The following is a 144179-nucleotide window of genomic DNA, read 5'->3' on the forward strand; positions in this document are numbered from 1 at the left end:
CTCCGCGTGGTGCAAGGTGTTAGTGAACGAAAATTGAATTTTTCACAGTGAAATCCATCAGAAGAAATGGTAAAGTACGACTTAACCACAACGCGCAGACAAGGTGGGGGCGGACTGTAATTTGAATGTACGATAAAACATAATTCGGTTACGACGAAACTCAAACACAAACCCCGTTTTCCAACATTTCTACCATACTAACAGCGTGAGGCTTTTAGTGCGTGAAAAGACAAGGACGAAGGAAGGCGTGACACACACGTTCGTCCTTGTCTTTTCACGCGCTATAAGCCTCACGATGTCATACCAACCCGCCCAAATCACTGCATTACAATACTAACAGCGGCGCGCTCGGGTAGGCTACTTGCGAAAATCTTATCCAGATGGCGCTCGCATTATTGGTAGTGGAAGGGGGTTTAATAACGTCGGACGGCAGGCGAAAGTATCGCACGACGGGCACAAAGACAGTCTCAGCCGGCGTCAGCAGCTCGCTATCTACGCTCGCGAACCTTCAGCCAAGACAGAGTCCAACTGCTGCGTCCGTTGCTTCATCCCCACTACAGTACCCAGGCGCCGAAGGGAAGCCATCCTGGCGACTCAAGGACGTGAGAACAAGGGGGTCCTGATATGGCTTTAGGCGGCTCACGTGAACCACCTGGCGACCAAGACGACGCTTGTCGGAGGTTGGGTTGAGCGACTCAATAACAGAGGTGACGGAATATAGGCACTCGATGACGCGAAAAGGGCCTTGGTACTTGGGGGCAAAGTTGGGAGTCAGGCCAGGGGAATGAAACGGTATGCGGAGCCATAGGAGGGAGCCGACGGCGAAAGCGTGTTCAGTCAGATTGCGGTCATGGCGATCTTTCTGGAGGGCTTGGTTGTCTGAAGTAAATGAACGGGCCAGCTGACGAAGCCCTTCAGCATATTGAGCCATTTCAGAAACTGGGCTGAATTCGGAGATGTCCGGACGATACGCAAAATGGTGTTGAGAGGGGTGCATGGTTTGCGGTCATATAAAAGAACGAATGGGGAAAAGCCGGTGATCGACTGTGTCGCGGTATTATACGCGTAAGTGACGAACGGAAGAATGACATACCAGTTAGAGTGATCTGAAGCAATGTACATGAACAGCATGTCTCCCAGCGTTCGGTTGAAGCGCTCTGTGAGTCCGTTGGACTGTGGGTGGTAGGCTGTAGACGTGCGGTGAACGATACAGCATGAACGAAGGAGCTCCTGAAAGACATCCGATAAAAACACACGCCCTCTGTCGCTCTGTAGCACGCGTGGTGCGCCATGGCGGAGGACGAAATGAGGTAAGATGAAGTTCGCAACATCACGAGCACCAGCCGAAGGAAGCGCGGCTGTTTCCGCATACCTCGTTAGGTGGTCCACTGTAACGATGACCCATCTGTTACCAGCCGCAGAGCACGGAAGTGGGCCATAAAGATCGATTCCGACACGGTCGAAGGGTCGTGCAGGATACGGTAAAGGCTGCAGGAGTCTGGGCGAATGGGGAAATGGTTTCCGTTGTGGACACAATTGGCAAGACCGAATGTATTTTCGGACATAGGTATATAGTCCACGCCAGTAATAACGTTGGCGGAGCCACTCATACGTTTTCAGGGCACCGGCATGAGCATGTTGGGGGTCAGCATGGAAGTATGCGCAGACATCGGACCGCATGTGGCTAGGGATGACAAGCAGCCATTTACGGCCATCCAGTAGATAGTTGCGCCGATATAATAGTTCGTCCCGTATCGCGAAATGCGTGGCTTGGCGGCGAAGTGCACGTTCGTGTGCAGAAGTTGGCGGTGCGGAAAGAACATTCAGGAGAGACGCAATCCAGGGGTCTTTTCGCTGTTCAGATGGCATGTCTGTGGCAGTCAGAGCAGCCAAGGGAAAGTCACCCGTTGAATGCGGCTCTTCAGCCGATTTCACAGGAGAGCGCATCAGCGTCAGAGTGCTTCTTCTTTCTGGGGTTTTTACGTGCCAAAACCAGTTCTGATTATGAAGCCCACCGTAGTGGAGGGCTCCGGAATAATTTTGACCACCTGGGGTTCTTTAACGTGCGCTACAACGCAAGCACTGGGGCGTTTTTGTATTTCGCCTCCATCGAAATGCGGCCACCGCGGCCGGGATTCGATCCCGCTACCTCGTGCTCAGCAGCGCAACGCCTTAGCTGACTGAGCCACCCCGGTGGGTAGCGTCAGAGCGCTTTCGCCCCAATGCGTACACCACGCGAATGTCAAATTCTTGCAGGCGAAGAGCCCAACGTCCAAGGTGACCAGAATGATCCTTCAGGGAAGCCAACCAACACAGAGCGTGATGGTCAGTCACCACGTCGAAAGTGTGGCCGTATAAGTATGGACGAAACTTGCTTATTGCCCACACAATCGCCAAAGACTCTTTTTCGGTTACTGAGTAGTTGGATTCCGCCTTGGTGAGCGCACGGCTAGCATGACCTACAACATACTCGGAAAATCCTGGTTTGCGTTGCGCGAGTACTGCACCAAGACCGACACCGCTGGCGTCCGTGTGTACTTCGGTTGGCGCAGTCGGGTCGTAGTGGCGTAGAATGGGTGGATAGGTAAGCAGATGCCGTAATGTAGTGAAGGCGTCGTCGCAGGCTAGAGTCCAATTTGATAGGTCACCAGGGCGAACAAGTTGCTTCGTAAGCGGTGCCATGATGGAGGCAAAGGTCCCGAGAAAGCGACGAAAATATGAGCATAAGCCCACAAAGCTGCGCAGTTCCTTTAGTGTAGTCGGCTCAGGAAACTCTGCAACGGCACGAAGTTTGTCAGGATCAGGAAGAATACCGTATTTTGACTCTACATGACCAACTATGGTGAGCTGGCGAGCCCCGAAGCGACACTTCTTCATGTTGAGTTGAAGGCTTGCGTTGGTAAGGCATTAGAGAATCGTGCGCAGACGGGCGGTATGTGTAGCGAAATCGGGGGCGAACGCCATGACGTCATCTAGATAGCAGAGACAGATATGCCATTTTTGACCGCGTAAAATGCTGTCCATCATTCGCTCGAATGTTGCAGGTGCATTGCAAAGTCCAAATGGAATGACTGTGAATTCGTACAGGCCATCTGGTGTGACGAACTTGGTCTTTGGACGGTCACACTCGGCCATCGGGACTTGCCAATAACCCGAACGCAAGTCGAGCGATGCGAAGAATTCGGCGCCTTGAAGACAATCGAGGGTGTCGTCTATGCGAGGAAGAGGGTAAACATCTTTTCTAGTACTTTTGTTGAGACACCGGCAGTCCACACAAAACTAATGGAACCGTCTTTCTTCTTGACCAGCACAACGGGGGATGACCAAGGACTACAGGAAGGCTTGATGACTCCTCGCTGAAGAATGTCGGTAACTTGTTCCGTAATTATACGACGCTCCGCTGGTGAAACGCGGTAAGGGCGCTGGCGCAAAGGGGTCTTGGTTCCGGTGTAAATTCTGTGAACAACGGTGTTCGTTCGACCTAATGATGCTTGAGGGAAATCAAAAGAGCTTCTAAACTCATTGAGAAGGGAAATAAGCTGCGCATGCTGATCCGGAGCGATATTATGGAAGGGGGTTTCTTAACGTCGGACGGCAGGCGGAAGTATCGCACGACGGGCACTAAGACAGTCTCAGCCGGCGTCATCAGCTCGCGATCTACGCTCGCACCTCCAGCCAAGACAGATTCCCACAGCTGCGTCCGTTGCTTCATCCGCACTACAGTAGGTCAAATTGCAACTTGTCCTGCTTAATGCGTTTTGGACACGTGCGCGTCGGGGCAATAGCAAACAATTAATGAAATAATAAAAAAAATCACCAGCCCTTTCCCTGTCGAGAAAATGGGGTAAGCGAAGCTTGTCGTGTGTTTAGCTGACCTTCGTCAGGGTAACGTAAAATTCGGGACATAAACGTAATAAACCATAAACGTTTTGTAGCGTTAGCTACACTGGCCTAGCCAAGCCCGTTTCGCGCGGCACATCAAGAGCCGTGCTGCGCATGCGCAAGGATCAGTGATGTCACACGGCTTGCGCACCGGAGCCGGCACCTCTCGCGCACTCCGCCGCCGCCGCGCGTGACTCACCGCCGCCGGTCTGCGCATTCCAGAGGAGTGACGTCGTAGCCGTGGTAGACGCACTGGCGCCGGCGCGCGCTCGCTGTACAGTCGCCGTCTGACACTGCACTGGAGCCGCTGCGCTTCTGACTGGCGTTTGTGTGTGCCATTGGAGCAGCAGTAAGCATGACAATCAAGCTAATCCTTGACAATCTAGACAACCAGGAAAGCTAAGAATAATCAGCTGAACCTTTGCTAACGCTACGTATATCCTGGCATAGCCGAGCTAAGCCACTGCAACATTTTTCTTTAAATGGATACATCGAGGGAAAGAAACGTACAAAGCAACGGAACGAAAAATTGCACGAAAGGGAAACAAAAATAGAAGGACAGTGAAGGAAAAGTAGTAGGAAAGGGAAGGGAAAGTAGTCGGTCAAGTACACACACCACAACCTTTGCCTACCCCCATTTTCTTGACAGGGGAAGGGCTGGTGATTTTCTTTTTTTTTTGCTCTCTCTCTTTCGCTCTGTTTCTTTCTCTCGCTCTTTCTATGTTTCTTTCTCCCTTTCTTTATTTCTCTCTTTCTCTCTCTCTCGCCTTCTCTCTCTCTTTCTTTCTCTCTTTTTCTCTTTCTTTTTTGTCCCTGGTATGTGCCATTGAGCTTGAACCTTTTCGGTACTATCGCCAGGATCGACCCACTTTTCAGCATGACACCGCCACCACTTGTGCGCCTATAAAGCTTCGCTATAAAGGTTAAGGGCCTTCACATTTTAATATAGGACGACTTATATTGCCCCCGAAAAAACGTCTTTCCAGCAATGCATTTCTGTTTAAAAGTGAAGCCGACTTTAAGGGTATCGGTGTAAGCTTGGTCTTTGTAAGCAGGCTTTCTCACGTTCTCTGTAGCAGAACATGGGAACGTGTAGCAGTTAAATTATGGGGTTTTACGTGCCAAAACCACGATATGATTTTGCGGCACGCCGTAGTGGGGGACTCCGCAAATTTGGACCGCCTGGGGTTCTTTAACGTGCACCTAAATCTAAGTACACGGGTGTTTTCGCATTTCGCCCTCATCGAAATCCAGCGACCCCGTGCCCAGCAGCCCAACACCCTATCCACTGACCAACCACGGCGGGTAATGTGTAGCAGTGAAGCCTACTGAAAGTGTGATTCGAACGGGTCTCGATAACGCTATCGCGTTCCGCTCTTAAAGGCGAAGCTTAAGCCTCCTCCCATTTTGTGCTTTATTTCTGCCGGTTTTTTTGGTGCTTAGGACCCACGGCTTGCGTTCACAAGCCACGCAACCTCCCAGTAATATAATATGTGTCACATACAGGTATTGTGCATAACTGGCTTATGATCTGAATGGCGACAAAAAAACAATTGGCGGACGCTTAACCTTCGTCTTTAAGGGGGGGTGGGGGGGAATGCAGGACTGAATTGACTAAAAATGCTGGCTTTTTTATTTTACCACGACGGCCATTTTCCAGAATGCTTGGAAAATGTTTCCACCAACTTCCACCCTCACATGCGCAACGAGAAGTACTTAAAAATGACGCCACACGCGCCTACCCTTGCTAGTGGGCCTATTCGCCACGCAAGTTCGTGTTTTGTGCCGTGGCGTTTGCTTTATTATTAAAGGACGCCGAATTATATTGACATGTATAATCATTTTGAAATTTAAAAAGACACCGCCCAAGCACTACGTACAGATGATTAACCAGCGAAGTTGAAACGTGCGGCCCCGGTGTTTAGCAGTGGGTTAATCCCGACGCCGTATTGAAGCGTTTCTCAATTATTAGTTTCAGGTTTGTTTCAGGTGGAACGCAAGCGCCAATGGCGGGCGGATGCTCCTAACCACGACGCCGAGCTAACTCGAGATATCAAACGCATTCGACAACGGCGAGCCGAGGAGGCGGCGTTGCGGGCAGAGCAGCGACGTTGTCGCTGCTCGGGACAGAGCAGAGCAGCGGGACAGAGCAGCGGGACAGAGCAGCGACGTTGCCGCTCTGTCCGGCGAACGCCGGAAGGCGTTCGCCGGGGTAGGGTAGCCGGGGCACACGCCTGCTTTCGGCGGGAGTTTGGCTGCGACCAAACGTGCACGTTAAAATCGAGAAGTGGAATGCAAGCGCTAATGGCGGACGGACGCTGCTAACCGCGACGCCGAGCTACATATTCTAGTACGCTGTAGCCGAGCTTTACTCGAGATGTCGAACGCCTGCGACAACGGCGAGCAGAGGAAACGGCGTTGCGGGCAGAGCAGCGTCAACCCCGTCTCCTCGGCTCGCCGTTGTCGCATGCGTTCGAGATCTCGAGTTAGCTCGGCGTCATAGTTAGCACCATCCGCCGGCCATTATCGCTTGCGTTCCACCTCGCGACCCCGCAGGGGTGGCTCAGTCAGCTAAGGCGTTGCGCTGCTGAGCACGAGATCGCGGGATCGAATCCCGGCTGCAACACTACATTTGCTAGTAGGTACAGCGTTTGACCGCTGGCTGTTCGCTGCGGTCGCCTGGTCGCTGCGCCGCTCGCACGTACCGCGTTTCTAGGTGGTTCCGTTCACCGAGGGCTCTCGAACGCAATGATATGGTTTGCACGAATGCAACCCTAGGGAGTGGTTATGGCGCTCGCTTGGGGAGCTTGTGTACGCGGGTTCGAAACCCGCTCTGGCTACATTTTTTTTAATATCACGCTTTTCCCTTTTTTTTCTCTCACTGTTTGCCAGCGCGGTCGCTTGAACTCCGGCGCCACGGCGGCAGCCGTGGTGCCGGGCGCCGACGCGAAGCGGCGGTCGTTGGGGTGTTGCGGAGCGCAGCGTAGCAACACCCCAAATAAAAAAAAATACTGCTCCAGTCAGGTAGACTGCTCCCTCCCTGATAGTGAGATTATATTTGGATCATCAAAACAGTGATGCGTTTATAATACCACCGATCCCAACAGCAGGCTAAGTCACCACCAGCCCAGCGTTTTCTCCGTCAAGGCCTCCTCCGTTCCAACGGCGGCGGCTCGAAACATGGTACGCGCGAGCGGCGCAGCGTGGCGCCAGCGGTCAAACGCTGTACCTACTAGCAAATGGAAATACGCATCCCGGCTGCGGCAGCCGTATTTCGATGGAGGTGAAATGCAAAAACACCTGTGTGCTTGCGTTGTAGTGCACGTTAAAGAACCCCAGGTAGTCAAAATTATTCCGAAGCCCTCCACTACGGCGTGCCTCATAATCAGAACTGGTTTTGGCACGTAAAACCCCAGAAAGAAGAAGAGCAGCGTTAACGTGGCAATGGCGGGAACGCGTTCGCTAACGACGTCACTAACGGCGCTGCCAATGGCACGTGCGCTTGGGTGCAACGTAGAGAACGACGTAACTGACGGCACAGCCAATAGAGACATATAGCGAAACATAGGACGAACGGCTTTTCTTTTCGCCTAGCCATACACAGGTTTCGCTGTAATAGTGCGTCTAGTTAAATTATTGCTTTCACAGTTCAGTACGGGGACAAAGAGGTTCATGATAGTCGCGGGAGTTCGAACGCGAAGATTTGTTTACGTGCACCTTCCCGCCGTTGCCACACTCACGTTCTTACACCGCGTTGTGTTCATAAAAGCAACCTTTTCTCGGCAACCACGGCAGTTTCCAAATTTTAACTTATTCGAGTTGTTCCTTAATACCTTGGGCCCCTGCTGAACCAATTAAACTGTGTTGCCGCCGAAATTTCATTTTTTATTAAATCTTTCGCTTATGGAAAAGTCCCCAGAAAACAATGTTTTTTTTTTTTTTTTTTACTAAACAATTGACAAGCCTGCAGTTATTCATTTGGTTCAGAACACTCACTGCACGTCCAACAACCACACAATTTTTCACCTTTTTACCTATCAAGAATTTATCAAGATGGTTCCTTCAAGAAATAAAACAAAGAAAAATATACATTTGTATACTTTAACAACTGTTCGGTGTGTTCCCACCAAATGTAAAACACATTCATTAAATGCCAGTTTCAAACAACATGGACAGTTTCATTGACTTTGTATCAAACATAACAGAGTTAGCGGCACTAGCTCCTGAACACCTAAGTTTGTTATCCACCCCTCCCCCCCCCCCCCCGCCCTTATGACTGCAAGGCGATAGCATTCAAAGATCACTGGCTGCTTTTTTGTCACTGCAGCTTTTTGTCCAACTTCGCCTCCGCGCGCGGCTGCTCAGGAGGCGAGCGCAATCTGAATGGTGGTTCTGCAAGCAAGAAACCGCGGCGCGCCGCTGCATGAAGCATTGGCGTTCCAGTTACTTTTGTGCTTACCCGCCGTGGTTGCTTATGGGCTATGGCGTTGGACTGCTAAGCATGAGGTCGCGGGACGAAATCACGGCCACGGCGGCTGATTCGATGCAGGCGAAATGCTAGAAGAACCGTATGCTTAGATTTAGGTGCACGTTAAATAACCCCAGGTGGACAAAATTATTCCAGAATCCTCCACTACGGCGTGCCTCATAATCAGATCGTGGGTCTGGCACACAAAACCCCATAATTTATATTATATATCTATTCATACATTTGCGCTTCAATGCATCAAACGACCTTTCGTTAAGAAAGTGACTGGCACGCCAATACATTTCTCCGCAATGCTAGAGAATTAATATCTCGACACTGGTGTCAGTCTGAGAATTAGTTACAAGTGGATCCGAACTCCACGGGCAGAGTTTGTAAATTGCGAAATGGGCCATAATTAGCTAAAACCTAATTTGTTAATTATGTTAATTAGTCGATTATACATATAAATTTTTTGCTCAAGTACTGTCCGCCTCTTCGAGTAGACGATCTCATTAACTAGAATTGTGGTATCTGCCACAGGCAATCTTAAAATTTTTTGAAAGTGTTCACTGAAACACCTTTATATAGAATTCACTCAGTAACCGAAATGATGCCAAGCGGGAGTCATTCTAAATCAGAAGAAATAAAAGTGTAGAAGTAATGCGCAGCAGCGCTTACACTCGGAGTCAAAGTAGAAAAAAAATAGTGCAGTTTGGGCGGGAAGGCGAAGCAGTATTAGTGACAGCGAAGTAGAAGACAATTACACAGTAGGTAGATTCTTACTGTGTAAATCCATGTAAGGATCGCATCCGTGTAAGGACCGCACCCTCAACTTGACAGCCAATTAGAAAAGAAGACATCCAACCGAGAAGCAATCGCGTTCCGTGCGCTGATTCTGACCGGGCTCAACAGTGAATTGTCCCGCGCAGCGTCCTTTCGCGCGTCGCTACTGGATGTCGAGAGGAGGTGATCGCGTATGTTTAGGGTGGATTTCATACCCGTAGTTGGAAAAAAAAATGTCGCAGTTTCGCCCGAAAGGCGAAGCGTCAATTGCGATAGCAAATTGGTAGAGAGCTACTCGGAGTAGGGATAGTAGTTTTATCGGCTGAATAAACTTGGACCCTTTCACTTACGAACTGAATTAACAAGCGTGGTGTCAGCGCGCACAAGCACACAGGAATAGATCACACTAGATGACCGCAGACGACTGTCAAAACGCTGGCAGCAAGCGCAGCCGCCGCAGCGGGCGAAGGTTCGTGCAGTCTATCACGTCAACGGAAACTCAGCGGCGAATGCGCAGCGCATACAAAGGTCAGAGCCGTGTGGAGATGAGATGGTGCGGGCGACCACCACAGTCGGGCAAAGTACGAGCGCAGTTGTTGGCAGAGTAGAAGCTGCGCCCCCCCCCCCCCCTCCCTCCCGCGCTGACTTCTCGCTTTCTTGCTTTCGCGTGGGAGATTGAGTGGCCAGTTCCCCTTGCGCCTGGTTGCAAGATCCGCCTTTGGTGCCGCAGCACAGCGTCGCCTCTCTTCCCTCCCTCCCTCCCTCCCTCTCATATCCCCACGGCCTTTCCCGCGGCGGTCGCGTTTGCTTTCCGCCGTGCGTTCACTCTTCGTGATAGCGGGCGTCCCCTGCGCGCTTTCACTGGCGCATACAGCGCACGGTGACGCTTTTATCGCCCTTGGACTTTATACGGAACCTCACGACGATGGCGACGGCAGAAATTCGGTTGAAGTATCCATATAATTGCTATCGCAATAAAGACTGCAAATGTCTGCTAGCGCCGGATTACAACGGCAGAATCATGAATCGATTCGTTCTCATGCTGACAGTGGTTGAAAAACTGGAAACTTTCAGCCATTTCGTTGCGCTTTGGGTCATAGTCGTCATTTAACACCTTGACTACTTCGTCATAACTAAAGGCATTTGGCTTTGCAGGTGCTATTCTTCCCACTGGGATTTGGACCGTCGATGTACTAAGAGCAGCCACTAATGTACCCTTATTTTAGCAGAATCCGAAATAGCATTCGATTCAAAATACGTCTACTCTTTGATGAGGTATGGCTTCTACTTATCTGTGACGTCGTCGAAGTTCGGAAGAATGTAGAAGGCCATCGTGGTCAGCAGTACGGCTGTAGCTGAATGCTTCGCATTGGGTTCTTCCTTGACTGCGTGGTCGCTTCCCTGGATCGTCGGCACTGTAGCATAGCAGCGGCAGCCTAGCTGCCGTCATGCAAGAAGGGAGACATTGACGATCCTGTGTTAGCCAAGAACAACGCACAGTCGTTTATTGCACGCATATATATAAGTACAGCGGAACGGGGGGAACTAGAGATTGAACATAGAAAAAGGACTTGGCGCTTGCGCATTTACAGCGCGCAGATGACGCGGCGGTGTGGTACAGCATTTTACTACAGCTTAAAATACCATAATTACACTAAATAACTTTTTAAATTCCTTACTTAACGGCTTATATTTAAATCTATGAATTATAGCCGGTGATTTCGCAATGCAGACATTGCCTTCGATCACTTCGATCAGATTCTCATTTCACTTGGATCAGACTTCACTTGGATCGGTATTCACTTGGATCAGATTCTCAGGACTACACCAGTTTCGAGTTATAATTTTCAAAGTGTCCGACAATATGCTATGGCGTTCCAGTTACCTATTTAAAGAGAATACGTTTTTCTGCAACGAAACATAAAAGTAAAGCGAACACCAAAGTATTTCTTTGGAAACGTTGAAAATTATCTCGAAACTGGTGCAGTCCCAAGAATTCGTTCCAAGTGGGTAGGCCTTGCGAACTCACTAGCCACAATTCGTAGTTTGCAATATGTGCCGTCATATAATTATTAAAAAGTTATATAGCGCAAATATGTTAAATACTTATTTGAGCATTTTGATCTGTCGCAGAAGCAATGGCCGCCTTATCAAGTAATTCAGATGAAGGTTTACAATTATGCTGTATGCATGTGGCAATACACCTAAAAAAACTGTGTATGACATAATATCAGGTATTTGAGGAGGAGTTAAGGTTTTCACCTAAATATGAAAACTTATTTAGAAATGTTTAAAATATGATGTGCATAATAGACTAGACATTTTTCAAAGGACTGTTGAAAGGTTAGTTTCAGGGGTGCGCGGAAAAACATCATACGAGGCAAGTCAGAGACGCATGGGCTAGGCGTCCGTTGCAGAACGGAAGTCCGAAATAAAATCTGCTTCGAGAAACAACACAGAAATATCACGAAACAGATGGGCGGAAACGTTCTTATAAACCAATATTGGAAAATGCGCACTCATGGTGGAGGAAAATAGCCAAGACACTGACAAATAAATACTACGTTAGTGGTGGGGACCAGAAATAAATGCATCTAACTTAAATTTAGAGAGACAGAAACAACATATATATTGGAGAGCGCGATAGAGAAGGGGCCAGTGACGGAAATATATGAAACAGCGTGCAATCATTTCTTAATAGACAAATTTTACGATATTGGAAAAAGCAGCCTAGAACTTTTCGAAGCCACATCAGGATGTCTGAGAAATAGTAGTTATTATAGAACGTTTGCCAATCACGACGCTACTTCCGCAGTTTGTTGAGATAGCTAGGAATTCATTGCGCAAACTTTTTCATCGCGTCACAGTATCTGTGCAGAGGCCAATGCAGACATTGTGACTCCTCCCGAGGTAATGGCATTTAGGAATATTCAAGGAAGGTTTAATGAGTCTGCGGAGGAGAATAGTAGAAAACGACTGCAGTTTTGTGAGTGCAACAGCAGGGAACATCAAGAAATAATTTACCGGCAATTGATTTCTCTGAGAATCAATAGTTAATACAAGTGGTGGGTCGTAAAAATCCAAACTAGACGCATAACAAAGGTAAAAGTGATGCACGTATTCGAGTACTGTCGTGGACGCCAATATCTGAATATCAATATATTTAAGGTTTTGAACGGGTCCCTGAAGCCGAAGTTCACAGTGCCAAATCAAGTTGAAAACTTTTCACCCCATGAAAACTCACAATGCATTTAATGCACACAGGATTGAAGAACAGTTAACACCTAATGAAATCTAAGCAAGAGACAATAAAACACATTTTCCTAAAACAAGCAAACAATGTGGTGACAGAGCACATCGCGAGAAGGAACATGCGGTATAGTCTGTCCTGTACCAGTTCAGCGTTGGCTGACGATGGGCCAGGCGATAAAGTAAGCGGTGAAGTTCTCACCAACGCAACGGAGGAGCTGAGTGATGGGTCTCGGATAGCTGTCTCGCTGTGTCATCCAGCCGGTTCAGGAGACGCCAGTACCGCATCGAAGTCGGGAAGGGGATTCTGCAGGGGGTTCTGCCCGGCTAGCTTGAGCCTGTAGTCTAACCACTTGCCTTCTGCCCCCGAGCGCTAGAGTCCACAGGCCTTGTGTTTCATGGTGTAGACGCCTCGGTCATTTGAAACCATGGTGGTTCTGACCTGCAACCCGACAGCACGTATTAAATTCTCCGTCCAGAGTCCGACGTTATCTCGTGGTTTTCCTGTGAGTCCTCTTTCAACCCTGCGTATCGTTTTTCCTTCTCTGCTTTTTGTTTCTTTCCAGGATTGGCTTTTTTGGGAACTCCTGGTTTTGCAATGGTCGGTCCTTTGGACATCCGTGGATTTTTGAGATTGGTTTATTATTGGATATTTTTGTTTACTTGCTCAACATGCACTGATGTTTGCCGCGCTTCGACGTCGTCTTCTTTTGTTAAATACTGGACTCACGCCCGCCTGCGCACTCCTTTAATACCATCTTTTTCTCTCACCATCCACGGCACTTTGTGTCTCCAAGTGGACTACGCTCATCACAACGGCATATCAGCCACCACCCCGTTTCCACCAGTATCCCATCCATATCTATGCAATACCAAAAACCTGCTTTTCAGTTCATTCATCCTGTAGATATGCGTTTATTAATATTCTTGTAATACCGTTTGTTGCCTCGCTCGAGCAAGGGTGTCCATATCTGCCTCCTGACAAAACTTAGCATACTGACAAAACGTTAGTGTGCGTGCGGCGTGCTAAGCGCCTACAGGAAGCCAAGGAAAAGTACATGATTTAAACTGGTTCAGGGCAGCAAACCGTTCGTCAAACTTTTCAATTTAGAAACAAGGTTGAACACCGGAGTGACCGCGCGACGTAATTGAAGCATGCTGAAAGGGAAGTGAAGCGGCCTTCCTTTAGTTTGACACGGAAAAATTATCCTTCCTACCCCTATAATTCAGCTGATTGAAACATTTCAGTGTTTCACTGTTCACAATGAAACAATAAAAATATCAGTCGCATTATGAAACTTGTATTATGCGTTTTATGTTTTGTCTTGTGCCACAATGTATTGGCAAAATTGCGGTGTATTTGTGCCCTTTGTCTGGATGTCTCTGCATGTTGATGTCCAAAATAAAATTTAAAAGCGATGAAATTACGATGTTGAACGCACATCACACGCGTTTCACGAAACTCAACTATTACGGCGCCTAGAATCAATAGCAAGTCGTATGTCTGCATTTATGTGTTCCGCATAGAATTTTTGAAACGCAATTTCCATTTTATTTTAAGTCATTTTTAGGATCCACACATTTATGGTGCCTCAGGATATATAGTGTTTCTTTCACTCTAATTCACCTGCTTAATATAAACAGATTGTGGAGGTGAACAAATTTGTTGTAAAAACTTTTTTTTAATAATTATGTTGCAATACCTACTGCAGTATTGGGCGGGCTAAAAATGTTCGCGTTGGAGTTTATGGCCTTCGTCTCGGAGCGTAGGCAGGAACCGTAATTCTAACGAACGTGAAGGAAGTGAAGGCTTTGTTGCGGAGGGTATACGTCAAAGCCGTAGCACAGAATTTCTTGACAGCTCTGCCAAACAAAGAATTCATAACTCCGGTCTGAATCACAGGTTGCTGCAGTTCCTTCATACTATTTTCAGTGACTACGTAGAAGAAGTCGGACGTGTTTCGCTAGCATTTCTCTGGCTTCGCAGTTGCTGTAAAGGCTAACGGTATGTACGCAACGATCATCGTCACTGTTTTTATACATAGAACATTAACAGTATGAATGAAAAATAATGTATCTGCTTTATCTGCTGCGACGCCGCTAGACGAATGCATTATTTTGTACTAGCTGTCCCAGATTTGGTAATGTGGAGTATCTTTCGTGTTAAAGGTAAGCTCCAAAGCCAAAGAGTTCGCAGAAGAATCAGCGGCGCACAGTGCACAAGCTTTTGTCGCTCTGATTTTCAGGCAAGATCCCCTAGACTTCACTGCTATACAGGCTGTTGGTGACACGGATCATATACTTCCTACAGTCCTGCAATTTCTGCAGAAATACGCAATTCAGCCTTTCCAGCCTTTGTACTCTTATGTCAAATGGTAAATAACTGATCACCGCGAAGTTCATCTCACAAATTCGTAATTGCGTGTGCTTGCTTATACACGCCGTAACATATTTTACTTTGTCTTCTATGAATCAAGCGTGCTGCGTGTGGGTCAGTATAGAGAAGAAACGCAGTATGTGATATGTCCTGGGATCGACGAGCCGGCAAGGCTCTCCAAAGGGTGCCGCTCACTATAGCGGCGCCATTAGCAGAATGAATTGCTTTTATGAGTATAGCCGCTGCAAAATATGTAACGTTGCCTTCCTTCTACGCACTTAACTAAATGGGTTGCTGCCTGAAATATAACGGAATCGATGCAGGTGGCGTTCTCACAAACCTTGCGCACATAGACGCAATGATAGATCGGCTGCGCACATCTTTCTGTATCTTTCAGGCATGGTATAAGTATATTGTGCTAAACCGCTTCTATCCTGAGATCCGGTTCGCGAGCCGTTGTATTTTTCATTGCGGGAAATATATAGCTTCATAATCGGAGCATGCGCAATGCTCAATGAACGCGAAGTGAAAATCTGAAAACTTCTTTCGCTTTCCGGCCACTCGTGTTCCCTTGCCTTTTTCCAAGAGGCCCGTAATCATTCGGGGAGTGTTTGAGGGTTTTGCTTTGGTGACTCCACATAATCATGTCGAATACAAAATTGAGTAACATTTGAATTAAGAGGGTAAATGAGCATAACAAGCATCGCAGTAAAGCAATATTAGTGCAACGCCCACAGTGATACGATCTCTTTTATAAACTCATTTATCTGTGGGGCATGAAATGTTTCAAACGAGATGAGTGTTTATTTCATCTGTGTGGTTTTCCCGGATTCTCAAAACAATGGTGTCTTGGGTCACACAGTTTTGCATATCCAGTGTATTGTGAACGAGACGAAATTTATCGTCGCATATTAGGGGCGGTATAATTTGACTCTAAATATAAACGCATTATGTACATAATAATATCAGATACATAACACAGTACTAGGTGGGCAAACAATAAAAACGCAGCGATTTATTGCGCTCGTCTAGGAGTGTAGGCAGTACTCATTATTCTAAAGGGGGCCTAACAGCTGCAGGCGTTGTTTAGGAGGCTTTATGTCAGACCCGCAGCATTGAATCTTTTCAGGGCTCTGCCAAGCAGTTCATAACTTCGCTCCGTATTACCTGCGTCTGTAGCCGTTTCAGTCCATTTTAAGTGACAACGCCGAAGAAGCCGGAAGTATTTTGCTGAGACTTCTCCGCCTTTAGAGCTGCTTTAGTGGCTAAAGGTATGTACCTTACCATGATCTTCATCGATTGTAATATATACTATATAAAACAAGAGTTTAGTGCCATGTTTCAAATACATTCTTTCTGCTTTAGTAAAGCGAAGATACTATAAGAGTGAAGTATGTTGCACTGTCTGTCTCGCATTTCGGAATGTGGGTAAGAATTAGGGCTAAACGAACACTACAAAGATAAACAGCACCAAACATACTAGGGGTGTTCTCCACAGTCAGAATGTCCTCGTCCCGAAGGGGACATACTGACGAGGTCCGTAGTAAAACCACGCTTCAGTGCAGAAGATGCAGTTTGTTGGATGCCCTCTGGAAGTCTCTTAGACGATATGTAATTAGTTAGGCCCTATTTTCTACCAGGCGCTCAATAACATTGCAGAAAAAGGTAGAATGCATGTTGCCTTATAATTAGTAATCATGGTACGGTCACCCTTTTTGAATACTGGAGTAATTCTACCTTATTTTAATTCTTGTGGGAGAGAGAGAGAAAGACAAAACTTTATTTTGATGACGCACGGAGAAGCGTCGATCTCCGTGGTGGGTGGAGCCTTCAGTCCAGGGCCCCAGCGGCGGTGGCAGCACTTTCGGCTCTGGCGATAAGCTTTCGCTGATCCTCCAGTGCCGAGCTGGTCAGCACCATCTCCCACTGCTCGTGCGTTGCGTTTCGATTTGGGGAGTTATTGGGGATATTTTGGCATGCCCATGTGGTGTGGTAGAGGGTAGCTCGCTCTGTACAGAAAGGACAAAGGGGCTGATAAAGGGTGGGGTACATCGCGTGAAGGAGCGTGAGGTGAGGATAGGTGTTGGTCTGGAGTTGCCTCCAGGTCGTGGCTTCAGCTCTGGTGAGGGATGGGTGGGGTGGCGGCATCGTTCTTCTCGAAAGGCGGTAGTGCTGCAGTATATCGTAGTAAGTTTGTAGTGTGTCTGGACTTGGGGGAAACTTTCAGTTTTACACATGAGGTTATTAATAATTGCGAGAACCTCTGAGATTAGGTGGGCAATTAGCTTGATGTGATTTGCATGCATATTATCAAGACCTGCGCTGGTTGATTTAAAATTTTGTATAATGTTTTCTATTTCCTGTGGTGTAGTTGTAAACAAAATGAATGAGGTAGGTGTTGCATTCAATGGTTATTATGCGTGGGTATATTCGAATCGCTGCTAAAGAAAAGATCTGCAAAATCATCAACAATTTCTTGTGAGGTGGTGCACTTTCTGTTGTTATGAATGGTTTCCTTTAATATATCGCGATTGTTTCGCTTATTTAATGTATTACTTACCATCTTCCATTTCTTACTAATGTGATTTCCGCACTCTAATGATTTTTTCACGTAATAAAGAACTTTAGCTTTGTTTAGTTCGACAGAAAGAAAGTTGGATTTCTTTTGACCTGCTAGCCAAATTGCCGTTAAATGGTCGTAGTTTAGTTTTTTTTTATGGAGATTGTCTTTTTTTGCGCATAAAGCTAGAAGCTTCTCTGACAACCAAGAATTTTGTGGGAACGCGAACTCTTTTGTGCATTTAACTTCGCGGGTGTGGAGGTCAAAATACGGTTTTAGTGTAGATATAAAGAACGAGAAGACCGTTCGTGGATCATTTACATCTGCTTGTGCACACCAATCAGCTTGGCTCAGTGAATGAATGAAAGTGTTAGATTTGCGTAAGTGGTTTTGACAGGGTTGCCAGTATTATGAAAACGTAAAAATATTCGATAGGGATCAGTCAGATTTTGTAATAGGCCGCCTGCGCCTGGTGGTGACAGCAAATTTGAAAGTGCATGATCGATAAATGTACCACCTTCATAGTTAGTGCACCGCGTAGGCACTTTTATTAAGGATTCGTAGCCGAAGCTATTGAAAGAATTTGAATATTGTAAGACTAAGTAGACGAGCTGTCTGCGAGGTTAATGTTAATATCACCTATAATAATAAAGTTTTTATTCTCGTTCGAGAGGCTACTCAGCACGTCATGAAGCGCGGCGCAGAAATTATTCACAGACGATGAAGGGGAGCGATATACATAACCAATTATTATGTTTTTGCTGTCCACTTTAAGAAAGTCACTTTTAAGTTCAACCCATACCGTTTCACAGTTACCTACGCTGAGACTAAGGTTGTGCCTTCTTTTGTACGCAAGAGTACTTCATATATAGACTGCGGCACCACCGTGATGCCTGTAATGACTATTTGAGTATTGTGCTTCATAGTCAGTAAAGTAAAACAGGTTCTTGTCGTGGTCACTTAACCATGCTTCCGAGTTCCAAATATTTGAGCATGTGAAGTCAAGTGCCGCAATCAGATTTGAAGAGTAATCATAGTGTCTGCGTAGACTTCGTGTGTTAAAATGAATGATAGATTTGTGATTATTGGACATATAATTATTTAGGTTGGTAGTTGTAAAATATGATGACACTGCGAATTTGTCTGGTGATGCGATTTTTCAAAGCTAAGGCAGCTAAGTGGACACATAAAGGTCAGCCTCGGTGACGATCCGAAAAACGCGGCTGCCAGTTGTTTTCCAAGCTTTGATTTGGCAGTTGTCGGTCCATAATATTTGCCATTTATTCGATTTTTTTAAAGTTAGGGCCTTAGTAATCAGGGTCTTATTTTCAGGTGTCAGGTGGGCATTTACGTACAGCAGCGTTTATTTAGTCGCTGATATGCCGATGTCACCTAGAGTTAGCCGTGCTTTCATTGCTTTTCTCACGAGGTCAGACTTTTTCGTTCGCGAGTTGAAACGGGCAATGTTTTTGATGTTGTCAGTTTTGTTTGGCACACGGTCAACAACGTCCAGATCCTCTGGCCTTACTGGGCAACCGATTTTGTTGCCAGTGGTTTGCGTCACCACCAAGCAGTCTTCTCCTTGTGTATATGGAAGACGTTTCACCTCGACGTTGTTCAGCCTGGAGTACTGTTCCAGGTCCTTCACTTTTTTTTGTGAGCGTGCTGTTGTTAGCTTTCAGAGCGTTATTTTCAGCTACTAGCGTAGCGTTTTCATCCTTCATTTTCTCTGCCAGATTGCTGAGGAATTCAACACTGGTCACCTAATTATCCATTTGATTTTTTCTTTCAACTACGCCTAATCCTGAAGTGTTCATTTTTAGTAGGAATTGTCTATAGATGTTATGAAGAAACTCGTCACTCATATTTTCAAGCTTGGACTCAAGTTGCTCCACCTGTTTCGCGTGTTCTGCGTTTGAGAGCATTACGCTCTGGACAACAAACCAAGGTTCAGGTGGCACAAAAGAAGAAACAGTAAAACTAAATTCCGGGGGCTGTTGCCCAGATCAATACACTGCGTGGAATTCTGGCAGCACCTGCGGCAATATAGGAAATATTACCGAGAGATAATAACAAGCTTATGACAAACCTGCAGATGCAAAGTAGCTGGATTATTGCGCGTGCTTCCTGTCGCAACCGCTGCCAGAATGAGCACCCGGTGTGGTCGTGGCTGCTTTTAGAGTCCTCGTATATGCTATACGCAAGCACAGCAATGTCTCCGGTGGGCCAAATAAGATGATTTAGCCCAAGTACTGGCCCAGGTGTGCTGACTTGTACCTTGGAAATGATCAAGGCAATGATCAAGGAAATGATCAAGGCACGTGTTACTTGAATGCGCGAAACCGGTACCACAGGACAACACAGAGGTAACCGATGCTGCTAGCCTGCAGACGCAAAGTAGCTGGATTATTGCATGTGCTTGCAGTCGTAACCGCTGCCAGAATCTCAACCCACCACCATGGGGGATTTCAGCACCCCCCAAGGGGCCGTTCTGGCACCCCTCCTCTTCAATATCGCTTTAATGCGCCTCCCGAGGCCCTCAATCAAATTTCGGAAGTAGACCGCGCCATCTATGAAGATGACATCACGATCGGGACCCACTCCAGCAACCCGGGCCAGATAGAAGATGCCCTCCAACGGGTCGCCACTATCATTGAACATATCCGACGCAAGAATGGCCTGGAGCGCTCCCCCACCAAATCCATACTCCTCCTATACAGAAACAAAGCGTCCGATAATGCACCCCTCATCGTGCAACGGGACCCCAATTCCTTAGGTAGAGACCTTCCGAATTATTGGGGGCCACTTCTACAATAGGGGCAACAACTTATTCGCCATCCAGAACCTTAGAGCGCCCTGTCTTCAGATTCTCGCATGATACTCGCAGATCTTCAGATCTCTCGCAGATGTCCCCGATCTCTCGTATGCAACACGCCGTGCCTACTCGCCACCTTCTTGAGGTTATGCGAGACTTTGTGCAAATAAGTCAGGACTTTCAGGCGACGCTTCTTTCTCGTGGAAATGTCAGTCATCCTGTATCCTTGCTTGAAATTCCACAGGAGGGTTTCAGCAAATGCCGCAATCACTATGGGTTAATAAGATTTTAGGCATTTTCAGCCTGCACTGCCTGCATAGTCCGGACTCCCGAGGAGCAACGCACCTACGAGGAGCGACGGCAGTAACAGAGATGAGGATGTAGTCGTTGCCGGTAGTGCGCACTGCACGCGGCCGCCATATTGCGACGAGAAAAGTGAAGTTCAAAATAGAGAACGGCACCTTGTCGGCAGGAAACTAGGCATGCAAGCGGTTGGAACGCCGACAAAGAGAGGGCGATGCGAACGTACATATGGCTGACGCGGGTAGGCCTTTTGGGCTAAAATCCGGCAACCCGGGCCAGATAGAAGATGCCCTCCAACGGGCCGCCACTGTCATAGAACAGATCGGATGCAAGAATGGTCTGGAGTGCTCCCCCACCAAATCCGAACTCCTATACAGAAATAAAGTGTTCGATAATGCTCCCCTCAACGTGCAACTAAACGGAACCTCAATTCCTGAGGTAGAAACTATCCGATTATTGGGGCCCACTTCCACAATCGGGGCGACAACTTATTCGCTATCCAGAAACTTAGCGTGCTGTCTTCAGATTCTCGCACGATTCTCGCAGACCGCCAGCTCCCATTTCCTGCAGTCCGGGTTTGCGGACTGGCGGTTCAACAACAAGGTCGGGCTCAACCTACTACCTTTGAACGTAGCCTTCTTGTGGATGACCGGCCGTGACCAGCGATGCAGAGTTTGTGGGTATGCAAGGGAGACTCTACCCCATGTCCTCTGTCATTGCATGACAAAGAGCGCTATGTACACGGCCCGCCACAACAACATCCTGGCTCGACTACGCACTGCATGCGGGAACCGGTTCACCATCACGCACGAGAACCGACCGGTCGGCAGCACGAATCTGAGGGGGTCGTCCTGGATGTCTGTTGTCTTTTTGATAACAGAGCCGACGCCTCCTCAGCAGCCCGCAGGCCAAAATCACAAAGTACGAGCTCGTGGGCCTCCACCTTGCACAACGGTACCAACATGTGACCGTCGACGCCGTCGTCGTTGGTGCTGTGGGCTCGTGGTACCCAAAAATGATACCATCATGCAAAGGATCTGCACCTGCTCCTACCTCAAATTATTCAAGAAACTCGTTGTGAGTGAGGTGATAACTGCTTCCCGCGAGATATACCACAACCATATGGCTCATAGGTAAATGACACCCCGGTTGTTGCCTTGGCTACCATCAGACCGGTGATGACGACCATTTTGGGACCGGCTCGGCCCTTCTTGTGCCCTTGCCTATGAACTTTTTACCCATACACTCTATGTACTCTCAATCACTATTCACTGCCTTCATGCCCTTCCTTAGTATTTCTTACACTTCCTGCTTTTTTATGAGCATCTGAATAAAACCCTCTGTTGATACCCTTGTTCCTGGGACATCTTTGGGTCCCAGGTGTGACAAGGGTAGTTCAAGGGTACGACAGGTACCGGAGCCCACCACCCGGAATCCACAGGGTCCACAGTTCTATTGCACGTGGGCCCTTTCTGCACTATCAACAAGATCGGCCCTCATTTTTGCACACGCATAGGAAAAATGCACAGCAGCCTAGCTATAAACAGCTTTGGTGTAAAAAAATAATTTAAAAAAAGCTATAGAAGTTCAACGCACATGTTGGAATCTATGTGACGTGAACCATTTTATTCCTGCGTCGTATTCGTAAAAGGAACTGACGCGCGCATGAGCTCTGGCGTGCCCGCTATGCGCAATGTGACTAATCTTGTACACGCTTGTGTTTCGTCATTCCTTCTTGCTGATTTTAAATAGGCCGACCGCTTCTTCTACACTCATCTGTGGTTGGCATGCGCAATAGTATGGAAATCGTAATAAGCGTGAACACGTGGCGATCATCTTAAAGCTGGTTGGCACTGACACCATATGTACCTCTCGCTTTTCCCCGACACCCCGCTTTGTGTAATTGTACAGAAACAATCATCATCATAAACAACACGCGGAATCACTTCTTTGTTAATCCCCAATGCGCATAGGTGTGATATTATGGAAATTACAGACATCCACGCGCAGACATTAACTCAAAGGTCTAGTTGGCATTGACATGATATGTAACTCCCTTATCTTGGCCAATTGCCCGCAGTGGCAATGTGCCATTGTAATTGAAATCATCATAGCCATGATCAACACAGCACGCGCTCTTTTGCCGATACCCTTTGGGTGCCATGGTATGCCAATCATAATTATCATAACACGCGGCGATCATCTCAAAGCGCTTGTTAGCCTTGGCGCAATGTATAACTCCTGCTTTTTTGGCCAACCCCTGTTGTGGGTACACGTCATTGTATGAAAGTAATCATCATCATAACCAACACGCAGCCATGGTTCTTGGCCTATCCCCGATTGTGGGTATGTGGCATAGTACGCCACATACCACTAACACGCAGCGACCATCTCAAACTGCTATTTCGCATTCGTACCATATGCACCACTCGCCTCTTTGTCATTCTTCCCTAGCTGTGGGTATGTACAACCTTAGTCCGTAAAGTTCCGAGGCTGAGCCCATTAAAAAACTGCGTTTAACATTGAAATCATTTGTGCAGCACCCAGTCGCAATAGTGTCACTTGCAGTCTAAACACAGCTTCCAACGCTTCTTGCGGTCTTGGAAACAGTTTGAAAACGTTTCTATTGGCAGTGCTGTCAGTTCCTTATTCGTGGCGTCTTGAATGGCCTCCACGCTCTACATCCAGTGACATTTTAGCGCTCTCTTCACACGAGGAAACAGGAAAAAATCGCATGGGGAGAGGTCAGGCGAGTATGGCGGATGGGGAAGTACAGTAATGCTGTGCTTGGCGAGAAATTTTGTCACGCTGAAAGCAGTGCGCGGCCTTGCGTTATCGTGAAGTAGGCTCCATTGTCCAGATGCCCATAAGTCAGGGCGACGGCATCGCAGTGCATCGCGCACGTGTTGGAGCACGCGGATATAAAACTCCTGATTCACCGTCTGCCCTTGTGGGACGGACTCCTGGTGTATGACACCTCTGGCATCGAAAAAAAAACTATCAGCATCGTCTTTTTTGGTCTTCTGTCGCCGCACCTTTCTCCACGCCAGCGAGCTTGTGGACCGCCATTCGGCGCTCGGCCTCGTTGTTTGAGGATCGTATTGAAAACACCATGTTCGGTCTTCAGCAATGATGCTGTCGATGAATGCAGCATCCTTCTCTGCCTCGGAGAGCAAATCAGCGCTCACTGATGCCCGCGTGTCCTTCTGGTCCTGTGTGAGGGAGTGCGGCACAAGTCCGGCATTCAGCTTTCGTTTCCCCCAAGTTCTCACGCAAAATGTGGCGGCATGTTGTCTTGGTAATGCCGAGGAAATCCGATAGCATGCGGACTGTAATGGTGTGGTCTTGCTGTACGTTCTCCGTAATCCGAGCCACGTTGTTTTCATTCCGTGAGGTTGCAGGGCGCCCCTGCTTTGTCCACTGACGTTCTCCCCAAAACGAACCTCTTGTGCCATTCGAAAACTCGCACCCGCGATAATGTCTCGTTGCCGTAAGCGTCACAAAGGATCTGTGTGGTTGCCTTGCCAAGCTTGACACAGAATTTTATGTTTACACGTTGTTCGAGGTGGAGAGGGAGAGAAACAACTTTATTTAAATTAAGTTCGTGCTTGGTCACTGTGGTGACCAAGGTGGACGTCCATCTCTCCACGTTCACTCACAGTTGAATGCGCAGACGACTAGTGACAACGTATGATGATGATGATGATTTATTGGCATCCCCTTTGAAACGGCGCAGTGACCAATAGTCACCTAGTCTGCTTGATTTATTCAGGTATGCTATGAATGTTTTTTATCTAGCATTTTTCTATACATCTCCTTAATCTTTTTATTCATTTTTTCTTCCTTCAAGATCTACCTCGTACCGCTACCTATGACCAACAGATCCAGGCGTATCAATCCCTTCTCTGCTTTTTCCCCACCAATACTATAAACACCTCTAGCTTATCTCGACTGCTTACCGCTTGATTCGTCCGTCCACTTTAAACCCAGGCGCTGCTGGAAGGTGTAGGTTACCCACGGTTCTCAGTGGGTGAATCCCTTCGCATTCCATTAGGATGTGCTGAGTGCTACTTCCGAATATTTTCTCCTGTATGTTTTCGTCTCTAGGCAACCGGCTCGAGACTCAAATAGCGAGGCACTACGTTTTGTGCTGCCATGCATTTTTTACCTTCTAATTTCTTTCTTGTCACTCTTGCAAATATCCATGGTCCTTTTTGTTTCCATTCTTTACATCCAATTCACTGTCTCAGTTTCTCTCACTTTCTTTCTGATGACTCCTGGCTGTCTATTTACACTTTCAATTACCCTGTACTTGGTTGCCAACTTTCTTGACCTTTTCCTCCATTCTCTGTCCACGCTTTTCAGGTACAAATACTTTTGCACTTAAGCCGCCTATTTATTTTCGTCCATGTTCCTGAGCCTTTCTTCGAATCTAATTTTGCTCTGTACTTCTCTGATTCCAAAAGAGGCCCAGCCAATGTCACCCTGCACTGCCTCATTTGTAGTTTTGTGGTGGGTGCACAAAGCCAACAGGGATATCGATCTTTGTTTATAAATTCCAACCCCGACAAGATATCCGATTTTAAGCACAGAATGGCATTTGCGAACGTTAGCGCTGGCACCATTACTCCTTTCCAGATTCCACGAACCACCTGATGCTTATTGGGGCCCCACAGTACTCTGTATTTCATTACTGCTGCATACCGCTGCCCCTTTATTTTCAGATTCTCTTGGTTGGTGCTTGAGTAAGACTATTTCCTTCGTTTATGTATACGCCGAGGTTTTATACGCCGATGTGTATGCGCTGAGGTACTGCTTGACTATGGGTATGACTTGCTGTTGAATTGGCACCACGTAATTACTGATGATGATGATGATTTATTGGCATCACCTTTAAAACGGGGAGGCGACAAATAGTCACCTAGCCTGCTTGATTTAATAAGGTATACTATACATGTTGTTTATATAGCATTTTTTGTATACCTCTCAGTAACCTTTTTTTTAAATTTACCTTGTACGGCTACCTATGATTTTAAGCGATCAGGTCGCATGAATCTTTTCCCTGCTTTTTTTCCACCAGTACTCTAATCGTCTCTTGCTTATCTCTATGGCTGATCTGTGGATGTTTCCTTCCACTTTAAATCCAAGCGCCTCTGGGAGAAGTATTTTTCTACATGTAGCGCCATCTAGCGGCTGCCACAGCAATTAACATAAATAGCTCAGATTAGCCCGAAAAGATGGCGCTACGCATACGCACCAACGTTTGTTTTTGGGAAATCATTTCTAGAGAAGAAAATAAATCGGTCCCGAAACTTCACGGACAAAGGTTGTTTTATTGCATGAAAAGCATCATCATTATTAACACGCGGACACGCTTCTTCCCCGATGCGCCATTCTTAGTATAGGCCACAGTAGGACAATAATTATAATCAACACACGGCGGTCGTCGCAAAGAGTTTGTGGGTAATGGCACGTGAAATTACATAATATGTTTTCAGTTTTATCTCCCGTGTAATAAAGAATAGAAAGTTTATTCGTGCCATTATGGTTATGGCATTGTGTTGCTGCGCTGTGCTTCCGAGGTTCAAATCCTGCCGCCTGAGGCTCCTGAATTTTTTAAAGGACTGCTTTACTTGCCTATCGGTCCAAAGCGCGTCTGGCGGAGGGATTTGAACCTCAGACCACAATGGCAGCGACGCCATGCTCTAAACCAAGGGGCCACAACCGCTTTTTTTTTGCACGGTATTTATTGCTTCAGGTGTAATACTGTATGTGAGAAACGTGCAAGCACTCGCCGTCACATCACAAATTGATGGTCCAGAAAGTACCACGCGTATACCGTGCCTCACAGAAGAAGGCGCAGAAAGAACTACCAAACAGTTTTCAGCTTAAAAGAGTGGCCACGACAGGCAAATTAGCAGGAGATGGTGCCAGTCCTGTTGAAACTCTGGTAGGTCATACATGCCCTTCATATGACCTATCATTCGAGCATACGGAAATTTCGATAGAACAATGGCTCAGCCTTGTGGTCCAACTTGCGCGTCTTTCATTAGAGTTTGTAGTTCCTATCAATAAAATCTCTCTATCTATCTAGGAAAAACACATAAATGACACGTCTTATTTATCGGGTGTAACAAAGGATCCGATGATATCCTTGTTAAAAATAAAATATTTGGTACGGGTAATTTGAAGCACATCCCGAAACAGCATTAGATCGTTAGGACTTATGAAGCAATGCTTTACAATTTTAGGTCAACCAGAAAGACGACAATTCAGAGTAAATCAAAAATGGCTTTTTATGTAGCCAAGTTATCACAGGTAGCGTTTTAGTGTGCGATTTACCACTTTATCAGGTGCGAGAAATCTACTCATGGATCCAGCTATACCTTTTCTCAAGCGAACTGTACCACATGGAAACCCGGAAAAAAATTATAATTTCTTGCACAAGAATATTATTTCAAGAATGTGCGGGGCAACACCTATCCACAGATAACTTGAGGCCATGAGCGAAGGTGGGACATACGTTGTCCCTCTGTACACCTTGGGCTTCATGCCTTCAGCCCCTGGGGTGATTACATTTTCTTATAGAAGGCTTCAAAGCACGCAAGGCCAAGAGGCACTTGGCAGGCTTTACACACAAGCTTTGTTCGTGTTTCCTGTGAAGTTTTTGAGCACCATTGCCACTTTTTGCACGTAGGGGTGGTGCACGGGTACGGCCCTTGCCCATTGAACCGAACGTCTTTTCGCACCGCTGTCATAATTGAGCAGTTCTTGCTTCCTCTCTTGTCCTGTACTAGACTGCGCCTAGACTGCGCCTATGACTGAATTATTTCTTGCACTCCACTAATGCAGTTAAATCAAGTGTAGATAGGTTTGACATGAGAGTGAGCCATTATTTGCAGCTACCTGCAAGTACGCTGAACGTAGTGGTTGAAGACGTCCAGCACTACTACATGACATACCTCTTCTTTCGGGTAATACTGTGCAGATTGCACTTACCAGTCAATTCATTCGTGGCGCAAGAGCAACGAAATTCACGCGCTTGAAGAGCGACGACAGCAAAAAAACATAGGAAGAAGCAAAACAACTCGAAATATTAGCGTCATCTCCAAATTGAAATAAAAAGATAAAATTAGAGTTGCTTTACTTTCTAAGAGATGGCGCTGCCTGTTTCTGGGGGGCTACGTAGGTCCCTCTGCGCACTTGAGGCAGCTTTCGCTTAGCCGTTGCAAGTGGAACATATATGTCCCAGTGACCAACAAAGGGTTAAGAAAAAGTGTTTTTCTACGTGAGCATAAAGTCATCTTGCAGACTCGCTGAACTACGTCCTGCTTTAGCAGGTAAGAGAATTCAGAACTGTAAAATGTAAGTGAGAAATCATTGTTATTAAATCTTTTAGGCAGTCGTTTTCTCGACACTGTCTATGAAAATTCAGTAGTAAACCAAACCAAGAGGAAGTGCACAGCTAAATATACTTCATACATAAAACCTCACAAACATGGACGCTCAGAATATTGGAATTAGGTTACCAGGTTGGGCAAAGTATTCAATAAATAATCTGAATAAATTATCGTATAATTGAGTATGAAATATCACGAAAAAAGAAGAAATTTCAAATAATCTGTCGCACAAAGAGGTGCACCCGACCAAGTCGGCCAGCACATAGAGGTCTAAAGATAATCTCTCGCCTTTTAGGCTCATAGGTAGAAGACCACAGAAAATTAGCGAAAATTATGAGGAAGCCTTGAATGTAACTCCTGGCACAACAAAGTATCTGCCATACGTAAAACATTTCCGTGGCAAGGAACAAGTTATAAGCCGCCACTTTGCCGAATATAGAAAGCACGTGCATAGTAAAAATATCCGCATGACGTTGGAATGCCAATAAATGTACTCACCAACAATGTACATTCAGCTTTTATACATCAAAACAAACACCAAGGTATTTAGGTGGTACACTTGTCTATTCTAGTGGGTCGGTGCACAAACCCATAGAACAAACCAATGACATCAGCTTTTGTTAAACTTATCTGGGCGCCGAGGAGTACAGGAGGCTTACGTGAATATCTTGGGAAATATCTACCAAGATTCCACAGCTACCTTGGTTCTCCACAAGAAAAGTAGAAAGTTACCTATCAGGAAAGGGGTAAGGCAGAGAGACACAGTCTCTCCAATGCTATTCACTGCATGCTTAGAAGAAGATTCATGCTCTTAGACTCGGAAGGCTTAAGAGTGAGGATCAACGGCAAATATCTGAGCAACCTTCGGTTTGCAGATGACATTGTCCTATTCAGCAACAATGGGGATGAAAAACAACAAATGATTGACGACCTTAACTGAGAAAGTGTAAGTGTGAGGTTGAAAAAAAAAGTGTGAGGTTGAAAATTAATATGCAGAAGACAAAGGTAATGCTCAATAGCGTGGGAAATGATTAAGAATTTCGGATTGCCCGTCAGCCTCTAGAGTCTGTAAAGGAGTATGTTTATCTAGGTCACTCACAGGAGACCCTGATCAGGAGAAGGAAATATACAGAATAAGAAAATTTGTTTGGAGTGCAAACAGCAGGCATTACCAAATCCTCCAGAACAAGTTAAGGACCGCACAAAGAGCGTTCGACCGAAACATGTTAGGCTAACGTTTAGAGACAGGACGTGAACGGTGTGGATCAGAGAGCAAACTTGGGTAGCCGATATCTGACATTAAGTTGAGCAAGCCATGTAATGAGTAGATTGGATAACCGGTGGACCATTAGAGTTACAGAATGGGTACCAAGAGAAGGGAAGCACAGTCGAGGACGACCGAAAACTAGGTAGGGGGATGAAGTTAGGCAATTTGCAGGCGCAAATTGGAATCAGCGCAAGACAGGGGTAATTGGAGATCGCAGGGAGATGCCTTCGTCCTGCAGTGGACATAAATATAGGCTGATGATGATGATATATAGCGAGTACTGAAGAGGCATATGGGTAAATAACGTTAATAAATGACCAATAAGAACAATTACGATGATATTAGGCAAACGTAACAACGAATATTTGAGGGCTAAGAATAGGGAGGATAATTAAAATTACCTTATGTTAAATCATTAAAAAAATATAGAGTACCGAAGGTTAGATGAACGGAGCCTAATCAATAATAATTCTGAGTACTTGAGATTAGTTCGACCTAATAAATCAATTATTTTTTAATCACGTATACAAACGTCTCCACCATACCTTTAATTAAGGCTAATTTAGTAATTACGCAGACGTCTCCTTTCTACTCATAATTAGGGCTATTTATTCAACCAAATTGTTAGGTTTAATTAACACAGCAAAAGTTTGACTGGAGTACATCGTTAGGCTCTATCCTAAACCACTCCGAATCAAGCGATGTTTATTCACGCTACGCGGTGAATCGGGGAGCCGGAGCTGCGTGCGGCAATAAGTGCGCTTGAAGTTCCTATTACCTACACTCTTAAAAAGTTTGCACCCTTTTGGACTTGTCCGACAACAACAATCGTCATCTGCCTAGCTTGTGTGTCCGTTCTTTGAAACTATGCCATCGCTACTTTCCTGTCGAGAATGCTGTGTCACGCTGATGACGCGCATGTCGTTCATGACCTGCATGGAGGAAGGAAACAAAACAGTAGAGGCCCTGACGTCACTTTTTTGAAGCCGGAAGTGCAGCCATGTTGGTGTGCCACCTCTCTTTGCGCCTCCAATCAGAGGTTCTGCAGCTCGCCGGAGCAGATGGGTGCGAACTTTGAACTTGCATTGTTACGAGCCGCCGGAAGTGTGTGCTCCTGACGCGCGTCAAAACAAAGCCTACAAAACTTCTGTAGCAGGTTTAGTGAAGCAGACGCGCTCCTGTGTTTTTCCGTGGCACATTGAAGAAGACAACGAAGATCCGCGCCGTGATTGCCTTAGTGTATCTGTTGCTGGCCGACACTCACACTCACAGTCCCAAAACACAACTTTCAAGCTTACACACCACACTCCAAAGTCAGCTTTTCTCGCGAACAAAATGTGCTGCGTGAAAGACACCGGCGGAAAAAAACGTATCTCACTTTTCAGAGACCGCGAGCAGCAGCGAAAGCTTCAGGAGCGTGGTTTCCATGGCAACGTTGACATTTGGGGTACCCGTCCCAGTGCTGCTTTGCGAGAAACAGCACGTGACTTCCGCCACACCTTCTCCAATACGTTCGTGCTGGCCAGGGCCTCTCCAGGGGTTTCCTTCCTCCATGATGACCTGCAAGTACCAGGCGCGCAGCGTTGAAGAAAGGAAAGGCGCGCAAGATAGATGACGACTGTCATTGTCAGACAAAATAAGCCCCAAATGGTCCAAACGTTTTAAGAGTGTAGCAGCCATAAGTTAACACTTCCACGTTTCCAGTGTGCTAGCGTACCGAGCGCAGTTTGCTAGCAGCAGACGCTGCGCTGCCGGCCTCGCCCCTTGAGCATCCGTCTGGCGTGGGAGGGAGTCCAGGGCCCCTATTTTGTGGCGATGCCTTTCCAAGGCTAATGACTTTTAGCGCTTTTCGCGCTTGGTCAGTGGTCAGAGCGACCATCCGCTCACGTTATCAACGGGATCCGCCGGCCGTTAGTGGTGGATGATAAGACTAGTAAAAAATAAAGCATAAGGCATCGCTACAAAATACCGGCCCAGCAGGCGCTTGCCTAGCAGCCATGGGTGCTATGCAGGATGCACTGAGTTTCTCGTTCGCACGAGTTTTACCCGAGTTTGCTCGATGGCACTCAGTGAACGGAGATAGCAAGGAACGTGCAAAAACAGCAGGCAAAAAGAAATGTCGAGGTAAAGTCGCGTGTGAATGAGCGTGCGCCCTGCGCGACACAGGACTTCCGCGCTAAGACTGCGCAACCAAACGCGCCAGCGCCACGTATTGTTATCCACGTAATATCGCAATATAGCAATACCGTCACTGCCCCGCTGTCTATCTGCACACTTGCCAGGAGCCACTTGCCACGCCTTTCTCGGGCGCGTCAAGGGCGTGCCTCCTCTTTCGGGTATTATCTTTCTATCCTCCGTCGAATGCGAACAGGGCACACGCGGTGCATTCTTACACCTACACTTTCCTTCAATCCAATACTTTAAAATACAACAAATAAAATAACGAACAATTTACTTCCTAAAGTACCTGTTTTTCTTTTTGAATGCTATAAATTTCTGATGACAAACTTAGATCGAGCGAATTAATAGATTTTGCACTTTTTTGCCGTGAGTGGCGACAGTGAGGCGACAGCTTACAAGGGGATACATTCTAGAGGTTCGCACGCACGAGGGATCAAGTTCATATGGTGAGAAGTCGCCAGGGGCGCTGCAGTGCAATTCTCGAATACGTCAGTGGGCCTCTTCGATTATCACTCCCTGACAGTCCCGGACTGCTTGGGACTGCTGTGCCGCATTCGATTTTGCTCGGACAGCTTCCGAAGCTCCGCCCACTAGTCCGAGTGTTGTCAGAAGCGCATTCGTTTTTTCACGGACCGGAAGTTCCGGACTGTTGGAGCTGTCAGCAGATGTTTGCTCGGACAAGCGCAAGTAGCTAGGAAGACGACGGTTGTCTTAAAAAGATGCGCGCGGTGTTTGACGCCATGTTGTGAAAGATTTCGTGTGCTTCTGCTTACTTTGCGTGCTCCAGACGGCAACTACTGTGCATTGAGTTATCGCTCCTGTTACACCGGTGCTTTGTGTGCCATCATGCAAGTTTTTTACGAGCCGTCTAATTGCTGTAGCTTTAGTCTTCGTGTTTTTTTTTAAAGAAAGAAGCACAGCGATCAGGCGCACATGCTTGCCTTTCTTAATGTGTTTCACGAAAACTGTCATGCTCATTGCTATGTGCGTACCGAGTAAGCAGGTAAATTTTGCTTTTCAGGTAAGTGAAACTAGCGTACGTGCAAGGAATCATGTATTGCTGCGGCTATTTCACGCCGGTAGCTGGGATGGTATACAATAGGAGCTTCGCGGATTGCTGTTGACATATATGTTGATCCCTTCTGCTACCAAGTTCGAGCGTTTGATTTTTGACGTGCAGGTTTAGTAGACGGTGTACACGCGCCCTCTCACGAGTCGGGCCTTTAATTCGCAGACGGTCTCGCGAGCTTTGAGGATGTACGCGGGTGCTTTCTGCATGAACAGCGGCGTGGCACGACCATGATTTCGGAGTCTCTCCATAGCAATTTTAGGGCCAATAAGTATATTTCCCCACCACCGCGATTTTGTTTACGTCCGTGTGGGAATTCCACACGGACGTGAGACCGGAATCAGACCGGAGTCAGACCGGAAGCCGCAGACGGTTTGCGGACAGTCCGGGATTGCATAATCGAAGAGGCCCTGTCATACCAACGAAAAACAACACTCTAGCCATAAAGATGGGAGCAACGGCAGCCGCTGTAAAATGGCTGTACGGTACCAGTTTATTTCTGCGCGCGAAGCCTCCGTGATGCATTGTGAACGAGAGCGTGCTGCTCAGTATCACAATTATTTGCTTTTAATCGCTTACCCAGTGAAGGTGCCTCTGTGCGCATATACGCAGTATCTTGAGGGTGTTGTGCGCTCCAATGTGCTTGCCGATTGTTTCTGCTGGAGCTAACAGCGATCGCAGATGGATGTCGTAACGACACCGCAACAATCGCATTTTGGCAGGGGAGGGCTCTAGTGTGCAGAAATGAAGTCTCATGAAATGAAGTCTCATGAAATGAGACTTCGAACGTAGTTTTCTGACCCTTGTATTAGCGCGAGCAACGAGAGATCTGTTGAAAGCCCGATGTGAAAAACAGGCGCAGACCAATCTGTGCTCAGAAATGGGAGCGCAAGCAGGTAGCGAGCCGCACAAATACAATCCAGAGGAAAGAGAAGAAGCAACGAGCGATCTCTTGAAAGCCTAGTGCGAAAACCAGCTCACACCGATCTGTGCTCGGAAATGCTTGCGCAAACGCGTAGCGAGCCGCGCCAATCCAGTCCAGAGGAAGAAAGAGGAGGGTGAGCGTCCCCTCGGGGTACAACGCCAAGCGTATTAAACGGCAAATTAGTCTAATACACATTCAGTGCACATCTTGTAAACTTTAAAACGCTTATAACCCACATTAATGTGACTAATATTATCGTGCTAAATACATTTATGTTATAACCTGCTTGGGCCCGCAATGCACTCGGTGGAACGACAAACAAGGGAAAGAAGGTACGACCATGCACCGACCCTATGATCACGTGAGCCCCAGCTTGTCTACCGCCCGTATGGCAACGCCCAAGAGATGATAGCCACCCAGAGTGAATCTAGATGAACCAATGAAACTGGAGGCGTGCCGATGGACAAACTTTGTCTTGTTACCATTACGTCTTTCATCTTGGGGCGTCGCCAGAGCTCGTGCAGATCCTGAGTTTTGCCAAACTCGGCGCATAATGCATAGCACGCCATGTCTGCTTATTCTGGCCTGCCGCATACGAGACGGACGCTCGGGTATTACGCCATCGCTGCAGTATGAGGACCATGCCGCTCCCTTGGTGGCATTTATGATGTGGCGCCCAAAAACGCCTATTAGGTGGTACACCATCGGGTTGTGCAGAAGCACACTTTTCAAGAATTGAGGTCCCATAAAGGCAGAGCACCTGGCCGGGAGCACCTGCACCTATTTTAGCTGTAGGTAGGTCGCGCGATCGAATCCCGGCTACGGCGACCGTATTTCGATGGGAAGAAATGCGAAAATACCCGTGTACTTAGATTTAGGAGCACGTTAAGGAACCCTTCGTGCTCCGCATATTTATCGGGGTGAAATGCAAAAACACCCGTTTACTTAGGTTTCAGTGCACGTTAAAGTTGGTCCAAATTATTCTGTACTCCCCCACTACGGCGTGCCTCATGATCAGATCGTGGTTTTGGCACGGAAAACCCCATTACTTACATTTTAAAGCGAAGCTTTATAAGTCTAGGCGATCGCCTGTGTACAGAAAACCATCATCATCCGCAATGGCCAGAGCGTCGTCGTTGTCCACCGCAGCTGGCTCGTTGGCGCCCCTCGTGTTGCGCTCGTGCTCATGCTCGGCACGCGCTCGTGCCACTGCTCCCGCGTTAAGCCTGTTTCACATGCAAGCGTTTGAGCGAGTGGAGCGAACAGCGGCGCGGCGCTGCGAAGCTTTTCACGAGGTTTCGTTTCACAGGCATTGCCGCCGCGCATTTTCCACAGATGCGAATATCGTCCTATGCGCAGACTTTCCCGCAATAGTCCTCCACTGGTCAGGTGGCGAGGCGGGCCGTCATTGGTTCGGAAGCGGTGCTGCCGCTCTGCCGCCCTGCCGCCGCGATGATGATGATAAAAACTTTTATTGAAAATAAGAAAGTAAAGCTTGGGTTACGGCAAGACATGGTCAGGTCCCTAGTCCGGGACACCATTGGCAAAAGCCACTGCCCATGCTCTTTCGATGAGGACTTGTTGCTCCTCGAGGTCCGAGCTGGACGGGGCCGCCTCCCAGTCCTCCCACGCTGGCTGATTTATTATGGCAATACTGCTATTTTTCTGACAAGCCCATACCATATGGTATAAGTCCGCCCTTTGGCCACAAAATTTGCACTGCACCGAAAAAGACTCGCGCTCTATGGCGTGAAGCGTAGATGGATAATTAAATGACACAGTTTGTAGCCGACGGAGGTGCGGCTCTTCTTATTTATTGAGACCCGTAGCGGGCCCTGGCAGTGCCTGCCTCTCAAGGCGCAGATGCTGTAGCATCTCTGAGTATGTTGTTAACGGAGAAGGGGGAGACAAAGTCAGCAAAGGAGGACGTAGAAGGATCCCGGGGAAGAAAAGCTCGGGCTGAAGCATTTGCACGCTCGTTTCCCTCAACCCCCTCGTGACCTGGTACCCATATCAGCTGCTTCAATGCAGCGCGAGTCTCAGCTTGACTAAGAATTTTGTATGCCAGTGGCGTGATTCTACCACGCATATAGTTTCTATAAACCGCCTGCGAATCTGTAATAATGTATTCTGACGCGGAGTGTGTCGCGGCTAGGGCTCTCGCCACTTCCTCCACAGCCAAGGTGTCCCCGTCACGAACTGAAAGCCCGTCTACAACCTGCATTTGGTGCACCACTATTATGGTCGATATCCTCTTTACAGGGCCCGCAGCGTCCACGAAGAAGGCTCCTTCTGTTCTGGAATAGCACTTGTTCGTCATCTTGCTCCTTGCCACTCTGCTGGCTTGATGATGCTCCGGGTGCATGTTTTTAGGAAGCGGAAGCGTGAGGAATTTGTTCCGCCACTCCCGAGGAATATCTTGTCGTCCAGCCACTTGTTGCGGAAAGCAGATGTTCAAATCCTCCAAGACCCTGTCTTTGTTGTGGCCAATCGCATTACCTGGCTTGTAAGATGGGTGCTAATCAATTCATCAGCCATATTGTATACTCCAAGTTGTAGCAGACGCTCCGTAGATGTTTTCATGGGCTGACCGAGCGCCTTTTTATAAGCCGTTCGAATGATAACGTCCATGTGGTTTAAATCGCTCTTCCTTATCCGAAGGTACGGGACCACGTACACTATTCGGCAGAGGATAAACGCCTGCACTAGCCTAAGGGTGTCCTTTTCTTGCATACCCCTCTTCTTAGTTGTGATCCGAGATATCATACGGATGACTTGCTCACACACCGTTCAGAGCTTAGTGATTGCGGCTGCGTTCACGCCCTTGTTGTTAATGAGCAGCCCCAAAATACGTAGTGTCTCCACCTCGGGAATAGGTGTGTCGTGGCCCGAGATTTCTAGCGGTGCAGTATCCCCCTTCCGGGGCAAGTCGAGGAGCTCCGACTTGTCCGGGGAACAGCGCAGTCCGCATTCTGCTGCATAGTTTTCAACTGTGGTGGCAGCCTCCTGGAGAACCCCCTCCATCTGTCCCAAGCTGCCCTCCGTTGTCCATATGATTATATCGTCCGCGTAAAGGGCGTGACGAATTACCTTTACGGCATTCAGTTTTTCCGACAGGTGCATGAGGGCAACGTTGAAGAGCAGTGGAGAATGAACTGCTCCCTGAGGCGTACCCCAGGTGCCCATGAGTATCGGTTCGGACCTCGTGTCGCCAATCTTGATGTGGGCTTGCCTACCTTGCAAGAAGTCCTTGATGTAATAAAAGGTACGCTTTCCGCAATGAGTACCCTGTAGATTTTCCAGAATCTTGCAGTGTTTCACGTTGTCGAAAGCCCCCTTAAGATCCAGCGTCAGTATGGCCCTACTGTTGCGCTTGCGCGGGGGATCGATCACTTCCATCTTCAACTGTAGTAATACGTCATGGGTTGACAAGTGTGCCCGAAACCCGAACATCGTGTGAGGTAGGAGGTCTTGGTCTTCTAGATACGCCGATAGGCGCAGTTGCACCGCCTTCTCCATAAGCTTCCCTGCGCACGATGTAAGCGAGATTGGCCTCAGGTTATTGATGTTCACCTCCTTTCCAGGCTTGGGAATGAAGCTTACATCAGCCGTCTTCCACGCCCTTGGTAGCTTTCCACTTCTCCAGCACTCGTTGATGTATTGCGTGAGATTTTCGAGCGTCTGCCGATTAAGATTGGCAAGCAATCCCACCGTCACATTGTCGTTCCCTGGTGCCGTGCTCCGCCTCATGGCCATAAGCGCCGCCTGTATTTCCTCGACCTCGAACTCCCGATCCAGGTCTGGATTCTTCATACCATCATACTCCCGCACTGGCTCGTTGTCTTTCATCGTACTGATATATTTGCTGGTGAGGGCTGCAACCAGCTGCTTGTCCGTGCCCGTGAAGCCGTGCAGGGCTCTCTTGAGGTTACGTTGCTCCCCGCGCGACTTGGTGGGCTCTATCAAACATCTAAGAAGACGCCATGCCGCCTTGGTGCCGAGGCTGCCTTTCAAGGAGTCAGATTTGGCCAACCAATTGTTCTTGGCCAAGGTCCATGCATACTCTTCCGCTTGCGACGTTAAATCCGCGATCTTGATCTTGAGCTTTCGGTTATACTTTAGCCTCTTCCACCGCTGCGTTAGACCTCTTCTGCCGCTAATCATTCCAGCGAAGAATTTTACTTCTGTTCTGTCGTTGTAATGGGGAGGCCCCGTTTACAGGGGTATGAGCCAGTGCTTAAGGGTGTGCGAGCCATTCATTGTCTTATGCAACTGACCGATTTAATATTTAAACAATTTAATTTCGAAGAATCGTAAGCGGCAATGGCGGGCGCATAGTGCTAACCACGCCGCCGAGCAAACTCGATGACATCGTTCTCTCCGTCGCAGCCTAACGTGTGTGTAACCTCGTAATTGAGAAATACTTTATTGAACCGTCGGGATTAACCCAGTGATAAACACTGGGGCCGCACGTTCCAGCTTCGCTGGTTGACCATCTTCACAGAGTGGAAGGGCCGACGATTTCTTCTTACTATTTTTTCCCTTTAGCTGTAGGTTCCCGGCGACACCTCCAGTCTTCGTTCCGCAGCAGCGGAGGATGCTATTCAGCAAGCCTGTTTGTGGTTGGATGAGGGGCGACCATAGACCGCGGTCTTGTTGTTTACCGAAACTATACCATGCAGCGTACCTTGCTTTATTAAAGCGAAATCTTCATTACGCTACCTCGGGCAGCCGTCGGCAACTCAACAGTTTTCACCTTGAGAGCTAGAGGTCAAACCATAAGAAAGCATTAAGACGCGTTTATAGTCGGACGTTACAACGCCTCCTAGAACTTCCAGGCCTGCGCGTCACGTGCCGTGACGCCGCTACGTCACGACGCGGAGGCCGATGGCTCTCCGGCCGCGCGCGCGGCGGTATTCGGCCGTTACGCCGTTGTATGTTGCACTGAGCTCGTACGCTGCCATGTTCAGTGCGTTTTTGTGGTCAGGCTCGATCACGTGGGCTTTGTCAACGACGAATGAAAGCCCCTTGCATTTGTGGATGTCAGTTGGTTAGTGTTTTCAGCAACGAACATCGCACAACCAGCAAGCGAATCGATTTCGCATCCGGCCTATTTCTGCGGCATGTACACTGAGTATCATTTTCGGGCGCGTTCAAACTCTTGTGTATTGTTTTTCGTTGTCAAATGTGACCCATCAATAGAGCGATTCTTGTGGTCGACGAAGTAGGCGCATGCAGACGTTTTTTTTTTTTTTCATTGCGCTCATGCTGACCTCGGTTTTTTGGCGCTTTTCATGTCAGTGACCCGAAAATGAAAGCGCCGTTTTTGATTCCATGAATTAGTGGTGGCTATGCAACAGGGATAACATAATGATTAATTGTGAACTGCAGCCGCTGACCAGACAATTTTAAATCACTACAGCGCCATTATTACTTTCTTTTCCTTACTATGCGGACAATATGTGCGGCAGGTGTTGAAGGCTGCACCACATTTACAAATATTCGAAACGCCACTCTACCTTCCATAAAACAACCGAACGTAGACAACAAGGTGACCGAACAAACGTTTATTTGCAGTTAGTCTCTCTTACAGTCATTGCAACTTTACATACAGCAGGTTGGTGATGTATGACCTCCAATGTTTAGTTACAGTTCATCTTAGCAATTAAGATATCACTTCGACTGAACATCCAGCAGGAAATTGATGTCTAACCAGATGTTAAAAATCATTTAAGACTGTTTGTTCACAAAGATACGTGCCTTCCTTTTCTTCGCGGATTCCTCTTTTTCAGCACGCTGAAGATCATTTCTAAGCTTGCATAAATTATTTAGTAACACATTCGTGGCACAGTTTGCAATTAGTGTAACTAGGAGCTTATATCTGTGGCCATTTGCACGTTCTGTCACTTCTCGAAACTGGGGCAGGGACTGTAAAATGCGTTGCCTAACAAGTTTATTTTGGTTCTGTGCCTGCGAAAATTCAGAAAAGTGGTTTTCCTGTCTAAGCATTTTGGTGACAACTTCAGTATGCATTACCACGGTAACAACAAACAGGGACGGCAGTTTCAAGCCACCTCGGTCCAATCGAGTAATTAAGGAATGTGGGTCGCTTTCCAGCTCAGCCTCCTCTTTATCGACAACTAGGCTTTCTTGGCAGTTTTCACATTTAAGCACCTTCATTGCTGCATTGACGCAATAACCCCCCACGTATGTTATGACAGGCATATGTACAAGATCGGCATCTCTGACAGTGATGCAAAAGTTGTTAGTGCCACTGACAGGGCTGGTGTCTTCGATGCCTTTCAGGTCCTCCGAACTCATTACTGGCAAAGTGTTCTGTAAACGAATGCTCCCCTCTGTCTCGTCATCATCAGCCTAGATTTTATGTCCACTGCAGGGCGATCTCCAATTACCCCTGTCTTGCGCTAGCTGATTCCAACTTGCGCCTCCAAATTTCCTAATTTCATCACCCCACCTAGTTTCGTGCCGTCTGTCTGTCTGTCTCGTAAATTTGCCTAATTGATATGTGGTAGTTTCCTCCTGCCATCTGACGGCACTGGCCAAAGTGGCTTTCTAGGCCGTCTGTTTGTATCTTTCCAAGCAGTACATACTTGTGGCCTAGTTCTCTGATGCAGTACTTTGAATGCTGCAAAAGAGAGTGTGCAGTCAACCTCAGCGCATTCAGTGTCTCTTTAGTGAGGCCACCAGTATCATGTCTGTAGAACTCCCATACACCAAGCCACGTGATGAAGGAAACTAGGAACGCACACTTAGCGTCATATTTCAAGCACGATATTGGCTCCTCAAAGACATTACGATGATGTACGCCCTTGTCCGGTGTCTTCACATTCACGATGCTCCACCAGCGTATGATGATTTTAAGAAAGCCTGATGTTTAAAAAAATTAAATTATGGGGTTTTACGTGCCAAAACCAGTTCTGATTATGAGGCATGCCGTAGTGGGGGACTCCGGAAATTTGGACCACCTGGGGTTCTTTAACGTGCACCTAAATATAAATACACGGGTGTTTTCGCATTTCCTGATGTTTGTTCCGCATGATAGAGGGAATTTGTCTCACGGTGGGCTACAAGGTCTTCAGCAACATGTGGGCTAAATACCTGCAATGCAAGTTTAACATTCTGACGCTCCAAGTTGCTGGGATTTAGTGCCTTCGACGTTAGCCCATACCCACACTTCAAAAGCTGAGATGATTCTAGTCTGTATACCTCTCGCAAATCCTTGAATGAGGCACTCCTAATGCTATCTGGGTGTACGCTGTTGTTAGAGAGGACAAAGTGTGGGTAGAAGAAGTGGGTGCCTGCATTTTTTGGTTGATGCAGTTATTCCTTACACATTTCAGTAAGTGCACTGCGCCAACAGCATAAAAGAGCGGCCGGGATGGGTCCGAAGGGTGGGGATGCAGAATTCGATGATTGCGTGTTTCACTAAACATCGTCATTGCTTTTCTATTGAACGAATTATTGTCGCAGACAACTGCCACAACCTTAAACCCAATTTCTTCCAGACGGAAAATATCCTTCTTCAGTATGATATGGAGATCATCACCAGTCAATGTTTTCACTCGAAGAATATAGGCCACCTCTCGAAATGCTGTCAGCAGGCTTTAAATCATAAAAACGTGAGCTGATGTTGCTGCGTCACTGGAATTTGCAGCAGCACCACATATGCTCCCGCCTTTATAGTCAAGGAAAGGCTTGATGTGAATCTCATCTAACATCAACGTAACACAAGTCTCACGAGGCTGCAGCTGCTTAAATCTGTGTGCGACATATTGTAGAAAACTGCTCCCTGTAGACTCTGCCTGTGCGGCTAGCCGGTAAGATGAACACGCATTTCGTATTGTGCTAGGGTGAGGCAAGTTCAGTCCGCTTACCTTTCTTGAGAACTTATACGCATGTGCTGATATAGTGTACATAATACATGAGAGTACCATTAGTTGAGAACTGTACTGGACACTCCCTTTAGCAAGTGTTAGCAGCTGTTCTTTCAAAAACTTCACAGTCTCTTTCTTTTCTGCATGAATGTTGCCTTCAAGCTTGTCAAGGAGAACACTGATTGCATCTACCAAGTGGCAGTTTTCTTCCTCACATGACAACATAAACAGACTGTCCAAAACTTTAAACAAGGATCTTGCATCGTTTACTGTGTCTGGAACAACACCTTCTCTCAGCCTTTTGACTGGAACTCCTTGATAGAAGGCACTAAGTTTGAGGCTGTCAAACACTGTTAGGGAGGCCTTCAAACACGGTTCACTTTCGTTTACAATGTACAGGAACATTGTGCACCTATCTGTATGTACGACAGTCCACACATCTGGCACTGATGCTGCTTGAAGGCACACTTTCATTTCTTGGTGTGTTGAAAAGCGTTGCCTTTCTTCCCCCGCTTCATACGATGCAACAGATTTTTGGATAGCACGAGCAAGTTCTGAGGCATCTTGTCGGGATCGCTTGACGTCTGGCGCTTCCCTCGAGCTCTGTTTTTCTTTCGAGAGGTATGAACGACACCCGATGAAAACGCTAGGCACAGACCAAGGGCGCAGACGTGGCACAGGCAATGGTACTTCTACCACTTTTCCCGTCTTCCAGCCGGTATACGATGTCGTTCGCTCCAAGCATGATGGGTCGAAGTGAACGGCACAGACCTGCATAATACAAGATATGCATGTCAATGACTGTGCAGCCAGTAAAAGAAAAAAATACTCATGAGCCGTGGACTGCCGCAGCAATAAAATGCCCCACAAACGTTGTGGGTTTCCTGCATTTCCTTCCTAACTATTCTGTAATAGATACGTAAACACTAACACTTATTAACAAAAATATTCTTTGTGTAACAAAACAAGAAAAAAAACTGATTCGTTTAGGGCAAAGAACGGTAAATCTGCGCACAGATTATCATCATCATCAGCATATATTTATGTCCACTGCAGGACGAAGGCCTCTTCCTGCGGTCTCCGATTACCCCTGTCTTGCGCTAGCTGATTCCAACTTGCGCCTCCAAATTTCCTAACTTCATCATCCCACGCAGTTTTGTGCCGTCCTCGACTGCGCTTCCCTTCCCTTGCACACGTATACGCAGGCACCGAGAATACATCTACAGCATAATGTAAAGCTATTCAACCGCCTTATTAACATGCTGAACTTTTTTCCCTAGGGCTAGCTTCCACAGTCTTCGGCGTTGAGTCTTCCATCAAGACTTTTGCATTTGACAGCTTACACATGAGCATGCACTGATTAATACAGTTATGCGAAGTCATCAGAAGGTTGCGTGTTTGAATCACCTCCGGGGCACCAATATTGTAGATATAGCGTGCAGGCGTTGCACGTGAAGAAGTTGCTTAAGCACGAGTAAGCACACATCTACAAACAGAAACTTGTTTATATAAAAATGTTGCGAGGCGACAAGGTGCCAAAGACTTCCGACGATGCTCGACGAGTGTCCCGTTCTGATCTCGTCAAAAACCTCCGAGCCGCCCCCAGAGGCACCGGCAACAGTCACCTACGCCGCGCGCGTTCGGTGAGAACGCGGGCTAAACGCTACGGCGTCAACAGTTATGCGCGGTGCTGGTGCTCCTACATATTTACGCACACGTACAAAGAACAGAACAGACGCTGTGGCAACCAAGCAGCAAGTAGTCGACGTGATGCACCGGGTGTAAGGGGTAACAAAAAAGTTTTTCTTTGTGCCATTATACCGACGACACCTGTATATCATTCGCACGCGCGACGTTTGACAGTCTGAGAAAACCGAAAATGGCACTTCGAGAAGAATGCAAGCTAAAAATTGCACTTGAAAGGCATTCTTACCTTGGTGTATGAAGTTGGCACGAAATCGTTCCTCGGAATGGCACGCAACCACTTCTTCAACGTGTCGTCGTCCTTTGGAAACGAAAACACCTGAACTTTCTTCTCGGCACTATAGTTGCCAGAGCAGCCCGGTACACAGCACGTATTGCACAGCACGCACACACACACATAGCACATTAGACACACACAGCACATTGCAGCATACCACGAATAAAACGCGCACAAGCCGCGATGGCAAACGATTGGGTTGACCGCGACAGCTACGCTGACATCGCAGCCGCAAACAAAGCACGACCCACGCCGGCATTCACACTACCCGCTCTATTTCCACGGCGGCGCAGGGACGCGGCGGCGATTGCCGGCAGGAAGTGACGTTAAATTTTTTGGCGCAGGCCTGAAAGTTTTAGGTAGTGGTGGTGGTCAAAAACTATTATTTGTACGACAAAACGTACGAGGAGGTATGCTCGGGACGACCCTGAAGAGGCCGCCCCTTACAGACACTAGGTGGAGTCCCTAGTACGGGACCCCAGTGGCAGTAGCCGCCGCCTGGGCGCGCTTAACCAGGGCCTTTTGGGCCCGTCGGTCTGAGCAGCCAAGCAGGGCAGCCTCCCAGTCCTCCCGGGTAGGGTTGGGTAAGGGGTAAAAGGCAGGGTTGGATGGGCAAGCCCATACCATGTGGTAGAGGTCCGAAGACTTCTCCGCACAGTGCGGGCAAGCTCCAGTAAAGGCCGGATCGAAATGTTTAAGAGCCGCCGGGTACGGCATAGTGTTCGTGAAGAGACGGAGCAGGAGACGCTCCTCCTCCTTTTTGAGGCCTCTACAGGGGCGGAGGTAGAGTTCGTGGCCGGATTGATAGTAAGCTGTAATTTCTGTATACGAGTAGATTGGGTTGGGGGTGGAGTCCTGATAGGCGGGGTCAGAGAAAAAAGGAGCCCGGTGAGAAAGCGCGCGGGCGGCAGCGTATCCGCTGCCTCATTTCCTTCTAATCTTATGTGAGCAGGAGCCCAAACGATGTATCGGCGGTCGGGGTCCCCGGTTCCGCAGCTAGATTGAAGGACGCGATAGGCCAGGAATGGTATCTGACCCTGTTCGTAGTTCCTACAGGCCCCTCGCGAGTCGGTAATGATGGTTTGAGAGCAAGAATCGGATGCAGCCAACGCGATGGCGACTTGCTCCGCATACGTTATGTCTCTTGCGCGAAAGCTAAGGCCGTTAACTGTTTTGCCTTTGTGGACCACCGCGGCCGTAAACCATCCCCCATGGTGTTTGCCGGTGGCATCCACGTAGAGAACGCCGGGTTTGGAATCATAATGGCGCGCCAGGGCCTCCGCCCGAGCCAGGCGTCTGCCATCATGGTGTGTGCGCACGTGCAGGGCATAGCGCCATTCTTGTGGCGTACGTACGCGCTCTTCCATCTGTCTGAGAGGTTGGAGGTGTAGTCGGGCAGGAGGCGGCGACCCGACAGTGTCTGAGAAAGACGTGTGATTTGGTTGGTAAGATGAGCTTCCTTGAGCTCCCGATACGTGTTCACCATCCCCAGGCCCAGAAGGCGCTGGTTAGAGGTGCTGACCGGGAGATCAAGGGCCCGCTTAATCATCTTTCAGAGGATGACCTCAAGGGCGTCCTCCTCATGCTTGCGGAGATGGAGGTATGGAGTCGAATAGGAGATTCGACTAGTCACAAATGCATTAGCCAGCCGCAAGGCATCTTTGCATCTGAGGCCCCCGCGCTTGTTGGAAACCCGGCGGACCATGCGGCCCACCTGGTCCCCCACCTTCCGCAGCTTCCCTAGTGTTGTGTCGGACCGGCGGTGTTGGTTGATAAAAAGTCCAAGGATTCTAATTTCATGTTGTTCAGGGATTCGACCATACTCTAGAGAGAGAGTAATTTTGGACGTGCATTTTGGCGAGGGGCGGAGATGCACGAATTCAGACTTTTGGGGGGAACATTGGAGGCCACAAGCGTGAGCATATCGGTCCACTATGGTCGCCGCTTGCTGCAGGTTGGCCTGCATATCTGCCAAAGAGCCTTGCGTGGCCCAGATGGTGATGTCGTCCGCGTAGAGTGCGTGTTGCACCCCCGGGACAGCCTCCAGCTGGGCAGGCAAGTTCTTCATGGCCAGATTAAACAATAGGGGGGAGAGGACAGCGCCCTGTGGTGTACCTCTGGACCCTAGAGTGTATGGGCCATGTTCGGTTTCCTGTATGGGCAAGTATGCGTGTCTCTGTGTTATAAATTGTAAGACGTACTGAAAAGCGTTACGCCCTCAGTTGGTTTGAGAGAGATGAATTAGGATGATTTCATGAGTGACGTTGTCGCATGCTCCCTTAAGGTCCAAGGCCAGAACTACCTTGTCGTTATGGGGGCATTCGATGGGGTCTAGGACTTCCCGATTAAGTTGGAGGAGGACATCCTGTGCGGATCTGTGGGGGCGAAACCCGAACATGGTGTCCGCAAATGTGTTATGGTTTTCCATGAAAGTAGACAACCGGTCCCGCACCATCGTCTCCATTAACTTTCCCACACAAGAGATGAGAGAGATTGGGCGGAGGTTGTCGGGATTTACGGCTTTGCCAGGTTTAGGAATAAAGGTGACAAGTGCCGTCTTCCAATCGATAGGGAGGGGCACTTCTCCCAGGGTGCAGTCTTCGTCATCGTCAATGTCTACAATGCGACGCAAAAATTTGGAGGGGCGGCCGGATACGTCCCTAAGGAGACCCGCTTTGCGCAGCGTGCGGAGTTGCGCAGCGACAGCATGATTAACGTTACTCGTGATCAGCTCATCAATTTTGGCGAGCATCTGGGCCATCGCGGTGCCGATCAGGAGCTCCTTTTTTGCGCTGAGGCGCGCCTCCATAGTCCCAAAAGAATCAGGGCCCGACGGCTTCGGCAGCGTAATCTCACGATCCATGGACTCAGCATTGGAGGCGGAGAGGGAGGTAGGAGCAGACGGTGGGTTGGAGAGTTGAGCCTCAAGGCTCGCAATTTTATCGCGGAGAGGCTTCGTGTGCTTACGGATCTCCTCAGCAATTAGAGTAGGAGAGGGAGGGGGGGATTGGAAAGGGGAGGCTGCCCCACCGGGACCGCTCACCTGTTCACTGCGTTCGCCCAGGCGCCGGCTCCCGCATCCTTTTGCTGCTGTTGCTGCTGGCCGCGGTACCCCTTGCCGTCGTGTGGTGGCTGCTGCTGCACCGCTTGGCCCTTGACGTCACCTCCACGTGGTGGCGCCTGCTGCGTTGTGACGTCGACGTCGCGTGATCCGCCGTGCGAGAACGCCGCACGATGACGAGTCTTCTTCCCCTATTTGGGGAGGCCGCTATGCGGAGGGGTGGTCATCTTGGGTTGTCTGTATTTGACTGTACATTCGCGCGACTTCGTGGCGTGGCTTCCTCCACAGACCGCGCACTTTGGGTTGCACTCGTGAGGGCTCCGCACCCCCTCCACTAGTTCCGCCTGCTGTCCACACAGGCCACACTTTGCATTGGCTGGGTTGGGACAGGAATCAGCCCGGTGTCCAACGGTGCCACAGAGTCCGCAGGCCGGAATGGTCCGGTAATAGGGTAGAACGAAGGTGATTTCCGAGTTGTAATGAATGTAGCGAGGCTTGACTCTGCCAGCAAAGGTGAGTCGTGCCTTGTTCGATGTGCAGAATTTTCGTATATCCAAGTGTTCGCCTGCGCGCCACTTTGCTACGTCGACCACACCGTAGCAGACGTCCTCGCCATGTTGCTTCAGGTGGCCGTGGGCGGCCATCTTGCCTTTGTCAGTTTGTAGCTGGCCGAGCAGCTGGTCCGCCGTTTGGGCCTCCGGCGTGCTAGCGATGATGAGGATCTGCTCCGGCGAGAGAAGCAGGTTGAGCGTCGCCGCCTTTTGTACTCCGACGAGAGTGGCGAAGGCGCGGCGCCGAGCGCGCCACGTTGACAGACGTCTCGTAGCGCCACTTGCTCACGAGGCTTAATGATGACGACAAAGTCTTCTGGGTGTGGTCGAGGCAGAGGCTTAGGCTTCCACGTCGTTGTAGGCTTGCTGCGCTTCGCTCCCGATCCTTGTGCCGCACCCGTGGCGGATCCTGTCTGAGTTGAAGGTGCCTTGCCGGCGGGCGGGGCCGATGGAGCCATTTTCATAGCTTTGCGCTGGGAGCGGCGCTCAACCATGCGAAAGAGTTCTTCGTTGCGGATGGGGTCCGCAGCCGCAGATTGCTGTCCCTCGGGGACCGGGATTGTCGCCCACGCCATGGCGTCGGGATCGTAACCGCGTTGAGCAGAGAGATCCGTCATCTTGCAAGACTGGTCCGTTCTCACCCGCGCGCCGCGAGGCCAACGCGAGGCCGGAACGGAAAATCGCTCTAAGTTGGCCAAAAATGGGCCCACCTGGATGAGATTGGTGTCCTCGGGTGCCAGGCAGCTTTAGGAGTCCGATGGAAGCAAAATTGATGGGGTTGCACGAACCTGACCGTGGCTTTCGTCAGTAATTGATGGAGCCGATACACCACACCACGCAAGAGGAAAACGCCAACCGCGTTTTCCCCAACTTCGAGGAGGCGCATCAGGTTCCGCATCAAGTTTTAGGAGGCGTTGGACGTTAGCGGCACGCGGGCTAGCGTCATCAGACGCCGAACGCGTCGGAGCGCATTGGCCACGCTTCCGGTTACGTTGGCGGCGCTAGTACGTCGAACCATCGGTCGAACTATAGCCGCTGTTGTTCTCGCCAACGTGACATAAGGTTTGCGCGCGTTCACGCTACGTCGGACCTATTTAGGCCTTTGTTAGCTTATCAGATTGAAATAACTTTTTTATGATATTTATTTTTATACTATTATTTTGTTATTTTGTTTTTATATAACACTCTGATTTGTGTAAAGTTGTTATCGCTTGTTGGATGCACCCTGCTGCTGTTTATATGATGATATCGTATGCATTGTAACACAGGAGGTCCCCCGGACAGTTCTACTTTGGCACCTCCTAATGTACTACCTAAGATGTATGTTTTTTTGCTCTTCCGCTACAAATAAACTTCAAACTTTACGGAGCCCTGAAGGCACACATTGCCGCCGTTGCCCGAGTAGAGTTGGGCCCGGCTACAAGTTGCAACCATGTCTCACTACTTTACTGACGACCGCAATGTCTTCATAGACATGAAAAATGTTGAATAAACACTGGATTCACTGCAAGCATGTCTGTATATTATTGCGAAACCACACCTCGGCCACAGCTCGACAATGGGCCTAGCCAGGGCAGTGAAGCTTTCGCTATCAACCAGGATTAACGAAAGCTAAACCACAGCAATTTTTTTCCTTAGGAAGCCCTAAATATGCATGTAATTACCAGTGTGGGCCACCTTGTCCTCGACATCCTTATTTCAAGAGCGAGAACTTTCACCATCAAATGTTCTGGGTGCCAACCAAGCAAACTTCATTTTATTTCTGATTAAAAACCAACTGAGTCGGAAAAGTCATTATTACGAATCAACTATGCCGTATGAGTTCTCTATTTCTGAGGAATTGTTATTTTCTATCTTTTTTTTTTCAGGTACTACTTTTGCACCAAGCACCCGTCAAGGACCATCATGCCCGTAAGCATTATTCTTATGGATGTTGCGCTGTTTTTGTTTCTGCACCTACAGCTGTAACATTAAAGCGAAGCTTTGTTAGCCAAGCCTCCGCTATCAGGCATAGATAAATATAATGAGGAACAAGTTCTCGTTGCGTTGACAATATGGCAGAAGAAACGGCAGAAGGCACGCATGAATATTCCGTACTAAAGTTTCAACCGAAACTGGTAGGGTCTTCAGTACTGAATCCTCCTAAGAGCTACCTTACTTTTTTATATCTTTCTTATATAAAAGAAAAGCATAGGGCAGTTTATTTTGCAGTTTTGTTTCCAATGTAGAACTGAAAATGAAAGTGCTCGCAGAGAACTGGTTCCCGTGGCAGCTGAACCCACGGCATTCGCAGTACAAGTGTCATGCACTGTTGTAGCCAGTAGGGAAGAGCGAGACGGCCAGACAAGGAGTCACATACGCACACGTTTAATGGTCTCCCAGACGTGTTCGATCTTGAAGAAGAAGAGCACGCGCTGCCAGATCACCGACCACGCGCCGTCACGGGGAACTATGTCTCCCCGCTTTCACTAGATGACAGCATGTACAACATCTCCCCAACAGAGCAAACGAAGTTCGCAGCAGCAGGCGGCTTCGCGCACTTCTAGTATGCACGTGGGAAGTATCTTGGCAACACGATGGGCGTCTGCGACACCATCACTGATACAGACACTCTCTGCGTTGGTTTTAGCAGGGGAATAGGGAACTAGCTGGGTCCGGTTCCTGCGTACAGCACCAGTGTCGGTGTTAACTCAGTAGGACCGAGGCTCATCGGCTGGGGCTTGTACTGTCGCTTTGCACTTGAGGTCTGTCAACCAGACGTCTTCGCTGTAGAATAGCTCCGGCAGGTCGCAGACTCCGTGGCATCTGTCGAAATCTTTCCTTTGACGTGTTCGGTACTGTCCTTTGAACTTCCGAAGGCCTTCTTGGTCCGGGAGATGAGGTGTCAGCTTGGTGGAACTATAAAAGAAGCTTGGTTCTTAGCCGACGACCCATCAGTAGTTCCGCAGGGCTATATCCATTCTTCAAAGGAGTCGACCTGTAAGCTAGAAGCGTCAAGTAAGGGTCTTTCGTCCTTGTCATGGAAGTCTTGATGATTTTTACAGCAGCCTCAGCAAGTCCATTGCTCTGACGATAGTGAGGGCTAGAGGTAACGTGCTTGCAGGCATAGTCCTGAGCAAAGAGTGAAAACTCACTCGACGAAAACTGCGGGCCGTTGTCGGAAACTACTTCCTCAGGAATCCCGTGGCATGCAAAAAATGACTTGCAGTGGTTGACTACAGCTGCGGATGTAAGCTTCTCGAGCCGAGCCAGTTCAGGTTACCTTGAATAATAACCTGTTGCTATCAACCACCACTGGCTCTTAATGTGAAACAAGTCAATTTCAATGCGTTGCCAGGGTATTTCTGGAAATTCGGAACTTTTTAGTGGTATTTTCCTGTTACGTGTTGTTTTGACGCTTAGCAGACATTGCTTCACCAGGGACGTGTCATGAGCTCCTATAGTGGGCCTCCTTACACAATCTTTGGCTCGAGCAAGTGTCTTTGGTATGCCGAAGTGTCCTTTATGTAAGAGTCGTAGGACTTCCTTTTGGCAAGAGGCAGGGACGACAAGTCGAACAGCGTAGAGGAGTAAATCTTTCTCCAGAGTGAGCTGGCGTCGATGCTCGTAGAAGGGTTTTAGGTCCACTGGTAAATCTCGCCGAGAGGGCCACCCTTTTTTCTTGCTCCACCGGCGAAGTTGTGCACAAACTGGATCTGTTTGTTGGGATGCCTTTAACCATTGAAGGGAGTACTCCTTTATGGGAAAAGAGGATTTCGACGAGCAAACGAAAGCTTCCACGTTTTCTTCAAGCTGTGTGTCTTCTACTGTTTGGAAAGGCATTCTGGAAAGAGTGTCTGCGGTTAGGTGTTTGCCTGGAACGTATGCCATCTCGTACTCGTATTGCATCATTCTCATCTTTAGCCTCTATAATCTGGGTGTCAGGTCGTCGTGGCTCTTTGAAGAGAAAATGGGAACCAACGGCTTATGGTCCGTCTCCAGCTTGAACAGCTTGCCGACAAGATAATCGCTGACCTTGTCACATGCCCAGACTAAAGCAAGAGCCTCCTTCTCGATTTGAGCGTAACACTTCTCGGTCTCTGTGAGTAATCGTGAAGCATAAGCGATGTAAGAAAACTTGCCATTCGTTTGCTTCTGCCGGATTAATGCACCAAGTCCGAAGGATGATGCATCTGTAGTGACGGTCGTTTGTCTTAATGGGATCGTAAATTCCAAGGACTAGGCGAGGCGAGAGCACCGACTTCCGTCTATTGAACGCCTGCTGTTGTGGAGCATCCCAAGCAAACTCTTGCTTCTTTGACAGCAAAAGAGTAAGTGGTTGCAGGACTTCAGAGAGATTGGTAACGAATCTGGCGAGGTATGTTGCAAATCCGGAATTCTCTGTAGTTCGGTCCTGTTTCTTGGGCTCTCCATTTTCAAATTGGCTTCAACTCTCGTTTTGTCGGTTCGTATTCCGTCTTGGTTTAGCCAGTGTCCAAGGAAGTTGAGGCGCTGGGCGTTAAACATGCATTTGCTTTCGTTCAACCTAACTCCAGCTTTGACGAGTCGCTGAAGCACATTTCCCCCCGCAGGGGAGTCTGCGCAAGCAGGCGATTGGTGAGTTGCGCCCCCACGTACCTGAGCACACGGGGGTTGGACTCTCCCACGCATAACCGTGCGTGGCTTAGCCGTGTCTGGGGAAAGGGGTATCCTGGAGGTTTAGCTAATGCCGGGTTTTTGGATCTTCAAGGCCACAAGGCGGAGGCAACACACCTCTTTAGCCTCTGCTTCACATAGACGGCACCCCCGGACTGACCCACCCTAGGGAAATGGGCGGTCGCCTTTTCCTGTCCCCCTCTCTGATCCTTTTCTTCGCTATCTTTCTGTCCTCACGGTCCTGCCACCTTTTCTCTTCAGTTACTTTCTCACTTTTCACAGGCGGCTTGGGTTAGCCATTTGTAGGTGCCCTCGCTTGGGTTTATATATAAGGTTATAGCGGCAATGTACGGCTGGCGCCTGCAGTCTTACATGTTAAGTGCTGCAGCGTCCACCTGTTGGACTTCGTGTTGGGTGGCTGCCATTGCTGCCGAAGTACACCAAAACGCTATGGGAACACCCGCTTTTCCTCAGCTTCTTGATCGCTTCCATCAGAAGAGGCGACGCACCGATGAGATTATAAACTTCAGCCGACCTAAAGACATTTTCCCACGATTTCAAGTAGTCCACAGTAAAAAACCGAAAAACTAGCAAGACCCATATCCCCATTTGTAGTTGCAAAAAGCGTGACGAACACGCTAGGCCCTGGCTACAAGGTCACCAAAATGCCAAGCGGGGACCTTCTACTTGAGCTACGTGATAAAGAGCAAAAGAATAGACTCAGTAAGCTTGTTACTTTTGGTGAGGTCCCAGTTACCGTTTCACTGCATCGGTCCATGAACACAACACGGGGGGTAGTATCAGAAGCAGACCTCATCGACCTATCTGAAACCGAACTGTTGGAAGGATGGAAGGAGCAAAACGTCACGAATGTGCAGTGCATTGTTATAAGACGGAACAACAAAACAATTCCCACAAAACATCTGGTAATTACCTTTGAATTGAGCGTATTGCCACATACCATTGAAACAGGCTACACAAAGATAGCCATAAGAATATACATCCCTAATCCTAGGCGATGCTACCAATACCAAAAATTCGGCCATGGCTCGCAGAGCTGCCGTGGTCGACTCACCTGTGCTAAGTGTTGATTACAAGGTCATGCCTCAGACAATTGCGAGGCTACACCTCACTGCGTTAATTGCGATGGTGACCATCCAGCGTACTCCCAGTCTTGTCCAAGCTGGAAAAAAGAAAAAGAAATAATAACACTGAAAATACGTAGAAAACATATTGTTCAGGGAAGCACGCAAAAGGTGCTCACCATTCCACACGACCACTGGCGCTGATGCGGCACGTCAAGGGGCAGCGTCGCAGCGGCTAGTGCAACCTGCCCAGCCCGCGCGCAGCGAGCTCTCGTGTATGGCTCCTGCCCCCAGGTTGGAAGGAGCTAAGTCTAGTCCACGCAACCAGCAAACAGGCCCGGTTACCCTAGGGTTGCCGGCACCACAACAGCCCTCGGTGGCAGCCTGCGCTACGCGTAGCGAACCCGCTGGCCCACTAGCAGCTCCCAAGGTGGGTGCAGTCAAGGCTGTCTCACCCTCACCGGCCCCTGCTGGCCCTGGCAAAAGCCGGCGCAGCTCAGACCCAAAGGCAGCCCCATCGACCTCCGGGCTGGTGGGCGCAAATGTCTCGTCCTTCGCGACGAGACTTTCCTGCGAAACTTCTCGCTCGCAAGAGCGCGTGTCTGGCGCCTCACAAGAGGCAATGGTAACTACACCCATCCCGACGGCGCACAGAGCGTCTAAGGAGCGGCGAGGCTCCCTCGACGGCTTTCGAAAGGGCAAAGCCCGGGTTACGGGACCTGGAAAGGGCTCTGTAATCTAAAGCAATACTTCCTTTTGTAGTACACACAGTACCAATTTACTTTAATTATGGATACTCAAATCATACAATGGAACGTCAGAGGCCTTCTTAGGAGCCTCGACGATGTCCAAGAACTTCTTTATCAACACAATCCAAAGGTGCTGTGTGTACCGGAAACGCACTTAAAATCGAAACATACAAGCTTTCTCCGACAGTATTTTACGTTTCGTAAAGATCGCGATGATGCTCTCGCATCATCAGGCGGTGTTGCCATTGTAATCCACAAAAGCATAGCATGTCAACGTTTCCAGCTACAAACGCCCCTTGAAGCAGTGGCAGTTTCACTTGTTCTTCTAAACAAACTCGTCACAATTTGCTAGCTTTACATACCCCCACATTACCACTTACACAAACATAAATTTCAGTTCTTTATAGACGAATGACCTGAACCTTATCTTGTTCTTGGCGATTTCAATGCACACAGCAGTCTGTGGGGCGACTCTCGTATCGATGAGCGAGGTCATCTTGTTGAACAATTTCCTTTCTCCTCTGATGCGTGTCTCCTGAATAACAAGGAACCTACATTTTACTGTCTCGCAAACAGAACCTTTTCTTCTTTTGATCTTAGCATAGCTTCCCCGTCTTTACTATTTGAACTTAAATGGGAAGTTACCAAAAATCCTTACGGGAGCGATCACTTCCCAATACTACTGAGAACAACCAAAGAAAACGAGTCTTCACCACAAGCGCCTGGATGGAAGGTTGATACAGGCGATTGTGATGATGATGAAATAAACTTTAATTTTCGAGAAGGTGTTTCCGAGCGTTTGAGCTGTGGATCACTCTAGGTGGGAGGGTCCCTCATTCCAGGAATCCTCTGGCCGCGATAGCATCTCGGGCTCTGGCGACAAGACGTCGTTGTTCGTCCAGGGCCGGGGTGGAGATCTTGGCCTCCCACGTCTCGGCGAGGAGGTTCACGTCTTCGGACGTTGTATGTTTGGTAACGGCGTCTTCGGGGCGCCACGGGCACTCGAGTAGCAAATGAGCCAGAGTGTCTGGCACAGCGCAGATGGGGCAGTTGTAGGTGTGTAGTGTCGGGTGGATGCGATGCATGAGGATTTCATGGGTGTACGTATTGCTCTGCAGTCTTCGGAATGCGGTGCTTTCCTCTTTCGTCAGTTTTGGATGAGGTGGCGGGTACACCCTGCGTCCCAGTCGGTAGTGTTGGAGGATGGCGTTATACGTGGGGAGTATTGTCTCCGTTTCCTCTGCGTCACCAGGCGGTCGGGAGTCTCGCGAGGCGGCGAGAGAGGCACGGTTGACGTGATCGCGGGCCACGGCGTGTGGCGCTACGTTTCCCTCGAGCCCCTCGTGCGCTGGTACCCACGTGACGCAAGTGTAAGGGAGCGGAGTGCTTCTTTTCTGCAGAATTTTGAATGCTTCCACCGATATTCGGCCTCGTGTAATTGCGTACTGCGGATTGAGAGTCCGTGAAGACTGCGACCGCGTTCGTGCTCGTGGTGGTGGCGAGGGCGATCGCCGCTTCTTCCGCTGTCTCCGAGTTCCGCACCCTGACTGTGGCGGATGCCAGTTCTTTGCCTCTCGAGTCAACCACACTCAGGGCGTAAGCGGTTATTTCCGGGTATTTGGACACATCTACGTAGCGAGCATCTGGATCGTGCTTGTGGCGTCTTCGGATGGCGTCGACTCGAGCGAGCCGGCGTCCCCAATGATGCTCGGGATAGATGTTGCGCGATGCATGTTGCGGATGCAGTTTGTCGATGCTCAGGGATTCTTATAAGCATGGCGGTATCTTGACCTTGCCGTCCGCGTCGGAGATATAGCGTTCTCCGTAGCCGAGGCGCGCAAGGACCGATCTGCCCGTCGGCGTGAGATTCAGCCTCTCGAGTTGGTTGGTTTTCTGGGCTTCCACCAGCTCTTGCCAGGTGTTATGAGCACCCATTTTGAGAAGTCGGGTGGTAGATGCCATAGGTGGTAGACCCATGGCGAGCTTCGTAGCTTTGCGGATGATAACATTGAGCTTGTCGACTTCGCATTTCTTGAGAGCCAGGTACGAGGTTGCGTACGTTATTGTGCTGGTCAGTAGAGCTTGAACGACTCTCAAGGTGTGTTAATCCTTGAGGCCACTGCGTCTATTGGCTACTCTCCTTACGAGGTGTGTGAGTTGGGAGATTGTGCGTTGGAGCTGTGGGAGCGTGGCGACTCCTGATCCATCTCGGTGCAGGTGCAAGCCGAGTACTCGAAGCGAGGCGACCTTCGGCAGTTGGATCCCGTTGAGCGTGACGCATGGGTCTGGAGCTTCGCAGGTGGGAGGTCTACCCCTCGTGCGTGCCTTGAGTACGAGTAGCTCCGATTTCTCAGGTGCGCAGTGGAGGCCGCAGCTATCAAGGTAGTGCTCGATAACATCAACCGCTTTTTGAAAGCAAAGTTCTTGCTCTCCAGTGCTTGTTCCTCGCGTCCAGAGCGTGATGTCGTCCGCGTAGAAGGCGTGACGCAGGCCTGGGATGTTTTCGAGAAGCCGGGGGTGCTTGAGTAGTGCCACGTTGAATAGGAGGGGCGGCATGACGGAGCCTTGCGGCGTTCCCCTGTTCGGCAGCTTGAATTCCTTACTGCGTAAATTGGATATCCCCGCCGTGGCCGTCCGGCCGGTGAGGAAGTTACGGACATAGCCGTAGGTCTTTGAACCGCAGGCGGTCTCCGCGAGGTTTGGTAGTATCGCTTTGTGGCTGACATTGTCAAATGCGCCCTTCACATCAATGTCAAGGATGGGCGACTTGTTATTCTTGCTGAGGTGGTCAATGAGGTCATCCTTTAGGAGAAGAAATACGTCTTGCATAATAAGAAGCTGGCGGAAGCCGAACATGGTGTCTGGATAGTGTCCATTGTCTTCGAGGTGCGATGTGAGCTGGTCGTGGACCATATGCTCAAACAGCTTACCAACGCACGAAGTGAGAGAGATTGGTCTCAGGTTCTCGAGAGCTGTGGGCTTGTTGGGCTTTGGTGTCATGAGCACTTCCGAGTGCTTCCACGCGGCCGGCAGCTCTCCTTTGTCCCAGCACTCGTTGTAATACCGGAGGAGAGCCGTCAAGGCCTGTTGGGGCAGCTGTCGTAGGTGCTTGTTCACTATCCTGTCCTTGCCTGGGCTCGTGTTTCTCGTGAGATTGGAGATAGCTGCTTGGAGCTCTGCTGGTGTGAAGAGCCGGTCCAAGTCAGCGTTGGGTCTGCCTTCATATTCCTTGAGTGGCGGGGTTGTCGCTGGTTGGGAGGGACCGCGGAGCTTGTTGCATAGTTCGCGGAGTAGGTCTTCCTCCGAGCCGTCGTAGTTGTGTGCTAATCGACGGATGTGTTGGCGTTGCTGCGTCTTAGTGGGGCCTTCGTCAAGGAGAGCGCGCAGCAGGTGCCTCGTTTTCTTGGTACTGAGCGTGCCCTGAAGCTTATCGCAGAAGGCGCGCCAGTTGTGTCTCGCTAGCTGTTCAGCATATTCCTGCGACTGTTCTGTCAATAGGGCGATTCTTTTCCTGATTTGCGTGTTGAGTTTCTGCCTCTTCCATCTCTTGAACAGGGCCCTTCTGGCCTCCCAGAGGTGGAGTAGGTGGGTGTCTATTGCGGGGGGATCGTCATCAAGTTGGATGATTTTTGTGAACCGTTCGGCAGTACCCAGATCTGTTTGAGCCAGGCGTCGATGTCCGATATGGTAGTTTGATCGTCGAGCTCGGTTCTGAAGGCATTCCATTCCGTTATTCTTGCCGTGCCAGTCCTGGCCGGTCGACGTGCGTGCTCGATGTCGAGTTGAACGATGTGGTGGTCACTACCAAGAGTGTCTGGGAGACAGGTCCAGATCGCGTTCTTCATATCCCGCGTAAAGGTAAGGTCGGGGTTGGTGTCTCTTGAGACGCTGTTTCCGACTCTCGTAGGCTGGAGCGAATCGTTCCACAACGTGAGGACGTGTTGCTGAGCGGCGTCGTGGACTCCCGCGCCTTTCTTCGTGGTGGTGGCATAGCCCCAGGCCGTTTGCGGGGCGTTAAAGTCCCCTACGACTACGAGCCGGTGTCCTCTTGCGCATTTTCGGAATTCGCGGATGAAGTGATCGTAGTCCGCGAGCTTGTCTCGCGGTGGGCTGTATACGTTAGCCACGTAGAGGCCTTGGTGCGACTTGCGGTCGGGTATGATTTCCACTATAGTGTTCTCAATCGTGGTGTCTTCTATCGTGTGTTCTTCGGCCCAGGCGCGTAGCCAGGGGGGGGGGGGAGGGCTGATGGGGCTTAACCCCCCCCCCCCCCTGAAATTTTTTCGTGCCGGCATGCACCGCCGACCAAAACTACCACCGACGCCGGGAATAATTCTGCATTCTGTCTACAATGTCTGTTTCACGCTCGAAATACATTTCGGCAAGAACATTGCGAACTCGGGCTGGATTTTGTGGCACCTGGGGTGGATTTCGTGGCACCTGGGGTCACGTAACGCAAGGAGCCCCATCCGAGCACAAACTTTCAAAGGTTTTTCGATAGCAAGCGGGCGCGTTGCGGCATCTCGCAGCGGCCGCGAAATCTACGGAGCGCATGAATTTCAATTACGAAACTTTATGGGTATAAAGTGCTGATAAACGTTTTACGCGAAAGGTGCACTGGCATTTTAAAAGACGGGCTTTAGTTTTTCAATTCTCGAACTTTATGGGGTTAATGCTCTTATAAACTTGGGCCAACATGCGTGCACTGGAGCCTTCGTGTCCAAGCCGTTCCAGAAATGAAAGCACGCGCTCGCAATCTTCCACACACACGAAAATACTAAATATCACCGTGACTGTGAGCTAGCAGCTGATAATTTTCTCCAAACATTTTCAGGAAGCGTGCCCAATGTGATCGATCAGCTGGACTAGGGCAGTCAAAGTAAAATATGAGAAAACAGGAGAAAGGAAATGACCTATTTTTGAGGAAATTCTTTTTGCGGGCTACAAGGTCTGGCTCTCCGTGGCCATATGGACAGTGGCCCTATGGATTTAAGCATAGCCCCCGCTGAAAATACAGGTATTTCCAGAGCGCTTTTTCGCATGCGAGCTGATTCTGGAGATACATATCTGAAGAACCATTTGGAAAGTTCCCCCAGTAATGCCTCGTATTTAAGCCCACATGCACAAAACCAAATTATAGAAATTTGTGGCGAAATTATCAAAGAAAGCCTAGTTGCAAAAGTAGGCTGCTTCTCCATACTTCCTGACGAAACGACGGACATCGCTGGAATCGAACAGTCTACTGTTTGTGCAAGGTACCTAAACAAGGATGCCAACGACATCGAGGGAGTGTTTTAGGTTTTATCACCGGAATAGATGCCCTCTCTCTTTGCGACTGCAGGTTCTAAGTAAATGTGTACAAATTGTTCCAGATTCTAGTCACCCTTACAGTTACCGCTGCCAGCGCAGAGAGAATATTTTTTAACAAGAGTTTACTAAAAAAGTACTTGCGCTCTACAATGTCTGTGGAACGCATGGTTAGACTGGTGGTTCTATACACCCACAGAGACGTCGGCATCAACGTGTCCGAAGTCATTGACCGCTTAGCTCAACTTCCCCGCCGAGAGAAGTTTGTCCTTTAGATAGCGAAGCAGCAAAAATCAATGCAAGTAAAAAGCTCTGTTCCTTCAGGTCCATAAGCTTGTAATTATGAAAAGGTATGACTGTTCGTTAGCTTTTAAAACCGCAGAAAATTTATCTGTTTATTCTAGCAGTTAGCATTATGATCAAAATGATGATGCGAATGCGAAAATTACGAGGACATCAATAACCAATTTTGACCGTCCTTGCTCATAGAAAGCCCGGCCCACGCGGCGTTTGCCAAAAACACGCTTGGATATTGGGTAGTTTAACTTGCCGCATCATCTGTGGCTTTCGTTTGTCCTTTCTTTCCTTTTTAGCAACCTGATTTTATTTCTTTTTTGAAACGAAGCAAATCCCTCCCTTAATTTTGGGTGCAGAATAATTGTTGCCGCTGTGCAGGCAGTTAAATTACACATTTTCCTACTGATTTCTGCATTATTCCTCTATTATTCTACCTTTATTGTGCTGTCGCGACCGCTGCATGGCCCGAGTAGATATCACAATTTCTGCGATCATAGTTTTGTTCTTGCCTAGATAATCTGTCTTTCTGTGCGCAAAGTTTACTATCTCTGACTCCGCAACGTGTTTATTTGTCTTGTTTGACGCATAATATAGAGTGACATTTGCTTAAATACGTAGATTTATTGGAGACTTAGACGTACATTTAAATATCTTGTTGCGAGGTGTTGTGTATACAAGCAGTGAACTTTGTTTCCAGCGACTCTTTCTTGCCCTTTAGCGAGTTGTATCTTCGCACTTGTATATTCCATTCTATCTTCGCATTTATAATGCATACTTTGGAGAACTCCTACTTTTATGTGACTGCCACAGATACGAAGATGAGAGGATTGCCCTTCGGACGGCTTTGGGGCAGTTTGACGACAGGCCTGTTACGGAGGAAAAGATCTTGGGCGCGTGGCCTCGTCTACTATGTGCAGGGTTACAAAGGCGCTGCTGCGTTTTTGAAGTGCACAAGCCTGTATGACCGCCTGTGACGAAACTCAGCGATGAACGCTTAACTGTAAATGCGCAACGTGTGAACTGTTTACTTCTCTCTTCCTTCTCTTTCAATCCGTTCTCCCCCTTCCCCAGTGCAGGGTAGCCTACCAGGCTCAGCATGGTTAACCTTCCTGCCTTTCCCTTATGACGTTTCTCTCTCTCTCCTACTTTTTATTTGTACTCACTGTCGCGAGTGTAATCTCGGTGTAATCACAATACACGACCGGTAACAGCTGCTCCTGCGCAATCTATTGCAACGAGGGACAGCCTCATTGAGGTTTTTTTCCTGGCCGTTGCATATGTGCAAAAATGTAAACAAGGTTCTTGAATGACGAAGATTCATCAAAATATTTGTCCTCAACCTATTCATTTCATGGCCTTTACGTTCTTCATAGCAGCTGTATACACTGCGTTGCTGGTTTCGAACTGATATAGTTCTAAAGTCCGTGTGATATTTTCTTTACTTATTAAATAGACAAAAAAAACGCGGCCGCATTGATATCAGTTATTTCTGCCAGAATTTTTGGGACATACGAATATATTCTTTTATGAAAAAATACATATTTTACTTGACAGTGCGTAGCGTTCAATAATTCGTTTGCAGCATCTAATATACAATGGCATTGACAATGCAGTTGTTATTCATGTATTGGATCCCTCGACAAATTCTATAAGTAGGAGGCCGCGCTGCAACCTGAGCCCCCCCCCCCCCCAACAAAATTTCTGGCTACGCCACTGCTTGGGCCGTAATTGTCTTCTTGAGAAGTATGGAGGTTCTTGTGGTTATGGTGAGGGTGTTGTATCCTGGAAGCCTAACTTTTCTGGCGTTGGTCTCTTGAAGGGCGCTGATGTCTGGTTGATTTGTCTTTAGATATTCTTGTAGATTTTCTAAGCGGGGTCTGTAGGATCTACAGTTCCAGTGCCAGATGCGGAAAGTCGATTGCGAAATGGGAGTTTTGCAGTTAGAGTTTGCCATCCACAGGAGCCCCAGGTGCGTTAACGTGCTCCCGTTCAAGAGAGTTCGAACGGGAAGGCGTCTTGCTGTGTGGCCATCGTTTCTTCCTTCCGTGCCCTTCCTCAAGTTCCGCGTGGTTCATGTAGTTGTTCTTGACATGGGCTATGAAGTTAGTTAGCTGGGATTTCATCTCATTATTTTGGGCTGTATGTGTATCCATGGTGTGGCTGAGTGTCGTGAACTTGTTGCCGATTTGGGTATGGATTGGCTGCAATTTCAATTGTAAGATTGCTTCGAGCTTGGACTCAACTATCACTGTGAGCTTCGAGTTTCGTTTCGATGACGTGTACAATATTCTCCTCCACGACAGCTTCAACTGCTTGTTTAGTGAGGTTCCTGGCTTGTTGTTTAGTTAGTTGCTGTTCCTGGCATAATTGAGTGAGCTTCTCGATGTTGTAAATCTGCTTGTGTATAATTTCTTCTCATCCTTGGCATAGTTGTGTGAGCTTGTCGATGACGGCGCCTTGGCTTTGGATCTGTCCGCGAAGGCTTTGCAGCGCCTTCTGCAGATCTTGAACAATGTTCTCCAGAGCCCTGAGCGCCGCGGTGTCTGCAGTCGCGAAATCCGAAGTGCTCGTGTTGTGAGAGTAACCCCGTGCTGCAGCAGCATAGTTGAGTCGTTGAACGGAGCGCGTTCGGGATCTCGTGCCAGACTTGGACCTCGCTGGTACGACAGACCTTGACCTAGACCTAGACTTGCTTCGGCCGGCATGGCGTCGCGGTGCACTGCCCGAGCTTGTGGACGGTTTCTCTAGCTTGGGAAATTCGTCATCGCTGCTTAAATTCCAATGGCTGTCTCGGACTTTTGCCTTGTTAAGTTGTTGTTGTCTCACTTGGTAAGGTGGTGGGTTGGGTCTTAGCTTCTTCTTGCACTCCTTTCCAGCGGTCTCGTGTGCTTCTTCGCATATTTTGCACTTGGGTAGGCATTCGTGACCCTCGAGTACTGCGTCTTGTCCGCACTTGTAGCAGAAATGTTTTCTGGGACTGGGGCAGATGTCTTGTCCATGTCCAATGGCACCACACTTCCGGCAGTACTGCCCGGACTTTCGCTAGGGCTTACAGCGATAGTCCCCACTTGGGTAGGTTATGTAATACGGGACGTGTGGCCCGTCGAATGTGATGACGGCCGTGGAAGATCGACCGAGCATGCGTGCACCGAGAACTGTGAATCTCGAATGGACTCTGATGCCAGCTACGATTTCGGCACTACTGGTACCTGGCAGGAGACCGTAGATGACGCCTCTGCTTACGTCGTCGGGATGTCTCACGTGGGGGTTCACTTTGAAGAAGGTGCCGCCTAACTCGATGGTCGTTATGCTTTTGAGCTTGGTTGCACGTTCAGTGTCGGCGGTACTCGCAATGATGACGTTTTCTACCCTCTGCGTCTGAACTCAAACATTATCGTGGAAATCCTGTTGCGTGAGGCCGCTGGATCTTCCGATGGCGTGGGTGACTGCTAGGTTCCATTTCGATAAGTCGAGTGCCACTTGTGGCCTGTAGACAATCTTGAACTCGTCGGTTGGGAAAGGTGGCATCTTCTGGTTGCGTTGTTTTGACGGTGGCGGTGTGGGCTTAGGGTCTTGTTTCGGCATTTCGTTTTGCGCTTTTATGGGTTCCGATGCTTGTTTTCTCTTGCGTCCGACTTGCAGCCATTCAATATGTCGATTGTTTTCCCGCTGTTAGCATCGTAGGGCCGTGCCGATGTCGTTGCGGAATTCGCGTCCGTCCCATCGGTTTGCATTCTTGTCGGTTCCTCTTGTAGCTGGGTAGCCATCTGTTTTCCTCGAAAGTGTAGGCGGCGGAGACCAGGTGGTGTTTTCCTCGACGCTTTCTTCGTCGATGTAGGCAAGCGACGCTCTCAATCGGGCGCCGTGTGCATGCCACGCGGGCACAAGCCGAGCGTGTCTACGCACTCGGCAGGCTACCGCGGCGTTAGGGTTAGGACGGAGGGTTGCAGCCTCGAGATGTCAACAGTTCGATTGCGGTAGGAGATGTCCACTCACGTCAAAACCGCCGGTAACGTTGATGGCGACGAGGGACGACGACCACCATCGCCACTACAACAAAATGTGCGAGACGAACCGGGGATGCCAACACCACCATCTCTACTACTACTACGACAAAAACGGCAGCAGAAACAGCAGCAACATCAACGACACAGCCGGCCGACGGCGGCGGAGCCCGCCTTCTCCATGGCGGTCGTAGATACGAAGGGAAGGATCCGAGTCACGGCATCAGCTAGGCTGCCGTCGGCCGAAGCAGCGGAGGAGATGGCCATAGCCCTCGCGGTACTCCACGGAGGTACGGAGGATAGCCTGATCGTAAGCGACTCCAAATCAGCGATCCGGAACTACACCAAAGGTAGGGTGTCCGCGGATGTGGCGCGCATGCTCAACGCCAGAGCCGGAGACTTCGTGTCCGGCAGGATTACGATCAAGTCCCTCAAATGGTTCCCCGCGCACGTCGGGGAGCTTGGTACTAAAGAAGACAACAGCCGCAACAACAACAATACTAATGGCCGAAAACACACCGGCATCCCACCCAACCACAACGAGCGTGTCCATCTCGTCACGAGGCAACTTACCCGCCGCGACGCGATCACCCAGAGGGCAGCCGCCGTTGTTGTGCGGGAGGGACCCCAGTGGAGGAATTATCAACACAACCCAAATCGCGGCGGACGGAGCTGGGGGCCACGGGGACGCCGAGGATATCGAGGAGTTTCCGGCCTCGTACCGAGGAAAAAGGGAGGAAATAAGGGAAAGGCAGAAGGCAGGGAGGTTAACCAGGATAACGTCCGGTTGGCTACCCTACACCGGGGGAATGGGAAGAGGGAACACAAAGATGACAGGGAGAGAGAGGAGGGAAGGAAAGAAGAGAAATGAGCGGTTAGTTCGCTGACGCGTGTGTTAAAGCACTAATAGTCACAGACGTTGACACAAGCCCGTCGTCCTCAAGAAGCACAAAAGTGCCTTCACCGCTTTATGGGCCGACGAGCGATGTGGGCGGTGTTCCAGCAGCACCTGCACGGAAAGCGTCCGATCGTCCAGTTTTTTTAGCGCGTTAGCAAGATCTTGTCTTTCTTGAGCATATCGTGGACAGTGGCACAGCAGGTGGTCAATAGTTTCGTCGGTGCCGCAGACCTCGCATGCTGCACTGTCGGTCACTCCAATTAATGTAGAGTATGCTTTTGTGAAGGCAACTCCTAACCAAAGACGACAGAGAAGCGAAGCTTCACGTCGAGGAAGTCCGAATGGAGGTCGGAGTTGCAGTGACGGGTTTAATTGATGCAGTCGTGTCAATCGTAAGTTTGGCGAGTTCCACTCGGTCAGTGAGAGACTGCGTGCCAGGTGTCGAAGCTGCCTTGCGGCGTCTGTCCTCGAAAGTGGAATTGGAACGCGGAGCTCTTCTTGGTGTGATGTGCGAGCAGCGTTGTCTGCGGAATCATTGCCACTGATTCCACAATGACCAGGTACCCATTGAAATACAACCTCGTGGCCTTTTTGTTGGACGTGATGGTGAAGTTTCACTGTTTCGTATGTCAACTGTTCATGACAGCCGCGTCGGAGAACTGACTGCACGCACTGTAATGCCGGTTTGGAGTCTGAAAACACAGCCCATTTTGTAGGTCTTTCAGACTCAATGAATTCTAGTGCACGACGCAGAGCCGTTAGTTCTGCTGCCGTTGAGGTCGTGACATGCGATGTCTTGAACCGCAGTGTTATTCCTCGCGTTGGTATAACCACCGCACCACCAGAACTGGACGACGTAGTCGATCCATCGGTATAGATGTGCACGTGGTTGCTGTACTTTTCTTTCAAGAGGAGTAAGCTCAGTTGTTTTAGAGCAGGGGCCGATACATCTGATTTCTTCTGTAGTCCTGGAATCGTTATATGTACTTGTGGACGGCTCAAACACCACGGAGGAAGCACTGGCTTGGCCGCAGGTGCGTACCCTGAAGTAAACGATGCACGATGTGCACTGACAGTAGCGCTAAATGTCGAGCAGGTCCTTTCAGCAGTGAGGCTCGCCAGGTGGTGGGAAGGGGTCCTAGCATAGTGTCTGAGATGCGTACGCATTGTCTCAACGGCAATGTGCGTCGTGATTGGGTAATCCTGGGCAATGGCAATGGTTTCAGCCGTTGACGCACTGCGTGGTAGGCCAAGACATATCTTAAGGGCTTGGGCTTGAATGCTTTGAATCATGCGGAGGTTAGTCTTGCAGGTGTTGGATATTGCAGGCAGGCTGTACCGAAGGAATCCAACGAACAGCACCATGTACGGCTGTAACATACCGTGTATGGATACTCCCCAACTTTTTCCTGCAAGGAACCTGAACAGGTGACGGATAGCAGACAGCCGCTTTTTCACGTAATTCACGTGCGGAGTCCAAGACAGGTCTCTGTCAATTACGACTCCCAGGCACCTGTGACTTCTGCTGTACGGTATAAGTTGTCTGTTAATTGATATTCCGTAAGCAGACATTGGCTTCCTGGTGAATGCCACCATTGCGCACTTTCCACATGAAATTTCAAGTCCTTGTTGACGAAGGTAGCAAGATGTCATTGTGGCTGCCTTCTGAAGCCGAGCGCGAAGCTGAAGTCGTGTTACACCTGATCCCCAAATGCAGATGTCGTCCGCATAGATGGAAAGTTGTACGGTGCTTGGCAGGTTGTCAACTAATCCAATAAGGGTTAGATTGAAAAGCGTCGGGCTAAGCACTCCGCCTTGAGGCACTCCTCGGCTACCGTAATGCTCGGATGTCGGGCCATTTTCAGTGTGCACGTAGAATGATCTTCTCTGTAAGTAGCTGCGCACCCACATATATATCTTACCACCAAGTCCTACTGCTTCTAACGCGCCGAGGATGGCTTCATGGGTGACATTATCGTAAGCCCCTTTAACGTCTAGAAACAGAGCAGCAGATAGGCCTCGTACCGAGTGTGCAAGAACGCCTCGTACCGAGAGGTTCTTGCACACTATAGGAAAGAACGTATGACATATCCACAACCCCACGGGCGGCTGGACAGGTCCCAGGCAGTCGACCTGAGGCGGTTGCAGACGGGCACTTTCACCAACCCCTATCACCTGCACCGCCTGTGGCCCGCGCTGCACCCGTCGCCCGGCTGCCCGTGGTGCGAGCTCGAACGGGCTGATATGGCCCATATACTTTGGGAATGTCAACGCCCTGAAGAAGGAGGACCAAGAGGAAGGGGGAAGATAACAGCAGGACCCTCTGAAGCGGGGCGCCTCGCTGAGAGGTGGCAAGCCGGCCTCCTCAGCGAGGCAACCGAGGACCAGGAGTGGGCCGTCCAGCGGGCCAGGGCCTTTGCCGAGGATCTCGAAAGTTTTTCTCCGGCGATGGACCCCATGGCAGCCTAGCCCCGGGCACCAACAGCCTTAACCGCTGGACAAATAAAGTTTATTCGTATCCTATGTCAACTCACTGCTTAGTGGCAGCTGTCAGTCCGTTCCTTGTGACTTCCTGAATCGGCGAGCACAAAAACCAAGCACATGGCTAGCCTTGGACCATGGAAAATAGCGTGAAAGCAGAAGCCCATGTGGAGCGCCACCACACTCCATGGCCCCCTGGGAGCTTTTTCCCAGCCGATTGGGAGAAATGTTCGAATTCTCACTAGTAGTAACTCCTGGGCTGATATGTATTCGTTAGGAATTGATGCTGCTGTGGAGTATTTTACTACCGTCATAATTGATGCCGCTTCTAAATGCATATCCGAAATAAGTGGTGCGGCATGCAAACGCCGTGTCCCATGGTGGAACGACGATTGTAGGAACGCTCGTAGGAAACAGAACAAAGCGTGGGGGTTGCTACGCGATTCTCCTACTGCGGAGAATCTTATCAGTTTTAAGAAGATAAAGTCTCAAGGCAGGAGAAAGCGCCGACAAGCCAGAAGAGAGAGTTGGCAGTTTTTTCAGGTATACTCTCGTATACAGAGGAAGCCAAAGTCTGGAACAGGGTTAATAAAGTGAGAGGACGACAAACATATTCACTCCCTTTAGTAAACACACAAGGCGACAGCTTGGAAGGCGAAGCGAACCACCTGGGTGCACATTTTAAATATGTGTTCAGTTCATCGCACTATTCTTCAGCATTTACAAAATAGAAAGCAGCAATAAAAAAACAAAAACTAGACCGAAAGAGCACCGGGAACGAGCCATACAACTTATCTTTCTCTATAGCAGAACTGCATGCATCACTCGCCTGTTGCAACCAATCTGCCCCAGGCTCTGACCGCATACTATATGAAATGTTAAAGAAACTGCCCTCTGAAACGAAGAAAACCCTTGTCTGTCTGTGTAACTCTATATGAACATCCGGCGAGATCCCCTCTGCCTGGAAAGAGGCCATAGTGATCCCTATCCTGAAGCAGAGCAAGGATCCATCGTCTGTATAGAGTTATCTGCCCATAGCACTAACAAGCTGTCTCTACAAAGACTTCGAAAAAATGATAAACCGTCGCCTACTACATTTCCTAGAATCAAACAAACTGCGTGTCCCATACCAGTGCGGTTCTCGCGAGGGTCGATCCGCCACTGACCATTTGATACGTATTGAGGCGCAGATACGCGAAGCTTTAGTTCACAAACAGTTCTTTCTGTCTGTATTCTTAGACATGGAAAAGGCCTATGACACCACATGGGGGTTTGGAATACTGAGAGACCTCTCCCACTTTGGTATACGTGGTAATATGTTAAATGTGATGGGAAGATATCTGAAAGTAATCGCACATTCTGTGTTCGAGTTGGCCATGTTTTATCACGACCTTTTGTGCAGGAAACTGGTGTACCCCAGGGAGGCGTGCTCAGTTGCACACTCTTTATCGTTAAAATGAACATGCTTCGTGCTTCTTTACCGCCAGCTATTTTTTATTCCATCTACGTGTACGTGTATTCCATCTACGTGTACGTGTATTTCGAAATCATTTACAAGTCTGGAAAGAAACAACAAGACGCCGACGCTCTTTCTCGCTGCCCGCTTCCTTCGACCCCCCTCAACGCCTCTGCAATCGCTTCGCACGTCAGCAGTTCGACCGACACTGCTACGGTATCCTCCCTGGCCTCAATGTGCCAAGTGCCTTTCGACGATGATCAGCAACTCGTCTCTCGTCAGCTGGCTGACCCGTACGGTCAACGCTTCATAGATCACCTCTCTCGGGCTTCTCGTCCTCCTACCGCGCGCTTCCGTCGCCAACTCGCGCACTTTGAGCTGGACGATGGCATGCTGCATCACCGTATTTACCATCCTGACGGGCAGCGCTGAGTGCCAGTTCTACCACGCTCTCTTCGAATTCGTGTCCTCAACGCCTTTCACGATGATTTGACAGCTGGCCACCTTGGGTTCCATCAAACTTATGACCGCATTCGAAGTTGTTTCTATTGACCTGGCCTTTCTGCTAGAGTTGCCAGATACGTAGGTTCCTGCTCTTTCTGCCAGCGTCACAAACTCCCAACATCGGCTCCTGTCGGCTAATTACAGCCGATTCCGTGCCCCGCAGCCCCGGTCGAGGTTGTTGGGATCGACCTTTACGGGCCCCTTCCGGTTCCTACGGCTGGCAATCGATGAATAGTGACTGCCGTCGACCATCTGACGCGCTACGCTGAGAGAGCTTCTGTGCTTACTGGCTCTGCTTAGGAAGTTGCTCCCTTCGTTCTTGAAGCCATTATTCTACGCCATGGTGCTCCTCGTGTACTCTTCAGTGACCATGGAAAGGCGTTCCTCTCACAACTGCTAAATGAAGTTCTTCGAGCCTCCGGCACTGCCCACACGATAGCTTCTAGCTATCACCCCCAGACTAACAGCCTGACCGAGCGGTTTCACCGCACACTTGCCGATATGATCGCCGCTTATATTCAACTGACCACAAAAACTAGGATGTCCTCTTAGTATTCGTCACTTTCACCTATAACACGGCCGTGCAGCGCACGACTGGCTACTCGCCATTTTACCTCGTTTATGGATGCTCCCCTACTTTCTTCCTGGACGTTTCATTCAACTCCAAGGCTAATTCATCTCTATCATCGTGCGAAGAGTACGTTTCGCGACTCGACCACTGTCGCCAGCGTGCTCGCCTGAACACAGAGGCCAGACAACAAGACCGGAAAAATATTAACGACGAATGCCATCGCCTTGCATCTTTTCGACCTGGTGACGAGGTCCTGCTCCTGACTCCTGTTCGCACCCCTGGTTTGTGTGAAAAATTCCAGCCAGGGTTCATCGGCCCGTACATAGTCCTTGGACAGACTTCGCCTGTAAACTATCGCCTAACTCCTCTTGACGCCCCCCCCCCCCCCCCACACACACACATACACACTGCCGTTGCTGCAATACCGAGATTGTCCACGTCTCGCGCATGAAGCCATTCAGGCGGCGTGCCTCGACACCTTGACGGCCGGCCAGGACGGCCGCTTTCACGTAGGGGGGGGGGGGGGGGGGGCATTAGTGTGGCCGTTTATTACGCATATCTTCCTCATCTGTATGTTATCATCATCATTCTCACACTTTTACTTATCCGCCTCTTCGCCTGCATATGTGATCACAATCATCGCCTATGTGCTGCGCTAGTTCGCTGACGAGCTCCCGGGCCTCCTAAACGTGATCCCAACCGAGATGTCACAGTATATATATCTGAACGAGATGAAAGGGAACCGAGAGGCCCGATTTTATTAATCATAGCAAAGGAAGCCAACAAACATTGACACCAAGGATATATATATATATATATATATATATATAGTAGTAACTGGATTTTTCAATGGGCCAAGCGTATTTAGAAAAATCAGAAGCACAACTTCGCGGTTATCTAGGGTTTATTATTTTCCCAACAGTTTCGGTCGGTGGACCGACCTTTTTCAAGGGATCACCCTTGAAGAAGGTCGGTCCACCGACCGAAACTGTTGGGAAGATAATAAACCCTAGATAACCGCGAAGTTGTGCTTCTGATTTTCCTATATATATATATATATATATATATATATATATATTGTAAAGAGGCGTTCTAGTTACCCAATGAAGCCCTCAGAGGGTATAGCACCACCGCGGGAGGTTACACAGCATAGGCAAAACAGACAGAATGCGTCGACCAACTCGTCGTCGTCGTCTTTCTCGACGCAGTGCATTCTTCTCCTTCTGCTTCAGTTCAGGGATTTTCCCTGAGAATCGGAGCCTTCCCGGCGACTTACGACAGGATAGCACAGCTGGGCCGAAGTAAGGCTTTAGCCGTGGAACGTGCACAATTTCGCGCCCTCGGCGGCGCTTATCCGAAGGTGGCTCAAGGGTTGTGCTCAGATGAACCATGTGGTTCATCTGTGACGTTTGAATGACCTCGCGGTAGGGACTCTGGTACTTGGAAATGAGTTTGGGTGAAAGTCCAGGGCTGGCGGCGGGAACACAAAATCAGACTAGTCAGTCAGGGGCATAGGGGCCAGGAGAGACGGGAATATCTCGACGGTAGTTCTGTCGCTGCTGGTCTTCCCAAGTAAATTTGTGGGCGAAGTGTCTGCACTCTTCCGCGTGTAGAGCAGCTTCGGACATGGCAGTAGACTCCGTTGTGTCCGGGCGATACGAATGATGGTATCCATTGTGCAGGAATGCTCACGTCCGTAAAGAAGATAGAATGGGGAAAATCCCGTAGTGGTCTGCGTGGCGTTGTTATAAGCATACGTCACGAAGGGTAGAACGCGGTTTGAATTGGTCTTGTGGGGTGCAACGTACATGGCTATCATGTCGTCAAGAGTGCAGTTAAGGCGCTCAGTCATCCCATTAGTCTGCGGGTGGTATGCAATAGTGGTCTTGCAAATTACGTCGCATTTACTTGAGTAAGGCTTCTATAACGCAACAGAGAAAGTCACGGCCTCTGTCGCTCAGCAACTCTCTGGGGGTTCGATGGCGAAGTAAGATGTTACGCAGAAGGAACCAGGCAACATCACGCACAGATGCCTTGGGCAGAGGCGAAGTTTCCGCGTGGCACGTAAGATCACCACAATCACCCAGCGCTTGCAGTCTGAAGTACTCGGAAGGGGCCCGTAAAGATCAACTCCGACGCGGTCAAAGGCACGTCCTGGGCAAGGCAATGGTGGCGATGGAGCACCTGAGGGACGAGGGGTATTCTTGCGGCGTTGGCAAGCGAGGTAGGAGCGCACATATCGGCGGACGAATCGGTAGATCCCACGCCTGTAATGACAGAGTCGCAGGAGCGAGTATGTATTTAGTACTCCTGCATGCGCGCATTGCGGATCATCGTGAAACGCGGCACAGATGTCCGAACGTAGATGCCGAGGGACCACGAGTAACCATTCGCGGCTGTCCGAGAGATAGTTACGGCAGTATAGGAGTCCGTCACAAACAGCGAAGTGGTGTGCTTGGCGACGCAATGCACGAGCAGGAGAAATCGCTGATGGGCGGGACAGGAAAGCCAGCACAGAGACAATCCATCAATCCTTCTGCTTCTCCGAAAGCATGTCCGTGGCGGTAAGGGAGGACTGGCAGATTGGTACCTTCGGATAATTGGGCTGGCCTGACACAGGGGAGCAGGACCGGGCATCCGCGTCCGAATGTTTACGGCCAGAGCGGTACAGCACTCGAATGTCGTACTCTTGGAGGTGGAGCCCCCATCGAGCGAGGTGACCTGAAGGATTGTTTAAGGACGACAGCTAGGAGAGGGCATGGTGGTCAGTTATGAGTTCGAATGGGCGGCCGTAGAGATAAGGGCGGAATTTAGTTATGGCCCAAATGATAGCCATGCATTATTTTTCTGTAACGGAATAGTTGCCTTCCGCTTTCATGAGTGTGCGGTTGGCGTACGCAACTACGTATACCTCGAAGCCAGTCTTTCGCTGCGCACGGATAGCGCCAATACCAACGCCACTGGCATCCCTACATATTTCTATCGGTGCACTTGGGCCGAAGTGTCGGAAGATCGGGGGTGAGGTTAGAAGACGACGCAGCATCGTGAAAGCGGCGTCGCAAAAGGGCGACCAGGCCGAGAGGTCGTGGTTACCCGCGAGAAGCTGCGTCAAAGGCGCTATTATGGTGGTGAAGTTGCGCATTAAACGGCGAAAGTATGACCAGCTTGCACTAGAGGCGCAAGGCTAAAGACAAAACAGAGCTTATCGGTTCCTAGCTGGTCATGACTTTACGAAGTGATGTTAAGTTATACGAAGTAATGCCAAGTGATGCTACGTTATACGAATTGTATAACGAGAAGAAAGGGAACCGAGCGGCCCCATTTTTATTATTCATATCATAAGAAGCGAACAAACAATGACACCAAGGACAGGATAGGGGAAATCACTTGTACTTACTAATTCAATGAAAAAAATGATAAATTAACAGAAATTAAAGTGGATAGAATGTCGCTCGCTCGCACCGTCTCTTATCTCCACACGGCTCTGACCTTCATGCGCTCAGTTTCCGTTGAAGCGATAGACCGCACGTACGTTCGCCGCTGCGGCGTATCCGCTTGCTGCCAGAGTTTTGACGGTCGTTGTCTGCAGTCATTCAGTGTGAGCTATTCATGTTTGTTTGTGCGCGCTCACACCACGCTTGTTCATTCAGTTAGTAATAGTCGGGCCACATTTTCCAACGCACGCTACACATGCAATGCTGCCCGGATCGGCAGTGCAGCGCTAAAGATGTGTCCCTTCGCACGCGCTGCCCACGGGAAGCGCTTCTCATCAACACCACCGTTTCACACGCGCCTTCTCGTGGTCATCGAGTCTCTCTTCATGTCGGTCTACTTACGCCGCAGCACACCTGCTTACTTAATCAGCTCATGTTTACTACAATTCATATTGCTACCAAAGCCGCTCACCTTACTTCGTATGACATTGCTGTGTTGCTATCGCATTCATTGCTTCGCCCTTAGGGCGAAACTGTGACATTTTTTTTTCATCCACTTTAATTTGTGTTAAATTATCATTTCCTTTTATTGAATTAGTAAGTACAAGTGGTTTCCCCTATGTTGTCCTTGGTGTCATTGTTGGCTTCTTACGAATTCTATAATAAGTTTCTTAACCAAACGTCGCTTTATGCATTGACGCACAAAATTGACTGGAACGCCATTGCATTTCTCCGCAAAGTTTGGAAAATAATGTCTCGAAACTGGTGTCATCCTGAGAATTAATTCCAAGTGGATCCGCTTTGTGAACTCCACGACTACAATTTGTAAATTGCAACTGGGCCATCAGGTAATCCGTTAAAAATTTATGAAGTGAGGGAGGAGGAAAAAAAACTTTATTAAATAGGTAAAAGGTTTAACGGCAGGTCTGGGTGGGGCCCTCAGTCCAGGGCTCCACTGGCTCTAGCGGCTCGCTGAGCTTGGTCCAGGAGGGCCAGTTGGCTCTCCCGGTCCTCGCTTGAGAGCAGTGCCTCCCACTGCCGTACGAAGTCTGTCAGCCTTAGAAGGGGTGATTTGACATCTCCCGGCCTAGCCATACAGTCCCACGTTATGTGAGCCAGCGTGGGTTTTGCTCCACACCACGGGCGTCTGTGTCTACACAGGTGTCTGTGTAATGCGCCGGGTGCATCTTGCATAGGAGATTTAGGTGTGGGTATGTGTTCGTTTGGATGCGACGCCAGTCCCGCGCTTGTATTCTGGTTAGTTTGGAGTGCGGAGGGCCGAATGTCCGTCTCTCCCTTCTCTGATTTTCCAATATGTCGCGCACTGCGGACGGAGGTTCCTCTAGGTTTCTGGCCGCCGCTCGGTTGTTACTTCCTCGAGCTATGTGGTCTGCCCTTTCGTTCCCATCCAGTCCGTTGTGCGCTGGGCACCACATTATGCCATGATCCAGGTCGAGGCGTGAGCCCAGTATTCTTGTAGTGCTGCGCGGTAGAATTCCCCGCATGAAGAGTCGACACGCTGCCTGCGAGTCTGTAAGCACGTAAGCCGGTTGACCCTTAAAGTCGGCGTCCCGTATGGCCAGCGCTATGGCTGCAGCCTCAGCTGTGCATACCGAGGTAGTCTTCACTGTGGCATTTATCGTAGTGACTTGGTTGGTTGCGGTGATTGTGTAGAAGTCCTTGCGAGTAGTTGCACTCGCGTCCGTGTAGTAGGCGGCCGGATCATTGTCGAATCGCTTCTGCAGAGCCCTCGTCCTGGCTTGTCTGCGGCCTGCGTGGTATTTAGCATTCATGTTACGTGGAATGGGCGAGACGTAGAGGTGGTCCCTCAAATTTCGAGACAACAAGTCTGTGTCGTCGCCGCAGAACAGGGGTCTAGGTTCGTATCCCAGCCGTCGGAGGATAGACCGGCCATGCGGCGTAGAGCTCAGCCTTTCTCTTTGTGATATCAGAACTGCGGCGGCATGTTCTTCATATTTGTTGTATATACCCAAGCGCTCCAGGCGATCCGTGCTGACTGTGTTCGGGAGACCCAGAGCAGATTTGTATGCTGTTCTGATAAGGGTGTCCACTTGCCTCATTTCCGTTTTGTTGAGGTTTCGGAAAGGGAGGCCGTAGGTGATGCGGTTAATCACAAACGATTGCACCAGCCTGATAGTTTCGTCCTCCGCGAGACCATTGCGGCTGCGTCCCACTCGACAGATCATGCGTGCCACGTTCTGCACGGTTGGTTTTAAACTCCGAATTGTGGCATCGACGTTGCCGTTATCTTGTATAAGTAAGCCCAGCACTCTCATGTGGGTGACTTCGCGAATGGCGCCGCCATCGAGATTTAAGTCAATCCTTGGGATGGCAACTTTCTTACGACGCTTGCTGCGTACTTTTATGAACTCAGATTTTTCAGGTGCGCACGTCATACCCGCGTGTTTGGTGAAGTTTACCACTTTGTCTATGGCCTCCTGTAGTAGGTCTTGTTTCTCTCCATAGGAACCCCGGTGTGCCCAGAGCGTAATGCCATCGGCATAGATTGTACATCCGAGGTCTCGTGCTTGTTCAAGTTCTAGGGCCAGTCGCCTCATCCCAACGTTGAAAAGAAGCGACGACAAGATTGAGCCCTGTGGAGTCCCTCTAAGGGGCATTGCAAAGATGTCAGAGCGAGTGCTGCCCAAACCTATCGTTGCCTTCCTCTCGCGAAGGAAGGTAAGGACATACTGAAACACCCTCCTTCCGCAACCTATGTTTTCGAGGCCTTCGAGGATTGTTTCATGAGATATTGTGTCAAACGCTTTCTTGACATCAAGTGCCACAACTATCCTGGCTTCCTTGTTTTGTAGCGGGTCCAAAACTTCGTCACGGAGCATGAGGAAGGCGTCCTGTGCCGAAACATGTGGCCTGAAGCCAAGCATAGAGTCAGGAAATAGTCCATGCCGCTCGATGTAGTTGCTCAGTCTGGTTAGGATCACCTTCTCAAAAAGCTTCCCTACGCACGACGTGAGCGATATTGGCCTGAGGTTATGTAGATCTCTAGGTTTACCCGGTTTTGGTATGAGTATGATTGTAGCCTCTTTCCAGTCTTCCGGTACCACCCCGCCGTCGGACCATACGTTATTGTTGAAGTAGGTCGTGAGCTGCTTCAGTGACTCCCGGCTCAGGTTGCGCAGCATCGCATTCGTAACCTGGTCCGGACCTGGTGCGGTGTTTTTCCGGAAAGATTGTGCGGCTGCATAGAGGTCTGCCGTTGTTATGGGCTCGTCCAGCTCGGCGTTGTCAGGTCCCTTATAGTTGTATTGCATTGATTTTGTGTCATGCACTCCTATGTATATGCTTTTAATGTCCTCAATGAGGGCATCGGTCGTGCCATCGTATTCATGGTTGATTAACTTCAATGTTCGGCTTGTGGTGGCCCTTGTTCCTGCGGGATCTATCATACTCCGGAGAATAGCCCATGTTCGCTTTGTGCAAAGCGTTCCTTTAAGTGCATCACAAAGCTGAAGCCAATTGGTGTCTTGCAGCTGCCGTGCGTACTCATTGGATTCCTGCGCAAGCTGGGCTATCCTGATCCTGAGCTTTCTGTTATGTCTCTGTCTCTTCCACCGTCTGGTCAGGCTTCTCCGTGCTTCCCTAGGTGTAGTAAGTGCCCGTCGATTGCCGGTGTTTCGACCGTTGTCGCAATTTCCCGTGTAGTACTTCTGTGTATGGCCTTGATAAATTCCGTCCATTCTCTAGTACTATCACATGGTGCGGTTTGCCTCTGTTTCTCTCTGTAAGCTACCCAATCGGTTATGGTGGCTTTCCCTAATCTATGCCGAACACGCGTTGTATTAATTGAAACACTGATTATACAGTGGTCACTGCCAAGGTCTTCCCCTAGGTTGGTCCAGGTGACGCCTCTGCCATTGTTTTCGAAAGTTAGGTCCGGTGACGTGTCCTTTGCTACACTGTTTCCCGTTCTGGTTGGTTCGCCAGGCCTCGTGAGCAAGACCAGCTCATGCTCCTCCGCGAGGTCGACTAGCCTTTGGCCCTTGGGTGTATCTCGATCGTAGCCCCAATCAGAATGCGGAGCGTTAAAATAACCTTGGATGATCGCCCGGTCGTTTCGATTCACTTTGCACAAAGTGGCCATAACTAGCACGTCGAATTTTGCCTTCCTGTCCCTAGGTGGGCTGTAGACGTTGGCAATAACTGTTTTCGGTTTGCCGCGCTTACATGGCCAGACCGTGAGGACTTGGTGTTGGATACTGCAGTTAGGGACGTAGTCCAAGCTCACCGCTATGTCCGCCCGTGCCAGCATTGCTATCTGAGGATTGTCAGGGTGCGTGTGCATCTTGTATCCAATGAGGTTCGGTATCCCCTTTCTGGGTTCTTGTAGGCATATGATATCCGGGGGAACAGGCGTTGCATCTATGAAACGCGAAAGTGCTGCGTGTTTCGTTCTTAGAGTCCTGCAATTCCACTGCCAGACCTCGAGGTTTTCGGCTACTCTCGTGTGGTGATTAGCCATCGATAGTGCTTTCGCTGTCGGTCAGCGCTATCTGTTTGGGCCTGCGTGTCGGAGTTCCTGGGCTGGCATTCCTGCGTTTGTTCGGTCCCTCTTTCGCGGTGTGGGAAGAGGAGTCTTCTACCTGTCGTTTGAGCTTGTACAACTCCGCAAAAAAAAGTTGCATTTGTTGCGCTATATTGTCCAGCTTATCGCCTTTTCCTGTCGCCTGTGGCATCGCGTTCGTGGTTTCTGGCGTGGGTTTGTTTGTATGGAAGCCATTCCTTTGTCTGAGATCAGCTAGCTCCCTTCGAATTTCTCCAAGACTAGCTTTTAACATTCTGTTCTCCTCTAAAATTTTTTGATATGCTGGACTCTGAGTTATTGGATCGGGAGTGGAGACACTACTCGCGCCCAGCTTACCTATTGTATGTCTGTGGCCGCTGTGTGATACTTAGCCTGTGGAGCCCTCTTCTGTTTGGGTGCTGGAGTCTTGATATTGCGCGCCCAGGATGTTGACCTAGATCTGTGATGATTTCGCCGTCTGGTACTCGACGTCGACCGCGATCTCGATCTTGATTCTCTTGCTTGCCAAGGGTCAGAGCGGGTCCTTTCTTGCCGTTGAGGGAGCTCTGGGAAATCGCTGAGTTCCAATTCTTCGACTTCATTTGCAAACCACCGTGAACGGTGTTGTTGAGCAGATCCGTGCTTTCCGCTCGTCGGTCTACCTTTTGGTCGCGTTCGCTTCAGGCGTTTCTGGCAGCTGCGGTCGCCCGTGAGGTGCTGCTCCCCGCAGAAGGCACATCGTGGTGAGCAGTCGTGTGTGTCTTCAGGCTCGCGAACCCCACAGATTGTGCACACTTTCGTGTCCGGTTGTGGACAAACGTCCGTGCGATGGCCGACACTGTGGCAAGTCTTGCAAACTTGCACCGAGTTGCGGTATGAATGGCATGTCATCTCCCCACCGCAATAGTAGACGAACCGCGGTAGGACAGTTCCGAGGAAAGTGATAGCTGCGCTCTTGGAGTCTCCTAGGATTCTTGCCTGGATTATTTCTATCCCTTGTATTCGGACTCTGAGGTTTGCCTTGATTGTCTCTCCGGGCGTATGTGAGGGGAGTCCATGAATGACTCCTTTGACGGCGCCTTCTCCGGTGGCAGCGTAGGCATTGAACGCGTGCTTCTTGCCATTGACTGTGAGGGCTGTGTTCTTGTGCAGGAGATCAGCAGTCTCTTGCTCAGGTGTCGAAACTTTTGTGATGTTTGAGCCTTGTTTTATGCGCAGTATAAATTGCTCACCCCTTACTTTGTTGTGGCAGGCTGCGATCACTGCTTCTGCTAGCATTGGGCTGGTCAGAGTCTTCAACGGAAGTCCTTGGTGTGGACGGAGAATAATCTTGAAGTCGTCCCGCGGCAGTGGTGGGAGCTTGTTCCGTCGCGCCCTGCGTCTGCGGTTGGGGTGGTGATTTGTTCTGCTCCTTCTGCGAAGGTTCGTTCCGTTTCACCTGTAGGCGTTCCTTCGCTTGTTGTCGTTTTTGACGAAGCGTCAGCACCGTCTGCCATCCCTCTTCGTTGGGTTCTCTCGTAGTTGGCCGCAGATGCTCAGCGTCCGGGAGAAGCGTTGGAGAAGTAGGTTTCCGAGAAGTCAAGGACTCAGAGAAATCCATGTCGTCTTCTTCTGTGGGAAGTTTACGTTGAGCCGACCCACCGTTTGAGTCGCCTGCCGCAACAGAGGCGCGGTGTTGAGACGCCATATGCGTCGGTGTCGTGTGACGGACGCTGCACCAACGCGGAGCGGCGGCAACCGCCGCGCCTTAGCCCTGATTCGGGCTACCTCCGACGCTGCGTGGCTGGTATCTTCTGAAGGTGCTGGAGTCGCCGAAAACGTACCTAGGCCCAGAAATATGGTGTCCCTGGGTTCCCTAGAAGTTCACGGTGACGATGAAACACAATTTCAGTCGGTTACTGGAACTATAATCAACGAAAACATGGATATTTGTGTGGGTGCTGCTGCACTCGATGTGGGTGCTGCTGCACTCGTCGACGCCGCCTGGTGGTCCTTTATTAAGTGAATTTTTGTTAATTATGCATTTCGTTTTTTTGTCCAAGTAATGTTCGCCTCTTCGAGTAGACCAGCTCATTAACTAGAATTGGGCTATCTGTCACAGGCAACCTTAAATAAATTGTGAAAGTGTTCGCTGAAACACCCTGTGTACTTTATATATATATATATATATATATATATATATATATTACACTTATACATGTTTATATTTCACCGGTGACCAATTTTCACCTGCACACAAATGTTAAACGTTATCGCTATGCACAGGACACGCCTGCATGTATCGGAAGTTTCTGGAACGTTATCGATGCTTCTACCCGTCTTCTGTTGTCACCGACGCTTATGTAATCTGATTGCATAAGCGACGCGAATTGTCTAGTACTTTCTGGAAGACACGCGGGCAACAAGGATTACTCTGGAACCTTCGATGACTCATATATAAAAGCCGACGCGTTTTGCCGCTTAGCTGATTTCAACAATCACCGACTGTGTTCGCCGCTATCGTTGTGCTTCGAGTGTAGCTTGATTTTGTGGGTAGAGGTTCGCCCAATAAAAAATCAGTTTCGTCATAGACAGTTTTGAGACTGTTTTCTTCACCGTCACTGCTACGTGACACCTGGTGGAGCTGCTTTTGTGTACATGCACCGGACGCTCCCGAAAAGCCGTGATCCAAGCCCGAACCCCGAAGACAGTGCCATCGTTGTCCCGGACAATCAAGCTAGCCTCAGGCTACGAAACCAGCCCCCGAAGTACGGACTTCTTTCCGAGAAGACCAGGAAGTTCACGGCCACGACCGCATCAACAATGACAGCACCAGTGCCGCCTACACCGATTGTGTTACAGCACCCCCGAGAGCCACCGACGTTCCGCGGATCAATATTTGAGGATCCGGAAAGCTGGCTGGAGACGTATGAAAGGGTCGCAGTGTTTAACAAGTGAACAAGTGACGACAAGCTGCGCTGTGTCTTCTTCTCATGGGAAGGTGCCTCCAGGACGTGGTTCGAGAATAGGGAGTCGAGCTTGACAACATGGGACCTCTTCCGCCGCAGCTTCCTCCAGACCTTTACAAGCGTCATGCGTTCACGGAGGACATGACTCGCTTGTTCAAGGACTCCGACCACAATATTCCAGAAGAGAAAAAGGTTTGCTTCTTCATGACGGGTGTCAAGCAAGTGCTATTCGCCGGATTGTTACGCAACCCACCCGAGACTGTTTTTGAAGTTATTTCCGAGACCACAACCATCGAGAAGACGCTCGACATGCGGACAAGACAATATAGCCGCCGAACACTGGCCACGAACAACATCACTTGACAGCGACGACCTTCGCGAGACCATCAGAGCGGTCGTTCGCGAGGAACTGCAGAAGCTATTTCCCAGGTCGCAGCCTCAAGTGACTTCTATCGACGCCATGGTCAAAGAAGTTCAGCGCTCACTTGAACTTCCCCAAGTGCAGCCGCAATCGCCGCTGCAATCACCGCAACCCCAGCGGGAAGCGATGACATATGCCGCCGTCGCCCACCGTCAAGGTCATCCTCCGCGCCCGCACCAGGGCCACGTAACAACGCAGTTCCGTCGTCCACCGCCGCCGCCGCCAGCACGCCCGTCCGTCGCCCAGCGCAGCAACCCCAGAAAGACGGACATTTGGCACGTCCCCACCACTGCCCGCTCTGCTATCACTGCGGGGAAGCAGGCAATGTCTACCGTCGATGCCCATACCGCGATATGGGACTACGAGGATTCGCCGTCAACGCCCCACGTCCACAGCTTGGCGAGCAACCACGTGACATCGCCGACTACCTGGTCGGATCCCAGTGGCAAACACAATGACCCTCACGCTCGCCGTCACCAGGACGCTACCTGTCGCCGCAGCGCCGACCATACCCTGGCCCAGCCCGGGGCCGGTCCGTGAGCCTCTATCCGGGAAACTAAAAGCAGCAACCGATGGAGGTGCGGTTGCTGTAGGACGTAATACCGAAGTTCCTCCACCGCCGACGACGACGATTCGCGCATCATCACAACGAGGTATCAGTACACCGCCGGGCAAGAGCCTTGAAGAGAACACTTCACCGCCGAAAGGAGACCTGCCGACGCGACGTAGCAGCAGCGGAGCAAGACGACGCAGCCGTGATCCGACGCCACGACTTAACCGCAATGCCAGACGACGGTCTACCGACCTAGACGTGCTAATCAATGGTGACGATGTCACCGCTCTCGTCGACACTGGAGCCGACTATTCCGTCTTCAGTGGCCTGTTCGCCGCCAAGTTGAAGAAGGTGAAAACGTCCTGGCAAGGACCCGATATCCGGAAAGCGGGAGCTCACCTAATAACGCCGGAACCTGCACAGCACGAGTAACGGTGAACAACCGCACTTACCGAGCGAGCTTCGTAATCCTGCAGCAGTGCTCCAGGGATGTCATCCTAGGCATGGACTTTCTAAACCAAGATGGTGCAGTAATCGACTTAAGGTCCAAGTCGATAATGCTTTCAACGCACAAAGCGATACCACCGGATACAAACATCAGTTACCATGCCTTAAATGTGCTTGAAGAACAAGTCACTGTTCCGCCTCGCTCCAACATAATGATTTCCGTCGGTACCGAAGTGCCTGCAGACATGGAGGGCATCGTTGAGGGCGATCATCACATGCTGCTCGACCGTGAAATTTGCGTCGCTAGAGGCATATCTCAGCTTCGTGAAGGGAAAGCAAGAGTGATGCTCACGAACTTCAGCCCCGAATACAAGCACATTAACAAAGGCACCACGGTCGCCTACATCGACGAAATAGTACAAGTCAGCAGTGCTTTCGCCTTCACGGATTCCAGCGCGCCTGCAACGACGACTGTAGTTAGTACATGAACCACTTTTCGACGTAAATGAGAACATTCCCAGGCATAACAAATAACAGCTAAAAGCTCTTCTCCTGCAATACAAGGACTATTTATCGTCGTCATCAAAAATTTGACAAACCCCTGTCACCAAGCACCCCATTATAACCGATGAATATGTCCGCCCACTCCGTCAGAGCCCGTAGCGAGCCTCAGCGCGCTAACGCGAAGCAATAAGGCAACAAGTTGACGAAATGCTGCGCTACTTCATCGAGCTGTCCAAGTGTCCGTGGGCATCCCCCGTGGTGTTAGTAAAGAAGAAGGATGGCACCCTACGTATATTCGTCGATTATCGTCGCCTCCACAAAATCACGAAGAAGGACGTATATCCTCTTCCGCGGATAGACGATGCCTTGGATCGACAACACAAAGTATTTTTCGTCGATGGACGTAAAACCTAGCTACTGGCAAATTGAAGTCGACGAGAGGGACCGGGAGAAGACTGCCATTATAACACCATACGGTCTATTCGAGTTCAACATCATGCCGTTTGGGCTTAGCTTGGCACCTGAGACTTTCCAACGGGTCATGGATGTAGTACTAGCAGGCTTGAAGTGGCCGACTTGCCTCGTTACTTGCGCGACGTCGTTGTGTTTGCCTCAAGCTTCGAAGAACACCTCCGGCGCCTTGAAACAGTGCTTCAAGCAATAAACCACTCCGGATTCACGATGAAGCCAGAAAAGTGCGGCTTCGCATATGAGGAGCTTTGGTTTTAGGGCCACGTGATCAACAAGTCTGGAGTGTGCCCTGACCCACAGAAAACTGCGCCCATCACTGACGTTTCTCCTGCCCGCCAACAAGAAATCAGTGCGTACATTTCTTGGACTGTGCGTCTATTACAGGCGCTTCGTCAAGGACTTTTCATGGATCGCCGATGCACTGACGTACATCACGAAGGCCGACGTCGAGTTCAAGTGGGAGACACCGCAAGTGGAAGCATTTGAAGATCTGAAGCGACGCCTGCAGTCGCCTTCAATACTTGCGCATTTCGACGAAAATGCCGATACTGAAGTCCACACCGACGCAAGCAGCGTAGGACTCGGCGCCGTGCTTTTGCAGAGGTCGGACGGACAAGAACGGGTTGTAAGTTACACTAGCCAGTCGCTGTCGAAGGTGGAAGCAAATTATTCCACAACAGAAAAGGAGCGTCTCGCCATTATCTGGGCTACATGAAAGTTTCGCCGCTACCTCTATGACAGGCCCTTCAAAGTTGTGAGCGACCACCACGCCTTGTGTTGACTAGCTAACTTAAAGGACCCATGAGGTCGCCTCGCACGATGGAGTCTGAAATTTGAAACATTCGACATCATGGTCGTTTACAAGTCCGGGCGAAAGCACTCTGACGCCGAGTGCTTGTCTCGCGCCTCCGTCGAACCCCCTCCACAGGACGACCAGAATGACGATAGTTCCTTAGGACCCATCAGTGCCGACATATTCGCCGAACAACAGCGAGCCGACCCGGAACTAAGGAGCCTTGTGACTACCAGGAAGGCAAGACTGTCGTTGTGCCGAAGGTGTTCAGGCGAGGATTGGCGTCGTTTTTCTTGCAAAATGACATTCTCCTAAAGAATTTCTCGCCACTCCGAGCCAACTAACTCCTCGTAGTACCCTCAGCATTGCGTCCAGAGGTTCTGCAAGCTCTCCGTGACGACCCAACGGCTGGACACCTCGGTTTTTCCCGCATGGTCGCGAGGATACAAGAAAAATACTACTGGCCTCGCCTCTCTGCCGACGTCGCCCATTACGTAAGGACATGCCGAGACTGTCAGCGACGCAAAACACCACCGACAAGGCCAGTCGGACTTCTAGAGCCGATCGAACCACCTCGCCGACCGTTCCAGCAGATCGCGATGGACTGTCGACGTCCGGGATTAAATGGATCGTCGTAGCTACGGACTACCGCACCCGCTACGCCGAAACAAAAAGCCTTGCCGAAAGGCAGTGCCGCCGAGGTAGGCAGATTGTTCGTTGAGAACATCCTTCTGCGTCACGGTGTCTCAGAATTCCTCATCACCAACAGAGGTACGACCTTTACGGCAGAACTAACTCAAGCCATCCTGCGATACAACCAGACAAGCCATCGCCGGACCACCGCCTACCACCCGCCGACAAATGGCCTCATCGAGCGCCTAAACAAGAACATCGCTGACATGCTGGCAATGTACATCGACGCCGAACACAAGACGTGGGATGCCATCCTTCAGTACGTGACCTTCGCATACAACACGGCCACATGGCACATGGCGCCGTTCAGCGTCGTCCACGAAAGGAACCCGGCAACGACGCTTGACGCCATAGTACCGGACGTCACCGCCAAAGAAAATCTCGACGTTGCCACCTATTTGCAGCGTGCTCAAGAAGGTCATGGAGAACCTGCACAGGACCGACAGCCAGCACTACAATTTTCGAAGACGCTACGTCGAATACCAGCCCGGCGACCGTGCTTGGGTCTGGACTCCGTTACGCCGATGAGGAGTTAGCGAGAAACTGTTACGACGCTATTTCGGACCCTATGAGATCATTCGACGTATTGGCGCACTGGTCTATGAGGTCATGCCAGACGGCATTTGGCGATCACAGCTGCGCCGCGCACGACCTGAACTCATCCACGTGGTGCGTCTTAAGCCTTTCTACGCCCGCTGACGAACTTAGGTACTTTGTTGCTTTGTTATTGTTTTTTTATAACACGTGGTTTAGTTTTTGCTTTCGTGTTTGTAGCATCGGTACAATGTTTTTAAGGGGATAGTATTGACACGTATATAAGTTTATCTTTCACCGGTGATCGCTTTTAACTGGCTAACAAATGTTAAACATTATCGCTCGGCACAGGACGCACCTGCATGTATCGGAAGTTTCTTGAACGTTATCGATGCTTCTATCCGGAGTCTGTTATCGCCAACGCTTATATAATCTGAATGCATGAGCGACACGAATTCTCTAGTACATTCTGGAAGACACGCGCGCACCAGAGATTCATCTGGAACCTTCGATGACTCATGTATAAAAGCCGACGCGTTTTCGCCGCTGAGCAGATTTCGACGATCACTGACCGCGTTCGCCGCTATCGTTGTGCTTTGAGTGTCGCGTGTTTTGTGTGCACAGGTTCGCCAATAAAGAATCAGGGGCCAGATTCACAAAGATTTTGTTTCGTGAGTTCGCCTTGCCATTTGCTGGTCGCCTTCGCTAATGATATGTCTGGCATCCGGATTGGCTAAACTTCTTTCTTACGAAAAATTCTAGCATAAGAAGGTTTTGCGAATTCGGGCCCATTTTCGCCATACACTGTTTTACGACTGTTTTCTTCACCGTCACTACTACGGGAAAATATATATAGATTGGTGAGCAAGCGATTGGCAACTACGGCGTCGAACAGGAAGTGGACCTGGAGAAGCCCTAATAGAGAAACAAGGAATGAAATAGATTTCATAATCTCTACCGATCCCAGTATAGTGCAGGATATAGAAGTGTTAGGTAATATAAAGTGTAGTGACCATAGGGTAGTGAGGTCTAGGATTTATCTCAATTTGCAGAGAGAAAGAATAAAATTGGTCAAGAAGAAACAGGCCAGCCTAGAGGCAGTAAGGGTAAAAGCAGACCAATTCAGGCTGGTGCTTGTAAACAATTATCCAGCTTTAGAACAGGAAGATGAAGACAACATGGAGGTAACGAATGAAACCGTAACTAGGCTGATCTCAGAAGCAGCAATTGAAGTGGGAGGTAAGGCACCAAGCCAACCAGTAAGTTAGCTCTCCCATGTAACAAAGGACCTAATAAAGGAACGGCAAAATATGAAAGTGTCAAAGTCTAGAGATGAGATGGAATTAGTTTAACATTCAAAACTGATCAACAAGAAGAAAGTAAGGGATATTCAAAATAATAACGTGGGAAAGATTGAGGAAACAGTGAAATATGGACGCAGCTTGAAATCTTCCAAAAGAAAACTCGGCATAGGACAAGGCAAGAGGTATGCACGGATAGATACGCAGGGTAATATTGTTGCGCGAACGAAGGATTAAGTACTGGAGACTATTTACAAAGTATATTTACAAATGATAGCTGCAGCGCTGGCCAGTTCAGCCGACAGCTCGAGAGCAAAAAGCGCAGTTCGTCTTCTTCGTCTGGGCGCCCACACGCATCGTCCAGACGAAACATGCAATATGCACCTATCATTATCCCCGGCGGCAGAAGCACCGTCCCGGTGCGTCTAAATATCAGTGGGAACAGGAGGGTAATACGGTTTTAGACGTGCGACATGCACAACGTCAGTGGAAGTCTGGGCAGATGAGGGACTGGTGCTGACTGGGGCGATTTCATACGTAACTGGAGACACGGCACGTAGCACTCGATAAGGGCCTGTGTACTGAGACAGGAGTTTTTCAGACTGGCCAACTATAGGAGTTGGAGACCACAGGAGTACCAGAGATCCAGGCGAAAAGTGAACGCGTCTCTGTGGTGTCGATCGTACAAACGCCGTTGGTTTTCTTGGGAGGTCAGGAGGCGAGCGCGGGCAATTTCGCGAGCTTGGGCTGCCCTGGTGATGGCGTCAAGTGCATATTCGCTGGTCTCTGCTGCGCTGGATGGAAGGAATGTGTCCAGTGGCAATGTGGGTTCGCGGTCAAACAACAGAAAGAACGGGGAATAGCCGGCGGTGTCGTGACACGAAGAGTTATATGCAAATGTGACATACGGTAGGAGAAGGTCCCAATGAGTATGGTCAGACGAGACGACTTTGCAAGCATGTCTGTCAGGGTTCGATTGAGACGCTCCGTGAGACCGTTAGTCTGAGGATGGTAAGACGTAGTCAGCTTGTGCCTGGTTGAGCAGGACTGCAGGATGTCGGCGATGACTCTAGAAAGGAATGTCCGACCACGGTCAGTGAGCAGTTGGTGTGGAGCTCCATTATGCAGAATCACGTCGCGTAAAAGAAAATCGGCGACTTCTGTGGCACAGCTTGTTGGAAGCGCTCTGGTGATGGCGTAGCGCGTGGCGTAATCTGTCGCCACAGCAACCCACTTGTTGCCAGACGTTCATAGAGTGAAAGGGCGAAGTAAGTCCAAGCCAACGCGAAAGAAGGGCTCGGAAGGAATGTCGAGCGGTTGAAGGCACCCGGCAGGGAGCGTCGATGGTGTTTTTCGCCGCTGGCATTTATCACACGCCGCAACGTATTTCCGGACGGAGCGGGAAAGGCCTGGCCAAAAGAAGCGTCGGCGAATCCGGTCGTAGGTGCGGGAGACGCCGAGGTGACCTGCTGTTGGAAAGTCGTGAAATTCTTGGAGAACAGCTGACCGGAGGTGCCGAGGAATGACGAGGAGTAGGGCAGGACCGTCGGGGCGGACGTTGTGGCGGTATAATACACCATCCCGGAGAACAAACAAATGAAGAGACGAATCAGAAGGAGCAGATTCCAAACGATCAATGATGTCGCGCAAGGTGGCATCACGGCGTTGCTCGTCGACGACGTGTAGCAGCCGAGAAACCGAGAAAACGCAAACGTCGGCATCGGTGTCAGGGTCGGCAGGTGGTTCGTCCACTGGATAGCGTGATAAGCAGTCTGCGTCTTGATGTAGGCGTCCCGACTTGTAGACTACCGCATAAGAATATTCCTGTAGCCGCAGAGCCCAGTGACCAAGCCGGCCGGTAGGATCCTTGAGTAAGGAAAGCCAGCAGAGCACATGGTGGTCCGTGATTACAGAGAAATGCGTGCCATACAAGTACGGGCGGAATTTAGAAACCGCCCAGACGAGCGCCAGGCATTCACGGTCTGTAATCGAATAGTTGTGCTCCGCTGCTGTGAGGAGGCGGCTAGCGTAGGCGATAACACGATCACGTCCCTGTTGGCGTTGGGCTAAGACGGCTCCGATACCGTGACCACTGGCATCGGTACGGACCTCTGTTGGAGAGTACGGGTCAAAGTGGGCCAGAATAGGTGGCGTGGTGAGAATGTTGGTCAGGTGGGCAAACGCGGCAGTTTCAGCGGGACCCCACGTAAACGGCACGTCCTTCCTCAGAAGATCAGTAAGTGGTCGGGCAATCGCTGCGAAGTATTTAACGAACCGTCGGAAGTAGGAGCAGAGCCCTACAAAAGTTCAGACGTCTTTGACAGACTGAGGTACAGGAAAAGACGTGACAGCACGAATTTTCTCCGGGTCTGGTTGAATACCGGAAGCGTCGACGAGGTGGCCCAGCACTGTAATCTGCCGACGACCTAAGTGACAATTCTAGGAATTTAGTTGAAGCCCAGCCTCGCGAAAGACTTGAAGAACAGCTGATAAGTGCTCAGGGTGTGTCTCAAATGTAGGCGAAAATACGAGAACGTCGTCTAGGTAGCAAAGACATGTTGTCCATTTGAACCCTTGAAGCAAAGAGTCCATCATACGCTCGAATGTGGCTGGGGCGTTGCACAGACCGAATGACATAACTTTAAATTGATATAGACCATCAGGGGTGACAAATGCGGTCTTCTCTCGGTCCCTTTCATCCACAGGAATTTGCCAATAACTGGACCGAAGGTCTATTGATGAGAAGTAGTTGGCACCGTGGAGACAATCGAGGGCGTCGTCAATGCGAGGCAAGGGGTACACGTCATTTTTGGTAATTCGGTTTAGATGACGATAATCTACACAGAAGCGCACATGCCATCCTTCTTTTTAACAAGCACAACGGGCGACGCCCAAGGGCTTGACGAGGGTTCAAAAATGCCTGTGGCAAGCACCTTGTGCACTTCATCTTGAATAACCTTACGCTCTGCAAGAGAAACTCGATATGGCCGGCGATGAATAGGACTGGCATCACCAGTATTTATCTGATGCTTAACAATTGAAGTCTGGCCCAATTGTCGATTGTCGAGGTCGAATATGTCTTGGGAGGAAACCAAAAGGTGACACAGAGCTGCTGCTTGTTCAGGCAGTAGGTCCGCAGCAATCATGGGACTAAAGGTTGCGTCAAGGCAAATAGCATCCTGTGGACATGATGAAGAATCGGAGCAGCCGTCTACAGAAAACGCCGTGCCGTGGTCATCTCCTATAGCGCGCAGCTTTGCAACCGATATACCTTGGGGTAGAACTTGCTTTGTTAGTCCAAACTTGACGACGGGGAGGCATGGTTATCCGCGACGGTTACGACAGACGGGTGCACAGTGATATCACGCATCAAAAGGACATCAGGAACAGGAGTAGCGACATAATCACCACCGGGCACAGGGAAAGATGATAGCAAGTCGACGAAAGTCAAGGTTTTAGGCGGCAGGCGGACGAAGGTGGTCGTACTAAAGTTGTTCGGCAGTTCAGCACGAATATGCCCGAGTAGAGGAAGTTCGAGGCAAAGGGTACCGGTAGAACAGTCGATCAAAGCTGAATGCGCCGTAAGAAAGTCTGGTCCGAGGATTAGGTCATGGGGACAATTGGTAAGCACTGTAAAAATGTCACAGTTTCGCCCTAAGGGCGAAGCGATGAATGCGATAGCAACACAGCAATGTCATACGAAGTAAGGTGAGCGGCTTTGGTAGCAATATGAATTGTAGTAAACATGAGCTGATTAAGTAAGCAGGTGTGCTGCGGCGCAAGTAGACCGACATGAAGAGAGACTCGATGACCACGAGAAGGCGCGTGTGAAACGGTGGTGTTGATGAGAAGCGCTTCCCGTGCGCAGCGCGTGCGAAGGGACACACCTGTAGCGCTGCACTGCCGACCCGGGCAGCATTGCATGTGTACCGTGCGTTGGAAAATGTGGCCCGACTATTACTAACTGATTGAACAAGCGTGGTGCAGACAACGACCGTCAAAACGCTGGCAGCGAGCGGATATTCGCCGCAGCAGAGGGCGAAGGTACGTGCGGTCTATCGCTTCAACGGAAACTGAGCGGCGAATGCGCATAAAGGACAGAGCCGTGTGGAGATAAGAGACTGTGCGGTCGAACGAACGACGAGCGCGGTTGTTGGCAGCGTAGAAGTGCGCCCCCCCCCCCCCCCCCCCCCCGCTCTTTCCGGCGCTGGCTTCCCGCTTCCTTGCTTGCGCGTGGGAGAGATAAGAGACTGTGCGGACGAGCGACGAGCGCGGTTGTTGGCAGAGAAGTGCCCCCCCCTGCTCCCTCCGGCGCTGGCTTTCCGCTTCCTTACTTGCGCGTGGGAGATTGAGTGCGTTCGCTCTCCGTGATAGTGCGCGTCCCCGCACGCTGCCTCTGGGGCATACGGCGCGCGGCGAAGATTTTATCTATACGGAATCTCACGGCGACGGCGACGACGACGCCGACGGCAGAAATCCGCTTCAAGTGTCCATATAATTGCTATCGCAATAAAAGAACTGGAACGTGGCGGTCGGCGATACTTATCCGAGAAGTACACATTCCAGTGAGGGCAACAGTGCTGCCATCGGCGATGCGTACGGCTCGTGTAGTACGTAGCAGGCGTGAGAACCTCCTTCAGTCGACGACGGAGGTTATTACTCATTATGGACACCTGGGCTCCAGTATCTATTGACGCCGTCAAAGGGACACCGTCGACGTGGACATCAACTAAGTTCTGGTTCGTTGGGAGCGTCAATGGAGGATTTTGACACTACGAAGATAATGAAGCGCTACCCCCAGGAGCTGCATGGTCTAGTTTTCCGTCCAGGAGGGTCCATAATTGGTCGGCGACGAATAGCGGCGTGGCTGGGGCGAAAGGGACCGACGGCGCTCAGGTGACGGTGAGCGAGCGGGACGACTGTCATCGATGGATACATCAGAGGTAGAAGGCTTACGGCGAGGCGAGTAGCGGCGAGGGTCGGCATATGGGCGAGGAGACGGACAGAAGTAATTCGAATACGGCGATATCCAGGAGGTGCGGCAGTGGCCAGCGACGTGGCCAATGCGGTGGAAACTGAAGCAAATGGGCTTGTCATCCGGAGTTCTCCACTCTGTAGGGTTGCGGTATCTGGGAGGGGAATACAGATCGCTGCGAGAAGCAGCTGTCGGCACCAGTCGGGCGTCAGGTCGGGATACGCCGCAGGCAGCAGGAAAACCGAGGTTGGCCAATTCTTGCTGCACAACTTCCTGAATGAGGGAGATCGCCGGGGCTGGTTAGTGAATGGTGGGGTCAAGTGGGCGTGGATGGAACGGGGCAGGACTTACAGCCTCTAGCTCGCGGCGAACAATACGTGTGACGGTCTCATTGGAAGGGGGTGAAGCGCTAAGGGCGACGCAGGACGACGTCGCAGCCATGTTAGGGAGCCGGAAGAACTGCGGAATGACGCGGCGGCTTTTGGCGAGCTCAAAACGGCGGTATTCCTTGACAATGACGTCGATGGTGGACACATTGTTGAATATCAACAAGTTGAGCGCATCGTCCGCGATCCCTTTGAGAATGTGGCCTACCTTGTCAACTTCGACCATGTTCTCGTCGACTTTCCGGCAAAGAGCGAACACGTCCTGTATGTATACGAGACATACGATTTAGTGGAAGACTCTACTCGGGTAGCAAGCTCTTTTCTTGCAGCCAGCTGCCGACTGGTCGGATTTCCAAAAAGGTCGCGGAGCTTCTCCTTGAAAGCGTCCCAGCTAGAGATCTCCTCCTCGTGTGTCAAGAACCAGACACGAGGTGTTCCGCCCAAGTAGAACAGGACATTCCCTATCATTATGGTAGGGTCCCAGTGGTTGTTGCAGCTAACAAGCTCATAGATGCCGAGACAGTCATTAACATCGGCGTTATCTTGGCCGGACAATATGCCAGGATCGCGGGGAGTGGCAACCGTGACGTACGTTGTGGTTAGAGTCTCAGTAGTAGCAGCAGACGAGGTGTCGTCACCGGGAGCGATGGGGAAAAGCTGGACGGTGCGGCCGCTGCGGAGCTCCGTGGCGAGGACGGGGAACGGCACGCTCTACAAAAATGTTACGCGAACGAAGGTTTAAGTGCTGGAGACTATTTACAAAATATATTTACAAAGGATAGATAGTTCAGCCGACAGCTCTAGAGCAAGAAGCGCAGTTCGTCTTCTTCGTCTTGGCGCCGGCGCGCATCGTCCAGAAGAAACATGCAATATGCATATATCAATATCATTAGCAATTTCGATGACATAGTAAAAGCAGCGGAAGAATTCTATACTGACCTGTACAGTCCCGGAACAGCCGAGGTACTTTCATTCGAAGTAGTGATGAACAGGATGCAGAGGCTCCTTCTATAACTAGCGATGAAGTTAAAAGGGCCTTGCAAGATTTGACCAGGGGAAAAGCTGCTGGAGAAGATGGAACAGTCGCATTAATTAAAGATGGAGGAGATATCATGCTTGAAAACCTTGCGGCTCTTTATACGCAATTCCTCACGACTTGCAGTGTACCAGAGAGCTGGAAGAACACCAACATTATACTAATCTATAAGAGAGGAGACGTTAAAGAATTGAAGAAAATAAGACCCATTAGCTAGCTTTCAGTATTGTATAAAATAATCACCAAGATATTTCCAATAGAATCAGGGCAACATTTAGCTTCAGCCAACCAAGAGAACAGGCTGGCTTCAGGAAAGGATATTCTGCAATAGATCACATCCATGTCATCAATCAGGTAACCGAGCAATCTGCGGAGTAAAATAAAGCTCTCTATATGGCCTTCATAGATTATGAAAATGCATTTGATTCAGTAGAGATACCAGCAAACATAGAAGCATTGTGTAATCGAGCAGTACAGGAGTCATACGTGAGTATCTTGGCAAATATCTACAAGGATTCTTCAGCTACCATGGTACTCCACGAGAAAAGTAGAAAGTTACCTATCAATAAAGGTAGCAGGCCAGAAGACACAATCTCCCCAATGGTATTCAATGCATGTTTAGAATAAGTATCCAAAATCACAGACTGGGAAGGCTTAGGAGTGAGAGGATCGAGGGCAATTATCTCAGCAACCTTCGCTTTTCAGATGACATTGACCTATTCAGCAACGATGGCCAGGGACGAATTATAACAAATGATTGATGTCCTTAACCGATAAAGTGTAAGAGGGGTGAAAGATTAATATACAGGAGACATATAATGTTCAATAGCCTGGCAATAGAACAAGAATTCAGGATTTCCAGTCAGGCTTTAGAGTCTGTAAAGGAGTACGCTTATCTAGGTCAATTACTAACAGGGGACCCTGACCATGAGAAAGAAATTTACAGAATAAAATTGGGTTGGAGTGCATATGGCAGGCATTGCCAAATCCTGACTGGGAGCTTACCACTGTCGTTGAAAAGAAAAGTGTACAATCATTGTATTCTACCGGTACTAACATATGGGGCAGATCTTGGAGGTTAAAAGAAGTTCGAGAACAATTTAAGGACCGCACAACAAGCGATGGAACGAAAAAAAGTTATGAATAACGTTCAGAGACACGAAGAGAGCGGTGTGGATCAGAGAACATACGGGGATAACAGATATTCCAGTTGACCATATGATGATGATGATGAAATAAACTTTAATTTTCGAGACGGCGTTCCCGAGCGTTTGAGCTGTGGATCACTCTAGGTGGGAGGGTCCCTCATTCCAGGAATCCTCTGGCCGCGATAGCATCCCGGGCTCTGGCGACAAGACGTCGTTGTTCGTCCAGGGCCGGGGTGGAGATCTTGGCCTCCCACGTCTCGGCGAGGAGGTTCACGTCTTCGGACGTTGTATGTTCGGTAACGGCATCTTCGGGGCGCCACGGGCACTCGAGTAGCAAATGAGCCAGAGTGTCTGGCACGGCGCAGATCGGGCAGTTGTAGGTGTGTAGTGTCGGGTGGATGCGATGTATGAGGATCCCATGGGTGTACGTATTGCTCTGCAGTCTTCGGAATGCGGTACTTTCCTCTTTCGTCAGTTTTGAATGAGGTGGCGGGTACACCCTGCGTCCCAGTCGGTAGTGTTGGAGGATGGCGTTATACGTGGGGGGTATTGTCTCCGCTTCCGCTGCATCACCAGGTGGTCGGGGGTCTCGCGAGGCGGCGAGAGAGGCCCGGTTGACGTGATCGCGGGCCGCGGCGTGTGCCGCTTCGTTTCCCTCAAGCCCCTCGTGCCCTGGTACCCACGTGACGCAGGTGTAAGGGAGCGGAGTGCTTCTTTTCTGCAGAATTTTTACTGCTTCCACCGATATTCGGCCTCTCGTGTAATTGCGTACTGCGGATTGGGAGTCCGTGAAGACTGCGACCGCGTTCGTGCTCGTGGTGGTGGCGAGGGCGATCGCCGCTTCTTCCGCTGTCTCCGAGTTCCGCAACCTGGCTGTGGTGGATGCCAGTTCTTTGCCTCTCGAGTCAACCACACTCAGGGCGTAAGCGGTTCTTCCCGGGTATTTGGACGCATCTACGTAGCGAGCATCTGGATCGTGTTTGTGGCGTCTTCGGATGGCGTCGACTCGAGCGAGCCGGCGTCCCCGATGATGCTCGGGATGCATGTTGCGCGGTAGTTTGTCGATGCTCAAGGATTCTCTTAGGCATGGCGGTATCTTGACCTTGCGGTCCGCGTAGGAGATGTAGCGTCCTCCGTAGCCGAGGCGCGCAAGGACCGATCTGCCCGTCGGCGTGAGCTTCAGCCTCTCGAGTTGGTTGATTTTCTGGGCTTCCACCAGCTCTTTCCAGGTGTTATGAGCACCCATTTTGAGAAGTCGGGTGGTAGATGCCACGGGTGGTAGACCCATGGCGAGCTTCGTAGCTTTGCGGATGATGACATTGAGCTTGTCGACTTCGCAATTCTTGAGAGCCAGGTACGGGGTTGCGTACGTTATTCTGCTGGTCAGTAGAGCTTGAATGACTCTCAGGGTGTCTTGCTCCTTGAGGCCACTGCGTCGATTGGCTACTCTCCTTATGAGGTGTGTGAGTTGGGAGATTGTGCGTTGGAGCTGTGGGAGCGTGGCGACTCCTGATCCATCTCGGTGCAGGTGCAAGCCTAGTACTCGAAGCGAGGCGACCTTCGGTATTTGGATCCCGTTGAGCGTGACGCATGGGTCTGGAGCTTCGCAGATGGGAGGTCTACCCCTCGTGCGTGCCTTGAGTACGAGTAGCTCCGATTTCTCAGGTGCGCAGTGGAGGCCGCAGCTATCAAGGTAGTGCTCGATAACATCAACCGCTTCTTGAAGGCAACGTTCTTGCTCTCCGGTGCTCGTTCCTCGCGTCCAGAGCGTGATGTCCATAAACGAAAAAAAATGGAGCTGGGCAGGCCATGTAATGCGTAGGATGGATAACCCGTGGACCATTAGAGTTACAGAGTGGACACCAAGAGAAGCGAAGCGCAGTCGCGGACGGCAGAAAACTAGGTGGGGTGATGAATTTGGGAAATTTGCAGGCACAAGTTGGAATCAGCTAGCGCAAGACAGGGGTAATTGGAGATCACAGGGAGAGGCCTTCGTCCTGCAGTGGACATAAATATAGGCTGATGATGATCTTGATGAGGTTCCACAAAATTGGGTTTAAAGGTGATCCTTGTGGTGTACCTTGAAGTAATTGAAATTCAATAGATTGGGAAGGTCAATCATATCTGATGCTTCTTCTGTGGAGAAGGTATGTAATTATCTGAAGTATGTAGTTTGGAATTTTGAAGTGTTTCAGGTCGTTTATGACTCCCATTGTTTCTACGCTACCAAAAGCGTTTTTTTATATCTAGGGATAACGTAACTATGTTTAGTTTATCAATTATTGCTTTGTCAACAATCATCTTGATATTATTCAATGCATGTATTGCTGATGTTCCGTACGTAATGCCATATTGGTGACTATGAATAAGCTTATCACTATGTAAGTGATGATATATTCTATGCTATATTAATTTTTCCTATATTTTCCCGAATATTGAATTGATGGCAATGCTTCTTAAATTGTTTGCCTAAGTCCTTGTGTTGCTCTGCTTCGGTGACAGAACTATTGCAATTTTCTCCGTGCAACTAGAAAATATTTTAATTTTAGTGCAGCATTAAGTATAAAATGAAAAAAGACGCTTTATGTTTATTATAAAGTGTTTGCAACAAGGACCTCCTAATATTATCTGGTCCTGGTGCTGTTCATTCTTTAATATTTCGAATAACATTTTTATTTCATCTTCATTGAAAGGTATTTCTTCCTCTTGTATTTCATTAATAATAAGAACATTGTTTGTTAAGTAGTCTGTCTCAACTACCAAACGGGTACAGTACATCGAAGAACGACGCGCGCCTACAGTGTTTGCCCGTGCCGTTCCTCCAGTCATTCTTAGCCGGAGCAAGCGGTACATTACGCCGACACTCCCCGCATGTCCCCTCAGAAGTCGGATGCTTGGCGCACACCGGACGGCCGTCCTCTGCATCTGCTTCCACTGCGGTGAGAGATCATTTGTACCGCCAGTATCCGTACGGACGCCTTGCGTTGCACGGCTTTTCCGCCTACTCGCCGCCATCCCGACTTGGCCAGCAACCTCGTGACATTGAAGATGACCTGGCCCAACAGCGCGTGCCATGGCCTACCAGAGGCAGTCGCACTCGCCTTCGCCAAGGCGATTTTCACCGAGGCAGTTCGCCAAGGCACTCGCCTTCGCCATGGCGACCGTCCCCGACCGTCACCAAGTACCCACCGGGAAAACTAACCACAGCGGCCCTTGGAAGGGGAGAGGGGGGAAGGCCGCTGGCAGTCGGCGCACTGAAGACCTCCAATTGACGCGAACACGGAAGGGTACCGATCAGACGCCAACTGCAGCTGAACGATATGATCGGCTTTTGCTCGACATACCAGTGGTGATCGATGGTTACGCGGTTAGCGCTTTAGTGGATACCGGAGCGGAATATTCTACCTTAAGCGGGAAGGTGGCGACGTTTCTCGAGAAACTTACAACACCTTGGCATGGCTGGCAGATGCGGACTGCTGATGGTCATGTCGTAGCTCCACAGGGAAGCTGCATGACAAGAATTCAGATTCAAGGTTCGACATTCGTGGCGAGCTGCTTTGTCCTACGCGAATGCTTCTGCGACGTCATTCTCGCGGTTGACTTTCTACAGGAATACACCGCTGGTTATTGACCTACGGGGAGGTGTAGTAACCTTCTGAGTCAACCGAGCAATCGACAGGTACTACGACAAGCGATGTGACGACTCCCTTCGTGTTTCCGCCGAACGTGTTACACTTGCTCCACGAGCCAGTGTCCTAGTCGAAGTTATATGAGGTGGAATGCGCGAAGCTGAGTGGTCGCAGAAAGTGATTTACCGCATCTAGTGACTCAACCTGTAGGTGCGGCTAGGAGTGTGCTATAGCTTAGTGATGGCGGATCCCAGTTGCTTGTCACCAACCTCCGTAACGAGCATCGACACCTTTTCTGCGGATAGCGTTTGCCGACGAAATAGAAAACGTGGCTGATTACTTTGCCTTTGAGGCAGTGGGGATGACTGACAAGTCGCTGGGCAACATCGACATTATTCAGAGCTACCGAAAGCAACCAGGCATCACTGCGCGAGCTCTTGCTTGAATCAAGGGCGTGTTTCACAAGCTCGTCTAAGGTACGCGTGACTTCAATGACAAGGCACAGGATCATCACATACAACGACGCACGCCCGATACGCCGGCACCCTTACCGGGTGTCGGCAAACAAACACGAAGCGATCGGTACGGAAGTAGAAGAGATGCTTAAAGACACCGTTGTCGAACCTTCCAACATTTCATGGTTCTTGTCAAAAAGAAAGACGGAACGCTATGCTTCGGCTTCGACTACCGGAACCTCAACAACGTAATTAAAAAGGACGTTTACCCACTGCCATGTATCGACGACTCGGTAAATATACTGCGGCGCGCCCAGTATTTTTCGTTTCTTGATTTGAAAAGGAGGGACTGCCAGATCGAGGTAGACGAACGAGACGGCGAAAAAACTGTGACTGCAGACTGCCTCTATGAATATCCAGTACTGCCTTTCGGCTTGTGTTCAGCCCCAGAAACTTTCCAGAAAATTATGCATACTGTCCTTGCTGGACTGTCTCATGTATCTTGATGACGTAGTTCTATTTTCTGCAACATTTGAGCAACGTATTCATCACCTGAGGAATGTGCTAGAAGCGATCCGTTCGGCTGATCTCGCGCTTAAACCAGGAAAGTACCACTTTTATAATGAAGATCTCAAGTTTCAGTTTCGTTCGCAACAAGGCTGTCGCTATAGCAGCATTTACTCCTCCTGCCGAGAAGGCCGTGCGGCGCTTCCTGGGCTTGCGTGTGCATTGCTACGGACCAGTAGATAAGAGGACGAAGAGGCCAGTGTTGTAAAGACGACCACAACGATTGGAGGCTAGCACGGGCTGTTGCTTTTTGGCCAAGTGCAGCGCATTCACTTGCAAATATAGCTTGTGGTCCGAGTCTTCCCACGTAACATATTTGGTGGAGGTGGACGTTACCTGTCCTCGCCACAGAGCTCCGCAGTGGACGGTACATCGAGCCTTCCATCATGGCTCCCGCAGATGACTGCATGGACTGCACGACTCAACCGGCTCGGACACCTGCTGCCATTCCGATGACCTACATCGCATTCTACGCTCCCGTGATGCTGGCGTATTCCCAGAGAAAGATGAGGAAGACATTGAGGACTGGATCAGCCTGTACGAATGCGTCAACGCCAATAACCGGTGGGACCCTACTATCATGCTCGCCAACTTAGTATTTTACCTCGGTGGCACACCTACACTATAGTGTAGGAGACACGAAGATGAGCTCATCAGTCGGGATACGCTTAAACAAAGGCTGCGAGACTAGTTCGGCAACCCTTACAGTCAACGACTTGCCACGAAGAAGGCGTTATCTAGCCGCGTTCAGATGTCAACATAGTCTTACGTCACGTACATCGAAGACCCCTTGGCTATGTGCCGCACGGTTAACACACACATGACTGAGCAAGACAAGGTATAGTGGTCGCGATATACGACGCCTATAGAACGCCGCGTGTATACGAGCGGCGGACCACACGTCAGCACGCAACGAACTCAGAGGTGCAATCTGTGTTTATTTCAGTCGTCTTGCGCAACGCTGTGCAGGCGCTGCAATCGGGAGCTGGGATGCCTCGATGCCAGCGCCGACGGTGGCACTGCATCGAGGCACCCTAATCGGGAACGTGCTTAGGGCGCGCCCCTACAAGGCTCCCCCCGTGGAAGACAAGGATGTTTCATTAGGTGAGTTTCGCGCCGATTCAAACGTTTAACTCTCGGGAAGCGGAACCGACACCGATGAGTTCGGCATGTGCGCAGGTTTTACGCGGTCGATCGCTACAACGACCGCGCGGCCGTTTACTGTCACAGTGAAGATCTTGTCGGTACGCCCAAGCACCTTGAAAGGGCTTTCGTACGGTGCCGTAAGAGATGGCCGGATGTATTCGCGTTGCACAAAGACTTTACTTGATGAAGCAAGGTCTCTGCTTACGAAGACATCGTAGGTGGACAGTTGTCTTGCGGGCGTTGGTCGCAGACGTTGACACAGGTGCCGAGGCCGCTCGATGCAGTCAGGCGGCGACAGGTCGGAAACAGGAGCCGGGGCGAAGAATTCACCGGGCAGGCGAAGGGAGGTGCCATACACCATTTCAGCTGCAGTGCACCCGATGTCTTCTTTAATCGCTGACCGAACTCCGAGCATCACGAGGGGAAGCTCGTCAACCCATGAAGTTCGGGCTTTGCGAGCGATGAGTATCCGGTTCTCACCTGGACGAAAACCTCCGAGCCGCCGCCAGAGGCACCGGCAAAAGTCACGGACGCCGCGCGCGTTCGGTGCGAATGCGGGCAAAACGCTGACGGCGTTGACAACAGTTGCTGGTGCTGCTACATCGGCCCCCGGCTATTGAAGAGGCCCGGTGAAAGTCGGTAGTCTGAACGATATGAATCACGGTGTTGTACTGTGGCCGCTGTCGTACCGTGGCCGGTGTCACACCGAGGCGGTGTCGTACCGAGGCCGGTGTGATACCATGGCCGGCATGCTCGTACCGTGGCCGGTGTGCTCGCACCGTGGGCGGCGTGCTCGTACCGTGGCTGGCGTGCTCGTACCATGGCCGGCGTGCTCGTACCCTGGCCGGTGTGCTGGAACGTGGCCTGGTGAGCGCCGTGGTCTGTGAGCGCCGTGGTCGAATCACGTACGTACGTCCGGGTCAACAAGCTACAGTGGTCGCAATATACGACGCCTATAGAACGCCGCGTGTATACGAGCGGCGGAACGCACGTCAGCACGCAACGAACGCAGAGGTGCAATCTGTGTTTATTTAACGCGTATTACGCAACGCTGTGCTGGCGCTGCAATCGGGAGCGCGCTTAGGGCGTGCCCCTACTACTGTGCCTAGAATATACGTAAGCATATTCTAGGCATTGTACCCCTACAGAAGGTTTCCCACATTCCCACAGGTATCGCCGGTGACGCCTTCCACTTGTTCGTCTTCGATAACGTGGCGATGGTGGACGCAGTAAGTAGTCAAAGAGTGCCACCGCGGGGAGCTCGCAAAAGGCCGACGAAGCGACCAGCAGTTCGCCCGTCTACCAAACACCGCGGCGACATGTTGCCGTGCTGACGCTCCCCATACCAACAACACTGGCGATGTTACCCGTATGGTCCGGCGAGAGAGTGAGGCCGCCTGTCCGGCTGCCTTCGAATCCAGCTCCTCCAACACACCTGCTGCCACCGCTGGTGCACCAACATGGGTCTTCACTCCATCTGCTCGGCCCAACGCCCTGACGCCCGCCCTCTCGGAAATACTTCTCGGAAATTGCAGAACCCCTGTTCGGCGCCTTGGCCTGTGTGTGAGGTTGCTGAGCCGGTATTGTGGTCCGTACAAAGCGCATGAGCTGCATTGGTGACGTGAACTACGAAATCATTGCGCACAGTAGGGCACAAACACGGCGTAGACAACAACCTAGCCCTGACATAGTTCCCGTCGTAGGCATGAAACCATATGTTGCACTTTCGTGATTTTTTTCCATTTATTCATTTTTGTATTTACGACGCCATTTGGGGTTACCTCTCCATTTCTTGAGACTGTGTACGCCACGCTTCACCTCTGCTGCACTTCTGCCTTTCCTGTAGCTGTCACTGTGTTCTATGGCCACGTTCCTTTTTTTCCTTTTCTTACATCACTGCTTGAGCATCGAGCCGATGCTCTCTCCGAGGAACGGGGGAATGCCACCAGCAGTAATGGGCACAGGGCAAGAGAGGGTAGGGAAGGACAAGAAGAAAGAAAGGCGCGTGCAACCCACCCCGCTCCATAGCCAGGTCCCACCATCGTGTTTTTGAGGAGCCAGCTGCTCTTAATAAAAGTAACGAGTTTCCTTTCTAGAAACGCGACAACATACACGATGAAACCCGCTGATTGGACGTTTTGAGACCCAATAAGAACTTTCCTATCAAAAGTCAGGCCCCTATTTCAAAAATGAACTTAAAAAAAAGTGCAGATTAATTAACTGTTTCATTGGTACTAAAAATTATCTTGGTGCCAGAAGAAAAAAAATTATGAGGCTTTCCGTGCCAAATCACAACCAGATTAGGAGGCAGGCCGCAGTGAGGGACTCCGGAATAAATTGGACCACCTGGCGTTCTTTAACGTGCAGATAAATCTAAGTACACGGGTGTGTTTTCGCATTTTACCATCAAAATGCGAACGCCGGGGCCAGGATTTCATCACGCGACCTCGTGCTTAGCAGCCTAACACCATAGCCACTAAGCAACCACGGCGGGTGGTGCCGGAAGAGAAGGGTCGAGGGAATATGGCAGGCCTTTTAACCGTAAAATGTACTAGTCTGTTTCAACAGACTCACACATTCTTTTGAGACACCACGTGTATTTCCCCACGTATTTCTTGGTCACTCTGTTCCTCAGTTTAAAATTTATTCAACGAATGAATGGTAGGCAGTGTTATTGTATAGGTTGTGAACTCTTCATTACCTACTTTCTTCTCCATGCATAGAGTTCTTTCATAGAGTTTCAGTTATTCAGGAAATGCTGCAAGTTCTCGTGAGGGCACCATCAGGCTAGTTGAGCATGCCTTAGTCTTTTCTTCGAGCTGTATTATTGACGCTCGGGGTAAATAAAAATATTATCACTTGTTCTGTATCAACCGAGCAGGCGACTCTAGGCAACTCTGGGTACCTACAGCCGACTTGCACCCAAACAACGAATGAAGCTTGAAAGCTACTTTATAAGTTCATTCAAGTCAGCCCATCAGTTTCTGCACACATAAGCGGCAATATTCGAAGTCATGAAGCGAATCTTATTTGAATGTCTCGTTTACGTTACAGATACTCAAAGGCAGCAAGTACCCCAACGAAGTTGCCAGGCATCAGCAAGAGCTTCTGGCCATGAGAGGGTACCACCTCATATTCGATGCAAGTACCTTTGTTCTCGCATAATATTGATTTCAGCTAGCGCCCTCGACATTCTCGCCATAGATAGTGATGATGATATTCCGGAGCACGAAGAGAAAATACGATGCTTACGTTTATAATTAGAAACACTGCACTTACAAATCGCTTTTCTTTTTAACGCTTCTTGTTTTTTTACACACTGCTTTTCCCTTCACATAAGCCGCTGAGATGACTACCTGTAAAACAGCGAAAACGAAAATATTCAGAGACAGCGCAACTACATTTGCGAAGAACTCCTGAGATAAGAACAGCTAACTTTAAGCATTCATAAAGAAATCATGAGAAATCTTACCACCTCATATAAAATTCATGAAAAAACGAAGTTTCCTTTATTTATTATTGCATCATGTATATATTGCTACATGCATATTGCATGCTTCTTGTGGAGGAAGCGCGCGGGTGCCCCGACGAAGAATACGAACTGCTGCTTGGTCTCGAGCGGTCTGCTGAACTGACCACTGAACAACGCTGAGGTTGTTTTTATAAATGTAAATTCTAAATAGCCTTGGTTGTTTAATCCCTCGTTTGCGTAACATTTTGGTGGAGACTGGTGCTCCCAGTCCTCGCCACGCAGTTGCGCAGCTTTCCACCATGGTTCCCGGTGACATCTCGTCTGCATCTATACCTGTGACTCCAATAGCGTACGTCATGGTTACCAATCCCAGTGATCCTGGCATATTCTCCGGCGAAGATAGTGTTGACCTTGAGGACCGGCTCAGCATCTATCAGCATGTTTAAGCATGTTAGCCAGTACAACCGCTTATACCATGCCATAAAATGGCAGAAAACTTAATAGTCTACTTGGGCCGAACACTGCGTGTGTGATTCCGGACGCACAAGGACGAGCTCTCTAGCTGGAAAGCCTTCAAGGAGAAGCACCGCAACCTCTTTGGAAATCTGACCGGTGGTCAACTGCCTGCAAAGAAAGAGCTTGCTACCCGAGTGCAGTCTTCCACTGAATTGTATGTCTCGTATACACAAAACGTGCTCGCTCTTAGTCGCAAAGTCGACGAGAAAACGGCCATGGTTGACAAAGCAAACCACATTCTCAAATGGATCGCGGACGACACGTTCTACTTGATGAACTACAACATTGCTTCTACCATCGACGTTATTATCAAGGAATGCCGCCGCTTCGAGCTAGCCAAAAAAAACACCGCATATCCACGGGGTGAATGATGATGAGTGGGCGAAGCTCCGGAGGGAATCATCGGTAAACCGTGAATCTTCCGTGTAATTCGCCCAGTCTCGCTGCACTAGATCGAATGATTGACTTCCACCAATGACACGCGCCATATGCGACGTCATTTCTATTTTATAACAGCGCCCTTTATTATAATTGTACCTTTATTATAATGTGCGCTTCGTGGCTTAGTGGTTAGCGCCGCGCGTTCGGAAGCGAGGGGTCCCTGGTTCGATTCCGCGCTACGGACACAACTTTCGGAGTTTTTTTTATTGCGATAGCACACTCCGAAGCAGATTTCTGCCGTCGGCGTCGCCGTCGTCGTCGCCGTCGCCGTGAGGTTCCGTATGACGTCAATGGAGATGAAATCGTCGCCGCGCGCCGAACGCTGTATGTGCGAGTGAAAGGGCGCGAGGGCCGCGCGCTTTCACGGGGAGTGAACGCACGGCGGAGAAGAAACGCGCGTTCTGCGCCGTGCTCCCTTAAGGGCTGCAGAAGTAGGCGTCTCTTTCCTGCTTTACAATCACCATATATGCAGAGCAAACGCGCCTTCTTCCGACGCGCGAGCGGCCGTGGGGGAGGGGGGGGGGAGGGAAGGGAGGCGATGTTTAGCTGCGGCACCAAGTGCCTATTTATATATATCAGAGACTCCGGCAACAGTCACCAACGCCGCACGCATTTTGAGCGAACGCGGGCAAAACGCCGACGGCGTCGACAACAGTTCTGCGTGTTGCCGGTGCTGCTGCATGTCCAAGTTTATACAGCTGATAAAGCTAATATCATTACTCCGTATAGCTCTCTACAAATTTGCTATCGCAATTGATTCTTCGCCTTTCAGGTGAAACTGCGACAACTTTTTTTCATAAAAGTAGACGTGGCTACCTACTACGACGACGACGACTACTACTACTACTACTACTACAGAGGAGGGACAGACCCACACCCTAAGGAGCTTCGCCCCTAAAAAAATGCCGTAACGCGCTAGCACAAACGCGCTAGAAACGCGCAGTCTTTCGTTAATGTTGGGTATTTATTGTCGTCGTGGTGCGTGTGTCCATGTGCGCTTCGTGGCGTAGTGGTAATTCCTTCGTCGGCTCTCGCGCGCGTCGGACGCTGGGATCATGTGCTCTCTCCGAGCGGTGTCAGCGGCCACAGGCCGTGGTTCTACTGTTTCTGCTGAAGACTACAAGGTTATTCTGCCTCAATTGCCAACTGGAAATATGTCCTTGAACACTGTTCTTCTGCATTGTGATGTGTCTGCCAGGCCATATCGAATCAACGACTTCGAGGAAGAATGTGAGCGACTACAAATAGTCAAGGATGTGGTGTCGATAGGTGCCTACCAGATGAATCATGTATGGGCATTGACGACACATTCAATGGCCGCGAAGCAAGTGCTCGTAGAAGCAAGGGAACTGTGCATCAAAGGTAAAAGATGCCTTGTCATCGACCCCAACGACAGTCAGGTGAGAGTCAAGCTTCATTGGCTTCCTTACCATATCAGCGACGATGCCATACGAAAAGCACTGGAATCGTTTGGAAAAATTGAGGAAGTGAGCAGGGAGACGTGGCTGACCGGGAATTTCAAGGGAGCCCAAACCTCATCAAGGTCGGTGATTTTGAAACTGAAGCACGGATTTACTGTCAAGATGCTCCCGCATCAGATTCGTACACAGGGCAACAACACTCTTGTAATTGTGCCTGGAAGACCACCGCTGTGTCTAAGATGCAAGAGATCGGGCCATATAAGAAATGATGACGGTGTTCTGAATGCCGCAAGTTTGGCCATGAAGCCGACGACTGCAGGAAAACATACGCGACTATGACACGGGAAGATGGCGACAACGACGATACAGAGGCGCTCATGGACGAAGTGGAAGCTGTCGAAACATTGCAGCCTCGTAACATTAACCTTTCCTCGTGGGTGCCTGGACCTGAAACACCAGCCACGAAAAAAAGGAACTGAGAACGTCGATTCTCCACTGAAAGATGCGGCAGCAGCTTTGCCTGCTGTGTCTCTAATAACAGATAAAACTTCGGGGGAGCCGGAACCAGAGTGCAGCGGAGTGTTTGAAGCTCCGTGCCCTTCAGTGCCAGTGGTTTCGGCCACGGCGGCTGAAGTGATCCACCCAGAAGCAGAAGCAGAACGCCCGGGGACGCCAGTGGCGTCTGAAGACGCGGTCCCTCCGATGGATACAGACTCTGTGGACCTGGGGACGCTGCGGAGCGTTCGGAGCGAGCGGACGTACTTCGCGTCGGCTCCGTCGATGAGGCCAATTTTGGGAGGACCATTCAACCCCAGCCCGTCCAAAATGGTACGATCGGTTTCGGCTTGACACCCGGAGCACGTAGAGCCCAAATTTTGGTGAGTCCGCCCATTTTTGCGGATTTTACGCCTGTTTTGCGCCGGACAAAGTGGCGAGCCAGCTAGGCCTAACCGGCCAGCTAGGCTTAGCGACGGCTTCGGCCGCATCGGACCGCGCCGGTGGCCCCGCTTTGTGCGAAATGTCGGCGTCGGGTCACTCAGCCATGGATACGAGTCCGGCCCGGGACCAGCAGCCCACTTTGGACCGCAGCTCGGGACGCATGGTGGTTGCCGTCCCCAAAACGCCGATCGACGAGACCCCAGAAAAGATCGCCGGTTGGGTGGTCGCCACTCAGCGAGGCAAGAAGGCCACTCTGAACAACGCCGAGACTCCGCAGAAAGTTTCGGCACCCCAGCCCGGTAAGAAGGCAGCCCAGCCAACCCGGGCCCAGATTATCAAGAAAGACAACGCGAACTTCGCGAAGACGGCACGCATGCCTCACGTGCCACGTGGCGAATGCAAGGTGATAGTCAGGCCCCGCGGGGGACTGCTGGTGGGCAAGATTATGATGCCGGAGCTCATGCAGGCGATTGCGGGTGCGGCGAGAATAAGTCTCGAAGACATACAGAGGGACACGATCTGTCCAAACGTTGCACAAAACATTATCGTGATCAGCACGCCGGAAGGCGAGAGAGTCAGCCGCTACGCGGCCATCCATGCACTCATGATTGGAAATCAAGCATACGAAGTGTGCGCTTACGCGGCGGCACCCGAAAATACGGTGAAGGGCGTAATCGGAGGCATCCCGCTCAGCGAAACGCCTGAAATGATCCGAGCGAAAATTGTAAATATCTACAACGGTACGGCGCTTGAAGCGCACCGGATCGGAAACTCGCACGCAGTGATCGTGCTCTTTAAAGGGGACAAAGTCCCGTCCTACGTTAAATACTGCGGCGCACTAATAAGGTGTCGGCTATACCGCCAACACAAAGAAGTGTGCAGAACATGCGGGCAGGTCGGCCACCGGAGAGACGTGTGCCCCCGACCGAATGTGGTGGTTTGCTTCGCCTGCGGGAAGGCAAACCCCGGCGAAAATCACGAGCAGGATTGCAAACCTCGCTGCAAACTATGCGGAGGCTCGCATCCCACCGGCACGGGAAACTGTGCGAACAAGTTCAAGACGCCATTCTTGCTTCGGAAGCGCGAACACGAGCGCAAGATAGCGGCGGAAAAGGCGAGAAAGTCTGGCCAGAGCAAGGCCAGATTTTCTAGAAAAGACGAATTCCCCGACCTCTCCCCGAGCAAACAAGAGCCGCAGCAAGAGCCGAGGGCGGTCCCCAAGCCGCGGACGCTCGGAGAGTCGCGATAGGCGGCGCAGTCCCTCACGTGACGGCCGGAAGTTGTGGTCAGATATCGCCAGAGGCGGAGCCAAGGGCGAAAAAGACGCGAAGGAGCGCCAGCGCTCGCGCACGCCGGCGAGAAAGCCGCAGAACAACTCGCTTGCATCCAAAATGATGCAGCTCGAGAGCACGATTAAGCTGTTGCAGGAGACGGTGAAGCAACAACAGGAGACTATGAAACAGCAGAAGGAGCTGATTGCAAGATTCACTTCGCAACAGCACGGAAACCAATCAGATACGCCATGGAGTGTGGGAACGGCGCAGCAGACGGCATCGTTCACCCCGCTGGGGACGCCGGTCATGCCACCGCCACCACCGTCGCCGCAATTGTTGGAACAAGGCAAGACCCCTTGCCAGAAGAAGGCCCGCCGTAGCTCGGTGATCGAGTCGGACGAGGACGAACACCTGAACATGAACACCGGGGACGACGAGACCGAATCCATCTCATCGATCTCGACAGTTCACTCTAGGGACACGGATACCCAAGGCAGCCTTAACTACGGGGCCCGGTTCAAACACATCAACGCGCGCCTAAACAGGCAAGACAAGTGCACAAAAGAGATCTCACAGAAGGTCGACAACGTGGCGTCAGCCATGAAGAATTTCAAAAACGACGTCAAGGCAGACTTTGCAAAGCTCGAAGCCCGAGAGGAGGCCCGCATCAACACGGGCTTCGAGGAAATGAAACATTTCATGGTCCAACTACTGCAGGAGGAGATGGGGAAACTCGGCCACGGCAGCCGCACTTCGCCCGGAGCCTCGCCCAGCCATGGATAAGGCCGCCAACAACGCCAAGCTCAGAGTGTGGCACTGGAACGCCAACGGCCTCCGGTGCCGCAAGGCCCTACTACAACAACAAGTACAATCCATGGCCGCGCCTCCTGACGTGATCATGATTCAAGAGACACATATGGAAGAGACCCCGAAACTCCCGGGTTACCACGTTCACGCATCACCCCCCAGCGCGCGCACCAGCAACACGGGCGCGGCACAGGGAGTCTGCACCTTTGTACGCAAGGGCATCACCCTCATCAAGCTCGACCGCTTCCTCGATGGCAACACGGCCCTGGAGTTGTGCGCGACCGAAGTCGTGGTCGGTAAGAAGACGCAAGAGTCCGTTTGTCTGATGAACGCCTACAGCAACCCACAGCACCGCAGCCAGCGGTTCCGGACGCGGTTCCAGAAAGCCAGGCGAAAAGCCGTCGACATGCCGATCATCGTGGCGGGTGACTTCAACTCGTCCCACAGGGAACTGGGCTACCCCCGCACGACTGCCAAAGGATGGAGCCTACTGGACGAGGCTGAAGAGGCCGAAGTTGAGCTGCTCTCGGACCCGCAGCGGCCGTCACGAATTGGCACTTCAGCAACCAGGGACACCACCCCCGACCTCGCCTTCGTGCACCTCCCGGATGACAGACCGGTGAGCTGGCGCAACACGGGGCTCAACTTGGGAAGTGACCGTTACATCATAGAAGTGGAATTGCCGCTGCGGGTCCGGAGCAAGCAGGCCCCGCCTCGCAAGCACAAGCTGACGGATTGGAACGCCTTCCGCCGGCAGGAGATTGCGCCCACCATTGAGGACCTCGAAAAGTGGACGCGCAGCCTGGTAGACGCGGTGGCGCGTGTGAGCACGGAAGTGGAGACGGACGAATCGATCCCCACTATGGACCCTCGACTGGCCCACCTGATCGAGGTACGACAATCACTGCAACGCCGATGGAAGCGCATGCGGCACAACAGAACACTGCGCAAGCGCATCGCCCACCTCGGCCGCGAAATCGAAAAATACAGCACGCAGCTCTGCGTGCAGCAGTGGCATGCCATCTGTAACGAAGCCGACGGGCAGCTGCACGCCAGCCGTACGTGGAAGCTGCTCCGCCACTTAAGTGACGAGACGCAGAGCAAATCGTTCCAGCAACACAGACTGGCGCAGATCCTGCACGCGGCAATCAAAGAACACGGCGAGGACGAAGTGGGCAAACGCCTCATCGATCAATATCTCCCAGCCACCGCACAAGTCCACCACCCGGACTACGAAGGCACAGACAACCCCGCGCTCGACGCGGATATAGAAGAATGGGAGGTCCGCCGAGCGGTGCAAGAGCTGAACTGCAAGTCGGCAGCCGGCCCGGACCTGATCCACAATAAGACCCTGCGAAACCTTGGCGATGTGGCCATCACGGCCCTTATGAATTTCTACAACGACTGTTGGCGCTCCGGCACGCTGCCCAAGCAGTGGCGGACCGCCCGAACGATATTGATCCCTAAACCCAACAAGCCGCCCAGCATTGAGAATCTCCGCCCGATCTCCCTGACGTCATGCGCGGGCAAGGTGCTGGAGCACGTGCTAAACAACCGTTGGCAGAGTTACATGGAAGAGCACGACGCGTACCCTGCGGCGATGCTGGGCTTTCGGGCCCGGCTGAGCACGCAGGACGCAATGCTACTGATCCAGCACGACCTGCTCGAGTCCCCCAGCAAGACCGACTGCAGGGCGATCCTAGGCCTCGACCTCAAAAGTGCCTTTGACAACGTACTACACTCCGCAATCCTGGCACAGGTCGAGAGGCTCGGGCTGGGACGGCGAACGTACGATTACATCCGGGCCTTTCTCTCGAATCGGACGGCGTGCCTCCACGTCGGTCACCTGCAGCTGGAGGAGCGAAGGTTGGGCAGCGTCGGCACACCGCAAGGGGCCGTCATCTCCCCCTTTCTTTTTAATATAGTCATGATACCAGTGGCCGAGCGCCTTGCCCGATTGCCGCAGGTCCAGCACACAATATATGCAGATGACATCACATTGTGGATGACGGGAGGCACGACCGGCCACATAGAGGAGTCACTGCAAGAGGCAATCTGGCAGATAGAAGACTGCCTGCGGGGGACAGGCCTCCGATGCTCTCCGCAGAAGTCGGAGCTACTGGTATTGCCACCTCCTGGTCACTGGCGCAAGTCAACGGAGAAGGAGGCGGCTAACATCACGCTGAGGACCGAAGACGGCACCACCATCCCGCATGTCCGAGGAATCAGAGTTCTCGGCATGCACTTCGACGCGGGAAACGGCAACCACACCGCTCTGAGCCGGCTGCTAACGAAGGTGGGAGTGTCGACCCGCCTGGTCAAGCAGATCTCCACCAAACGACATGGGATGCGAGAGACGAATCTCCTGCGACTGCTGCAGTCGTTCGTGACGAGCGACGTCTCGTACGTCGGCGCGTTCCACGGATGGCTGCGGCACGAGCGGGAGAAAATCAACGCTGCAATAAGGAAGGCCCACAAGACGGCGCTGGGCCTCCTCGCCAGTACGAGCAACGATGCCCTGGCTCGACTAGGAGTCCATAATACCCTGGAGGAGGTGAGCGAGGCCAGCGCACGACGCAGCTGACTCGCCTCGCAACAACCAAAGCCGGAAGAGCGATCCTACAGAGGGTAGGCCTGCGCCCGCCAAGGGCCGAATCCTATTGGGAGGAAGCCCCGCAGCGGGAGGAGGTGAGCAAGCAAGTAGCAAGGCGCCTGGTGGTCCTGCCGCTCCCGCGCAACGTGCACCCGGACCGCAACAAGGAGCGAAGGGTGGCCAGGGCGAGAGCGCTGGCAGAAACATACGCCGACGACGCAAAGGCGGTGTACGTGGACGCAGCCAAACACCAACGCAAGCCGAAAACGTACGTGGCAGCCGTTGTCCGGGCCACGGACGGGAAAGTACTCAACGCCTGCAGCGTCCGAGCGACGTCTGCGGAGCAAGCGGAGGAAGCCGCCATCGCCCTGGCGCTGAGCGGCATACCGGAGGCGACCACGATCCTGAGCGACTCCCGCACGGCCATCGCCAACTTTGGCCGCGGGAGCGTCGGGACGCCGGCGGCGAGCCTGTTGCCGAGGGCCAAGTCAACCACAATCCATCTACGATGGTTCCCGGCTCACGTCGGAGTCATCCCAGGAGGAGCGGCCAACCGCAACGAGGAGGCGGACGTCGTCGCGCGTGAGCTCGCGTACCGTGCGGCGCCCCCCCGCCCCTCGGAAGCGGACGAGGCTGACTTCCTGGACCCGGACCCGCTACTGGACTACGGAGGAATCCTTGCTTGGTACCGAGAGGGCCACCGAGCGTTGCCTGGGCCTCACCCGAGACTAGAGCGACGTGAGGGGGTCCTCTTACGACAGCTACAGACTGAAACAGTACTCACGCCGGCCCTAGCCCGGCACGTGTGTCCTGGACTGTTTGAAAGTGCTACGTGCAGTGTGTGTGCGCGAGAACTGGCAACATTAGCCCACGTGCTGTGGGGGTGTGACGCGTGTGCGGGGGGAACCGTGCGGGACTCTCTGCCACCGGACATGGAACACTACATCAGTTCGCCTGACCATCAGGCGCAACTCCAAGCCATCCAGCGGCTCGACGCGGCCCTGGCCCGGCAAAAGCGAACGGAGGCAACTCCTAGTAGCTAGCGCCGGACCGGTCCGCGCTGAGGTCTAGTGAGATAGGGGGTTGATGGAGCCCTACGTGGCCTGATCCACCCCTACATGCCGGATTAATGTCAATAAAGTCATTTTCTCTCTCTCTCTCTCTCTGTGGACCTGGGGCCGTATTCTGTAACGCTTCGGTTTTCGAAGGATTCGGTTTGGCGGTGGCGTCACATTGGGGCGGTCCGTTGACGTAATGAAAACAAGTGAAAGGACAGAGACCAATCGGCGCGAAAGTTTCTTTTTGTGGCAGTGAACGTCACAAACCGAGTAATACTATAGAAATTTACGAGCGCTTCTTGGTAAATAAAAATAATTTGTTCATGGTATTGATGAGGTTTACGTTTTTCATCATGAAACGCGTGTGAGTTGTACTGGCGCTGAGTGACTTAACGAATTTTGTTTACTTCGGTTGACCCATTTATGCCGCTAGGTGGGACGTCGTACGCCAACTTCGCGTTGCGGCCAAAATACACACTCAAGTTCCTCGCACAGTCGGAGCGCTGTCTCTTGAGAATCTGAATTGTCGCCGAATCCCTCATCTGTCATCTCAAAGGCGTCTTGTCGACGTCGAGGTTGTCGCTGTCTATCACGGAGGCTAGCTAAAAGCACGATAACAGGCGCCACAGGCACCGCACACGCCGTCATTTTGCTCCGAGTGCCGCGATCTCGCCCGTGCACACGGCACGCACAGGCTCTGCACACGGCACACCGCGCTTCGGATCAGACCGAAGCAGCGCGCGCGGCTTCGCTTTGTAGCAGACGACAAATTCGGTTTTCGCGTGATCGACATGTGCGTGACGTCAGCAAAAAATGCGTTCGCGCCCTGAAGCGATGGCGTCACCCAGGCGGCGACCAATCGCTGTATGCAAACCGAATCCTTCGAAAACCGAAGCGTTACAGAATACGGCCCCTGGGAGCAGAACGCCCCAAGACGCCAGCAGCGTCTGAAGCCACGGACCTTTCGACGGACGCGGGGACGCCGGAGGCGTACCTATCCATAGAGCCAGAGCCAGAGGACGCAAGCACTATTGCTGAAAGGATGCCTGTGCTTTGTTCGGACGAAGATCAAGGCACGTCAGGGAGGACCGCAGAGATGAGCAGCACGGTGCCAAAAGCAAGATCTAACACAGCGATGAAGAGGAGCCATGTTAACGCGGCTCCTCGGAAACCGTCCGTGGAGAAACGTCACAAGCGTACCTTGTGACGTGTGAATATCACGCCTCAAAGGCATGTTGATCGGCCGGAGCAACGATGCTTTTTTTTTAAATATGGCTTACTTAAAGCTAGGAACATTTAACTGCGTGAGCTTGGTCGCACGCAGGAGGAAGCAATGGTTTCTAAATCTACTCTTACAAGAAAATATTGACATTGCATTTATTCAGGAGACTAAACTTTCATCTAGTGTGCATTTGGAATAGATGAACCATTTCGTTCGCAACCATTACTCGTTTCATGTTTCACCTGCCTGTGGATTCAGTGGAGGGACGGCCATTTTGGTAAAGAAACAATCAGCGGTACTAGTATACCCCGAATAGGACAAGGACCGAAACGGCCGTATATGCAGTGTGGATTTGGTGTACCGGAATGAACTATACAAGCTCATTTCGATTCATGCTCCGAATGACGCATCGCTGCGAAAATAATTCTTTTCACGCCTGAGGCAGTATCTTGATTCACCGTGCCGTACCATATTTGCCGGAGACTTCAACTGTGGTTTACGTGCTTCTGATGGTTCGAAAATGCGACTTCCGGATCTAGCCTACCAGAGCTCCGAAATCTTTTGCGCGAATATGACTTGCAGGATGTAACCGAACTTGCGCCAGGAAATAATGACGGTTTTACACATTGGCAAGGCGACTGTCACTCAAGGCTTGATGGGCTTTACGTGTCTAGCGATCTCTGAGTGTACAACGTGCGTTACAAGGTGAAGCCCGTAGTAGTCTGAGATCATGCATTTGCCACACCATATTCGAAGAAAAGGAAAGAACAACAAGGAGGCGCAAGGAATGGCAGTTGTGGAAGCTGAATGAGAGTTTGCTGGATGACAAAGAGATGTGCGACAGCATTAGGAATCTAATCAAGAAAAAAACGAATGGAGGACACGTAGATGTCATATTGTGGGAAGACTTAAAAGAAGAATGTAAGATGTTTCTACTTACAAAAGGTCAGGAAAAAGCAGCTCTCAAGAAGTGCGAAAAGCTGAGCTCGATGCGAACTCTGGAAAATCCAATTGAAGCCGAAAACTGTCACCCGGTACCTTTACAGAAGATATTAGAGAGTGCGAAGGGCAGCTGCTATCAATCCTGGAGAAGGAGTATAAAGGTGCTATGATCCGGTCTAGGATGTAATCGCAGCTAAGAGATGAGGAACCGTTGAAAATTTTCAAGACGAAAGAAAGACAGCGGGGCAGGAAAAACAGAATAGAAGCACTACAAAGCGGCGACAGCATTCTCACATCACAAAACGACATCGAGGCGGCTTTTACTGAAGCATACAAAAACCTCTTCGAATATGGAAGTAACACATGTGACCGTGAACTATTGCAAAAATATGCCTCAACGTTAAATTGCATAAATGACGAGACAAAACAGCAAACGGATGAGTGCATATCAGAGAGTGAAATAGAATGGGCCATTCGTAAGTTAAAACGAAGGAAATCGCCAGGAGTTGATGGTCTCAGCACTGATTTTTACAAGACGTTTTCATCGGAATTAGTGCCAATACTACGAGAAGTGTACGATGATATTGCGAAACGAGGATTGCTGCCACCATCTATGCGACGAGGTCTTACTGTCTTACTGCCGAAGAAGCAAAGACAAGTGCAGACAGTGAGCGATTTCCGCCCCATTAGTCTTTTAACGACCGATTACAAAATTCTAGCTAAAATTATAGCTAGACGTCTTGACTTTGCCCTCGGAAATGTCATCGGGAACCATCAATCATACGGCATCAAAAGACGTCGCATCAGTGATAATCTGCATGTCATGCGAATAATGTGTGAAGCCACTTCCGTGGATGGATCCAGGGTAGCGGTTTTGCAAGTTGATCTGAGCAAGGCTTTTGACAGAGTAGCACATGACTTTCTCTTCACCTTGCTTAAGGCCTGCAACATTGGGGACCGCCTTCTTAAATACATAGGTATCTGCTACCGACATGTATCCACGCGACTAGTGATCAACGGGCAAACAACACCTACAATACAGCTCAACAGGTCCGTTAGGCAAGGATGTCCTATGTCACCAGTTCTTTTCGCTCTGTACTTGGAACCCCCGTGCCGAACAATTCTGAACGACGGTGACATAACAGGCTTCAGTTTTGCAGATACATCTCTGAAAGTCCTCGCCTATGCCGACGACCTTACGCTTATGTGTGCCTCTAAGGAAGAAGTTCACCAAGGAATGCAGCATGTCATGGACTTCTGTAAAGTGTCTGATGCTAAAGTGAATTGTGAAAAGTGCGCGGGTGCACGGCTAGGTGTATGGGATTCAAAACCAACCACCTTTCTAGATATGAAGTGGACGTCTGAAATCAATAGCTACCTCGGTGTGTGCTTTGATACTGCCAACCTACAGAACGGACAGAATACGATTCGAAGTGACACTCTCGCGGCAAAAGTGCAACAGTGGCATGGAAGAACTGTCCCATTTTTGAACAGAGCCATTGTGTGCTATACTGTGTTCTTTCCAGCTGTGTGGTACTCAGCGCAGGTGATGCCCTGTTTGCCGGCACACGTGAATTGTGTGCATAGATTTTGTGCAACATTTATATGAGAGTCACGTTTTGAGCACATGAGGCGTAGTAATTTATTTTTAAGTAAGGCGAAAGGAGGCCTAGGGCTTGTAAACGTAGAGGTAAAACTAAAAGTTCACAGGTACCTTTTTTTTTCAAAAACCAAACTAATCATATTATACGCCATTCTTTCAAACAACTAGGCGGTGGGTACTTGGGTGAGTGGATTGATTGTGCCCAAGGCGTCCCACGTGTGCACACCCTAAAGTTCTACAGGGAGGTGGAGAAGGCAGCTCGATTCTTTCAGCAACGTTTTTCTCAAGAGTACCTAAAAATGTAAAACGGAAGAGCCTGTACTGGAACACTATAGATATGTTATTCCCACCACCACTATATCGGTCTCGACATGGAAGCCAGCTGGAGTCTGACGTTTTTAAGCGTCTTCCAAAATATCCTGTAAAAACAGCGATTAAGGATTTTTTTGTTAAGTTACATGTCGAAGTTTTACCCGTCAAAACATGGTTAAGTAATAAGGTTTTTTTTGTGCCGTGGACAACGGACTGCGCACTCTGCCCATATCCAGAATCGTTGCAACACGTCTTTTTGTTTTGTACAAATGCAGCACACTTTTGGCATAACATACGAATTGTGTTTAATGTACATATATACCCAAATTGGGAAGACGTAAAGTTTTTGAGAGTTGAACCGCATAAAAATGAGAGCTGTGTGGAAACCCTGATATTACTAGGTTTGTACGCAATTTGGAGATCAAGAACTGACTACATGCTAGCTCTAGAAAACGCGAAACCGGCGTGGACCCAATTTTGTGATGCTTTTACATACACAAGTTCGCTGCTTGACGGCGAAGAAGAGTTTAGCAAGACATGGCAGGTGTGGCAGAAGCGCCTGCAGCAAAGACTGGTCTTTATGTAGATGTATGATTCCCTCTCTCTGTGTTTAGGAAACTTGTGAAAAAAAAAACGCTTCAGTGCTGGATATTTGCTACGTTGGATTAAGAATAAAGTGTGCTTGCGTGGCTAAAAAAAAAGAAAAAAGCTTCGTGGCGTAGTGGTTAGCGCCGCGCGTTCGGAAGCGAGGGGTCCCTGGTTCGATTCCGCGCTACGGACACAACTTTCGGAATTTTTTTTTTCATAAAAGTAGACGTGGCTACCTACTACGAAGACGACGACTAGTACTACTACTACAGAGGAGGGACAGACCCACACCCTAAGGAGCTTCGCCCCTAAAACCCGCCGTGGTTGCTCAGTGGCTATGGTGTTGGGCTGCTGAGCACGAGGTAGCGGGATCGAATCCCGGCCACGGCGGCCGCATTTCGGCGGGGGCAAAATGCGAAAACACCCGTGTACCTAGATTTAGGTGCACGTTAAAGAACCTCAGGTGGTTGAAATTATTCCGGAGTCTCCCACTACGACGTGCCTCATAATCAGATCGTGGTTTTGGCACGTAAAACCTCATAATTAATTAATCGAGCTAGCCAAAAGTCACCGCGTCATTCCACAGTTCTCCCGCCTCCCTAACACGTCTGCCACTTCATTCAAAGTACATATACTTACTCATTCTGCGACGACCTTACCACAGCGCCTCCCTTCAATGGGGACGTGACGCGTATCGTTCGCCGCTAGCCCGAGGTTGGAATTCCAGGACCCTTCCACCCATGCCAGTCAGCACCAGCGATCTCCCTCCTTCTTGCAGTCGTGCGGCAAGTATTTGCCAACCTCGGTTTTCCTGTTGCCTGCTCTGCCTCCCGACCTGACGCCAGACCGGTGCCGACAGCTGTGCCTCGCAATGACCTGTATTCTCCTCCCAGATTCCGCAACCCTACTGAGTGGAGAACTCCGGACGACAAGCCTATCTGCTTCCGTTGCCACCGAATTATTCATGTAGCTGGCCATCTCCGTACCTTCAGGACGTCCCCGTATTTGAGATACTTCTCGCCCATATGCCGATCCTCGCCGTATGTCTGTTACCTGTGACGTTCCTGGAGATGACATTCGTCGCACTCGCTCACCGACACCTCAGCGCCGTCGATCTCTGTCACCCGAGCCACGCCGTTATTCGTCGCCGACCAATTACGGACCCCCGCGGGAAGAAAACAGGCCATGCAGCTGCTGTGGGTAGCGCCGCATTATTTACATCTTGCTGAAATCCTCTACTGACGCTCCCAATGGACCAGAACTTGCTATTCACGTCGACGGTGTCCCTTTAACGGTGTTAATTGATACTGGCGCCCAGCTGTCCATAATGAGTGCTAACCTCCGTCGTCGAATGAACAAGGTTCTTACGCCTGCTACTACACGAGCCGTACGAGTCGCCGATGGCAGCACTGTTTCCAACACTGCAATTTCTACGGCCCGTATAAGCATCACCGGCCGCGACGTTCCAGTTCTTTCTCTGCGATAGCAATTATATGGACACTTCAAGCGCAGTCGTCGTCGTGGCCTTGAGGTTCCGGATATAGTATGTATGTGCGAGTGAAAGCGGAGAGCGAACGGAGAGCGAACGCACGGCGGAGAGTAAACACGACGTCTCCGGTCGTGCGAAAGGCCGTGGGGGGATGGGAGGGAGGAAGGTAGGGCAGGGGAGGGGAGGCGACGTTTAGCTGCGGCACTAAATGCGTATCTTGGGACCGGGCGCAAGAGGAACTGGCGACTCAATCTCCCACGTGAAAGGAGGAAAGCGGGAATGCAGCACATGGGGGGGGGGGGGGGGTGAGCGGCTTCTACTCGGCCAGGAACTACGTACTTGTACTTTGCGCGGCTGAGGGCTGTCGCGCGCACCGTATCTTGAAAGCGATCTCCACACGGCTCTGACTTTTGTATGCGCTGTGCCTTCGGCCGCTCAGTTACCGTTGAAGCGATAGGCCACACGAACTTTAGTTTACTGCTCCGGCACGCTTGCTCACGCCAGCGCTTTGACAGTGCTTGTCTGCAGTCATGGAGTGTGATCTATTCATGTTTGCTTGAGCGCGCTGACATCATGCTTGTTAATTCAGTTAGTAAGTGAATGTGTCCAAGTTTATACAGCCCATAAAACTTCTACCCTTACTCCGTATACTCTAGTAGTAAATTTGCTATCGCAATTGATGCATTGCTTTTCGGGCGTACCTGCGACTTTTTTTAAAGTGCTGACGAATTGTCTCCATGACCTTATCCTCGGACTACTTTCCTACGGCGCATTGCACTCTTATCGACTGTTCTGCCGGTACCCATTGCCTCGAACTTCCTCGTCTCCAGCATATTCATGCCGAACTCTCGAACAACTTTAGTACGTCCACCTTTGTCAGCCTGCCACCTAAAGCCTTGACTTTCATCTATTTATTATCATATTTAGTTCTGCCCGATGGCGCTTACGCCGTCACACCTTTTCCTGATCTCCTTTTGAAGCGCAATATCACTGTGCCCAACTCCGTCGTAACGTTTCCCGATAACCGGTTATACCCGTCGTCAATTTTGGCATGATAAAGCAAGTTGTACCCCAAGGCATATCTGTTGTCGCGCTGCGTGCTATAGCAGATGACCTCGTCACGACTTTTACAGCGTAAGTTGCTGTGGGCTCATTCAAACGGTTAATAGCCGTTTCGGTTCGCCTTGTACACCGCCGCTGCGTAACCGCTATCACCCGAAATGCGAAAGAATTACTCGATCTTCCGCTAAAGGAAACCATGTGTGGATGCGAAGCAGCGCGGAGATGGTTAGCTTGAGCGGGAGATGGTTTCGCGGCAGTGGCCCGAGCGCTCATCGCGGCGCTGCACAGGAGAGAGAATGAGGCGCGCGCGCTCCGTCATTTTCATACCGCGGAACTACCGCGGCGGAGTATGCAGCAGAGCATGCAGCTGTCGCACCACCTGTCGTGCGCGCCGCTCCGGATTCCTAGAGGAGAGAAAGGGGGAGCGTAGGAGAGGAGAGAGAGGTTGAGGGGACGCGCATGCGCTGTGCGGGTGTGGGACGTGGGCGCCGCTCCGTAGAGGATCCGTAGAGGAGTGAGAGGAGGAGCGTAGGAGAGGTAAAGAGAGGGGGAGGGGCGCGCATGCGCTGTGGGGGTGTGGGACGCCGCGGGACGGAGGGATGGACAAAGTCCCCGCCATAAGCTGCTTCACATCTAAAAAGTACCCGGTCTCCGCCGGGATCGAACCCACGCCCGCTGCGTGGAAGTCGGATATTTCACCACTGAGCAACGCAAGCGCTTGCTATCAGCGTCAGAAAAAGGCCCTATAAACACGCCGAAGGCATGCGCGCAGGCGCAGATGACCCGAGCCTGGAGCAGTGGCACGCGGGAGCAGTGGCACGAGCACGTGGCGAGCGCGAGCACGAGCACGAGTCGCTTGCCTACGACGACGACGATTAAACGCAACTGCGGCAGTGAGGCCGCACAAACTGGCCAAACTGGCGGCGAGCCGCTGTCGCAGTGACAGCATGAAAATCTCACCTCTCTTTTACTCTGCGTGTAGGTACGAAATGTCGCAATCTTTTTCCTTTGTCTGCTGACAGATCGGCGCTGTGTTGACATCTTGCGTCCTTCGTTCTTAACGCGAGTCATGCCTTCTGAACATGACGAAGTGAGTGCCACTGATCATAATCATGTTAGTGTGCTCCCTTCTGTTGCGACGTCGACGCGCTAAAAAGGCAAGGCGAATATGGTACTGGGTGTCGCCTCCGCGTTCTTGTATTCAAGGTCCGTCTTGTCGTACAGAATCGGATATGGTGCTGTCTCCAAAAAACTTTTCATCGGAGGTGTCGGTTTAGACGCATCACTGGAAAGAAACAATCGAAACAAGCACGAGAGAAATCTGACGCGAGCAGACGATAGTGTGAAACTGCGGACACCAGACGCAAGTACGAAGAGCGCGGACGGGTGGGTCCGCATGACACCAGGGCAAGTATTCTGTAAGTGTCCACCCAGTTGAGATGTGCACTTCGTCTGCTCCTGAAGTGCTGATGCGGAAATGAAACCGCGCGTATCCCGAGCACCCCGTGAACCCGACGACGCGTGGTGAAGACAGCGCCGGCTATTTTCCCTATCTGAATACATAGTCCGTCATCAATAGTCTATGCATTTGTAGTGTGTGTATTAGGGCTAAAATGTCTATGTATATATTACTACTTAGAGCCTTACGAAAGAAGACTGGGAACCGAGGGGCTCGATTTTGTTAGTCATAACCACATAAAGCCAACAGACAACGAAGCCAAGGAAAGCATCGGGTAAATGAAGTGTAGTTGAAATTGGAATGTAAAAAATAATGAAGAAGAGGGAATGAAAGTGGATGAAAAGATAACTTGCGCCGGCGGGAGCCGAACCCGCAACCTCCGCATTACGCGTGCGTTGCACTACCAATTGTGCTACGGCGACGGCCATCAATTCGTCCGCTAACTTGGGTATTTATTTTTACTAGATCTAGCCCTAGGAGTGTTAGCCAGCGCCACGCAGAACCATGATGGTCGGAGGTTCTCGAATCTTACAGCCTTGATGTCATTAGGTAGCATGCGAGGGTTTATCAGCCATGTGCTTGCTCTTCCAAGATCTCGTCTATCGTGATGCCATCGGGCTAAAAAAGATGTTCCACATCCGCCCACCATGGTTCTGAGTGGCGGTGGCTAACACTCCTAGGGCTAGATCTAGTAAAAATAAATACCCAAGTTAGTGGACGAATTGATGGCCGTCGCCGTAGCACAATTGGTAGTGCAACGCACGCGTAATGCGGAGGTTGCGGGTTCGGCTCCCGCCGGCGACAAGTTATCTTTTCGTCCACTTTAATTTCTCTTTCATTATTTTCTACATTGCAATTTCAACTACACTTAATTCCCCGATGCTTTCCTTGGCTTCGTTGTCTGTTGGCTTTATGTAATTAGAGCCTTGTTGTTAGATTTTATTCGCATGGTTTTCGTGGGGTTGCCTAGTTGCCCTTAGTTTCATTTTTCCATTGTTTTCTCGTCGCCATGTTATCGCTTTATTTATTGCGTTTCATATATCTAGCACAAACTGCCAAAATGTATTAAAGGTGTAGTGGGGATGAAGTAACGCTAGCGGCAGTGGGACTCTGTCTTGCCTAAAGGTGCGAGCGCACATCGCGAGCTGTTGACGCCGACTGAGACTGTCTTTGCTGTGCCCGTCGCGCAGTCCTTCTGCCTGCCATACAACGTTAATAAATCCCCCTCCAAATGGAGTAGATCCGTAGTAAAACCTATTTACAAGCTTATTGTTCTCGCCCCTTCCGCTGTAACACGAAATCAGCGTGATTGCATTTGATCCTAAGGAACGCAGTGCCAAATGAGACATAGGCTGGAGAGAAACAAGTCACAAGACCGGCACAAGAGTCGCAACTAAGAAGTTTATTACAAGCATAGCGTTATTTATGTAGATAATGAGGACACGTGACGCATGTGCCTGCTGCAGGAAATATCAGGCGATAATTTGCACATTTTAATGGAATGCGAACGTATTCACCCAGCAAGACTCGTATGGAACGTCTAGCTTCCAGAAGCGCTGGAGCTCGAAGCGTACGTAAACATTAACAAGCCAGCAGTAAAGATAAACAAGAGGCGTTTTGAGTATCCATGGGGGAAAAAAAGCAGGGGAGAGATTTATAGAACCGGAGTCTTTAAAAGGCATCAACCAAACACAGGTTTTATTGAAGAGATAAACGACGAGAGATCAACGCGGCTCCAAAAATTCATATTTCAGATTTCATTCAGTATTTTATATTTTGTGCGCATATCACTCGGTAGTACGAAAATGAACTTGCATTCTTTGAGAAATGGATACTTTAGGAGAAAAAAATATCGAAATTCTTCAGGTTGCAGGCGCCATTTTCATGCACCGGGCATTCTCGCAAATTCAGAACAATGTGAAATACAAATTATTACGGCTACAAAGAATGAATTTTCTTGTCTAAAACGTATACGTAAAGAAGAGCCAGCAAGCGTTGTTTAAGGCTTCTGTGCAAAACTGAAGTGTTTTAGAAAAAATTCTTAATTAGCTACACTTTTCGAAATTTGCTATATTTACGAGCGATATTTACGAATCTTTATCTACTAAACCAATGCATGTAGCCTTTTGAAATTTGGTGGGCTATGAGACCTTGACCTGTTGCAGTAGCACAAATTTCCATTTTTACAGTGTGCCTCAAATGTGAAGTTTTGACGAAAAGGAACACTATTTAAAAATGAAAATAAAAAAACCCCCATCGTTAATTTTTCTCAAAATTTCGTAAACAGCTGTCCACAGACACTGGAAAAAGAGCATTAAAAAACATCTTGCATTATTTTGGTTTTAATGACAATATATGTGGTAGAAATGAGAGCTTCGCCGGGATGCAGCAAGGTGCTTAAAAATGGGGACATCGGGGTAAAAAGAACGTCCATTAGCCTCTGACTTGCCTAAACTTGGCCAAGATTGCGACACAAGGGTAATTTTACCCTTATGGTCAATACTTACGCATAAAATACCATTTAGTACAATACTCATTCTCTTGAATGCAAGTAAAGATACGTCAACAGAGCAACTTTTACATGGCGCATTTTATTTAACAAGTGTGCGTAGCTTGCAACGCAGATAATTTCAGATTTAACGGAGAACTACCTGTGCATGTACACAAGTAACACAATTTACGGCAGGTAAACGTCCCTAAAAATGTCGTACTCGCCATGGCTCCGTCGGAAACGTCGTTATACACTGTAACCTAAGATACGGTGGTGGTGGGGGGGGGGGGGGGGCGATGGTGTTGGTTAGGGCTGATTTAGCTGCCAGATAGTGCCAGCGGTTGCTTTCTTCTACCGCCTCTTTAAAAAGTGGGTTGAACAGGTGGTAAAAGAGGCGCGACACTTCCTCTCTCTGAAACTTGTGTGTTTTGGAAAACAATACCTGTTCCGCGCACTCTTACGGAAATTGTCTTCTGTGCTAAGCCTCAAGTAGAGCATTTATGTTTTTATTGAAGTATTGGCAGGCACAGATGAACTGTTTCGCATTAACAGGGAGGGGGGGGGGGGTGTTCGCGCAACTAATTCTTACTCTATGAAACAGCGTATAGCTTCTGCGTGACGGATTCCTTAAACCACTCCTGGATGGTGAGGTGCTATTCAAAGTACTGAGAAGTCTTTACATAAGGGGTCATTCATTGGCACACTTAATTTAATCTGCTGCATCATTGCCTGCAAGTCCAACATGTGGCGGTATCTACTGAAACTTGAGAATGACATGCCTATTGCTGAGCTTCTTAGCTAACATCAATGACTGTCGGCCGAATTTGCTGCCATACAATGGACGGGATAATTGTTGGAGCACCGCTGACAAATCCGAAAGGATGATAGCGTGCTGAGAACGCGTCCTCGGTTTACGAAGCGCTGCAGTAATCGCGGCTGGTTCCACATTTTCAATAAGACCAACTGATCCAGAGGGCCAGATCACGCAGATCTAATGAAGCGAATCTAATAAAGCTTGCTCTTAGAGGAAGCTTTAGCTCGGGCACAACTCCGATGCCACCTATTCAAATACATGTAAAACGTAGAAACGATTTTCTGAGATAAACACTGGGCCTATTTTACTTAAATTTGCTGAACATGAGAGAGAAAGGTAAATTCTAGTGACTGTTGGACGTGAAATGTCGATTTCTGGCCTGCATTATTTATCTAGAATTTTCAAGCATTGGTAAGTTTGAAAAAAATAAAAGCAGGAAGTATACAAATTCGTAGCTCTGCACCTATATAAAAGATATCGCAGACCTGTGAAGGGCGTCTATTAGAGCATTCAAAGCACACAAAATTGATATGCCAATTTATTTCTTACGTGAATTTGTTACATTGTTTACAAGGATTTGGTACAAGTTCTACACACAAAATAGTAGTCTATTTTAAAGCCATTTAGAATATAGCAATTTTGTACGCTTTAGATTTAATATTCGGTGCAATTTACAAGATCGTGATGTGATGTTCCATTGCTCAGTTAGAGTTGTAAATTTGATAGTTTCGTTTTCTGAAGCTCTGCTATTTTGTCAATTTCATTAAACAGTTGACGACTTAAATAAAAAAAATCGCAACCAACAGCCATTGGAGTTTCACTTTTCTTTTAACTGCAACAAACGTCACCAAATGTGGTGCAGTGGTTGCCCAGAAAAACGAATTCTCGCTTTACATGTATTTAGATAGGAGCACCCAAGCTAAAGCTTGCTCTAAGGCGGCGGCCACACCGCCAGCATCTTTCAACGTATTTCGCTTTGCCACCGTTTGCCACCGCCTCCCACGGACCCACTCCCCATTCTACTACACTCTACCAACTCGTTCAAAAGAGACGATTTTTAGAAGAGCATCATCTGAAAGCAGTAACAAAATATGGGCGCGAATGCTGGCCCAGTAGCACAACTTACGTCAGAAAGTTAGGCATTCGAGAACTGCGTGCTTGCAATCATCAAACTAGTTTACCAAAACTGCCCTTTTGTCTCAATCATGGCCAAGTTTAGGCAAGTCAGAGGCTAATGGACGTTCTTTTTACCCCGATGTCCCCATTTTTAAGCACCTTGCTGCATCCCGGCGAAGCTTTCATTTCTACCACATATATTGTCATTAAAAACAAAATAATGGAAGATGTTTTTTAAAGTTCTTTTTCCAGTGTCTGTGGACAGCAGTTTACGAAATTTTGAGAAAAATTAACGATGGTTTTTTTTATTTTCATTTTTAAATAGTCTTCATTTTCGTCAAAACTTCACATTTGAGGCAAACTGTAAAAATGGAAACTTGTGACACAGCAACAATATTCAGCACAATCGTTAAACAGGTTAAGGTCTCATAGCCCCCCCCCCCCAAATTTCAAAAGGCTACATGCATTAGTTTAGTAGACAAAAATTCGTAAATATAGCAAATTTCGAAAGGTGTAGCAAATTAAGAATTTTTTCTAAAACACTTCCGTTTCGCACAGAAGCCTGGCACACAGCACTTGCTGACTCTTCTTTACGTATACGTTTTACACAAGAAAATACATTCTTTGTAGGCGTAATATTTTGTATTTGACATTGTTGTGAACTTGCGAGAATGCCCGGTGCATGTAAATGGCGCCTGCCACCTGAAGAATTTCGATATTTTTTTTTCTCCTAAAGTATCCATTTGTCGAAGAATGCAAGTTCACTTTCGTACTACCGAGTGATATGCGCGCAAAATATAAAATATTGAATGAAATCTAAAATATGAATTTTTGGACCCGCGTTGATCTCTCGTGGAATAACCCATGAAGGACAGATAGGCAAAATGTCAGAGTACCAGGTGCGTATTTAATACTGATTAGCTCATGTCGTCTAAGTGTCTAGGTATGTATAAGTGGCTATGTATGTCTAAGTGGCTATGTATCCTTTTTTTGTTTGGACTTTCTTGAATCATTGATGTCCACAACTTCATTAGTTGAGCATTTTCTATATTATATATTGCGAGCTCTTGGTTAAATTGCATCCCAACAGAGCCTGTTCTCTAGCACGTCGGAAGTTACTTATAAAAACATTATTGCAGGATCCGTGTACAGCGAAAGATTGGGAAAAACCTCTACCTTGTCCTATGACGGATGGATTGTGCGTCGATGTGTTCGTGTACCAGTACGCCGCTCTAAGGGAAACGTAAGATATTAAAAGTTCTCAACCGAGCATCATCGCCACTTTCACTTTGGGTTGCTGACCGAATACGTACGGTATGAAGTAGAGCTCCTTTAACTCCTTTAGTAGACGCAAAAATTCATCATGTTTTTCAGCGCGTTAGTGGGCACTTTCTACGTACGTGGAGCAGGAACGTAATTCTACTCAACGCCATCTCGCAGTGACACAGGCTTATGTCGAAACACTCCGTAAGCAGTCGCTCCGCATTAACAAACACAATATCACAAGGGAGACACTTTTGCGGAGTTGGTATTCCATGACGTTTTGTTGACATAAGCGCAGCTTTGAGTGGTTGCGCAAAAAGTAGAGAAAATATAACAGAAGGGTGACCCTAAACATACAACGGGTTATAACGTGGCACCTGTGAGGTGCTCTTGAATATGAGCAATCCTTACCGAAATTCACACAAGTTTTGCATCAAGAGTCTGCGTATCGTATAACCCCTCCCCCCCCCCCCCCCCCCCCCGCCGAAAAAAAAAAACGTCCTTTAAGCCCTCTAGAGCAGCGTTGTGAGACGCAAGAGCACCTCCACCAAAAAGATGTTACGTAAAACAACACAAGGCGGGACTATTGACACTGTATTTACAGTATGAGAGAGACACAGTAGCCAAGATGGTGGACAGCCACCAGCACCAGCGATAACCGTCTTCTTCGTCGTCTGCCCCAGGCTGAATGTCTCTCTCGTAGCACTATTATACTCAACAGGACAAGAAGCAGGAAATAGCCGCACTAAAGCTGAACCTAACTGTAGCGCTTAATAGCGCCAATATAGCAAACAATTGCCCACATCGCACATTACCCCTGTAAAGGCTGCACCGCCCTATAGAGGGTGTTTCGGCGAACACTTTCACAAATTTTTAAAGGTTGCCTGTGGCGATCCAGTTCTTTTGTGGTTTATTGCATATAACGACGTTTTGCGAAGTTTTTGAAGTTTTTTTTTTTCTTTTTCTTTGTGCTTTCTTTTTTGTTAACGAAGTTTTGTTAAGCACAACGCTTACTGCTTCAATGCATAAAACGACGTTTTGTTAAGAAAGTAACTGTAACGCCAATGCATTTGTCCGCAAACTTCGGGAATTCATATATCGAAACTGTTGTCATGCGGGGCATTTGTTCCAAGTGGATCCGCCTTGCGAACTCCACGGCTAGAATTTGTGAATTAGAATATGGACCATTATGTAATTAGTTGAAAACTTATTTGTTCCTTGTCGCTTATGTATTTCAGTTTTTGTGCAAGTAATGTCCGCCTCTTCGAGTAGACCAGCTCGTGAACTATAATTCTGCTATCTGCCACAGGCAACCTTTAAAACTTTTTGAAAGTTTTCGCAGTAACATTCGCTATATAGGCATGTTCAGGCAAAGCCGCCATATGGTACACTTTGGGGAAATAGAGAGAGTTCGCTTTGACTCAGGAGGGCACGCGCAAGGCAGTGGTGTCTGGAAGGCGGCTTCTGTGGTTCCCACAAGACGCGAAAATTACGGGCATGATATGAGACAATATAGTCTAACATTGCCCACATTGTACCAGAGACTGCATAACCTACGGGATCGGCCCACCTGGCTTCTCGGTGGGTCAACTAAATATCAATGCTATGAGGAAGACAAGGTTAACGTAATCGCTCGTGAGACGCTACGAATCTGATACGAAATGAGTAAACTAATGAACATTAAAAAAAAGAATAGAGAGATGTACTCAACGTTTGTTGATCAAATGGGATCAACCATCAGATACGTCGACCACCTCTTCTTTAGTGTCGACACTCGGTCGACCCTTTCTTCGTTATACTTAGTGAACGCCAACAGAGCAAAAACACAAATAACAAAGAAAATGCATTTCAATATTCAAATGCCGAAAGACCAAAAAATAACTTACTTGCTTGTATGGTAAGATCATCGAAGGTGACCTCCCGCATCTCTCCGTATCTTATTATAGTTTCTGCTTCAGTTATCACTCCTGTGAGGTGATTGCGACTAGGACCGATATCAAAATTCTCGATGTAACGTGCGCAGCCACAATTCTTGCAGAGCAATCTAGGGAAACAACGGCTGGAATTTTAGTGTTTAAGCTGTTACCATCATCGTGTGTTGTGGTAATTGTCGCTCTGGAAGCGCCCTGTTCATCCAATACAATATTTGTGATATAAAAGAGAAGCTCATACACTTTACAAGTCCGTCATGATGCGTTTGCTCGCGTCTAACACGTGCAACCTTGTTAGTGAAAAAGACAGCTGGGCTAGTTGGGGTGCATTGCATACTTAAGACGTATTTAACTAGCGCTTGGAACAAGACGGGGGACGAGAACGAGCTGATTATATAACTACCATATTTACCCAAAAACTTATTTTGTATCTATGTGCCTACCCCCTATGTAATACCTCCAAATTGGAGGTCTTTAAGGTAATAAATTAAAGTGAAGCACACTGGAGACAAGTAATTCTAACGTTCTGTCCCGCGCTTTTGTCGTTCTCATCGCACGTTTTTAAGGACTATTTTAGAATGTCTCAGGGCTGGAACCTTGGTAGAAATTGTGGGCTTACAAAGCTGGCCAAGCTTATTTGGAGGAACAAAAAACACCGACCAGTCGCACGCGGAGTCATCGGGAACATGGTATAAACTATTTGATTGTAAGGTATCACACATAGTTTGCTACCTATGGACGAAACATTTCGGCATTGCTGGGAATTTTTGATCGTCTTTAATAAAACTCGATAGAAACCATTGCAGGCTGACGGTCCCCGCTAAGCTGTTGCTTACCGGGCCTAATGAAATCAATCAATTTGATCAAAAGTTTTTCGCTTCTTCTACAACCAACAGCGTGCAATCTATGAATTCAAGACGGCACTTCAACTCAACGTCAGATTTATTAATATTTCGCCCATTTGGGAGTTCGCAAAAATTAAACTTAGAGTGGTGGTATCGTCAAAATCAGCCTTCAGTGCTTCTAGCACTTCTCCAATCAAACAACGCAACAACTGAGTGTTGATCGCCTCTGGAACATAGGTTTTAAACGAAAATAGCCCTACATTGGTGTATGCTCAGGAGAACGCGTTATTCTAATGATTTTCTTCCAGTAATATCAAGCGCAACTTTATTTTTTCCCAGCATGAATTGCTTTATTTTATCAGCGTTTCGACAGCGTATGTAAATTTATTACGAGAAATCCTTCCCGTCGTGTGATGTTTTTACTCATGCAAAAAAGTCGCAGTTTCGCCAGAAAGCCGAAGTATTCCGATAGCAAATTTACTAGTAGACAGCTATGCGGAGTAAGGATAGTAGTTTTATCGCTGCATAAACTTGGACACAATCGCTTCCTCACTGAATTAGCTAGCATGGTGTCAGCGCGTGCAAGCAAACATCAATAGATCACACTCGATGAACGCAGACAACCACTGTCAAAACGCTGGCGTGAGCAAGCGCGGCGCAGCCCACACTGAAGGTTCGTGCGGTCTATCGCTTCAACGGAAACTGAGCGGCGAAAGCGAAGCGCATACAAAGATAAGAGCCGTGTGGAGATCGCTTTCAAGATACGGTGCGTGCGACCGCCCTCAGCCGCGCAAAGTACAAGTACGCAGATGCTGACAGAGTAGAAGCCGCGAAGGCAGCATGCACTTCAAGTGTCCATATAATTTCTATCGTAATAAAACACGCAGTCAATTTCAGACTGACGTTCGGTAGTAGCTTTAAGAGTACTATCATCTTTAGTTTTTGAACATCGCCTCTGTGAAGCCATTATTCAATACAGTAGAATACTGTGCAACATTGTACAATAGTGGATAATAATGTAGAAGCATTGTACGAAGCATGGGAAAGCTCCACCACCAGTTGAAGGTGCACGACTAGGCCAGCTTTCTTGCTCACAAAAGCTGCTGCTAGGCAATAATAAAGTAGGAGCTGGCATGGGGGTGCTCTTCAACCTGAACAACCATTGCTTCAATAGCTGAAAGAATGTAGTAAAACGGAACTAAGTTATTGCTGAAATAAGCAAAAACTAAGGCTCATATTACCGCCACCAAATGTGCATCCAGTCTTTTTGAGTGGTATCCCTTACAGAAGCTGGGAACTAGGAGCAAAACACGTGTTTTTTATATGTTGTATTTTTGTGCTTTACGTACCTAACTAAAAATAGCTTATTAGTACTTTCATTCATGCTGCTCGGGGTGTTATTTTGAATTTTCACATAAAAAATTATTTTAAAAAGTCGTAGTTTCATTCGAAAGGCGAAGCATGGATTGAGAGGGCAAATTAGTCGACAGCTATACGAAGCACTGTAAGGATCGTAGTTTCATCGGTCGTGTAAACTTTGAAATATTCGCTTACTAACTAAATTAAAAATATTGTGCCACTTGTGCTGGCTCTCGCTTAAACGCGAACTAAGCGGCGAAAACACCGCGCACACGAAGCGATCAGCACCCCGTGCACTCTGTCCCCATCGCAGGTCGCTTTCAAGATAGGCCGCGCGCGTTGGCACCACACGCAGCAGCCGCGAGAGTAGAAGAACCGCCTCTCCCTCGCTGTTCTCGTGGTGCCTTGCCCGCGACGTGAGGCGGCGGTCCACCTACTCACCGCCCTCCGTCGCGCGCGCGAGATTGATCCACCATCGCCGGCTCACTATCGCACGCTTTCACTCACACGTACAGCATACGGCGCGCGGCGACTATGTTATCAGCCTTGGAAATTATACTTAACGTCACGCCGATGCCGACGGAGACGGCAGAAATGCACCTGGAGTGTCCATATAATTGCTACCGCAATAAACTTGCAGCAGAACCCACGTCAGGATGAGTGTCGACGGTAATGCGGTACTACTGGATCAATATAGGGACACAACGTATTGTGCCCGTCAAAACGAGTTATGCATTAGGCCGTGCATGTACAGTAGCGGGACTCTTCTTTCTCTCAGCCTAAGAACACGAAACGTCATCTAGCATCACCTTCACGAAGCCTGCGCGTGGCCTTCGAAACGCGTGGCGCACCGGCGCACGCGGACACTGAGAAACGCGTAATGCGGCAACCGGGCTACTCTGTGGATACGCTGCGTCATCTAATGGCGATGCCGAGAAAACCGCGCGTGGCTTCCGAGACCAGAAGCGTGGCCCGGCGGTGCCTGCCAGCGCTGAGAACTGGTGTCTAGCTTGTCGTACACGCAGTGGGACATAGTTACCCATGTTGGCAAGAGGTTAGTTGAGCGTTGAAGGAGTTCATTGAAAAGCAGCACATGCCAAGCGCATCTGTGGCGCAACCCGCCATTGCATCTGGTAGCTGTCCTTGTGGAACCCTCGTAATGTGCGTTTGGTTCCGCTCGGTATAATAAACTTAATGGATCTTTTTCGTCATTGTAGAGCTGAACATTGCCTCTGGCACATCCGTAGCTACCCAAGTTCGCCTCAAATACGTTCATTGAATAATTAGCCACCCACATTGCCACATACCCTGTGACCAAAGTTGGTATCAAAGAGATTCATTGGAGTTCAGCATAGACCGAGTGGCACAACCATAATACTCCAAATCGGCGTCAAAGAGTTTCTTTGAACAGCGGTGCCTACCCATTCCCACATCTACCGTGACCCATGTCGGCGTGAAAGAGGTTCATCGGAGGGAGGCACGTCTATAGGCATTGACACATGCTCAGTGACCGAAGTTGTTATTCAGTGATGGATAATGAGTGATACCTACTTAGTGACCAAACCCTGCTTGCTCAGCGCAGCAGCCCCATGCGCTAACCATTTGACCACAGAATACCCAGGTAGGCGGGAAACTGGTTAGGTACAAGCATACATACATACATTCATACATACATACATACAGTGAGAGCCTTGGCTCTCACAACTGCGCCCCCTGGTTGTTCCGATACCAAGCCACCAGATAACGTCGCATTCATCACACGGCTATATAAGCGTGACACCGTGCTGCGCGGCATTATATGTGCTCGGTAGCACGACAGCCATGACAACAGCCGCTAACCTGTGACGGCTTTTCGTTCTGCAGGCAAATTATCAGCATTCATTGTATGCACCGACGTACTCGCTATACGGCCCTCGTTGTGCCTCCGACCACACAGTGTTGTATTCGTATTGCTTTCGATTGTGCACGTGTCCTTAATCAACTAATAATACTGTCAGGAGACGTCGAGTTAAGCCCAGGCCCAAGCACCCGTGCAAGCAAAAGGCAACCGTTCGGTGACATAATGACAGTACTGAATGAAATCCAATGTCGCCAAACTTCGCTGCTAAAGGAAATGAAACCCATGCAACGCAAGCTGTCCCAGAGCGACAGCGCTATAAAGGAGATTAAGAACCGTCTTGCCATAATGAAGAAGACTGCGCATCCCTGGTACTAAGAAAAAAAAACAAGTTGGCGATATCTGGACGCTTGCCGATCAAAATGTAAAAGACATCGCATTGATTAAGACCAGGCTGGATGATTCGAAGGACCACGCACGATGCTCAAACCTAGTCTGCTTTGCATTAACAGATCGCCAACGTGAAACGTGGCCCGAGTCAGAATCGTCAATAATAGAACTATGCCGAATGGAATTAAATATTATTGTCCAGTCGGTGCACATTGAACATGCCCACCGATTGGGCAAATTCAAAGTAAACAAGTCGATTATTGTTAAACGTTCACATGTCAAAGTAAAGGATCGAACCAATTATTTGAAATGGCAGGAAAAAAACGAAGAACAAGATATATGACTTAAAGCGACTGAGACATATGGTAAATAGCCGTTAGGCCACCAGAATGTTTAAGAACAATTGCTATTAGCATTCCTTGGCTACATCAGGCGTTTTGCACAATCTATCTATCAACCACACCGCAGTCACACAGTCGACACCATACCTTTGTCATCATCGCATCGTCGTCACCCTCTCTTTTCACCATCGTCACCACTTAACGTTGTCCCATTTTGTCATGCCATCTTCGTCATACTTCCTTCATCATTCCATCAACGTCAATCTCTCTTCGTCATTCAATTTATCCATACGCTCATCATTCAGTCGTGAGTATGCCTACGCTGTCATGCCGTAGTCATTGTTCCGCCTTTGTCGCGCCATTTTCTTCACGCTGTGGCCGTCATACAGGCTTCGTGCTATGATCTTCATCACGTCGTTGTCATCATATACACGTCGTCATTCCGTTGTTTTCATGCCCTTGTCATAGCATGATGACGATTGCGTCGTCGTCATGCATCGGTTGCCATACTGTCGCGGTTGTTTCATCGTCATCATTCTAACTTCGATATTATACTCTGGTCATGTCGTGGTAATCAGTAATCGTAGCCACACGCTACGTCATCCTATTGTCTTCATGCTGTCGTCGCCATAACGCCTTTTTCCATATATCGATGTCATTCCTTCCTCGTCATTTCATGGCCGTCCCTGCCTTGGCGCCATACACTCGTCGACATGCCGCGATGCTCATGGGTGACCCTGGCAAACGAGTACCATAGCGAAGCGCGGTGATAACGGAGTATGTGGCACATTCGCCGCGAGATCAAACTACAGGTGGCGAGTTTCGAAAGTAACGCTGCATCAGGTTAGATACTAGTTATTCTGCAGTCTGCTTCAGCTGATTTTAGAAATCGCCCGATGCTTCCTTCCAGCACGCACGTAAAGATTACCGCGCCTTAGAAACAGGCTGCGCGGATTGTTTTTTAGTATTGGTATACTCTACAGATTTCATTTCTCTTCGACGTATTAGGTAAGGGACGTATTTCTAAGGCTGTGCATGTCTCGCGCGTTTGTTTAGAAGACGGCAGCAGTTGAGTTTCATTGATTGCGTGGTAGTAGTTATAAATAAGCGCGAATCTTCGTGCTGTGTTGAACGCGTAATTTGCGCAGGTTTTTTTTAATGCATGATTCGCACGCAAGAGTTTTGACCGCAAAGTGAGAGCGAGTCTGATAGTACATCCGTGAAGTCAACGAGGCTCTCAGTGGCACTACTACGTGCTTAAATCCCCGACGTACAGTACGCACAGACAGTTCATGGCGTTTATGCCGCATATGATATTTTAATGACCATTTATTTAGGGTTATCCTGCAGTTAAGTTGGAGGAATATCGTGTTGTATATATACCTAGACGTGTAATGTTTTGTGCGGTTTTCTTTTTTTTTCTTTTTTATGGTAATCTGAAGGTCATAAGTCCCAATCCTCCTCAAGTCCACTACATTTTCAGGCATGGGGTGGCGCGGCAAAAAAAAAAAAACTAAAATCGCTGAGAGCTAGTGGGGCTATACTAGTAAAGGTGCAAACAAATTAGGAAGGCCCGCTAAGCTTAAACAAAGTCCCTCACTCACCAGAACAGGAATTGGCCTCCCTGGTGCAGTATTCGGCAGCTAACTCCCTAATGACTCCTACAATATACCCATGGCCCTCAGTCCCCAGCGGCTGCGGAGCACCTGACCAAGGCGGCGGTCAGATCTGCTATGCGACAGAGGGTGCTAAGAATATCTGTGTCCGGACAGGCTGCCAATGGAAACTGAACCTGGCAACGCTCAACACGCCCACCCTATCAAGTGAGGCTAGCTTAGCAGGGCTATTTGAAGAAATATCAGCTACACTCTAAAAACAGTTGCACCCTTTGGAGTGCATTTTTGCCACACAACAATAATCGTCATCTGTCTTGCTTGCGTTTCCTATCTTGAAAACTCTGCGCTTGATACTTTCCTGTCGAGAACGCTGTGTCACGCTGATAACGCTCTTGTCGTTCGTGACCGAGAAGTGCCGGGCGCACAGCGTTAAAGAAAGGAAAGCCACGCAAGTCAGATGACGATTATTGTTCTGTGGCAAAAATACGCCCCAAAGGGTGCAACTGTTTTTACAGTGTATTGCCTGGGATATTATTGGTCTTAGTGAAGTGAGAAAAACTGGTGAGACTTATACAGTGCTGAATAACGGCCACGTCCTCTGCTACAGAGGACTTCCAGAAAGGAGAGAATTCGGGGTAAAATTTCTAGTCCCTAAGTACATAGCGGCCAACATTGATGAATTCTACATCATTAATGAGAGGGTAGCAGTCGTCATAATAAAGCTGAATAGGAGGTATAGAATGAAGGTTGTACAAACCTACGCCCCAACCTCCAGTCACGTTGTTGAAGAAGTAGAACTGCTTTATGAAGATGTTGAATTAGCAATGAGAAAGGTGTAAACTCAGTATACTGTAGTAATGGGCGACTCCAATGCAAAAGTGGCGAAAAAGCAGGCTGGCGAGCAAGCAGTTGGCAACTACGGCATTGATTCTAGGAACACTAAAGGAGAGATGTTGGTAGAATTCACGGAATGGAATAGGCTTCAAATAATGAATACCTTCTTCAGGAAGCGTAGCAACAGGAACTGGACCTGAAAAGCTATAATGGAAAAACAAGGAATGAAATAGATTTCATACTCTCTGCCGATCCCAGCATAGTGCAGGCTGTAGAAGTGTTAGGTAGGTTAAAATGCAGTGACCATAGGTTAGTTACGTCTGGAATTTCTCTAAATTTGAAGAGAGAAAGAATAAAGTTAGTCATGAAAAAGAGACAAACCTAGACGCAGTAAGGGTAAAAGCAGACCAATTCAGACTGGTGCTCGCAAACAAATATGCTGCTTTAGAACAGGAAGATAAAAACAACATAGAGGTAATGAATGAAACCTTAAGTTGGTTGATCTGAGAAGCAGCAGTTGAAGTGGGAGGCAAGACAACAAGGCAACCAGTAAGTAAGCTCTCCTAAGTTACAAAGGACCTAATAAAGAAACGGCAAAACCTGAAAGTGTCAAACTCGAGAGGTCAGATAGAATTCCCTGAACTGCCGAAATTGATCAAAAAGAAAGTTAGGTATATCCGAAATTATAACGGGAAAAATACTGAGGAAGCCGTAAAATATGGACGCAGCATGAAATCCGTCAGAAGAAAACTAGGTCTAAGACAAGGCAAAATGTATGCACTCAAAGATAAGCAGGGTAATATCATCAGCAATTTCGATGACATAGTAAAAGCAGCGGAAGAATTCTATATTGACCTGTACAGTGCCCACAGCAGCCAAGGTACTTTCAATTGAAGTAGTGATGAACAGGATACAGAGGCCCCTTCTATAACTAGCGATGAAGTTTAAAGGGCCTTGAACGATACGACCAGGGGAAACGCTGCTGGAGAAGATGGAATAACAGACGATTTAATCAAGGCTGGAGGAGATATCATACATGAAAAGCTTGCGGCCCTTTATACGCATTGCCTCATGACTTGAAGTGAACCAGAAAGCTTCAAGAACGCCAACATTATACTCATCCATAAGAACGGAGACGTTCAAGAATTGAAGAATTATAGGCCTATTAGCTTGCTCTCAGTATTGTATAAAATATTCACCAAGGTTGTTATAATCGCATGAAACATGCTTATTCTGATTATCTGTCCCTTTTCCGTTCAGTGCACAGACTATGCGCGCGCATCCTTTGTTAGTGCTGTTGCCTTTAAAAGCACGGCGACCAAGCTGTGCTGTGTCATGTGTTGTACTGCCGTCAGATGCATTAAGCGGCAACGAGGATGGGATAAGGCGACACAGAAGCTATGGCCACCACCTTAGGAAAGCTGCTGGAATTCTGCCCGGACACAGGCAACATCGACGTCTACGTAGAAAGGTTCGAGCTGTTTGCAAAAGCAACCGAAATAGACGCCAGGAAGAAATTGGAAATCTTCTTGACCGTTCTAGGAGTGAAGGCCTATGTGACACTGCGTAGCTTATTGCTGCCGAAAATGCCCACCGAGGCTACGTACGAAGATGCCCCGAAAGTGCTGCAACAGCACTATGCTTCAAAGCGGTTTGTGGTGACCGAGCGATACCACTTCTACCGACGGAACCAGGATTCAAGTGAAACCATCGCACTATTTCTCTTGGAATTGAAGAGGCTCGCCGCGACATGCTCTTTTGAAACTTTCCTGCAAGAAGCTTTACGGGACTGCCTAATTACTGGATAACGGAGCGACACCATCCGATGCCGTCTTCTCGCGTTGCCCGACGACGAGGTCACATGGGGACCAGGTCTGCAAGCTATCCACTGCCATGGAAGCTGCACAAAAGGATACCCAGGACATGCTCGTCGACAACGCTGGTGCCAGCAATGCCGACATGCACTGGCAAGGGCCTCCGGTTAAGCCCCACAAGCAGCAAACGATAAGGCAACGGCCATCTAGCTACGAGCTTACCCCAACAGGCAAGGTACCTGAAAAAAAACTATACGCGAAAAACGGCTGTTGTATGTCCTATGTGCGCTGGGCAACACGCTCCTACAAGGTGTCCATTTTTAAAAAGTGCTTGTTTTAAGTGTTCTGAACTTGGTCATGTCGCAAGCATGTGCAAAACCCGATTCGTGCACGCTGTAGAACAGCGGAAACAGAGCAGGATTTGCTAACTATTTGCCAAATGAACAAAGCAGGTAGTCCGCCTCCCATAGTAGTAAAATTAATCATTAATGGTCACTAAGTGCCAATGGAATTGAATACGGGAGCTGCCGTAACAACTTTCTGAAAAGGACTTTGTAGAGCACATTCCTAACATACCTTACAAGTGAGGACGTCAAGCTGTGTGTGTACAACGGCACCGCAATCAGCGTAAAGGGTGTTGCGCAAGTCGACGTGAGGTGTGGGAAGCAAAGCCACGTCTTATCACTTGTCATTGTCAAGTAGAAAAAAGGTGCGCGCATGCTGGTGCTTCTCAGTCGTGACTGGCTCGCAAAGTTAAAAGTGAACTTGGCTGATGCCTTGCAGCAATTGCACGAGGTTGCGCTTAATGTACAAGCAGTGGCGCCGATGAAAACTCAAGAAGCTGTAGAATTACTGAAACAGCAGCACGCGGATGTTTTTCGAGCAGGCTACGGTGCTATCAAGGGATATAAGGGTAGCATTCGCACGAAAGTGCATGCAAATGCAGTTTTTTGTAAGGCGAGACCTGTACGATATGCCTTGCGAGGGCAAGTAGAAACAGAATTGGTGGAACTAGAAAACGCTGGTGTCATTTACCGGGTCAGGTACAGCTCTTGGGCAACGCCGCTAGTTATCGTGCCAAATAAAAATGGACAAGAAATAAGGATATTTGGTGACTACAGAGTCACTGTGAACCAGTCTATCGAGGTCGATCCCTATCCCTGCCACTTCCAGAGGACATTTTTGCGTCCCTGGTTGGAGGAACCATGTTCACCGTTTTAGAGTTGACTAAAGCCTACTTACAGTTGGCGTTGGATGAGCATGCCGAAGAACTTCTAACGGTTAACTCGCATATGGGGGACCTCTTTAGGTACCGGCGATTGCCGTACGGCGTTGCGAGTGCACCAGCCATGTTTCAGGCAGTGATGGACCAGGTTTTAGAAGGCATACCTGGTACCGTCTGTGACTTGGACGACGTGCTGATTGCTGGCAAAAACATTGCCGAGTGCTATGACCGAACGGAGCAAGTGCTAAAGGCACTGAGTAAGCATGGCATCCGAGTAAATGCGGCGAAATGCGTTTTCTTTCAAGAAAGAGTACAATACTTGGGGCACGAGTGCTATGGCCGAACGGAGCAAGTGCTAAAGGCACTGAGTAAGCATGGCATCCGAGTAAATGCGGCGAAATGCGTTTTATTTCATGAAGAGAGAGAGAGAGAGAAAGCGAAGAGAGGAAAGGCAGGGAGGTCAACCAGACGAACGTCCGGGGTAAGGGTAACACAAGGCGTAAGGAAAACACAAGGGGTAAGGGAAAGGGGGAATAAAAAGAGGAAAAGAGGAAGAGAGTGAGCATTGTGTGTGCAGCGAGGCACCATGACACCAGTCAAGTCCCATAGCTGGTGATGTGCGTTGAAGACATCTAACTTGAACCAAGGGCCAGTGGTCGTTGCGTGAATAGGAGGCGGTGGGTGAGCCACGGGGCTTACTCGAGACTTGCAAGCACTGGATTAAGAGTATCCAGTACTTGCACTGCACTTCGTGCTGACGGAGTATGCAGCTTGCGTAGCAGTATACGAAGGGTATTTACAAGGGACCGAAGCATCACAACCACTTGCCGGTCTTCTTCGGGCAATTTATCGGGAGTCGGCATTCTGGACTCTACCGCGGTGCACTGTATACTTTGATCTGACTGTGGTGCCGCCTCTGGCATCGGTTGTGGCTCCGCCTGTGGCCTCGGCTGTGGCGTCGGCTGTGGCGTCGGCTGTGGCGTCGGCTGTGGCGTCGGCTGTGGCGTCGGCTGTGGCGTCGGCTGTGGCTTCAACTGTGGTGTTGGCTGTGGCGTCGGCTGTGGCGTCGGCTGTAGCCATGACTGTGGCTTCGACTGTGGCTTCAGCTGGGGTATTCGCTGTGGTTTCGGTTGTGCCTTCTGCTGTGGTGGCGGCTGTAGCTTTGGTAGCGCGGGCCAGGCTTCAGTATTCTTCTCTGGCACGACCTTGTCAGTATTAGACTCGACTCCGCCAGGCCTAGGGGGCAGAGGAGGAGGAGTTGTCGCATGTGCCGCGCTCTTCATAGAGGAATCTTCGTTCTTTGAAGTCCGACGGCGTCGACGGCGTTGGGAGCGTCGCTTTCTAATGGCCGCAACAGCTTCCCGACGAGACGAATGGTCTCTTGCCATCTGCTTCAAGACCGCCCTTTCTTTCCTAATTTTAGGGCAGTCCTTTGAGGTAGCATCATGCGACCCAATGCAATTTGGGCATTTGAGCACCGTGGCTACACAGGAGTCTGCAGCGTGGGGTTGTGCGCAGCGCGAGCAAACTCTCGTATTCTCGCACACAGCGCTCACGTGACCCAGCCTCAGGCGGTTGCGGCATTGGAGTGGTCTTTGGATAAATGGACGCACGGGGTGTCTAAAGTGGCCCACCTTGACGTGTGAGGGAAGAGATTCGCCCTTGAAAACCACCTTCACACAGCGGGATGTGCCGAGTCGAGGCACGTGAGTGATATCGCAGCCATCAACGGCTGGCTTAATTAAAATCGGCAAGTCGGCGCTGGAGATGGAGACTTCCATGTCGCTGATGACACCAGTAGTTGTATCACTGTCCAGAGGAATGCACGAGCGGACCTTCATGCCGCCAAGTTCCGTAAGTTTGCTCAAAGTGATCCGTGCCGTCTCATGCATGACGTCAATAGCCAAGACTTCTTTGCGTGCGTTGACTCTGACATCTGTGACTTGATTTGGCGCCACCGCTTCGAGAAACACCGAGACAGACTGTCGGTTGAGTCGCCTCAGGTTGTCGGTAGCGAGTTCAGGTATAAATAAAATTGTACTGACTGCGCTATTCCGAGTTGGTCCTGCAGTCGACGTGCTTGAAGACAAGTAAGCCCTGGTGGTTCTTCGTTTCGCCTTGCGGCTCCTCACAAGCTGAAAGTCGTCATCGGAGAAGTCCGCACTGCTGAGCGAGTAGACACTGGTAGCGTCGCTGTCGGTGTCGCTCTGGAAGCCGGTCCGCTTCCTAGACGCAGCCACCGTTGAAGTCGCCATCCCCAGCAGAGGCGCGGGGACGTCAACTTGCATCCGTGCAACAATCCATGATGGCTACCCGGAGATTTACAGGAAAGAGTACAATACTTGGGGCACCATATAGACCAACATGGTCTCCATCACCAGCGGATAATGTGAAAGCAATCCTCGAAGCACCAAAACCAAATAATGTGACCCAGCTGAGGGCATTTTTGGGCCTAGTAAATTTCTATGCAAAAATTTTTGCCCAATTTGACCGGGCAACTAGAACCGCTTCACCAGCTTCTACGCAAGGGAAGCATATGGGAATGGTCACGTCAGTGTGATGAGTGCGTCACGCAATGTAAGCAGTTGCTAAGTCAAGAAACCGTATTAGAACTGTATGACGTGAAAAAAGAAATCCAGCTCACATTCGATGCTTCTGCTTACGGGCTGCGCGGTGTTATCGCACGTGGTGAATGGTGTTGAGCGTCCAGTTGCCTTTGCTTCCAGATCAATGACACAAGCGGAAAGAAACTATGTGCACGTTGAAAAAGAAGCACTCGCCATAATTTTTGGCATCAAGAAATTCCACAAGTATCTTTACGGCCGCAGCTTCAGTATTATGACTGATCACGCACGCCTCACGATAATATTTGAAGGAAGGCATCGCAGCAGTGCTGTGGCAGCTGCGCGAGTCCACCACTATGTGGACTTGCGCAGCTGCTGCTGCTCAAACTAATGCTTCCGCATTGTGCACAGATCGGGGACAAAGATTAGCAACGCCGACGGCTTGTCGCGTCTACCATTGTCTGAAACCACTGACGATGCAAATTAATTTTTTTTTACTTTCCCCCCATCAGAGAACGACCTTTAACTGCAAAGGACATCGCACGTGAAACTTCTAAAGACGCTTCTTGAGGGCTGTCCGTGAAGTGACAAAGCATGGTTGGCCGCGGTCTGTGGATGAGCAGTATCGACCATTCTTTGTATGACGGTTTGAGCTTTCTGTGGATGATGTATGCTTAACTTGGAAGAACTGAGTGGTTATAACCCGCACTCTTCAGGAGTAAGTGATGTCACTTTTGCATGAACAGCACATTGGCATCAGTAAAATGAAGGCCCTGACAAAATCAGTGTTTTGGTGGCCCGGGATCGATAGCTGCCTCGAAAAAACAGTAAAGCGATGTCACATTTGTCAGAGTGTGAGACCAGTAGAGCAGCCAGCGCCACTAACTCCGTGGAGGTGGTGTACAAACAGTGGGGGGCGAATGCATCTCGACTTTGCAGAAAAGGAAGACAAAATATTTCTGGTAGCAGTTGATTCCCACAGCAAGTGGGTATATGGGAAAATAATGATTTCTGCTACCGCGCAAAGGACTGTTTAAACCGTAAGGTGATTACTTGCAAGCTGTGGTCTGCCTCTGGGGATAGTTACTGACAATGGGCCACCAATTCCGACAAAAGAGTTCGCAGATTTCTTCCATGAAAATGGCGTCAAGCATACATTAACTCCGCCGTATCAACCCCAATTTAACGGGGCAGCGGAACGTGCACTGCAGACAGTTAAAAAGTCATGGCTGAAACAGCTGTTGGAGGATGAACGGAACAAAAGTGCCAGGCCCTTGTAACACAGAGCTGATAACTTTCTTTTCACGTACAGAACTGCGCCACATACGTTCACTGGTAGAACACCAGCAAAATTGTTCTTGAAGAGGAAGTTAAGCACAAGGTTGTCTCTGCTTGAACCAAACATGGAAGCTACGATAATTGCCAAGTCCGAGAGGGAAGTGGGCAGCGCAAATGAACGTAGGGGTAAGCCTAGAACATTTTCTGTTGGCGATCGTGTGCTAGCGCGCACTGTTCGTGGGGAAATTGTGAAGTGGCCGCCAGGAGCCATTGTGAGTGTGAAATCTGTAACATACTTGGTGCACGTGGACAAACAAACGCGCTTTGTGCATGCGGATCACCTATGTTGTTCTTCTTTGAAGCACGAGGAGCGTTCGGAAGATTGGGGTGATGCAATTCATTTGCGGCATGCCAGTGATATTCTGGGAAGTGAAAATTGCCCATTACAACCACCAGTGTCGTCACCGCAGCAGCCGCAAGCCCCTCCTGTACTTAGACGCAGCACAAGGGTGACGCGTCAACTTGGTTGACTGATGTACGACCGACTGTGATTTTGATTGCGGGGGGAGTGTTGTAATCGCATGAAACTTGCTTGCACTGATTATCTGCCCCTGTTTCGTTCAGTGCGCAGACTTTGCGCACGCATCCTTTGTTAGCGCTGTTGCCTTTAAAAGCACGGCGACTAAGCTGTGTTGTGTCATGTGTTGTACTGCCGTCAGGTGGATTAAACTGTTTTTCGACGTCTGCGTCTTCCTTTATGACAAATGCAATTTCGAATAGAATCAGCGCAACACTTGACTTCAGCCAACCAAGAGAATAGGCTAGCTTCAGGAAGGGATATTCTACGATGGATCATATCGATGTAATAATAGAGAAATCTGCGGAGCGCAATCAACCTCTCTATATGGCTTTCATAAATCATGAAAAAGCATTTGGTTCAGTAGAGATACCAGCGGTCGTTGAGGCATTGCACAACCAAGGAGTGCAGGAGGCATACGTGAATATCTTAGTAAACATCTACAAGGATTCCACAGCTACCTTGGTCCTCCACAAGAAAAGTAGAAAGTTACCTATCAAGAAAGGAGTCAGGCAAGGAAACACATTTCTCCAATGCTATTCACTGCATGCTTAGAAGTATAGAAGCTCTTAGACTGGGAAGGCTTAGGAGTGAGGATCAACGGCAAATATCTCAGTAACCTTCGGTTTGCAGATGACATTGTCCTATTCAGCAATAGTGGAGACGAATCACAGCAAATTATTGAGGACCTTAACCGAGAAACAGTAAGGGCCCATTCACACTTGCGACTAGGCGAGGTCGCGCGACCGATTGCGACTGGCGACCAGAAAGCTACTCAAGACGAACGACGTTTCCACTGACAAACGCGACCGACGAGTCGCTAAACCGAAATGTCTCACGATATGCCATTCACGTCTGCTTGAAATGTCATCGCCGCGTAAAAAACGTTGTCGCAGTTTCACCCGAAAGGTGAAGCATCAATTGCGATAGCAAATTTGTAGAGGGCTATACGGAGTAAGGATAATAGTTTTATCAGCTGTACAAACTTGGACATGCAGCAGCCCTGGCAACACACAGAAATGTTGTCGACGCCGTCGGCGTTTTGCCCGCGATCTCATAAAACGCGCGCGGCGTTGATGACTGTTGCCGGAGCGTCTGGGGGCGGCTCAGAGGTTTTTGACGAGATCAGAACGGGACACTCGTCGAGCAGCGTCGGAAGTCTGTGTTATTGCGATAGCAATTATATGGACACTCAAAAGCAGATTTCTGCCGTCGGCGTCGCCGTCGCCGTGAGGTTCCGTATGACGTCAATGGAGATGAAATCGTCGCTGAGATAGATAAGTGGTTCTTGAGGGAAAGGGAAAGGTTGGCGCCGAACGCTGTATGTGCGAGTGAAAGGGCGCGAGGGGCGCGCGCTTTCACGGGGAATGAACGCACGGCGGAGAACAAACGCGCGTTCTGCGCCGTGCTCGCTTAAGGGCTGCAGAAGTAGGCGTCTCTTTCCTCCTTTACAATCACCATATATGTAGAGCAAACGCGCCTTCTTCCGACGCGCGAGAGGCCGTGGGGGAGGGGGAGGAGGGAAGGGAGGCGACGTTTAGCTGCGGCACCAAGTGCCTATTTATATCAGAGGCTCCGGCAACAGTCACCAACGCCGCACGCATTTTGAGCGAACGCGGGCAAAACGCCGACGGCGTCGACAACAGTTCTGCGTGTTGCCTGTGCTGCTGCATGTCCAAGTTTATACAGCTGATAAAGCTAATATCATTACTCCGTATAGCTCTCTACAAATTTGCTGTCGCAATTGATGATTCACCTTTCAGGTGAAACTGCGACAACATTTTTATATAAATAGGCATTTTGTGCCGCAGCTAAACGTCGCCGTCCTTCCCTCCCACCAATGGCCTTTCGCGTGTCTGAAGAAGTCGCGTTTGCTCTACATATATGGTGATTGTAAAGGAGGAAAGAGACGCTTAATTCTGCAGCCCTTAAGGGAGCACGGCGCAGA

General features: G+C 49.5%; 1 long non-coding RNA gene and 2 pseudogenes across 1 annotated transcript; all 3 read left to right on the forward strand.

Annotated features, from left to right (window-relative positions):
- Window positions 1–14329: 14329 nt before the first annotated feature.
- On the forward strand, window positions 14330–101880 carry LOC125940764 (uncharacterized). The gene is made up of 4 exons (XR_007463971.1): window positions 14330–14387; window positions 15889–16030; window positions 48636–48678; window positions 101793–101880. It is a non-coding gene; the product is annotated as an uncharacterized LOC125940764 (long non-coding RNA).
- A 13170-nt stretch (window positions 101881–115050) lies between these two features.
- On the forward strand, window positions 115051–115770 carry LOC125941114 (uncharacterized; annotated as a pseudogene).
- Window positions 115771–136170: 20400 nt separating this feature from the next.
- LOC119431836 (uncharacterized) lies at window positions 136171–140805 on the forward strand (annotated as a pseudogene).
- The last annotated feature ends 3374 nt before the right edge of the window (window positions 140806–144179 follow it).

This window comes from Dermacentor silvarum, chromosome 10, assembly GCF_013339745.2.
Source record: "Dermacentor silvarum isolate Dsil-2018 chromosome 10, BIME_Dsil_1.4, whole genome shotgun sequence".
NCBI classification, from domain to species: Eukaryota; Metazoa; Arthropoda; class Arachnida; order Ixodida; family Ixodidae; genus Dermacentor; species Dermacentor silvarum.